Source organism: Wyeomyia smithii, chromosome 1 (genome assembly GCF_029784165.1).
Source record: "Wyeomyia smithii strain HCP4-BCI-WySm-NY-G18 chromosome 1, ASM2978416v1, whole genome shotgun sequence".
Taxonomy (NCBI): Eukaryota; Metazoa; Arthropoda; class Insecta; order Diptera; family Culicidae; genus Wyeomyia; species Wyeomyia smithii.
Genome location: NC_073694.1, coordinates 71,791,230 through 71,924,787, shown reverse-complemented (window position 1 = coordinate 71,924,787; position 133,558 = coordinate 71,791,230). Strand labels below are relative to the sequence as shown.

The 133,558-nt window shown below is 40.4% G+C and overlaps 9 protein-coding genes and 2 long non-coding RNA genes across 17 annotated transcripts; 6 read left to right on the top strand and 5 right to left on the bottom strand.

The window, feature by feature from the left end:
- Window positions 1–5,312: 5,312 nt before the first annotated feature.
- Window positions 5,313–7,977, top strand: LOC129717710 (uncharacterized protein F54F2.9). The gene is made up of 4 exons (XM_055667808.1): window positions 5,313–5,713; window positions 5,778–6,098; window positions 6,156–6,382; window positions 6,437–7,977. Exons 1-4 carry the CDS (start codon window positions 5,561–5,563, stop codon window positions 7,395–7,397), a joined length of 1,662 nt encoding a protein of 553 aa, XP_055523783.1. The 5' UTR covers window positions 5,313–5,560; the 3' UTR covers window positions 7,398–7,977.
- Window positions 7,521–9,860, bottom strand: LOC129717711 (zinc finger protein ZFP2-like). The gene is made up of 4 exons (XM_055667809.1): window positions 9,596–9,860; window positions 9,215–9,534; window positions 8,564–9,154; window positions 7,521–8,511 (listed from the first exon to the last, which is right to left on the bottom strand). The coding sequence occupies exons 1-4, from the start codon at window positions 9,716–9,718 to the stop codon at window positions 7,992–7,994; spliced, it is 1,554 nt and encodes a 517-aa protein (XP_055523784.1). The 5' UTR covers window positions 9,719–9,860; the 3' UTR covers window positions 7,521–7,991.
- Window positions 9,861–18,374: 8,514 nt separating this feature from the next.
- LOC129716821 (uncharacterized) lies at window positions 18,375–19,682 on the top strand. The gene is made up of 3 exons (XM_055666656.1): window positions 18,375–18,626; window positions 18,781–19,174; window positions 19,327–19,682. The coding sequence occupies exons 1-3, from the start codon at window positions 18,375–18,377 to the stop codon at window positions 19,680–19,682; spliced, it is 1,002 nt and encodes a 333-aa protein (XP_055522631.1).
- Window positions 19,683–38,482: 18,800 nt separating this feature from the next.
- On the top strand, window positions 38,483–70,714 carry LOC129725351 (longitudinals lacking protein, isoforms H/M/V). 4 transcript variants are annotated; one of them, XM_055681080.1, is made up of 7 exons: window positions 38,483–38,642; window positions 42,773–43,851; window positions 43,914–44,033; window positions 44,097–44,201; window positions 44,268–44,321; window positions 45,716–45,935; window positions 48,826–49,661. In XM_055681080.1, the coding sequence occupies exons 2-7, from the start codon at window positions 42,804–42,806 to the stop codon at window positions 48,839–48,841; spliced, it is 1,563 nt and encodes a 520-aa protein (XP_055537055.1). In that variant the 5' UTR covers window positions 38,483–38,642; window positions 42,773–42,803; the 3' UTR covers window positions 48,842–49,661. The 4 variants fall into 4 exon arrangements, with proteins under 4 accessions (XP_055537055.1, XP_055537025.1, XP_055537034.1 ...); XM_055681050.1 differs by lacking the exons at window positions 45,716–45,935; window positions 48,826–49,661 and adding an exon at window positions 69,807–70,714; XM_055681059.1 differs by lacking the exons at window positions 45,716–45,935; window positions 48,826–49,661 and adding an exon at window positions 50,433–51,136.
- On the bottom strand, window positions 56,940–57,585 carry LOC129725358 (uncharacterized). The gene is made up of 2 exons (XR_008728078.1): window positions 57,388–57,585; window positions 56,940–57,327 (listed from the first exon to the last, which is right to left on the bottom strand). It is a non-coding gene; the product is annotated as an uncharacterized LOC129725358 (long non-coding RNA).
- A 387-nt stretch (window positions 70,715–71,101) lies between the features above and the next one.
- On the bottom strand, window positions 71,102–72,958 carry LOC129725433 (synaptobrevin homolog YKT6). Its single transcript, XM_055681283.1, has 3 exons — window positions 72,782–72,958; window positions 72,461–72,711; window positions 71,102–72,405 (listed from the first exon to the last, which is right to left on the bottom strand). Exons 2-3 carry the CDS (start codon window positions 72,583–72,585, stop codon window positions 71,931–71,933), a joined length of 600 nt encoding a protein of 199 aa, XP_055537258.1. The 5' UTR covers window positions 72,586–72,711; window positions 72,782–72,958; the 3' UTR covers window positions 71,102–71,930.
- Window positions 72,959–91,534: 18,576 nt separating this feature from the next.
- Window positions 91,535–95,357, top strand: LOC129726098 (trimeric intracellular cation channel type 1B.1). 4 transcript variants are annotated; one of them, XM_055682725.1, is made up of 5 exons: window positions 91,535–91,669; window positions 91,720–91,818; window positions 93,805–94,245; window positions 94,305–94,471; window positions 94,538–95,357. In XM_055682725.1, exons 3-5 carry the CDS (start codon window positions 93,862–93,864, stop codon window positions 94,812–94,814), a joined length of 828 nt encoding a protein of 275 aa, XP_055538700.1. In that variant the 5' UTR covers window positions 91,535–91,669; window positions 91,720–91,818; window positions 93,805–93,861; the 3' UTR covers window positions 94,815–95,357. The 4 variants fall into 4 exon arrangements, with proteins under 4 accessions (XP_055538700.1, XP_055538719.1, XP_055538711.1 ...); XM_055682744.1 differs by lacking the exons at window positions 91,535–91,669; window positions 91,720–91,818 and adding an exon at window positions 91,931–92,742; XM_055682736.1 differs by lacking the exons at window positions 91,535–91,669; window positions 91,720–91,818 and adding an exon at window positions 92,762–93,082.
- An 84-nt stretch (window positions 95,358–95,441) lies between these two features.
- LOC129726090 (negative elongation factor D) lies at window positions 95,442–97,582 on the bottom strand. The gene is made up of 4 exons (XM_055682711.1): window positions 97,344–97,582; window positions 96,563–97,287; window positions 96,144–96,504; window positions 95,442–96,079 (listed from the first exon to the last, which is right to left on the bottom strand). The coding sequence occupies exons 1-4, from the start codon at window positions 97,413–97,415 to the stop codon at window positions 95,477–95,479; spliced, it is 1,761 nt and encodes a 586-aa protein (XP_055538686.1). The 5' UTR covers window positions 97,416–97,582; the 3' UTR covers window positions 95,442–95,476.
- A 4,787-nt stretch (window positions 97,583–102,369) lies between these two features.
- LOC129718954 (uncharacterized) lies at window positions 102,370–102,801 on the top strand. Its single transcript, XR_008727095.1, has 2 exons — window positions 102,370–102,484; window positions 102,554–102,801. It is a non-coding gene; the product is annotated as an uncharacterized LOC129718954 (long non-coding RNA).
- Window positions 102,802–109,468: 6,667 nt separating this feature from the next.
- LOC129716820 (uncharacterized) lies at window positions 109,469–118,620 on the bottom strand. The gene is made up of 4 exons (XM_055666654.1): window positions 118,282–118,620; window positions 112,217–113,507; window positions 111,800–111,997; window positions 109,469–109,766 (listed from the first exon to the last, which is right to left on the bottom strand). The coding sequence occupies exons 2-4, from the start codon at window positions 113,494–113,496 to the stop codon at window positions 109,469–109,471; spliced, it is 1,776 nt and encodes a 591-aa protein (XP_055522629.1). The 5' UTR covers window positions 113,497–113,507; window positions 118,282–118,620.
- An 11,304-nt stretch (window positions 118,621–129,924) lies between these two features.
- On the top strand, window positions 129,925–133,275 carry LOC129716819 (uncharacterized). Its single transcript, XM_055666653.1, has one exon. It carries the CDS (start codon window positions 129,925–129,927, stop codon window positions 133,273–133,275), a length of 3,351 nt encoding a protein of 1,116 aa, XP_055522628.1.
- Window positions 133,276–133,558: the final 283 nt, after the last annotated feature.

Here is a 133,558-nt window from a genome sequence, read left to right as displayed (position 1 = left end):
GTATTACCTCGATTTATGTACATAGACCACTCTGTGGCCATTCTGTTTCGGAAGAAATTTCAACATGGTTTAAATCAGCTTTAAAGTTCGATTTTTCGAAATTTTTCTAGTCTCCTAACTTCAGTTTCTTTAGTAGATGCGGATTATGTAAAAAACTCATTCTTGAAAAAAAAAAGGTCTTTAGACCACTCTGTTCCGTAACGGCTCATATGAGGTTCGGGTTTTGTGAAAAAAATATTTTCGGGCTCGGGTCGGGTTCGGGTTTGAAAATGTCGGGTTTAAGTCGGGTTTGGGTATGAAAACCCGAAACCCGACTATAAAATCTATGAAATCTCGGGTTCGGGTTTCACAATTTCGGATTCGGGTCGGGTTCGGGTTTCAAAGAAGTAAAATTTTCGGGTTCGGGTCGGGTTCGGGTTTGAACGAAAAAAAAAAGTTTCGGGTTCGGGTCGGGCTCGGGTTTCGACCGAAAAAAAAAATTCGGGTTTGGGTCGGGTACGGGTTTGAAAAACATCAAACCCGACCGTCTCTAATATGAGCCTCAAACCAAAAACATCATATCAAGAAAACTGGGAACTCTGCCTGAGATTGAGCGACAGTTTTGACAGCGCAGTCTTTCGAGTAAGAGTGGAACTGAACGCTGAAGCGGTGGTCCTTTTCTGGAAAGCCACGCTGCACGCAGCTCGTTCCGTATTCGCTCTGTTTTGAACCGTTCATGAAAATTGAACATGCTGCAGGTAGAAGTTTAAAATGAGCGAAGAATCGCACAAAAAGGAGAGCATGTAACTGAACGTGAAAACGTTCAGGCTTCTTTTTAGAAAAGGATTTTTCAAAGCACTGGCTGAAGCAGGCTCTTATATAGGCCATATATTCCCGATTTACTAAGTCTTTATTGTCTATAGCTATATCAGTTTTATGTCATCTGAAAGAGCTGCATTTTCTAAGCAAAACGTAATTTTCAAAAATTTTCTATCGTCATTCAATTTTTAAATCATGAATTATAATGGCGATGGCTGCAAGAACGAAATAAATCCACTAAATATTAACCGACTCTCCCGAACCAAGACTTGAACCTACGACGACTGGCTTCTTAGGCTTCGTACCTTAAGACTAGCTGGGAGAGTTTCTGTCTAAAAAACTTAAGCCGATTTTCATTTGATTTCTTTTAACTTTTTTATTGTAGGATCTCAAATTCATTTTTTTCTAATTTTTCAAGTTCAGACAATAGACCATTTTGCAAACTGACAGGTACAGTCGTCGACACTTGACACATGTCAAAATTTAGAGGGGGGTCCGTCACTACCATTTTTGTTTTCAATGATGTCGATATGAATTTTTAATGGAATAGTGGCAAAAAATAGCAGGAAACCAAAATAGTCAAGCTTTTCGAATAATCAATTTGATATTCATATTTCCGCGTTTAGTAACTACTTTACATAACCAATATGTAGGCGAATATAAAGTTCATCACTACAATAGACCATTTTACGAGACGTTTCTGAATGCAATTCATGAATGAAATTTTAACAGAAAGCTCGGAAACGCTGACACAACGCAAGTAAAAGCAACATCAATGTCAGCAGGATATGTGACACCTGTCAGTTCGTAAAATGGTCTATTTAACGCTACATCATAAAATATTGTTTGTGATCTACTATGCACTGCCTCGCTGAGTAGTGAAAGCCAACCAAACAATGCACAAGGGATATTTTTTTCTCTTATAATAATTACGGAAAGTGAACCACATAACATGGTGATTTTGCTTCATTGATTATTAGAGGAGATCTATAATCCCCCGTTTAGAATGAAGAGACAGAAAGTAAACGAAATCGAAAATAAAATCGATAGAAAAGGAAATGTTTGAAATATTTTCATTCTCGAATGCATTTAGAATCCCCCCGCGAGATCTGTCACTTCAATGTCAAACATGACTTTGACATCAGATTTGACGGATTGCGGTCCGATAACTGCAAAGTTTCACCTTTCAGCAGTTATGTCTTGGCCTTGCTGTCAGTTGATTTTGACGTCAAGTCTACATCAAATTAACAGTGTATAAATTAGTTTGACTTTTGCTCACGCGCAGCGGCAATCATGTCCGATAAATTCTGCAAGAGTCAAGTATCTTGTTCTAGTCATCTTTGGTTTTTACCAGAAAAGTTGTTTCTTACGCGTCATGTTTTTGTTGGTTTTTCGTACAATCGGAAGATAAATCCTGAAGCTATTTTTGAAATCAAATGTCAAACCGATTTTCTGTCCAAAATGACCAGTTCCTTTTAACACAATACCATTGGTAAATGCAGAACTTACACGGTTGCAATTATTAGGCATCATTGAACCAGTTGATTTTTTGGAATGGAATGCACCAATCGTTGCTGTATGAAAGCCTAGTGGGAAAGTTTCTTATCTGTGCAGATTATTCCACGGGACTCAATGATGCATTAGAACCAAACCATTATCCCGCTACCGACCCCGGAAGAAATTTTTGCTCAGCTTAATGGCAGCACCATCTTGTCGATTTCATCGTGTTTGGAAGAGATACGAAGTCGCATGAAGCATCACTCAATCAACTTTTTCTTCAACTAAAGGAGTATGGATCCCAAGTAAAAGCTGAAAAATGCCATTTTTTAATCACAACTATGTTACCTGGGACACATCGTGGGCAATCAAGGTATTCGCCCATGTCCAGAGAAAGTAGAGAACATCACAGCAATTCCACCTCCAACCAACATTGCCGAGTTGCGATTGTATTTGGGCGCCATCAATTTTTACGGAAGATTTGTGCGCAACTTACACGAACTGCGTCATCCTATGGATCAATTACTGAGAGAAGAAACGAAATGGCAGTGGTCTCCAGAATGCCAGAAAGTCTTCGATCAGTTTAAGTTAACACTTCACTCAAACTTATTGTTAACACACTATGACCCGAAGCTACCAATTATTGTAGCTGCAGATGCATCGAACACTAGGATAGGTGCAGTCATATTTAATCAGTTTTCCAATGGCACACTGAAAGCTGAAACCATGGACAACCTGAAAAGGAGGCACTCGCGCTAGTCTATGCCGTGACGAAATTTCATAAATATTCATTGGGACGTCATTTTATGCTGTTGACTGATTACAAACCATTACTCTCTTTTTTCGGATCCAAGAAAGGCATTCCAATACACACTGTAAACCGACTACACTGCCGCTATTCGCATAACAGTCCTATGTAGAAGTCCTATGTTTTCTTATTTTCTGCGGAAATGGGTCCATTCTGGCATGCTCTACAAGAGTGGACATTAAAATCGAGGTTGTGGGAATCAAACCTTACTTTTCTAATGGTTATTCTCAAAAAACATGCCAAAATGGACCCATTTTCGCTAAATTTACATAGGATTCGCAACTTTTACATAGGACTATTATGCGAATAGCGGCAGTACAACGCTGGGCATTGACAATGTTAAATAACGATTTTGACATCCAGTACATACCAACAAACGAATTCGGTTGTGCAGATCTGTTGTCTGTTGAATTTGTGAGAGCAGCACTAAATCTAAAAGAAAATATTCTTTCTGACGTGGCAGGGAAGGTTCCGGCGTCATTCGCAGCATTGCGCAATGCTACATTAACAAACACAACTCTACAACCTTACTGCGATTCAACCTTACTGCAACAGACGTGAAACGCTTAATGTAATCGATGGGTGTGTAATGTTCGGCGACAGAGTTCTCGTTACAGAAGTTTTTCGACAAAGAATCTTGCAACAATTTCTTCGAGATTATCCAGAAATGGTCCGAATTAAGGCTATAGCACGTAACATTGTATATTGGCCGGGCATCGATGGTCAAGGGTGCCACTGGAATCATGGCCAATTCTCGATGAACCCTGGTCTAGGATTCACATCGACTATACTGGACCGGTGGATGGAGTCTACTTTTTAGTAAAAGTCGACCCCTACTTTAAATGGCCTGAGGTGCACGTGACCAAATCAACAACAACAAAAGCCACACTCAAGCTGCTCATTCATTTGCAACGTTCGGCGTGCCGGAAACAATCGTGTCAGACAACGGCACACAGTTTTCTCAAGTCAAGAATTTCAAACCTTCTGCTCCAGCCAGGGTATTCGCCATATTTGTACCGCTCCTTATTATCCACAACCCAACGGCTTAGCGGAGAGATTTGTGGAAATGTTGAAGAGAAGTCTACGGAAATTTTTTTTCGGGAGGAAAAGGACTAGAGGAAGCACTGGACACCTTCTTACAAATGTACCGTACGCCAACCGATGATTTGGGTAATCAATCTCCAGCCGAAATAATGTTAGGTAGGCCAGTTAGTACCATTTCATCTTTACTCAAACCATACGACAGTGAAATCTCAGAAAGAAACAGAACGAAGCAGAATGACGCTTTTAATAAAAGGCATGGTGCAGTCCATAGAGGATTTCAGCAAGGTGACTTTGTATACATCAAAATTTATGCTACGAATTCCTCGCAATGGAAACCCGCAACTGTTATTGAAAAAATTTAAACTGTTAACTACAATGTGTTACTTGAAGCAGGAAATCGCCTAGTACGATCTCATGCCAATCGCATTAAGACTCGTTTTCAAAAAAGCTGCAATCTAGAAAAACAACCGTCACCGCTTTCTATTTTCTTCTACGGTTTTGGAATAATCCTGCAGATGTTCAGGTGCGAGAGGAGCAACCGTTGGATAGTAAGATAGACCCCAACCTAACGAATTATTTCTCAGATGAGGAAGCTGCAATTGAGGAACCAAATGGGCGATTACAAATAGCTACTCCTGCAGTAAAAGAGTCAGTTCAATCCGCTACACCAATAATTAAAAAAGGAAGGCGTATGATTCATCTTTCGGAGAGGTTTAAGCCCTTTTGAGTGATGAGATGTTGGATCACAGAAGTCAATATATCATAACTTAATCACAGCAACAATTGCTATGGAATATACATAGACTAACTGTTGCATTCGATTCATTCTAAGCTTGATACTAGTAACTCTGAAAGTCAAAGACACAACAGATAGATTTTGTGGACTACTGCTTCAGGTCAAAACCCGAAACTAAAATACTGGAACAAGGACATGATTCGGAATATATGTTTGGTAAGCTAGTAGCGGCAAGCAATTAAGTTGTTTATTAAGTAGTTGGAGGAACATAAAGAGCAACACACGCTTCACCGTTGAATCAGCTCTCCGCTGCTTTTCAAATACCGCAAGAATGTCCCACAGCACGAAATTAGGCACCCGATTTAGTTCAGAAATGCATATATCAGCAGCTGTCAAAATTTTGATGGGAGTCTATTTAATATCCGCGGTATGACATGTGCACATAAACAAACAGTTTGGCACTTCATACTCTGTGGTGAGTTGATGTGGTAAAATCGGTAAAATTCCACGTCTGTTAAATTTCATGTTGCTGGTTTGCATCCGACAGAGGATTTTCCAACATTTTAAAATTGCTGTCGCGTACGCATCAATCATGCTGAGAATTTTGAACTGAGTTATTTCGATCGCGCAAAACTTCCGGAAGTGGTTTGATTGGTTTACTTGACAAAGCTGAGAACATGGCTGCTTACCGTCTAGTTTCGGTGTTGCTGGTCTTGATAGGATTGTTGCACTATAGTTCGGCCCATGGTTGGGGTTCGGACGATATGGAAATTTTTGATCTTGTCGAGGAAGTGAACGAAAACTTTTATGCTTTAATGCAAATTAATCAGGTAAGATTATTATGGGTAACATCCCTATATTGTCTTTGAATTGCTTGCATGCCTCTGTTTGTAGAATGCTACCAGCCAGGAAATTAAGCGAGCGTTCCGAACTCTATCGGTGGTAATGCATCCAGACAAAAGCGATGCTGAGGATGCGAACATAAAGTTTCGTAATCTAGTGGCTGTTTATGAAGTGCTGAAGGATGCCGGTAAAAGGGAAAAGTATGATCGAGTACTTAAAGAAGGATTGCCAAACTGGAAGTCGGCTTTATATTACTATCGACGTGTACGACAGGTTGGATTGGCCGAGGGTGCCGCTATTTGTCTGATCGTGGCAACTGTAATGCAGTATTTCATAGCTTGGGCAGCTTATGCTGAAAAAAAGTACACCGCCGTAAGTTTGAATGTAAATCTGTTAGTTTGGCATGTTTTAACGTTACCGATTTCATAGGAGCAACTGTTCGGGACTAAACTGAAAAAGCTGCAGAAGAAAAATAAAACGAATGTCGATATCGATATGATATTGAAGGAAATTCCGACTCCCAGCGTATGGAACACGTTACCATTCCAAATTCCAATATGGATCTGGCGTACCGTTACGGGTACTCCAGGAGCTGTTAGGTCCGCTGTGAAGTTTTATGCAGAGCAGAAAAAAATAGAGGATGAGCGCAAGCTAAAGTAAGTTTCATGAAATTGTATTTAAACATTGCATTAATATTGTGTCCGCTACAGGGAAAAAGAAGAAGAAGAGCTTCAGCGCAAGTTAGAAGAAGAGCGTGCTCGCGAGAAAGAAAACCGCATTTTACGGCGACGGAATAAGAAATTTGTTGCTCCAGAGAAGACGGATGAAGAGTTGGCCGCATATACGCAGAGTATTATAAGTAAAACCCCAGAGGAGTGCACTATGACTGAAAAGGGTCGTCCTGGAGCTAAACCGGTGGTTAGTGGTGGTCTATGGACTGAGGAGGATTTGATTGAATTAGTGCGATTGGTGAAAAAATATCCCGGTGGCACGACCGACCGATGGGAGATCATAGCGGAAATGATGGGTCGTTCGGTGTCGGAAGTAACCTATATGGCAGCTAAGATGAAGGAAAGTGGATATAAGGTAACCGGCCAAACCGATAGCGTGGCGGAAATTATCGTGCAGGAAGCTAGTAAGCAGAAAGTGAAGACGAAAAAGACTGAAACGATCTTGGCGGATGAAGCGGATGTTATTACTAGCTGGACGCAAGCAGAACAGGCGGCACTGGAAACAGCTATTCAGAAATATCCAAAAAGTGGATCTGCCGATCGCTGGCAAAAGATTGCCAACAACGTACCCGGGAAGTCCAGGGAGGAATGCATAGCTCGCTACAAATATTTGGTGGAACTTGTAAAAAAGCAGAAAGAAAGGGAAACGACAGAGGCTGCTGAAGTTGTGGAAAACAAAGCAGAAGAATGTCCTGCAGTCGAACATAGTGAGGAACCTGTAGAGAACGGTAAAGCCAAGACGAAGTCAACGAAGGCCCAAAAATTGAATGAACCAACGTCAGATCGCGTCTGTGAGGAAGACACGGAAGAAGCTTCAGCTACGAGGAAAGCAATTATGACAGGAGGAAAAGCAAAAAACAAACGACGGGAGCGGAAAAAAGCCATCGGATATTACAACTATGAAGATTCCCAGGAAGGAAGTGATGCCGGGGAAATTTAGTCTGCCGGTAGTTTACATACTGTATTGAACATTTCACGGTTGGATAATTCAAAATAAAGCTAGCCTAAAACCATCGCACAAACAAGATAAATATCGCAGTTTCATCTAGTCTGATGACTCCGCTCGTGACTGCTGTTGTGGATTCTACGAATGTGAACATTCAGCTGTTAAAATAAATTGTTCAGATACTGAGCTGCTTTCATTGTCTCACGACAGAGTTTTGAACTGATACCATTACAGGAGTCGAGTAGACTCAACGCGACCATGTATTTCCAATGAGACAAGCTGCTCGTCAAAGTTTCTTTAATATCACCCATAATCAGGATTGCTAGTTGAATCAGAATCAAAATGTATGGTTATAATACAGTTCGATCGCAATTTAAACTAGCAATTCTGATCATATTGCTTCTGTCGGAGTTAAAAAAAAAAAAGAACAGCAGAAAGTGGCATCTTTTGCCAATAAAACACCTATGCAAAGTTTCAGTCAAATCGAAAATGACAATTGAAAATAGCATTTAATGCTATGGTATATTTTTTTTTTTGTGAAATTACACGTATACCGAACTCAGAAAAAATGAAATTGATTTTTTTATTTCACGTAGATCTCTTGGCGGCCCACTGTTCCGCGTGTGATGTCTTTTTGTGATTATGCATGGTAGAGCTAGAGTTACTCGTTTTTGGACAGTACGGACAGGTATACAGGACGACGCCCCGGTGGTTGGCTTCGTGCTCTTTGAGACGTCGTATTTCTTTGAAGGTTTTGTCGCAATAGTGACATGCCATTAACGGGCGCTCCCTCATGTGCATAATGCGCTTGTGCTGCATCAAACCAGGTTCGTGGGAAAACAATTTACCACAGATGTCACACTCGACTGGACCACTCGCCATACAACGCTTAATGTGACTCTGGTAGGTGTCCTTGTTTTTGAGCCACTTATTGCAATGACTGCATTGGCGCATCAGACTGGCTACACCTTCAGCCGTGTGGGACAGACGATGTTTCTCCAGCAGAGCCTTATGCACGAAACCTTTCGCACAAACATCACACACCCAGTTACTCGACGCTCCGTGGTGTTTTTGTTGATGCGCTCGAAGCAGTAGCGAATTACTAAAACTGAAGAAAAACGTTATTGACAAAGTTATGGTAAAAAAAACACAAATCTTACGACTTATTGCAGTCATCGCAATGAAAAATCTTTTGCTCCTTTGCCACATGTCGTTTCATGTGGTAACTAAGCTGATAGTTTTTGCAAAAGGCTGCCTCGCATATATTACATTTAAAGGGTTTCTCGGAGTCTGGCGTGTGTACCCACTGGTTGTGCTGCTCTAAGCCTTCACTTTGGGCAAATGATTTATTGCATGCTTCACAACGGAACATATCCGGATTGATGTGCAGCTGGCAGTGGTTGAACAAGCGTGGTTTTTTCGTGAACTTTTGTCCGCAGCATTCGGCGTATCCTCGAGTTTCGTGCTCGCTTTGATAATGCTTCAAAAGTTGATAGAGATTTTCGCCTGTGTATTCGCACTGCAGGCAAGATAGATTACAAAACCGTCGTATCAATTCATCTTCGCTGGCTTTCGTTTCCGAAGATTTTGCTTTTTTAGTATTTGTTTCCTTCGCTGATGGTTCCAAAATACTTTCAAACTGACCATCGGCGGCGCTCGTTGGTTCCACCGAAAAAGCGCCAGGGGTTACTGTAGGAATTTCAGTATGATGCTTTCTTATATGAGCATTTCTCGTGTGCATGGAAGCAAATCTAATAAAGTAAACGACTATACAGATCAGAAAATTAAATGTAACGTCTAAAACTGCTTACTGTTTGTTACAAATATTGCAATAAATATTCAGGGAAAGCACTTCCTGGTGCCAGGTTTTGTGACTGGACAGCTGCCATTCGGTAGCGAACGTTTTCACGCATTGATCACAGTTCAAAATTTTATTTTCCTTCTGCGAATGGTGCATTAGATTATGTATCTGCAAATCCCCGTCGCTGTTGAATGCCTTCGAGTTTACGCAAAGCTCGCACCGAAACCGGCCGAGAGTCCATCTTTTCTCTACCTCACAGAACAGCTCATGGAAGTCGACGATCTTTTTCCAGCACACGGAGCAAACAATTTCGTTCCAAAAGTCCGTCGCCTATTAGAACACAACGTAGATATCAGTTTAAAATACACCATATCAAGCTAGATTTTCTTACCTGAAAGGGAAAGTGTTTCAAAAGCACAACCTCCACGTTCTCTCCGTTACTATTGTCCGATACGCGAAGAAAGTTTTCCGAAACTCTGTTACACAGTAAACACTTTGGGTGTTTCTTAGACATTCTATTGAACTAAATTGAATGTTATCTACGAAACCATAATATTGCATAGGTATATTGTGTTATCAACAAGCTTTTTATTATAGTTTATTATGAGCCAGAGTCAACCGAAAAACAAAACAACCTAACCGGTAGGATTGGTCGATCTTGGATCGATCTAAGGAAAATCGATCTTTTCCGCTCCGATCTTCGATTTTTTTGATCGATTTTTCAGCCCTGCAAAAATCGAAAAGATCGTTTACTTTTCGATTTGATCTTTTCGATCTTTTCAAAATTTAATTTACTCATTCCGCGTCGAACACTCGACAGAAACGGACGTGCAAAGTGGTCGTTCTATTACAATCCGGTCCGTGTGTACGAATAGCCAAACAAAAGAGTGTATTATTCGCGCTAAAGGCCAAGTAGATTGTGAGTTGTGTCGCTCATTCTGTACCCGGCTCGCAACTTTGGCTGTATTGGTGCAAAATACCAGCTGCAGTTTTGATCTGTGCACAGTGAATAGATCTTTCTAATTCAAGGCCATCATTTGACAGTCGAGCCGTGTCGCTGTGCTGAGTGATCTCACACCCGGCTCACTGCTGGTGGCTGTATTGGTGCTGCTGTACTGGTGCTGCTGTACTGGTGCTGCTGGCTGCTTTGGGTGCAGCTTCGAACGATCGGATCCCTCGCCTCCCGTGCCACCATCCCCGAACCCCCTTGACCCTGACCCTTCTGTTACCCCCTTCCCTGTTCATTCTTCAGTCCCCCGTCGCCTCAGGCTTTACCCGGACGGATCTCAACAGGGCAGCTATACTGTTTATTTTCGTCCAAAGGCAGGAGTGAATTCAAAGCGATTAAACATACTGCAAATTTCTAAAGACCTGACGAAGGGGTACAAGGCCGTGACCGAAATTTCCAAGGTCCGACCTAACAAGCTCCGTGTCGTGGTCAGTGATCTGGCACAGGCCAATGCTATCGCTTGCTCTGAGCTCTTCACACGCGAGTATCGCGTTTACATACCCGCACGAGACGTGGAGATCGACGGTGCCATAACCGATTCGAGTCTGTCTGTCGAGTGTATCCTAAAAAGCGCAACCGGTTGCTTCAAGAAAACCGAAACACAGGCGAAGATTTTGGATTGTAAGCAATTGCGGTCCATGTTGCTCGTCGGCGGTAAAAAAGTTTACACTCCGTCAGACTCGTTTCGCGTTACGTTTGCCGGATCTGCACTCCCTAGCCACGTCTCGATCGACCGGGTTCGTCTGCCTGTGCGATTGTATGTACCCCGTGTTATGAATTGCACCAATTGCAAGCAGTTAGGCCACACAGCCGCCTACTGCTGCAATAAGGCACGATGTAGCAAGTGTGGGGAGACTCATGCGGAAAATTCTTGCAGTGTTAATGCTGAAAAATGTATTCACTGTGGGGAAAACCAGCATGAGCTCTCCACATGCCCGGTGTACATGCAGCGCAGAGATAAAATCAAGCGGTCACTTAAGGAGCGTTCGAAGCGTTCTTATGCTGAGATGCTAAAGAAGACCGTGGCCACTTCTACCATAACATCGAACCCCTTTGATCTGTTGTCCTCTGATGAAACCGATTCTGACGATTCATCAGCGGGAACATCTTATGCCAATCCTGGGGAGTCTAGGAAGAGGAAAAATGTTTCTTCTCCTAAACTTCCCCGTAAAGGTCCTAAGATTTCCCAAAGTACGAACAAACCAAACAGTGCTGCGGAAAAACCGAAGCAAACTCCTCCTGGGCTTGCAAATTTAAAGTCCCAGAAGGAGTTCCCAGCACTGCCAGGAACATCTAAAACCCCAGTTGTTCCTTTTGCACATCCAGTTGATGAAACAAACTCTGGATTAGTGAAATTTTCTGACATTGTGGGCTGGATTTTTGAAAATTTCAATGTACCCGATCCAATTAAAATTTTTCTTACAGCATTCCTCCCAACAGTTAGATCATTTTTGAAGCAGTTGACTGCCCAATGGCCCCTCCTTGCAGCGATTGTATCCTTCGATGCCTAATTCAACTGCGTATATGAAGGATTCTATCTCTGTCTTACAGTGGAATTGTAGAAGTATTTTACCAAAAATTGATTCGTTTAAAGTTTTGATAAATAAAAACAAATGCGATGCATTTTCCCTTTGTGAAACTTGGCTTACTTCAAATATTGATCTCAACTTCCATGATTTTAATATTATTCGCCTTGATCGAGACACCCCATATGGAGCAGTACTTTTAGGGATCAAAAAGTGCTATTCTTTCTATCGTATTAACCTCCCCTCGATTCCAGGCATCGAAGGTGTCGCATGTCAAATGACAATACAAGGTAAAGAGCTTTGTATTGCCTCAATATATATTCCTCCCATAGCACAGGTTGGGCAACGGCTGCTCTTTGATTTAATAGAACTTCTTCCCTCGCCACGTTTGATTTTGGGAGACTTCAACTCTCATGGTGTGGCTTGGGGTTCCCCTTACAATGATAACCGCTCCTCTTTGATCTATAACCTTTGCGATGACTTCGACATGACTATTTTAAACAACGGTGAAATGACACGTATCCCGAAACCTCCAGCGCGCCCAAGCGCTTTGGATCTATCCTTATGTTCGACGTCGCTACGGTTGGATTGCACATGGAAGGTAATCCTCGATCTTCACGGTAGCGACCATCTGCCTATTCTTATTTCAATTACAAACGGGTCAACTCGCATACGACCAATTGACATTCCGTATGACCTCACACGGAATGTCGATTGGAAGTTATACGAGGAAATGATTTCAAAAGCGGTCGAGTCGATTCAACATCACCCACCACTTGAAGAATACAACCTTCTCGCGGGCTTAATCCTCGACGCCGCGTTGCAAGCCCAAACGAAGAAATATCCCGGCGTAACGATCAAAGAGCGGCCTCCAACTCCGTGGTGGGACCAAGAGTGCTCCGATGTCTACACGCAAAGATCCGACGCGTTTTTGGCCTTCCAGAAGGGAGGTATACCCGACGACTGTATACGGTATTCGGAGCTTAATACCAAGCTTAAAAGCCTGGCTAAAGCAAAGAAACGCGGATATTGGCGTCGGTTCGTGAACGAGACGTCGAGGGAGACATCGATGAGCACTCTTTGGAACACAGCCCGAAGAATGCGGAATCGCGTAACGGTCAACGAAAGCGAGGAGTCTTCAAGTCGGTGGATATTTGATTTTGCCAGGAAAGTATGTCCGGACTCTGTTCCTGCGCAAAACTTTGTTCGCGATACGTCTCCGGGTCACGACGCGATAGAATCACCTTTTACGATGGCAGAATTTTCAGTTGCCCTCCTGTCCTGTAACAATAACGCGCCTGGGTTAGATAGAATCAAATTCAACTTGTTGAAGAATCTACCCGGCAATGCCAAGAGGCGCTTGTTGAACTTGTTCAATAAGTTCCTGGAGCAAAACATTGTACCGCAGGATTGGAGGCAAGTGAAGGTGATCGCCATCCAAAAACCAGGGAAACCAGCTTCTGATCACAACTCTTATAGGCCGATTGCAATGCTATCCTGTATCCGGAAATTGATGGAAAAAATGATACTCCGTCGTTTAGACCATTGGGTCGAATCAAATGGTCTACTATCAGATACTCAATTTGGCTTCCGCCGTGCCAAAGGGACGAATGATTGTCTTGCGTTGCTTTCAACAGATATTCAGCTGGCGTATGTTCGCAAAGAACAAATGGCGTCTGCGTTCTTAGACATTAAGGGGGCTTTTGATTCCGTTTCTATTGACATTCTTTCGGGTAAACTTCACCGACAAGATCAATCAAAGAAATAGTTATCGGTTTCCGTTATACTCTACTAAATTTTTTGGAAATAAATATTGAAATTCAGTCCGCAAATATATATTTCGACTGTGACGTACAGTCTTCCTCAGTGCTTATGTGGACTGGTCCACATAAGCACTAAGGAAGACTGTACGTCACAGTCGAAATATATATTTGCGGACTGAATTTCAATATTTATTTCCAAAAAATTTAGTAGAGTATAACGGAAACCGATAACTATTTCTTTGATTGATCGCAATCACTCTGCTAAGACGCTCGTTATAGATTTTCTAGATTTCACCGACAAGGATTTTCTCCAATTTTGAACAATTTTTTGCACAATTTGTTGTCCGAAAAGCACATGCATTTTACGCACGGCGATTTGGCAACTTTTCGCATTAGCTACATGGGTCTTCCCCAGGGCTCATGTTTAAGCCCCCTTCTTTACAACTTTTATGTAAATGACATCGACGAATGTCTGGCAAATTCATGCACGATAAGACAACTTGCAGACGACAGTGTAATCTCTGTTACAGGAGCCAAAGCTGCCGATTTGCAAGGACCATTGCAAGATACATTGGACAATTTGTCTGCTTGGGCTTTACAGCTAGGTATCGAATTCTCTCCGGAGAAAACTGAGATAGTAGTTTTTTCTAGGAAGCATGAACCTGCTCAGCTTCAAACACAATTAATGGGTAAAACGATTTCTCAGGTTTTGGTACACAAATATCTTGGTGTCTGGTTCGACTCTAAAGGCACCTGGGGTTGTCACGTGAGGTATCTGATGAAAAAATGTCAACAAAGAGTGAATTTTCTTCGTACAATAACCGGACAATGGTGAGGAGCCCATCCAGGAGACCTTATAAGGTTTTACCAAACAACGATATTGTCTGTTATTGAATACGGGTGTTTCTGCTTCCGCTCCGCAGCAAACACACATCTGATCAAACTGGAGCGAATACAATATCGTTGTTTGCGTATCGCCTTAGGTTGCATGCAATCGACCCATACGATGAGTTTGGAGGTCTTAGCTGGAGTACTACCATTGAAAAACCGCTTCTGGAGCCTGTCTTCTCGTATTCTTATCAAATGTGAGGTCTTGAACCGTCCCGTGATTGAAAATTTTGAAAGGTTAATCGAACTTAATTCTCAAACCCGTTTTATGACATTGTATTTCAATCACATGTCCCAAAATATTAACCCTTCTTCGAATATTCCAAATCGTGTCGACTTATCAAATACTTCTGATTCTACTGTGTTTTTCGATACATCCATGATAGAAGAAACTCGTGGAATCCCGGATCATTTACGCGTGCAGCAACATCAAACATCAACTGCGACAATATGTACTACACTGACGGATCACTTCTTGATGGGTCCACTGGCTTCGGTATCTTCAATAACAATTTAACCGTCTCCCATAAGCTCGATAATCCTGCTTCTGTTTACGTCGCAGAATTAGCTGCAATTCAGTACACCCTAGGGATTATCGAAAAAATGCCCACGGACCATTATTTCATCTTTACGGACAGTCTCAGTTCCATTGAGGCTCTCCGATCGATGAAAGATGTTAAGCACTCTCCGTATTTCCTGGGGAAAATACGGGAACATCTGAGTGCTTTATCCGAAAAATCTACTCAGATTACCTTAGCGTGGGTCCCTTCTCACTGCTCGATACCGGGTAATGAGAAAGCGGACTCTTTGGCTAAGGTGGGCGCAACAAACGGTGATATTTATGAAAGACCATTTGCCTTTAATGAATTTTTTGCACTTGTACGTCAGAATACGATCATCAGTTGGCAAAATTCTTGGACCAAGGGGGAACTGGGAAGGTGGTTACATTCCATAATCCCCAAGGTATCGACGAACCCGTGGTTCAAGGGGTTGGATGTAAGTCGGGATTTCATTTGCGTGATGTCCCGGCTTATGTCCAATTACTATAGATTTGACGCGCATCTCCGTCGTGTTGGGCTCGGGGAGAGTGGTATCTGTGCCTGTGGTGAAGGTTATCACGACATAGAGCACGTTGTTTGGTCATGCCCTGTACACCGTGACGCCAGGTCTAGATTAATAGCTTCCCTGCAGGCCGAAGGTAGGCAGCCGGCTGTTCCTGTTCGTGATGCCTTGGCGAGCCGTGACCTATCCTACATGTCCCTTATATACGTTTTCCTGAAATCCATCCACGCCCCAGTTTAGTCCTATCCCCTTCCGCCTACATCCAACCAAACGACAAGAACACGTTAAGACCCCGGATCCGGAAACAGCAATCAGACCCGCACGATACTCTCAAGGCCCGATGGAAACAACCCAATATGCCAGTCCGTAATATCTTGGCCCAGCAGCGGAACAAATTTAATATGCTGCTTACCTATGGCAATGAAAACCATCAAACAGCAAACCTGTGCTTTTAATGCAAAATATTCTAGCTTTAAGTTAGATTTAGTTTCAGCTCGTAGTCGGCAGCGAGGATAAAAAATTTGCTTTTAGTTATTAAGATACTTTAGAAAGTAAGCTACCAGATATAATTGGCGCCGTTAAACATTGAATTGTATTTGTGCCGTGTCAAATAAACTATAGATGAAGAAAAAAAAAATTAATTTATGTTTCAGCATGCAGCAATTTTTTTAGATCCAATTTTGAGTCATTGTCAGTGATCGTGTTTCGTTGTTTTATCGGGTTTTGAATGGTTGCGTGCGATTATGACATTATTATGCCTCCTTATAGTCCATTCCATTCCTGCAAAAAAATGCAACTGGTAACGAACTAGCAAATATGATATGATCGGCGTGCATTCAAATCGAACCAAGCTCCAAAAACATTATTTCGAGTAATCGGCGCTCAAAGTTCTAGGAAATTTTTGTTATACAGTCGAATTTCGCTAGTTGCACTGAACCCGCAGCTCATCTAGTGAAAAACTTTCAGTCGTCGGGCCGAGCTGTCAAAGTTGCAAATCGATCAAAGAGCACACCGATTGTTTCTTGTTGTTAGGACTACAACTGGGAACGCAGAAGAGTTCTATAAAACCGTTGAGTTGGTTGACAAACCGCAAAAGTTCAAAACCCTTCGTTGAGAATGTTGTTGCTTGTACTAATTTCTCTCCTACTTTTTTGGATTTTCTTCAATGTTTTCCATATTAATAGAGCTTCGTTTGATGCCATGCACAAGGTCAAATTTGCAAAGAAATACGAAAAGTGCAGCATAGGGCCAAATTCGAAATTGGCTCATTTAAGCCACACATCACACATTTGAAGCCAAAAATGAGTGCTCAATAATAACGTGTTCTCAAATACTTTCAAAAATACGCATAGCTCTACGTTGCATTATTACGCCAGAAAACTTATATTGTTTTTCTAACAATCGATTAAAATATTGTTTGTTTACATTTATACTCAGCTTCATTTGTTTTTATTTGAATAAATTCTACTTTCTGCGTTAAAATGCATCCACAAACCCCTCAAACGAAAATCAACGTTATCAGAAATGATGTTTGGCTTCGATTCAGTTGGGCTATAGCCCAACGAGCGGGAGCCCAACTAAAACGTAACTCAACTAAACATAACCCAACGAGCGAAATTCGACTTTTTTCTGGCGTATCACAGAAAACGAGGCGAGCGGCGAGTTACTCGCCTGACCAATTTTGGTATTACAGATGGCGAGTCGGCTGGGTTTTGGACAAATAGCTCGCCTGCGAAACTGTTCGACTCAGTTGTCAGCAGCCAAGTTTCACTTGCGATCCCTAATACAACCTTTTACCCGCCTCGTCAGTGACTTAATTTTCGAAAAAAAATGGGGCTTGGTTCGGACTGGTCGCACACCGACCATCTCATAATCATTGCTATCCTGTATCACATTCCACACACAATAGAGAAAAAGTGTGATATTTTGACGTATGATTCTGCAATGTATTTTGAATGATGTTCCGACACGCTAACAAACACATAACCAAAGTTTTCAAATGATGTAAACTTTTAGGTATATTTCTTCTGATAAAACAATCTATTCTATCTCCTGTGCATTATAACCACGGACGGTGCTGTAACATTATAAACTTTAGTTACAATCAGTTAGTATGAATTTCACAGCGCCGCAAAAAAGTGCTATAAAAGATCGATCCAGTTGAGATCGATTCCGCAGCTCCGATCTTTTGGGTGTATCGATCCAAGGACCGTTTGAATGAATCGATTCTCAAGATCGATCTTCCCCTGAAGATCGCCCAATCCTACTAACCGGTGTCAGTGTCATGCCAAACACAAAAAGTCGATACACGAACCATACTTGTTGTGCAAGGCTGTGCATGGCATGGCATGAGATCAAGGGGGTTGCAGCCCTATCTAAACTCAACATTAGGGATGAGCGATACTGTCTGAAGTATCGATACCTGAGTACTCGAATACTTTTGCACAAAACGATACCAAGTATCGTGGTATCGGTATAGAAAGTATCGATGCCAAAATACTCGATGCTTTTGACGGAAGTATCGATACCGTAGGTATCGATGCTGGTATCGCCTATCCCCAATAGAAGGCATCGGTGGTATCGGTATCGTTTCAAAGTATCGTTGGCAAAGTATGGATACCGCTACTCATCGCTAGCAACGAGTATCGATGCCAAAATACTCGATACTTTTGCTCCTGGTATCGATACCGTTGGTATCGACACAAGTATCGCCCATCCCTACTCAACATGTTTGACAGTCGGCAACATATCGGCCACGCGATTCGGCTTCGTTTATCCAAGCGATTAAGACGTGTCTGGAAGTGAGCTGAAAAAAACCCAATTTTCAAGTCGAAGTAGGCGGTGAAAAAATAAATTATTTCTAACGAAGAGTTAATCAAGTACCGGAACCGGAAATAGAAAAACTGTGATTAGTGCGGGATTATGAGTGTGGCGGACGGTGCCCCACCGGGGGCACCCATGATAGTAGAAACTGTAGAAACCCAACTTCAAAATGGCGGAGAAAATAGTTCGACGCAAAAAAGCGGTATTGGTGCATACCCAAGCCAGCAGACAAAGAACACGCAACATCAGACCATCTACCAATACCAACGTACGGATGAAGGCCCATTCCGTGTGATAGTGGAAAGAGAAATCAAAGAAAACGACAGATTTAAAGGAATCAACAAGATCAACGTAGGACAATTGCTAAAGGATCAAATCTGTCATCGATGTGAAAAAAACGGGAAAGAGCAAAGTTATGGTGTACTTGATGGAATGGAGCGAAGCCAACCGGCTTACCAATTGCAGGAATTTAGCATTGAAGAGTTACAGAGCTTTCATCCCAAAGAATTTCGTCATGATCAAAGGAGTAATCAACGGAATTCCAGAGCATCTGAGCGAAGAAAACATTCTGGCAAACCTGGAATGCAGTATCAAAGTGGTGGAAGTTTTCCGCATGACAAGAAGAAAAGATGGCGAAAAGCTACCAACAAGCAGTGTTGGAACCTCGTTCAGAGGTACCAAACTACCTGCAGAAGTCAAACTGTACTTGGCAAGTGTTAAAGTAAACGCATACGTATACAAAGTGGTCATATGCCAACAGTGTCTACGATACGGACACATAGCCGTTAATTGTAAAGGAAAACGCAGATGCGACAACTGTGGTGGAGACCACGAGGAGAAGTATTGCGGTCAGGAAACCAAATGTGTGAACTGTAGCGGAAATCACCGAGCAACAGATGGTAAATGTCCCACTCGAGCTCATCAGGCAAATATTAAGACGTTAATGGCACAGAAAAACTTCACATACTTTGAGGCACGACAGGAACTCAGTGTAAACACGAGCAACAGATACAGCATTCTAGAACATTCCGATGAATTTTAACGATCAAAGAGAGCTACGCCGAGGCGTTGAAAAAGAAAAAAGCAGCTGAAGTCGGGGTGAGCACCGCCAAGCGAGCCAAGAAGAAGAATAAAAAGGCAACTAAACAGAGAAAGGAAGATGAACAGTCAGAAGAGGAAGAAGATGAAATTGAGCAAGAGATGCAGACTAGAAAGCGGAAAGCAACAGAATATAACAACCAAAACCAGGAAACGGATGAATCCATGTCAGTGAAACGGTACCTAGAACTGCGAAACAGGTGGGAAGAAAAGTTGAAAGAGATAGTGCAGCAGCGAGAAAATTACAAGCACATGGCCAGTGAAACATTTAAAAATCTTTCGACGGCTCTAAGCCGCAATGATGACTAGCTATTCAATGATCGTACAAGCATTAAAAAATTTGGCAGAATCATTGTGATATACAATGGAAGAAACGAAATCTTCCACCCATAACAGCAACATTCAAGGTTTTACAGAATAACATTCAGAGCTTAGCGAAGAATAAAATCGAACTAGCTCATGAACTTAATTCAAATGAATATGATGCTGCCATTCTGGCAGAAATTTGGGTGGACGACAACAGACTTAATTCGTTAAACATCGCCGGTTATCACAAAATTCTTGCCCCTAGACCAACAGTCACAATTACCAACAATTACCAAACATTATCACTCACTAGCACGAATTTGTTTGAAACTGTTGATTTAAAGATAGGCCTAAGCAATTTAGTGACAGAAACCAATCATTTGGGTAATGTACTAATCGGTGGCTATTTTAATAATACTATTTGGGGATGAATTAAAAACAACAGTAAGGGGAATACTGTATACGACGTAATGATAAAATCAAATCTTTTCATTCTCAACAACGGTCAAAAAACATACATACCCACAAATCTGGCTCATACGCCAAGTGCAATAGATCTAACATTTTGTAGCGCAACTATGTTCAGTGAACACAATGGACAGTTCTAGAGCATACCATAGGTGGATCCGGGCATCTAGTTATACAAATAGAGATGGGACATGTACAATCAAAAAAACCTAGAGACAAATATAATTACAATAAAATCCACCAAGAAGTAAGAACAATTAGAAGTGCTGAATTTGAATCGATCGAAGAATTAGGAAAAATAATAAAAACAAAAATGAAAAATAACAAACTAACGAATGACTACGTACCAAAATACTACTGGAATGATGAACTAGATAAATTATATAAAGAGAAGAAAAAAGCAAGAAAAATGTATAACCAGTGTTCCAATATAGTCAATTTATGCAAGCTCCAGAAAGCAAATGCGATATTTTTGAAAATCGAAAGAACCTTGATGAAGGAGAAATTGGCTGAAATAACCAAAGATATCGACCCGAGGGACACCAGAGGAAACTGGAAGTTGGTTAAAAATCTCAAACGGCGACACGAAGACAAACCCAAAAATAATCTTGTCCTAACATCCAAGGAAACAGCACTATCCTTCCTTGAATCAAATTTCGACACTTCATTACAAGAGTCCATGACTAACGTTAGTACAGTCAATGAAAGCGAGCCTCCCAAAGAACCACCTGCAATAATGACTCTTGACAGCTGGAACCAGTTTCTACAGAAAAAGAAATTGCGTTCAGTACCAGGCACAGATAAAATCAGCTATTACATGTTATCACAATTGAATAGGAACTGTAAGATCAAAATAGTAGAGGAACTGAACAAATACTATGAAAAAGGCTATCTGCCAGACCATTTAAAGGAAATAAAGCTAATCCCGATTCTGAAGGCTGGGCGTGATCCAAACGACTGCTCAGTTTACAGACCAATTGCAATGCTATCAACACTAACAAAATCCATCAATGGATGCGTCCTATCGAAATTGAACAAACATGCTAAAGAACACAACCTAATCCCTGAGCACTCATTCGGGTTTCAGGCGGAAAAATCCACAATAGACTGCTTGGAATACGCTACCAATTATATAATGCAAGGAAAAAGATATGGTCTGGTGAGTATAGGCATTTTTTTCGATTTCTCAAATGCGTTTAACACTGTAGAACTGCACATACGAGTTCCTATTCTTAAAGACATGAAGTCTCCCTCAGATATTATCAGATGGATCGCAAATTTTCTCAGCAACAGAAGACTGATCTTACAGACAGAAGAAGGACCAGTGGAGATGAAAGTGTCGAAAGGATTGCCCCAAGGAGACGTACTGTCTCCGATGCTATTCAATCTCTACACAGCGAAACTTCATAACGAACCACTAGAGGAAGTCATTACGATCCAATTTGCTGATGATTTCTTTAAAATTGTTCGCGCCAAGACACGAGAAGAAGCGATACATAAAGCGCAATTAGTAATCGACAACTTTACCAGGATATGCGACGATCTAAAATTAAAGATCAACGAATCGAGAACAAAAGCGATCCTATTTTCAACCGCTGATGTCGACTTACAACTAAAAATAGCAGACACAATAATAGAAACCGTTAGATATTATAAATATTTAGGAATTTACGTGGATAAAAATCTCAATTTTGGAACTCATATTAGAACTGCCAAACTCAAAATAGCGGATCGTCAAAACATGCTAAAAATAATTGGAAGCATAAAAAAAGGCGCCACACCCAAAGTAATGACTCTATTCCACAAGGCGCTTTACGGAAATTACCTGTTATATGGATCGTCTCTATATGGAAGAACTCCGAAGTCTTATCAAAACATGTTAAATGTGTCCCATGGACAATGTCAGAGGATTGCAACAGGATGTACAAAGACCACACCCACTAATACTCTCGCTGCATTGAGTAATGAGAGGCCGCTAAATCTCACAAAAGAACATCACACAATGAAAAGGATAGCTCTGCATTTAAAGAGAAACGACCTGATAGGGGAACAACTACTAGAACTAGAGCATCCCGAGAAGATAGAAGACCATAAGTTCACTTTCTTAGAAAAGGTGTATTTAGAAAACAAAAACTGTCTTTTGATGAGTTACCCAGACAAAACAAACCGAACAGAGGAACAGGAAATTTCTCTCCTACCTCAGGTGGACGGAATTTCCCTTGCAAAAGGCAAGATGTCCCCTGTAGTACTTCGACAAATGACATTAGATATGATCAACACCAAATACCAAAACTGGCAGCACATATATACCGATGCATCGCGTACCGAAGGGACATGCAGTATTGGAGTTTACTTTGAAGAAACTGATAGCAGAGTAAAAGTCGACTGATCAGGTTGAAGGACAAACGTAGAGTGAAGTTTTTATTTAATGTAACTTGGTTCATGGCATACTTTCATAGCGCAACGCTTACTTCTATCATCCCCCCTTAAGTAGGAAGCTATAATATGCCAAGTTTCTTCCTTTCTTTGTTTTGCTTTGTACCAGGTATAGATTTGGTAAGAATGTCCGCCGCTTGAAGATCGGATGGAACGTGTTCAAGTTTAATTAATTTCCGTTCAACTTGCTCACGGATGTAGTGATGCCTGATGTCAATATGCTTGCTTCGTGCCGAATAGCCAACTTCACGCTCCGCCAGGTTGATAGCGCTTTTGTTGTCACATTTGAGCATCAGTGCTTGATTCGTTCCGTGTAGCTCAAACAAGAATCCTTTCCACCACATAGCCTCTGTGGTTGCTGTTGATAAGGCCATGTACTCCGCTTCGGTGGTTGAAAGTGCAACAGTAGATTGCCTTTTTGAGTTCCAGCTCACTGCTCCACCGTTCTGCAAGAAAACGTAACCACTGACGGACCGGCGAGTGTCTGGATCATTCCCCCAATCTGCATCACTGTAGCCGTAAAAATCCGTGTCTTCATTTCGTCTGTATGTGAGTTTCTCGTGCTTCGTACCTTTCAGGTATCGAAGAATTCTCTTGGCCGCAGTCCAATGAGCAAATCCAGGGTTGCTACAGAAGCTGCTAACAATACTGACCGCATGACTGATGTCCGGTCTGGTACACTGCGCGACGAATTGAAGTCCTCCAACTAGCTCTCTGTACGGAATATTTTTCATTTTCTCCGCCTCTTCATTCGTAGGACACATTTCCTTGGTAAGACGCTGGTTCATATCCAGAGGAGTCGGAGCAGCATAACAATTAATCAAATTAAATTTTGCTAGTAATTCGTTAATATACTGTTCTTGGTCAATCATCACTGCATCGTTAGATCTGGTCACTCTCAGTCCAAGCACCTGCTTGATTGGTCCCAGGTCCTTCATCTTGAAGTCTGCACATAACTGCTGCTTGATTCGGGTCACCAGCTGCTTATCGTCCGAAAGAATCAGGAAATCGTCGACGTAAATTGCAACGATGATTAGTTTCCCTTCGACAACTTGATGGTAGACGCAAGTGTCATATTTCGATCGCTTGAAACCTATTCGTTTAAGCCGTGCATTCAGCTTTTGGTTCCATACTCTGCTAGCCTGTTTTAGGCCGTACAGAGCTTTCTGCAGCCTGCACACCTTCGTTGATGCTACATCGTCCGGAATCCTTCTGGCTGTTCCATAAATATTTCTTCTTCCCCCAGATCGCCCTGCAGAAACGCAGTAACAGCGTCCATCTGGTGCACAACAAGGTTCAGCTTCGCCGCCAACGCCAGAAGATAACGCACAGTTGCGTATCGCACAACAGGAGAATAGGTTTCTTGAAAATCCACACCTTTTATTTGCGAAAAGCCCTTGATTACGAGCCGTGCCATATACCGATCAGTAGAACCGTCCGTGTTTGTCTTTACCTTGAAGACCCATTTATTTTTCAATGCCTTTCGTCCAGGAGGTAGGTCGACCAAATGCCACGTCTTATTGTCGGTTAGCGCACGAAACTCGTCCTTCATTGCTTCGATCCACTTATTGCGATCAGGTCTCTCCAATGCTTCTTGGACAGTCTCCGGTGGCTCGTTTTGACCCTGTGAAAAATACGCCTGCGGCAGGTTGCTATCTATTACAGATGCTGTTTCAAACTTGCCTGTGACTGAGCGCCCCCAGTCACTGTGCTCAGAATTCTGTTGTAGTTCAACGTCTTCTTGTTTAATTTGTGACGGGAGCGCAATATTTACTGTGACACGCTGGCCTTGTCCCGTCTGGTTGCCTGGATTATACGAAGAGACAAGTTTCTGAGGAAGGATACTGTATGTGACCAAATAATCAGAATACTTGCCTGGGGGATGGCGCTCTCTCTCGCTGCGCCTCGTTGTAGGATGTACATTCGTCCGAGCTGGGTGCGGAGAGAGCGCAGACGGTTGTGGTGTCTCCAAATCGTGTTTAGGATGTCCAACAAAATGCGGTTCCGCCTCTTTCTCTCGAGTCTCATTTCCTTGAACCGGTTGAGCTTCATCGTCAAGATCCTGACCGTCGTTGTAGTATGTTTCATTTTCTTCGCATACTAGTACACTGTCATTGGTCAAATTCTGTATATCATTGGTTTTCGAACGTTCTTGGTTGTCTTCGGTTAGTACGATGACGTCTCTAGTGATGAAAACTTCTTGTTTCGCTGCATTAAATACTCTATATCCTTTGGAGCATTCCGCGTACCCAACCAAAACACATGGAACGGATTTTGCGTCCCACTTCTTCCTTTTAGCCTTGGGAACATACGCCATCACCTTGGATCCAAACACTCGAAGATGGGATAGGTTCGGCTTCTTTCCGTAAAACATCTCCAAGGATGTTGCAGGTTTTCCCTTGGTTGGTGTTCGATTAATTAGATACACCGCTGTGGATGCCGCTTCCACCCAAAAACGTTTATCAAGTCCTGCATCATATAACAAACATCGCGCCTTCTCTTCAATTGTACGATTCATTCTTCCCGAGGTCCCATTTTGCTGTGGATTGTACGGTACTGTCCTTTCGTGCCGTATTCCACTCTTCTTCAGGAAAGATTGAAACTTCCCGGAAACGTACTCCGTTCCGTTGTCAGTTCTCAGGCACTTGATTCTTTTTCCTGTTTGATTTTCCACGTAGGCCTTGAATTCTTCGAACACGCTGAATGCATTCGCCTTAGACTTTAAGAAATACGCAAACGTCATATTTGTCGCGTCATCGATAAAAGTGATCCAATATCTGCTGCCACCCAACGACGTCTTTTCCATTGGCCCGCACAGGTCCGAATGAATCAATTCTAGAACTTCTGCAGCTCGTACTCCGCTCGGTCTGAACGGAAGTTTTCGATGTTTGCCTTCTGCACATGGAACACAATTAGGCGTAGAGGATCCACGAACTTCAATACCGGTCGCCATCGTAGTCAATCGCTTGATGCTGTCGATGTTGAGATGCCCCAATCGCCGATGCCATAATTGGATGTCACTACATGACTTCGCAACACATGCCACGTTCCGTGAGCTGAGGTCTAATTTGTACAGTCCATCCTTCACTCGTCCTGTGACAATTATGTCCCCCGTGAAACTGTTCACCACCTGACACGATTTGTCAGTGAATGTGACTTGGTATCCTCTTCTGCATATTTCGCTCACAGACAAGAGGTTGATCGCGAGGTCTGGAACACATAGTACGTTGGCAATATTAAGATCAGTGAACGTACCTTTCACATCAGCGACAAGTTTCATGCTGCCAACAGCTTCCACTGGAATTTCCATAGCATTGGCCACATATATCGATTCGAATGTCGTCTTAGACTCTTCTAGAGCTTTTCTTGATCGACACATATGCCGTCCTGCTCCCGAATCCAGAATCCATTCTTCTGATTGATGTACTGGTTTGTGCCATGCCAGCAATGCCGCCTGTTTATGCCGACCAGAAACTCCAACCGCCTTTGTCTTTTGTTGACAATCCGATGCGTAATGTCCAGGTTTATCACACTTGAAACACCGGATGTTTGATTTGTCCTTTTTGGTTGATTGCTTCTTCTTGCTACGTGTTAGCAGCGCTCCAGCGGAACTGCCGGATCCCGCCCCTCGTTCAAACGTCACGTCCTGTAGTATTTTTGATTTGACTATATCGGCCGTTAAATTGACTCCGGACGCATCTAGACCCATAATCATGGGTTCATAACGACGTGGCAAGCCCATCATCAAAATTAGCGAAAGCCACTCATCATCTAACTTAAAACCGATTTCATCAAGCTTGTGGCTGGTGGACATTATCTCGTCCACATACTCCTCCACTGATGAGCAATCTTCAAGCTCCAAACGAGTCAACTTTCGTAAAAGTCCAATTTTATGATACCTGCCGCATTCCTGGAACGCCGTCTTCAAGCTCTTCCAGGCTTCAATCGCCGTTTTTGCCTTCTGTACCAAACTGTAATTGTATGGCTCGATACTGAGGCAAATCGTTGCCAGGGCTCGCTCTGAAAGATCCGCATTTACTTCGGTGTCTTCCGGAGGATTTACAGCACGCCATGTGCCTTCACGAATCATCACCATTCGCATATCAAATGCCCATGATTCATAGTTTTCGCGGCCTTTTAACTTATCCATCGGTAACATGGACAAACTACCGCCTGGAAGCCTCGAAACGGTACTTGTATGCCCGCTTCCGGGTTGATGTCCACCACCTGATTGAGTTCCGCCGCCGTTTCCGCTGTCGCTTACAGCTCGATTTCCACTTCCGTTTATTGTTCCAATCTCAGCGTTTCCGTTTCCTGCTGAACTCCTTTCTCCGTTAAATCCTTGGGAATATTTGGTCTGGTTATCGTTTCCACCTTCGGAACGCCTACCGTTTCCGTTTTCGGAACGCCTGAATTGATTCCGGAACATTACTTCTTCCAAGTTCGAAAATATCTTGAAGTGAAAATTTTCTTCTATCTTGTTGATCAGCCGTTACTATGGATGTCTTTACTTCTGGGCCTATAACCTGATAGCAGAGTAAAAGTCGACTGATCAGGTTGAAGGACAAACGTAGAGTGAAGTTTTTATTTAATGTAACTTGGTTCATGGCATACTCTCATAGCGCAACGCTTACTTCTATCAGAAACCAAAAAGGAAATAAGCATGAAACTGGAGCATAAAGTATGCATCATGACAGCGGAAACCTTGGCCATATGGATAGCTGCCAAAGAGGCAACAAGTTCTTCAAGCAGGAGAACGGTCATCTTGACGGATTCGAAGTCGGCATGCTGGTACTTACTTAACCAGGTACTAAAGGAAAGCGTGGACCAAATATCGAACGAGATTTTTGCAAGCATGTTGAACAAGCGAATAACTATCCAATGGATACCGTCACATGTTGGAATAGAAGGTAATGAACGAGCGGACCAGCTGGATAAACGAGGAATAACAAGCCCAGCAATCTTAGTCAACAGATTGTTATGGCACGATATACTCCAGAGATTTAAAAAACAGCTAGAAGAAAGGACAAACGAGTGGTACCAACAATTAGCTTTATCGGGAAACACTGGTAGGAAATTTTTCAATATCGTAGGAAACTTTCCGCACAAGCCATGGTATTGGAAGACAACCTTGAACGGAGAGGAAGTACGAATTTTAAATAGGATCAGTTCCGGACTCGACTACTCAAATTTCTAAAATCAAAGATAGCGAAGTCTGTGATCTATGCAACCTACCAGACACGACAGAACATGCCCTACTTCACTGCGTGAAGTATAACCACATCAGAAATTATTTCGATTGGGAATCATACCAAAACCTAACGGAGCTGATAGGAAACTTCGTAGAATCGAGGATGAAAGAAATAATCAAATTCATAAAAAAGCAAGACTAACACCGTGAACCACGTTACGAAATTTCCAGAGGGTAATCATTGGCGTTTGTAAGGCACAAGCTCCTCTAGCCATAATAAACTTCAAAACCCAAGGTTCAAAAATTTTTGTGCAATCGAAGCGTTGGGCTTGATGCATCGTTTTGCATGACGAGCTATTGTAATGCTATCCCAGTTTAGCAGCACCTGACCTATTTCCCATTCTGATAGCTCAATCTTCAGTGCACTAAAGGAAACCTCACAGAATGGTTTAGGACCGATAAGTGCAGTGGCTAATCCAGCTCTTGCTAGTTCATCCGCCTTTTTATTCCTTCGATGCCACAGTGTTCAGGAACCCAGTGATGGTTTACCTTGTTACGTGTAGCTAGTTGCTGAAGCATTTTAATACATTCCCAAACTAATTTGGAAGTGCAAGTAACAGATTTTAAAGCATTCAGGGTTGTTTGACTATCAGAAAAAATGCATATACACTAAAGTCGCTTTTTACGCGGGAGATACGTGCCGCGTAAAAAAAACCGCGTAAAGAAAACCGTGTAAATTCCGGAAATCTCGTAAAAAAACGCGTAAATTCCGGAATCCTGGTAAAAAAAACCTGCGTTAATTCTGCAATCCGAGTGAAGATGAACTGAAATCCGTGCAAAAAAAAAATACCGCGTAAATTCCGGAATCCGCGTAAAAAAAACCGCGTAAATTCCGGAATCCGCGAAAAACAGCCGCGTAAAAAGAAACCAGCGTAAAAAAACTGTGTAAAAAGCGACCTTAGTGTATTAGCATTTCGATATTTCCTTTTTAAGCAGATCGAAGCACATTCCAAAATGGCATAGATTTCAGCTTGGAAAACCGTGGACCATTTGCCCATCGCCACTGAACAACTTACTCCAGCGGCCGAATTCCGAGAACACGTTACTCTGAAGAGAAGAAAGTTTCTTCATTGAAAGTATATGAAGAAATTTTCTTCTCTTCGAAGAAATGTGTGCTCGGAATTCGGCCGCAGGGCCTGATATGCCAGCCCTACTTGATTTCCCATTTTCGAGCCGTCAGTGTAAAAAAATCACAGGAGGATTGTGTGCAAAGCCACGACCGCAAGGTTGAAGTAGAATACTTTTACAAGAAAGATAACTCGGCTGCTTGCGTATCAGTCTTTTTTTTTTGTAGTAAATAAACGAACGTAAAGTTTTCGAACGTTGTGAAATGATGAAACTGGAAAAATAGGTGTGACCTAATTATTTCCAGTTATACCATTCTACAACGTTCGAAAAATTTTATTTCGTATGTCGTAATACAAATGTACAAAAAATACATCTCATTCATTCTGGTCCCGCCTTTATTTTCAGTTCCTACAGATTTCCTCAGTTTCGTAACACGATTTCCAGTTTCGTAAAAACGATTTCTTGTGGACATTCTGTCGAGCCCGACCGATAGAGATCTCATTGAGGCAACAAAATAACATGTATTGTGTCGTGTTGCGCGGCTTGGAAGAAGAAAATGTTTCCGTTCCCGTGTCGTACGGATGCAGATTGTTGCGTGTTTGATATTGCCAATGGCAGACATGAGTATGAAGGTCGAAAACCTGCTGTGATGTCAAACTATAACCGTCTCCTTCAAGACGTTATATCCTTGTTAATGAAGTGTTGTGAGTTTTCTAAAACAGACTCAGCATCGTGAGCAGAACGTGCCGAACTTTTTTGTTGGAAATCGGATTTGTTTCGTATATACCGCTTGTTAAGCACAGTATTAACAAATCGTAATAAACATCACACTGCCGTGCATTTGCAGCAGCATCAAACCTCAGTTGCAGTTTTTTAATAACCATTCATCATGCTCTTCCAAATACATTTAGTAGCCTTGAAAAAGGCCGATTGCTGCAATTGCAATTTTCATTCAATTTTTGCATAAATGCTTCATGGTCAGATATAACCGCTGCAACTGCTACGCTATCCGTAGCCATGCCACAGTTGTGGCCGCTATACGCTGCCATTGGTATCCGCTGCCCCTGCATCACCTGGCCCAGCTGCTATCGATGCTGAGATCCGCTGCAACTAGTGCGCTATCCAGGTATCCACTGCACTGCTACTGCTGATGCTAAAGGATGACTGCTGTTGTCACTGTCTAGAACTATTATGAGCGGTAGGGATGGCGATACTGGCATCGATACCAGCGGTATCGATACTAGGGGTCGTGGCATCGAGTATTTTGGCATCGATACTCACCGCGAGAAATGAGTACCGGTATCGATACTTTCTAAGCGACGCTTTTTAAAAAAAAATTGCAGGTCTGATACCGATACTATCGAAGCATCGATAATCGATAGTCCTTCAACCGATACTCCGATACCTGGTATCGAAGTTCTTTGAAGTATCGCGATACCAAAGTATCGATACTTTTGTCAGTATCGCCCATCTCTAATGAGCGGCTTCGGCTGAAACAGGCTCTTATATAGGCCACAATGGCATATTTTAAATTGCAAAGTATATGATTCTGTCAACCGTGCTTGGGAAGCAATCATATAACGACCAATCAGTGGTCGAATTTTTCGTTTTGACAAGGCTTGACTATTTTCATTATATTAGTTCATTATATTAATTTGAATAATAAAATCACAATTATCTTCATTTGGGAAGAATCTTAGAAGATTTTCCAATCTATTGCTGCAAGAACGAAGGAAATCCATCGAATACTAATCGATAATCGCTAAACGCTAAACCCACATTAGCGGAACTTTCGCTAATCGCTAATCGCTAACTTTTTAATATGTAAATAGTCATATCGCTATATTTATTGCTCGTGTTTTGTAAGATTTGGACCACTTTGATCTGTTTTGGTAAGACAAACGAAAACAATTACTTACAAGAATAACAAAAGTTATTTACCTTGCATTGAAAATAGATACTCTTAGGCAGCGAAGGAAAAAAATCACCTCTAGCGATTAATGAATACATATAAAACAAGCCTAGGATGCGTTGACATCGTCGTCAGTATGCGAAAAACAAAGTATCGGTGCTGGTGCACTCTTGTTGCTTTCCTCTTTACGATATATTTCTATTCATTAGTGTACACCACAATACGTGGTTCTCAATGTGCACAACTCGGTATATGAAGTTATTCGTCTCTGTTACAGAGAGCGATCAGAACTTGTTATATCCTTATTCTTTTGACTCATGAATATGATTTTTTGCTAGGAAAAGAAAGAAAATGACAGTGTATGCTCTCCTGCTCTCGCCTCAACTCAACCGCTGTAGAAAGTAGTTCCTTCCCCCACACATTCCCTCTCACCGCACCACACCTCTGCTGCTGTTCAGGTGACATGATTCTCTCCTGTTGCTATCCTTTCTTCCCGTAACTACCGGCCTATGGAGAGACAAACGCAACGATCGAATCGCTTCTCAGAGCTGATGTAGTCTAGTCATGTGTTTGTTTTCTCCCAGAAACCTATGCACCCTTTCATCATTTCATTATGGGTTGAGGGGATTCGAATTTAGTCGCGGCCTGTACACTTCGTGGAGTGCACCTATGATGAATAAACGATGATTGCATCATATTCGTTTCGTTTCCATCACTGCTCTTAGGAATGGTTTCATAAGAATTCAGTTATCATCTGAATCGAAAAAGTAGAACCAAAGTTGTCATAATTTCAAGCGCATTGCAACCCAAGCAGCACGCATTATTACAATGAAGCAAATGCAACTCTAAATGCAGCATTCAAAGATTGTAATAAATCGCATCCGTTACTTTTATTCAACTTGTAAATAACCGAAAAAGCGCAGGATATATATATGGAACTAACAGTGCTATGTGAATCATCATCTGCATCGATAGCCGCTGCAGTATAGGAAGAAAAGAGAGGAGAAATAAAGTTAAGTTTGTTTACCTTTACTGTCATTACTCTTCGATGATGGTGTCACGAAGTTTAATATATCTACATACATTATAAAAAACCTCAAATATATCGAACTTCTTCTCTACTTACGCTTCTGATAAGTAAGTTATTCTACCTACGATTCAAAATTTACCGTGCAAAAAATGTTTTTACCCCGCAATTATTCACGCGCCTTTTATAAAGTGTTGTGAAAGAAATTTTATGATTCAAACTCGCCAAATTATACACAATGTTTTGGAAAAGGATAGTTGAGAAAACCTTGCTCAGTGGATTTGCAGTGTTAATCATGCGGAATATGGAATAGCAAAACCATATTTCCAACAATAATCATTTATCATTCGTTTATATTAGAGATGGCTGTTTACTGTGTGGTAATTTTAGCAAATATATGGTTCAACAATATGTTGCTATACATTTTCATCACTAGTTTGCTTTCCTTAGAAGAAAATGTTTGTGAAACAACAATATGCAACATCATGTGACATTATCGTTATTTAAAAGCGTCATGAAATATGCAGTTGGAAATAAATTGCAAAAAACTATTGAGTTTTTCAGTTACGAGAATGTTACACGTAAATAACAAAATGTTGCTAAATCCTTTATTTTTCTTCAGAGTAACCGAAAAAGTTTCTTGCACCGTTGAAAAAGTTTTAAAACAACAAATATTGAGTAGTCTCATTTGAAAACATGTGGCAAGTGCTGCTTGGGAATTTACCAAAGTTCTTGGTGTGGCGAAAATTCAATCTAGACCTTGTGCTTGTTCTTCAAAATGCTCCTGTGGCTTGTACGATAACTGGAACTCCATTCTAGGGTAAAAAAAAAACTAACAAAAGTAACTTTCGCAGTAAAGTATGTTCATCTTTCGAAGCAATTTACGTACGCCATCAGCAATTCACAGTTTTTCTAAATATTTCTATTGTCGCTTCTCTACAAAATTTAGCGAATTAGCGATTAGCGTTTCGAAGGTAAAAATTTTAGCGACGCTAACAGTTTCGCTAACCAGCTCAAAAATGAGCGAAATCGCTAAATCGCTAACTGAATTTTAGCGTCGCTAATTAGCGAATTAGCGGAATGGTGCCCACCACTGTTTATTAGCATTTGAAATTGGACATATTTCTCACTTTTTCGGTTCTAGGTTTTCATTTCATATCCCTATGTAGCCGAACTTCCCGAGAGAAGTATTCTACTTCAAAAATATAGAGCTATCTCGAGTGTTGGGCCCTCCACATTCCCATTTATTACGACTTTGTTCGAAAACATTAAATAAATGGTTGAAATCATACTTTTTTTCTATCAAATCTTCATTTTTTAGTATTAGAGGATATCATACTCTAAAACTCCTTTAGAATGTGTAGGTGACCATGTAGGTCTCCTTCAAAAAAATCTTTAGTGTGATAGAGTCTAATTGCACTTTTAATCGTATCTTGTTAAATAGTTTGGAATAAGTGCAAAAGGTTGAGAAGAGCATCCAGGGCTTTGGAAGGAGTAGTACTCATTGCCTCATTTGGTTTTTGGTCACCATATCAATGCTGCATATCTCCCAGCTGGTCTCGAGGTACGATACTGGCCTAAAAAGCCAGTCGTCGTATGTTCGAGTCCCGACTCGGGAGAGACTGTTAGTGTCAGTAGAATCGTAGCGCTAGCCCCGTAAATGTCCTGTACACTTAACAGTCGGCTGCGAAGTCTGTGTATAGTAAAACAGAAGGTCGAATTCCGAAGCGGAAAGTAGCACCAAGGCTTTGCTTTGCTTTTATCAATGCTGCATATGCTATTCTGGGTTTTACTATATAGCCGAGTGAATCCAATTTATCATTCTAGGCTTAAGTCCTCATTTTTTCCCCAGTGTCCTTTTGCAAACCCAGAAAGCACAGGTAGCCTTGTTAAGGACTAGCATTCCAGAGAAGCATAGTAACCAGGATTGCTCCAAGACATTCAACTTCCATGGAGACTATCAACGGAACTCTGTTTAAATAAACATTGTTGAGATTAGTTTTTCTTCTTTTTGTAAATGGAACAAGAGTAGTCTTGAAAGGATTTTTGTTTAGTCCTTCTTCTCTACACCACAAGAGCGTATAGTTTAAAGCTAATTGCATTCGTTCTGAGATAATGCCAATCAAACATAATGTTACCGGCGGAAATAGCAGGTAGCGAAACTAGTGATACACGGTCGAACGCCTTCTCCATGTCCAACGACATTAACAAGGTCGACTTTCCACCATTCCATCGTTTCTGTAGGATACGCCGCAGTACAAAAAGATGATCAATCGTAGATCGCTCGGGCAAGAATGCAGCCTGATGATTGTCAATGAGGGTATAAAACCTTGCAGTTTGCGCAGTACCCAGGAGGCATATATTTTGTACGCTGTGCAGGTCAAACTAATGCGTCGAAAGACGTCGGTTGACTTAGAGTTTTTCACTTTAGGAATTCCAGTCTGAAGGGATTTCATTTGTATTCCAAACTTCAACTAGTAGTTGATGCAAATCGGCAACAGTATTACAAAAGCACAGCATAAAGAGAGTCAACCCCAGGTGACTTTCCGTTTTCCATGCTGTTGATAATATACTGGAGATCTGTCAGCCTGGGAGCAGCCGGCAAATTCGATTCCGATGTATCTAGAATTGTAACTGGAGTGTGACTAGTACTGTCATCATCAACAATCCAGTCGCTTAGTTGAATTCTAGAGTTGGTGCGCCTATAACCTGTCTTTTGATTGAATTTTTTCAGATATTCAAAGGTTCGATTAATTCGGTCACTCGTTGGATACTGCTGAAGTGAGCGTTTTCTCTAAAACAACCATAGCGGCATCACATACCTTTCTCTTCAAGAGCTGCCAAGAGTCTTCAACAGTCGACAAAGGATTGAATAGATCGGATGCGTTCAATTTTGCTTGATATTTAGCCTGCATATCTGCTTCATGGAGAAAAGATGGATCCACATTGGCCTTCGGGAAATGCTTGGTCTTGCTGCAGCTGAGTTAGCAACAGGCGAGGAAATCGCCTGGCTCTCAACAATATTGCACAAAAGCAATTTATGATCAGTATAAACGTTGTTCGGCATAACGCATTGTAACCGTCTTAAAAACAATTTAGACTGCAGTGAAGTGAGGAGGTGGTCTATTTGATTTCGATTTGTTCCATTGGACCATGTCTATCTGTAACTCTCGTTAGAGTTTAATTGCGTAGATCGCACTGCTAGCTTATGTACGGTGAGAAATAATTTCAACTGGAGCCCATTCTCGATGAATTGATCATGGCCAGCGAAATTGCCAATTGAAATCTTCGGATACTCGGCCAGCTGAGTACTCATACATTCTTTTCTAGAAACTTTCAGAGCGACCATCATCCCCATCATCGCATCTGGCTGACTTTGGCTAGGTGTAAATAAAGGGAAAGTAGCATGAGTTGACACAACACTGCCATACATGAGACCTAACGGATCATCAATCTGTAGAATGTGACTTGACAAGCTTGGAGCACCTGCAGATGGGTCGTATCGTAGGGTGCCTTGATGCAAACTGTGCACGAAGATAGTGATATTGAGAACAACTGGTAAAGTAACAAGAGTAATAAGACGACCGTCTTAACATCCTCTTCTAAGGTTCATGACAAAATGAGACACATCTTCCGAGGTAGCACATGGAATTACGAGACATTACGAGTTAGCTGGTGTAGTATGGAACACAGAAGCACGTTGAGCCCATTGCCAAATATTTTAACTCGTGATTCGGTAGCCAAATTTGGTAAATGAAATATTTCTGCTCCTTAACACTCCATCGAAGATTCGGATAAGTGAATGAAACTGAGGTAACAAATTGTTTTCACAATCTGTCGGAGCGAACTGTCACTTTGATTTTCCTGGTGCACAGTGGAAATCGCCTTATAATTAGATAAATAAATAATTTCATTCTGATTCTTCAAGATAAATTCATTCTGATCTCTTGCGCAGCGGTGCACTTGGCTCGCTGTTTGGATAACGGGTGCTTGGGTGTCATCCCGTAGATTTGATGAACGATAGCACCAAATAAACAATCTCCATCGCCAGGGAACAAGCCAAAAACAATTGCCATGCACATCTGTAAACGTGTTTTTGATGTGACCAAGAGAACGAAGGTTACCTCTCTTTATACGTTCCTTAGAACAGGAACGGGTCAACCAAAATTTTCCTTAGCACAGGAAAACCGCTTTTATTTAAAAGGAGTTCGGGATGTAATCCTTGGAACAGGAAATCAAGTGAGTCTCAATTTTCAACTGATACTGATTTTTATTTTCAAAAAAACTTATATAGTAAAAAAGTTTATACAGAATCTCATCTTAGGGGGTAAAATTACAACTACTACTTTAAGGCTAGCTGAAGAATTTCACATTCGTATCCAGCTTTTTACGCGCCATAATAGCGGTCGCTATAACGGAAAATTCGTAATATTTTGCTAACCCTTTTGACAACTTTGCTTACGTCAACTCGGTAGCCATTTTGGTTGTTTTCAAATTCAGAACACATTTAATCAAGAGATTATTTACAATGTCCTTGCACGGGTTTTCATCGAAAATTGAAAGCTTACATGTGGATGATATCCAAAGATACAAAGAAAAAGTGTCAATACTTGGAGGTGTTGATCTATACAAATTGCTTTTCAAATCGGTGTGCTTCCATTAACGGTCGATTATGATAAAGTATTTTGCTATCTGATAAACCGATTGTCGTTCCGCACTAGTACCCCCCACAGGAATATAACGTCTTTGGACGCATATAAGTCCTTTCAAAGCGGATTTGTGAAAGATGTGAAAGGCTGCAAACATCAAAACATGTTTAATTATAAATAACTATTTTACTCAACAAATAGTTTATCCACATCGCTACGGTCGACTTTCAGTTTGTAAAACACTTCTTTGAGGTCCGGACCCATTTTTAAAATAACTTTCTTCCCGAAAAATCTTCACGCGCACTAAACAAATTGTTAACAAACTGTTTTTTTTTTCGTGTCAGTCGATGACAGATACCGAATATTCAGTAATTCGCGACTACGAAGTTAAAAGAGATTTTAAAGGCTGTTCACACCTAGGCGAACTCTTATAAGCAATTGTCGAAATGTGTGTGATGACAAAAGCAAAAATATTTTCTTCCCTCTTTTTCTTTTGCAAAAACCGCGCAAAAACCATACAAATCTCAGCACCTTCATAGTCGCGAATTGAAATAAAGATTGCTGAATGTTAGTAAAGCAAAAGAAGCTGCTGAATTTTCAGAATACTGTTAAATTGCTGAAATTTCAGTCACTTAAAATAAAACACCGAATTCGGTAAAATTTTACCGGAATCTCAACAGCTGAACGTTCGGTGACATCTTCGGTGTTTCCGAAAATTACCGAACAGTTTGTGAAACCACCAACCGAGTGGTCGGTAATTTTCGCAGCTTTCTGGTAATGTTCCAAACCGAGCAGCCAGTAAAACTTACCGAAAAAAACTTTTAAAATGAACAAAAATACCGAACGCATCTGTAAAAATACCGGTGGCAGAAAAAGTCGGTTATAAATGAGCCTGCCAGTACCGTCTAAAATCAAACTAAATTAACCAGATTACTTACGAAAAATGTTAGCGACTCGTACATCCTGTTTCAGTTATTCACTATTAACACTTTCCAAATTATAAATATCCTATGTTTACACACAACAATTAAAACAAATCAGCAGCATCAGTAGAAAATATTCGCGTCTTGGACGGTTGCACGTATGAGAAAAATGGCCACCACATTCACAATTTGGCATTTTCACAGGTTCGGTAAAAAGTTATACAAATTTCGGTGAATGTAAAATAAAGCAAATATTTCGGTAACAGTTAACAAAATTATGGTAAAACTTACAGATCTTACAGAACAGTCGTTAATTTGATGCTTTTTTGCAGGTATACCGGTATTATTACACTTTACCGATGGATTATTGTAAAAAAAATTATCGAACGACTTTATTTTGGATTAAGTGTGTGATGTATTGGTGAAATTCAGATTAGGGACCGTTCCTAAACCACGTGGTCATATTTCGATCACTTTTTATACCCCCCGAACCCCCCGTGGTCTTTCGTGGTCTTTTGGCCAACGCCCCCTCCCCCCCTTTCGATCACGTGGTCTTTTCATTTGTCAAGTGCCAAAAATTTGCTTAAATTTGTTACAATTTATTTATTTTTTGTTCACACAACATTTATTTGACGCGGCACAATACAAATTAATATTTTACGGAGCCAATTAATTTTTACATGTTTAATAAATTCTTAAACTTTCAGTACATTCTATATTTCTAAAATGCAAAAGCTTCATTCTTGACTTGCTGACAACAATAAATTATAAGTCAGGAAAATAAGACCACGTGGTCATTTCGTTAACCCCCCACTCCCGTGCGTGGCCTTTCGTGGTCTTTTGATAAACCCCCCGCCACCCCTTTTTATGATCACGTGGTTTAGGACGGCCCCTTACTGAATTTGGTGTGAAAAAATCAACAGTAAATCACTCAGTATCAACGTATATATTTTTTGTTGTGTAGCATTTAGTGTGCCATGTTAATTTCGTTGCCCTATCTGCACCGCTAGCGTTCATTTTGCTGACGCTGGGTGACGCTGCCTGCCTGACGACGACGAGTTCACGGAACGAGGAAAATTTTCTCTCAGTCGACGGTGCACCAAACAAGTGACTCGTGAGTGCAGATCCCATTTCATTAGAAAAATTGGTTGTAAAAGTAGTAAATATCTGGTTTAAAATAGTGCGAAAGTGAAGACGAGTGGTCGGAGAACGTTTTGCAGTAATATTCGGTAAGTTTTAGTGGCTAGTCAGCGCTGAAAATTGCGTTCAAACTCTGGTGCCTGGCAATTTTCAGCTTGCGTTCAGTCTGTGGAGGGGTGCTCTGAAATTCACTGCTGGCACTCCGCCCTATCGTTTCCTATTCTCTTGTCAAGCGACAGATCATGCGACACGGTTGCCAAATTTACCGTCGTTTTAAGTCTGGGTGGAATTTGCCTATGGTAATGAGTGGACAAGGTAGACATCGATAACATCTGTTTTGTTAAGATTATTGCTTTCACGTATTGTGTGTACTGATTTAGTACCGAGTGAAAATTAACATGGGGAAGAATGACCGCTGTAAAAATTAAAGCCCATACTTCGTAAAAAATACGAATATCTAATTTGTGATTATGGTTTGCATAACAATTCAATAATATAAATAGCTAGCTGGGTCGTGTATTTCATTATTTAACATTTTGTTTTCTGTTTGTTATTTTGAATTATGACTAAATTAATGTATGATATAACACCTTTTTAATCCAAACTCGTTATGGCAAATCTGATAAGATTACACTTGTTTGATATGTAGAACGGAGATTTGGTCTGATTCATCGTTCTTACTAGTGCCGGAATTGTGAATAACAAATCTGATAATCTGAAAAATATAACTTTCAAAGCCATCAGGTCTGGGGGGATCGATCTGTCAAACATCGTGTAACCAACATATTCGGCAACATGGTGTTTGTTTTGGTTTTTGCTCTTTTTGGTTATGAAATTGATCGATGTGAAATATTATAGAATTGGAACGTTTTTTTTATCAAAACTCGAGAAACCGCGGAAAACTTTTATGAATGTGTTGTGTAGTGATTTTTTCCTCATTATTGTTCATAGTTACAAACGTTACGGACCAACAAACGTCATGGACCAGAGCTGATCTGCGATAACGCACACATATATGAAATTTGACAGCAGTGAATCCCCTCTGCATCAGGTTAGCACTTGTGATTGCAGTAAGACTGCCAATCCAGATGGTTTGCGGTATTTTTAGTGTCTGCCTTCAGCACTAGCCCGGAACGCAACTTTTATAAAATTATATTTGCTTTATGATCAATGTTAATGTGGCTGGGTAAACACAAACGATAAAAAATCAAATTTGTTAAACTATTACTGAATTCTAGCAGTTATAGTAAGAAAAGTTAAGGGAAATTATTTGAAACTGGCTACTCTGGCCGGTAGGATTCTGCCTTCCAGCCAGAGATGCCAGATATACAGACAAATCTGTATTATACAGACTTTCTGTGTTGCGATACAGACACGCATAAGCCTACAGATTTTATACAGACATTTAGTATAATACAGATATTACACAGATATCTGATATTCTACATAATGGTTTTACCAGTATACACAAAAAAACGAACACAAAAACCAAAAGTCACTGTAGCCATTGCTGGAAAAAGTGAACTAGAACTGAACACTTTGCTGAACATATTAATCTTGCGTTTTTGAGAGTGAAATCATGACAACGGGAATCGAGTCAGGCTATCGGGGTTTTTATCGGCCCCGTGGGCACTAATCTGCCTGTTTCGCCCCCAGTAACAAACAGCTGATTGTCTCGATCGATTGCCATGCAGGTTATATTGGTGAAAAGTCCGTTTGTTCTATTCGGAGCAATATCCAACGTTGAAGAATTGCTTAAAATGTCCCAAACCTTGAAGGTACTATTTTTATAACCGCGAGACTTCTGCCATCATGTATCAGTTTAGCTACATTACGACGAACGACGATTTTTATCACGGGAAAGACTCTTACTTCTACGTGTTACTTAGATTTAAAAGATAAATTAGTTATCGATTAATCGACCAACTATGATAGACTCGAAAAAGAACAATCAAAGCAAGCAATAAAACAAAACAATCTGACAGGTCGACGAATAATTAGGTATCAATGTATCGGTAACTTTTTTTCGCAGCGGTATACAGACTTATACAGACATTTTTATGGATTATACAGACTTGCCAAAAAAAAGTCTGGCATCTCTGCTTCCAGCTACAGCGCTTGCATCGTGAGTGGAATCCATTTCGCTCAAGTAAACGTATTTTTTTCCTGTTAGTGTTTGTGAGCATTGCTAAGTTCGCTTTCATTCCCTTGAGCGACTCTTGTTATGATTGAAAATTATCGATCCAGCGCTGAACATTATATCATGAACCAATGAATGTATCAAGCTTGTCAACAATTGCAGGTTTTAAATGTTAAGGCTGCCTAAAATTGAAAGGATCTGATTGAACTTAAGTGTTAAATGGGCTTTATTTAGTTCAGATTTACGAATTATTTGTATTAGGAAAATAAGGATATCTATCAAGTTTATTTTTGAACATAACACAGACAAGGCACACTCTTGATTTAAGATATTTTATATTAACTAAAACGTTTGTTTCAATTTATCAAACAACAAATCAATGACTATTATACTAATAACTAAATATTCATGCCTTTAGCAAACTAAAATTCTCAGGATGAAGAGCTATACATCTTTAAAGAGAATAGGAAATCTCGGTACTGTCGACGTGCGACCAAACAAAACCAAGCGCCCTTAAAAAAATGAGAAACACCAGTGGATATGAAAATTTATAATACTAAATTGCTAAGTGTGAACGGTTTATCCGTATCAACCAAATGATGCCATATGGCATCATTTGGCACATTGAACATTTCTTGATTTAAAAAGAATTTCAATGTCACTTCCATCATTTGGCAAAATTTATAGACCAATAGATGTCGCTTGACCGAGAAAATCACATCGAATTAGTTTTGTTTTTTACGTGGACGCAGTAGATATCCAGAGTTGTAAAGTAAAATATTCACGGGGAAAAACTGCCAAAATCACATAGATTAGAAGGTGTTTTGAATTAATCAAGTCGTGTATTTAACTAGATTTTTATAATCGATGGCGGTGCTATAGCTTGCGTTTGGAATGAATCCATCGCTGGTCAATTCATAAATGACCTTCTCTCGTGCTTCAATCAACAATTTTTTTTTGAGAAGCATAACACAATGTACTGGGCCGCTCAAAATAAAATTAGATTTTGTTTTTACATTTGATATTACTGATAAATTCTAAATCAGTTTAGGTGTAGGAACTTGTTCTAAATTTTCCTGAGAGCGGTCACACGTTCGTGACGGCGGACAGCTTCCACGTAGCAGTGGATGCAAATATGAAAGAATATCTATAGCTTAGGAAAATGTTTGCTCCGTTAAAAAACAGTTAAGTAGCGTAGCGAAGTATTTTATATAACTGACAAATTCTTCAAAACGAAATTCAGGAGAATAATTGAACAATTCTTACTCACGTCTTTACATAAAATACGGATAAAATACGAAAAGTAGTATTTACTAAAGAATGCTTTAACTAACAATACAGAGCCACACGATGTAGAACGCGTAAAATTCAATCAAACCTCCTATCGAATATCACTTGGTACATCCTATTCTAAACCTGAAGACCATAAGTTGTGGTAAGTAGCACATTTTTTATAATCATTGGCTGTGGGGTTAAATTGCGAAGATTTTTTAAATGGGACCGACTTGCGATCACTCTTGCTATGGGCCAAACCGACTTGCTATTTTTTTCATAGTTCCCCAGAACGAAATATTCAAAAATATTTGTTTTATCTAAAGTGGATATAAAAAGGAATTGATTCCATTAATAAAATCAAAAATTGATAAAAATGCAATTGGGACGCACTTGCCATGAGCGGCAGACTAGTCGTGTAACAGTTTTTTGTAACATTTTTTCGGTTTTTGAGTAATAATTTCAAATTTTACTTGAACTCGATGTTGATGTTGTGTTAGAACATATAATTGATTTACTACTTGCGTCCAAAATATTCCTATGTTTTGTAATGTTACAAATTCTGCCTCTTTTATTCTAAGCATGCTTTTAAAAACGTCGATGTTATTTATATTTAAAGTTAAAATTTTAAAATAAAACAATTGATATTTTTTTAATCAGCTGAAATAAATTATCAAGAAGCGTGAATATGAACACGAAAATATTCCTTGGTTGCACTTAATCCAGTTCACTTGAAGCACAAGTAGTTGAAACTGGAAAAAACAGGTACGTCACAAAATTAACAATTGATTCTATTTGTCATTACAGGATTTAGTCGAAGCCCGACATCGAAGGCAAAATGTCGGCTCAGCAGTTTTCTCTTCGTTGGAATAATTACACCAACTACATAACCGGGGCGTTTGATTCGCTTCGCTACGAGGAAGATCTTGTAGATGTAACGCTATGCTGCGAGGGTCGAAAAATACGAGCCCATAAGATCCTGCTGTCTGCATGCAGCGCCTATTTTAAGGAGATTTTCAAAGAAAATCCCTGCCAGCATCCGGTTATCATATTTAAGAATGTAAAATACACCGACCTTATGTCGATCGTAGAATTCATGTACCAGGGCGAGGTTAGTGTGGTACAAGAATCTTTGCCCTCTTTTTTGCATACCGCGGAATTGCTTTCTATTCGCGGTTTGACCGACAACAGCGGAGACTCAAGACAACAGCAAAACCCGCAACCGACATCATCTCTGGCTCAGCAGATTATTCAAACTCAAAATCAAAGTTTGCTGGACAAAGCAACAATCACGACGGCAGAGTCGGTGTACCTGACATTGCCGTCCAATTCGACCATCGTTCATCAGCCTGCCAAATTGCTGCAGGCTCAAATCCAGACGGCCCCGCAAATATTAAATAAAACAATCATTAAAACAACCCCGGCGGAGATTCCAGCTTTGACTGCTGCAGGTGCCACCATTACCGTCCCGATTTCCCAACCACAACAGCAGCACACCATTGCAGCGAAGATACAAGTCCAGCCCCAGCAAACCACAACCGTACAACAGCAGCAGATTCAAGTACACCAGCAACAGCAACAAGTTCAAGTTCATCAGCAACAACCGCAGCAGCAACAGGTGCAAGCCACCACATTGCAGGAAGTAGTAGAAAGTGTCGTCAGTCAGCCGAAGAAGAAGAAAATTAAAGTACAACAAATTATCACTTCAACCCCAAATCAAACGGTAAGCGGAGCAGCGGCAACTACAACCGTTGTAACGGCTCAGGTTCCTCAGGGAGCCACAGCGACATCTGCCGACACAGAAATCTACGAAACGGCAACGGAAACCTACCACATTACGGCAAAGGCAGAATCGGACGAGCAGAGAGCACAGGAACATGAGCAAGGTGAATTAAGCCCCAGAATGCATTTCTGAGAATAGTGCATTATTATTTTTTTTTTTCAATAGAAACATACACAGAAACGGCACAGGCTAGTGGTACCACATTGAAAATGGAAATCCCGGAATATATTGACTGCAGTGAGGGTATTAATGCTTCTGGTGCGAACAACACGACCTATATTCAAGGTTTGTAGAATGTTTTTCCGGTGGTCGTTATCATGGATTATTTGTTTTAAACTTTTTCTGCAGAAGAAAGCTATGAACTGGTTGGCGAAAACATAGAAGACAAAGACGTGGATGACGAGGACATGAATCAGGACGGCATTGAGATGGAAGCTTCGGATATGGATATGAGTGAGTATTGATTTTTTTTTCGATGAATCGTGGTTACTTACGATGTACGTAATTATTTCCGATCAGGTCGAATTTTCCAAGGAGCAACCGATGAACAAACCAAGGCTAATATATTGCAAGGTTAGTGCGTTTTAATTTCGCTTCTTTGGTTTTGGGTTAGCAAATGGATGGAAAGGGTACGCTTGTTTATATTTAAGAACGCTAACGGCGTTCTAAGAATAAGACGCAAACTGTTATGTTTATTTGATGTTTAATTCAAGAAATGACCATTCACATATTCGTAATTTAAAAATGATATAATTGTGAAAGAAAACGATGAGTTTTCATATTATGGGTATCTCAATGCGTGATTTCAGTGAATTAATATAATACTAAGATGAACAATAACAAGACGCACAGCTCCCTGCATGTGACTGTAAACAAGGTCGAAACGCCCTCAACGCGACCAAGAAACATCAACTGTGTCTGTATGCGTGTTATCGGCGCGGCACGTTTGACAAGACATTTCGGTAGTTGTTATTGTCAAGCTCGTTTTAGATAGTTCATGCACATTACACACATACATAGACCATTAATGTTTCTGGGAGTCGTTCGGGGGCACCACATTACTTGAAGTCCGCAAGGTATATGAGAAGATCTGACACTTGTGTATCTTGTTATCTTGTCTTTGATTAATATGATTGTTGCGCAGCATGGATATTAGCAAATCTAATGCGAAATTTGATTCTTCATTCGCATCGGGTAGCATTGAGCAATGCTATTTTAGTCGTACCGTGTACAGTCTCGAGCTAGAAGTCGAGTTTTTTTTTCATAAAAAAAACCGATTGTACACTTATTTCATAGCTGCCGAAAGTATGTTGGTTTTAAATGACCTGCCAAAAAAAAATCTGTAGAACAGCTTTAATCATGAAAGTTGCAAGCCAGATCAGGAAACACAGCTGGAGTTTTACTGTGTATACATTTGACATAACATCCGAATTGCGTGTACAAAACATTAAAAGGGAACGAAAAATCATGAAAAGGCATTTGTGTGTATGCTTATTGTGTATAATCGATTGATAAGCTAAACGGAAAATAGAACGAATCGTGAATTTCACAGATTTTAGGTATGTACATTGTAATTTTATCGAAACCATCAATTGTTCGCAAACTCGCATACTCGATGTTGTGTTCTCTTAGTTTCGTTTTAATTGTTTTGTTTACCTCGCTGGAATAAGCATCAAATTCTAATTTTCGTTTGAAAATTAAGAGTGAACCCGAAAAGAAAGAGAGAGAGAGAGAGGGGTATTAAAGGAAGAAACGTCAAAAATTGCTCATTGTTTAAAACCGATTGGAATGATCATGTTTGTTACATTATTTTAAGTTCTCTCACTATTTCACTTCATTTTTGTTGTGTTTGTCCCTCAGTCACTTTGACTCTAACGGCTCAGTAAGCCGAGAGTGCAAAATAAGTACCATTCGTTCAGACGCGTCTAACCAGAGATCTTCTCTCTCCCTCTCTTGTTATCTTCCAGACGCTGAGCTCCGTTTCCGCTGCAGTATCTGCTGGAAGGGCTTCAAGCATCCGATGTCATTGACCCTGCACAAGGATTTGCACTCGGGAAAAACCAAATGTCCCGTTTGCTTGCGTTCTTTCTCGCGGAGCTATGACATGCGGATTCATCTGAGCAAAATCCATAAAATCACGCTCAAACTCGATGCCAAATTGAACATAAAGAATATCAGCAATTTGAAGTAAGCCTTAGCAAGGGAGGTGGATAGAGGGAAAGAAAGAGGCAGTCGTTCGTACATGTCCTATTGTTAGTATGTCTGTTGGTTCTTCTGGGCTGGGTCTCTTTATTAGTTGACTAAGTCTAAGTTTGTTTCTATGTGTTTTGTAGACTAATTTTTAATCAATGATTCGACGATGTTGTTACTAACAAACTGTTCATCCAGGTGCCCTAAATTTTTAGTCTAGTGCTAGAACTTTTTTAGTTGAAAATCGTGACTAATATCCGATACAGAAGTACTCGAGTCAAAATAATTTCGATTCGGTTTTCAAGGAAGCTAGATCAGCACGTTTGAAGCCAGTCATATGAGTCTTATGAGTTTTTTTTAACTCACATATAGCTAAGGGGCCATCCACATACCACCCGGACAGCTTTGAGGGGGTTGGCTAATGTCCACGGTCCATACATTTTTTTTAGAATTTATATGGACAGTTGTCCACGGAGGGGGAGGGTGGGAGGTCAAAATCGTTAAAAATCTGTCCACGTGGTATGTGAATGGCCCCTAAGCTACTAGTGCTTTACTTGTACGGTAAAAGTTTTAAAAAAGGATAAAGAAATTTGCCATGAGTTATAGACTATGCCTAACTGTCATAGGTTTGTGATGTTATTCTGTTATATCAAGGATGATTTTTGCATCGAAATCCATTTGGAATCCGTTGCAATAAATTACCGTCGTTTCATTCGTATAATAACAAAGTCCTGCGAGCTTCTAATGAACTTAATGAATATAATAAAAACTCACTCTTAAATACGGTATCAGATGAATCGGATTCGATGTAAACTACCATACAAACAAAGTTGCCAAGTTTATGAAGATGGTAATTATTTCTTTTTTCATATTTATTTCAAAATGCATTTGGTGATACAAGCATTGTACTAGTTCTATTATGTATACTTTTACCGAATTTGGAAGTGTAGGTTTATTTATGATTTGCAGACTTCAGCATGAGTGAAAGCATGGGCGGTTATTGGGTCTAATCTTACCAGAGCCTTGTGCATTGCAAAGAAAGATTGAACGCTTCAGTATGAAGGTAACATAGATATGCTTCATAACTAAAGCTTTGCGGTTGGTCGACTGCAATTTTAGTGCTTTGGCTGGCGTTTCTCCACAACCTATACCATTTTAAATATATTATATACTTTCCAATTGATCCAGATAATTGTTTAATGGTCCAATTCAGGCGAGTTCTGATGGTTCGATTAGAACTTGACGGATCGTAACTGACTCGAAATGTTCCGGCAGAGATCAGATTCTCACAGAAGTCTCCACGCTGTCACATCTGTTCAACTGAAGAACCAAAAACGAGACAAAATCTCTTTATTTTAAGTATCGGCATCTAGCGGTGGAGAGAATGCATTTTACACTCGAAATTTCATTACGTTTATATTCCATTCATTCAACAAAAGGACTGTATGAGCTCTCGCCGCTTTTTCATCGAGAGAATCCTTTGTTCTCCCCGGTACTGGTATAGCAAGGGTGCCTTTTCATGATAAACGTACAGTACCACCCGCATACGTGCAACGGTTTTTATGTAGATATATTTTTAATGAATTTCATTGTTACCCAAGTTGAAAACTGAATATCTTGTCTAACGACAATCATTTTTTTACATTGTACCTAATGTCGTACGCAGTGCTACAGCGCGTCTGATATGCATTTCTAGCAATGTTAGGTATAAAAAACGGTACGAGAAAAAAATATTGTCGTTGATCGAGAAATTCGGTTTCCAAGTCCAACGAAAATATTCAAGTAAATCAAATAACAGATTAAAATAGTTTTGACAGTCGTAAGGTGTATGATCCAAGAAAATTTGTTAGACAATGTTTGAATGGTTGAAAGATTTTTAGTTTAATTTGTTTTATTGACGTTGATTGTGAATTGTTACTGAATTTCCACATTGAAGATCTCTTGAATGCGATCCTGTCTCAACTTGATTTTAATAGATTCAACTATTCAAGATCACCTTTTTGTCGGTCATTAAAGCAAAAAAAAAAATAGTTTTTTGGTGCATGTTCAAACTATTGGAGCGAACTGTTCGAACGATGCACTGTAAAATCAATGTAGGATGGAACAGCAAAAAATGAATGCGAATGCATGGGCACCGATTTGCTGCAGAGTTTTGTTCGAAGTTGCATATCTGTTCTGTGACGCTGTTCTTATGAGTTTGGTGTGTTTCGGGAATGATGGAAAGGATTTGAATGTTCCGGGGCGATAATTCTTTGTTAAGATAACCTCATCTTAGCGGTAGCTAAACAAAAGCCGCGAGCATTTAATTTATTAAAATTTATGCTTCGATCAGTATTTGAAATTTCAGTTCGTGCTTTATACCGTTTGAAACTCGGCCTTTTGCGTCTTCGGCCGTTTAGGGACTCCTGTCTCAGATGTTATGGAACATGAGTTCCTAAATCAGAATATTTCAGGTCGCCATTTGTGATTGGGTATAGAAAATAATTACCTGATGATTTAGAGTTTGGAAATTTCCTAAACAGAAGCCAACATTTGATTCAACATTTCAAAAATACGTACTAAATTATAGCAGTGAAAATCAACATCTCGAGAATGTCAGACAATCTGGAATTTAGGTTGCCATTGTTCAGACGCGTGGATTGGTTTTAGTGTATTCTCCTAGCAATTCGAGACTTCAAGTGCACAAAATAAGTAAATTGTTTACAAAACTAATAACCTCTTCCTATTAATAATCTAATCTCAAAGTCTATTCTCACTTATTTCTGATTGTTTGGCTGGGGGATGTATTGATTCGAATGTCCCATGTCTTACGCATGTCGTTTGTAAAGTTCTATATTGGTAAATTTTCAAAAACTGATCGCCCATCATTCAAAATCTTTCTATACAGTTGCGAGTTTTTTTGAAATTATTCACCCGCTTCGGCTGAATGACATTGATGATGAAAGAGACCCAGGTGGAAGAACCGAAAATAATGAAATTTTGTTTGGCCAGGACGGATCCCGCAATGCTTCCTAGAAGCAGCAAATAATGTAAAACATTTAGCGAAAGTTTCATTTATAATTAGGGGAAGTGTTTTCCCCTTCTTGTTGTATAATAGGCTTTATCAGACTGATCAGAAGGGATGATTGTAGGTTATTTATTATTGTGCAAAACTATAGCAAAACAAAAGAAGAATAAATCAAACGATTTGTTGTATATTACTAAGAAATATTTATTTGATTGATGGAATGAAAATTCGGAACGATCCTGTCACCTTTATTACCCATATAAAATATCAGACAAAACAGGTATTGATTTTATTGGTCATAATCCATACACGTAAAACCGCTATGTTTTACAGTCTGTAATAAAGGATTGAGACAGATTGCACTGATATAGGGGAACATACCGTCGGATTTACGCCCCGAGGCCCGTTTACTGTGTGTGTGTAACAAAGTTTCAGGCATTGAATGAACGCTGACTTCCTAAGGCACATCATTGTTGTGTACTACCATGTTTCATGTTTGCTCAAACACTTCTTCGAATAGTATAAAATTGTGCTCTTTCGTAGTAAACGATTTGGAAAGCGCAACACTTTAAAAAAGAAAACTCGCTACACTACACGGTTTCACTCGGAGATAAATCCAAACTTGTTACCCCCTATGTGCAGCTCAGCTTGGTTGTACTTAGAACTGCATGGAATGAAAGAGAATGGCAAAATTAACACACACCTTTTCCTCTTCTCTTTCTCTCTATTTCTATTTCGCAGAAGTGTTTGAGCAAAAAATGAAACCGAAGAAGTACAAGTGCAAAGACTGCGACAAAAGTTTTGCGGCTTGGAAATCGCTCACGATGCACAACCACATCCACCGGGGGCTAACCAAGTGCACCATCTGTGGCGCGGTTCTGTCGCGGACTGCTAATCTCAAGCGGCATATGAAGCTGAAGCACGATAAGACCGTGACCCCGAAAGTGGAACTGCTGCCGGCGGACGGATTCACCAAGGAAGAGCAGTGCTGTATTACACCAACCGGCTAACCAGTACACATAGTCTTGCTCGAAGATTACAATATTAAGTACTACAAAAGAGTGTGAGACAGATAGCCAGAATTTAGATGATGACTGTAAGAAATAATTGTATGTAAGATAAATTGTAATTTTGGAACCGATTGTGGATTATAGTTGTTTTTACTCCGTAAATGTGTTTACAAATCTACAGAAGAAAGATGAATGCCTATCCTGGATCACAAATGACTTTTGCGTTCGGCAAAAGCTCCCTGATATGACAAAATGTTTTCCTTGTTCGCGAGAAAGAGTTAACAGAGAGTGCCACGTAATCTATTTTCCTGTATTTTGCGATTTAATATAAAGCGGCAATGATCTCTATGTAAGAATAGAACCGATCAGTGCCGCAGCGTAGTAATACAAACTAATAGTTTTTGAACATAAAATCCATTTTTGTTTAGACGCGCTTTCCAAATCTCTTTGTTCTCTCTTTCTCTCTTTCTCTTCTAGATATTGTTAGCACAAACAAATGGTCCCAATGTCAGGTCTGTAAATTGGTTATAACCTCGGTCAATCTGTGGCGTCATATGCGAACGCAGCACACGAACCAAGAACCCAAGAAATGCGATCACTGCAGCAAACATTTTAAGAATAAGTACAGCTTGCGCGAGCACGTGCGAATGGCACACGAGAATAAGCAGCAGCAGCTGCCAGCGGCCACGACGGTGAGCGCCGGTGGAGGCGCGCTATCGCCGAGAAGCAGTTCCCTCACAGTACTAGGATCGGTATTAGAAGGTGGCAGCCCCGTGGAAGAATCCCCGGCAGGTGGATTAAGTGTATTGTCTGCGGCCCAACTGTCAGCCGCAACGACGATGAAACTGTTTTGATTTCAACTGTAAAAGGTTTCGTTTGGAAGCCGTTGAACACAACCCAAGGATCGTTTCACAGTACAAATCTGTATAATTCATAGGCGCTTATCAACCAGAATCTCATCGTTCTACGATAGCTGGGTATCGAACAAGTTTGTGGAAAAATAGTCCCACAAATCGTACAGAAAACGAGCGACAAGTTGCAACTGAAATAGTCACAATTAAGATTATATTTTAAGTAGTGTATATCTCTGATATAAGTAAATTATTCTTGTTCACTTAGGATATGTAAATACGCGTGTAATAAACATGACAATTGGAGGAATTATCCAGATAAACATCTAATTGTTGTTTAATTGGGTAATCATCAAGGGTTTTGGATGGTTCAACAGAAGCACCATTGGAGGAATTATAGTGGCGATTCAAGATTGCTACCTTGCGGTACTGATGATCAAGACAAGATTGAAACATCATTGAAGAAAAATGTTTGCTATGCTGTATATCAACCAATTATCGTTTTTGGCTTAAACGGTTAGTGGCAACCTGGGAGGGAGAAACGGATACGAAGCTGTGTGAGTGTCAAAATGAACCAGAATGAGCTGTCATAGACTATCTCACCGAATCTTTTTAACCTCACTTTTCTGACAGTCAGTGGTAACTTTGTTTACGCTTTGGACTTTGTGCTTTTTTCTGATGGAGCAATCGTGCGCGTAGAGGAAATGCCTGCTCAATTTATAATTATTCTTAGTGTGCTGGTACCTCACACACAACATTCAAAGGGCATTTTGATTACAATTGAAATGATTTGCTATAATTGAGAACCAAACTGCATCAGCCGGAGGTAAACAAAGTTACCAGTAGCTGTCAAACTCAGGTACGTGACGTCACCGTGCGATGGTCTATTGACTGTGAATTTGAACCAAGCAAAAAAGCATTTTTTTTTGCGATAAGTATTGTATCAGATAAGTATTGGACCGTCGTGTTAGAGAAATGTCGCAATAAAACGAACAATTTTTATGAATATAGAGCTCAAGGGATCATTGAGAGTGTCGCTATAGAGAGATTTGTCGCTATATAAATTGCCGTAATAGAGGGATTCGACTGTAACTAAAAAAGCGCAAGTGGTGGAGCCTATATGCAACCAACAGTGCTATGTGGAATTATCATCACCATTGAGGAGCGAGAGAGAGGAGAAGTAAAATTTTTTTTCACATATCATTTATTTGACACGGCACAAATACAATTTATATCTGATAACTTAAGGGGTTATATACCTTTTTAGTTTTCAAAAAACCGGAAAAATTTTTATTACATTATCTTCAAATACAACATCTTGAGAACATTTCCACAAATTTTCATAAAGATCTGAGCAATAGGAAGAAGGTTAGAGCGATTTGCAACGCGCCTCGCCACGGCCGCAGAAGCTAAACTTGGAACTTTACACGCGATTATCTCGGAATAGTTTTTTCCGGAAAATGACTTTGCCGTGATCCTGATTGCGGGAAAACTACTGAACCGATTTCCTGCATCTTTTTTTTCAATTTTCGTTATAAAATTCGCCGGTCCTTGAACGATCGCTTTTTGAAACATACAGTTACATTTAGCCGCAAAATTTTTTTTAATGCAATTTTTTGCGCTCAAAACGTGCATTTTTTGGGAAAAACGTTCCCATTTGCACTGAAAACAAAATACTCATAAAAGCGATCGTTCAAGGACCCGGCGCACTTCTAAACTAATAAAATAATATGAGTTTTTTGATTTCGGTTGATCCGCTGAGTCTATCAGGATCACCGCAAGCCTCTGCAAAAAAAAAATAGCGTTTCGGGGAAACGGCCATTACTCCAGTAATAATCGGTATATCTCAAAATCAAATGTATTTTCTTGTTGTTGATAAACTGTACTTTCAGAAAAATACCACTTTGATGCAATGAAAATGGTGCTATGCACTTAAAAATAAATTCAAACTTCCCTCATTTTTCTCGACCAAGAAGGTATATAACCCCTTAAAACCTAAAAGCAAATTTTTTATCCTCGCTGCCGACTACGAGCTGAAATTAAATCTGACTTAAAACTAACATGAATTTTTCAATCAGTGTTTTGTTGTTAAATGGGCGTCTGATGATCTTCGAATCGCCATGAATATACAGTTTGTATGGTATGTTCTGCTGAGCCACGATGTCATGAGCTGGGACAGGGGCTTGTAATTCTCGGGTTCTGGGGGTATTGTGCGGGGTCTAGTTGGAAAAATTTAATTTTGTTTACCTATACTTTCATTCCTTCTTGGTTATTGTGTCGCGAAGATATTGCGTTTTTTCTCTATTTACACCTCTGATAGGTATGTAATTCTATCTAAATGCGATCAAAAATTTTTCGTGCAAAACGTTTTTACCTTGTGATTATTCACGCGCCTCTTGTAAAGTGTTTTAAAACAAATTATTCAAACTCGCCAAATTATGAACAATGTTTTGGGGAAAAATAACATAATGTTGCTCAATTCTTTTAAATTTTATTAGAGCAACCGGAAAAATTTCTTGTACCGTTGAAAAAGTTAAAAAAAAAAACAAATGTAGATTAGCATCATTTCAAAATATGTTGAAGGTGCTGCTTGGGTGGTGAACCTCCGGTTTTAACACTTTATTGTTTTTTTTTGTCAAAAACATTTGTTTTAGACCTCGTAATACAACTTCAATGGGACACCCGAAACAATGCTCAATTCTAAGAGATGGCGCTGCAGTGGTACTGGTAGTAAAATCGAAACTTCAACGAGCATTTTGTTTAATGACCAGAAAAACTGTTATTAGTTACTCTGTTTTTATATTATTCTAACTTTCTAGTACTTACTTTTACTATATTTTATCTTTTTTTATCAAAAAACTTGATTTTGCTGTACTACTATATTGAGTCAACGGAGTTGTATAAGAAAATCAAGTTTTAGATTGCATATAGTAAAATTAACTATTAGAAAGTATGAATAATATAAAAACAAGGTAACTAATAGCAGTTTTTTCGGTCAATAAGCAAAATGCTCGTAGAAATTCCGATTTTACTACCACTACCACTACAGCGCCATCTCTTAGAATTTAACATTGTTTCGGGTGTTCCATTAATAGAAAGTATTGATTATGAACCTGTGGAAAATGACCGAAGGCAAAATTTTAATGAATATCCGATACAACCGAGCGATTAAGGAAACTGTGGATTTGATGATCTCTGACCATTCGATGACGCATTGCAGAACGGGATTTGAAAACATATGTTTTCGTCACTGTCCATACTTGCACTGCTCTACCTCCTTCGTTTTCGCGCGGAAAACGGAATTTTGGGTTAGAATTGCGATGCCTAACGTGAAATAAAAGCCGAATATCGAACAAAATTCCGTCAATCCGACAGACTCGTCGCCACTTTTGTAGTTTTGGTGTTCGGACGCGTTTACGTTAGCTATTCCGATCGAAGGAACGTAAAGGCGTTTAGATACGACTAAGTAAAACTTTAATGACTATACGAATTAAAAAGCGTGGTTCTCTTTGAAGTTGGTAACAATAGACAATGCGCTGTCAATAGCATCTAACGATAGCTGTCAGGCAGCCAGGTTGAGCGCAGCGGCGTCGGGTAGTGGAAACACCCAACAGGTCATCTGTCTGTGACACTAAGAAGCGAACGATGATCAGCAATATCAACAAAAATAAACGCCTTCTCTTCTTCGTCAGAAACCACATCTACAAGTCCGTGGAGTTCTGGAAGCATGCCCTCTGGTCAGATCAGTAAAAATTTGAGCTCTTCAACAGTAAACGGGGACTAACAGTTTGGTAGAAGGGCGATGAGGGGCTACAGGATAGACATTTACAGCCAACAATGAAGCACGGCGGTGGGAATATACGGCCGTATGGATAAAAGAAGTTACTCTGCTTCTCCCGTAAGATTTGCACGGGATGAGTAAAGCAAACGCTACGGCTTATAATGGCTTGGGGCTGTTTCTCGTAGTTTGGTGTAGGAAAATTTTCTAAATCAATGGTATTACGACGGGTGTAACGTTTGCATTGTAAAAGTGGACTTTTCCGGATGGTGATAAAAAAAACTAGTACAGATTATAGGTAATTATATTAAAATACATGGGAAAAATGCGTCCTTGTGAGCGGATTTCCGGCAGTTAGCCGGAAATTTGGCCATGGCGGATGAAACATGCGTGTAGCAATGTTTTTGAGTTCTTTCTTCTTTTTATTTATCAATTTCTCCTCAGTTTTCGCGACAAGATTGTTGGAGTAGATCTTACGCTTCAGAATGGCCCAAAAACTCTAGCTCTCTATTTTGAAAAAAACAAAAGCTGGAGCTTGTCGGCCGTTCGGAACGGGCCTTTCTTTCGATACTCTGATTGTTGTCCAACAGTGCCAAGATGTTGTAGATGCCGGAACAGGCATACCCGGCGTCCACAAAGTGCCGCACAATGGCCGTTTCCGACGCATCGGGGTATCGTTCTTTTCGTCACTACGTGTGAAGCTGAACCCATGAAAAATCGGCAATTTTTGTCCATTTTTCTAATGCAAACGTTATATCGACATTTTCTGTCAGAATTTGAAGGATGCTTAAATTGGACTGGAGAATAGTTTCAGTAGTTCCACGCCTTTCAATAGATCAACGACCTCAAACACACTGCGAACCCGCATCAAATCAATAACCACCCACATAGCCCCGATTTGAACCAAATTGAAAATTTCCGGGTTATACTTGACAACAAGGTGGATGAACAGGTGTGACAAACAAACAAACGTACCGTAAAACGGGGCGAATAAAAACAGTTTTCGAGATATCTGGCAGTGTACAAAAATACTATAATGTTTAGAAAGAACATAAAACCTTTGAAACATGGGTCTTGTTCTCCTCTATTAAAAGTGTAATTATCATTTTGATACAATAAGTATTTCAGTCTTTTTTTTGAAGAAAATGCTGCATGCTAACGGATTATAATCCATATGGTTTAACGGTATCCCATACAGTCGGGACTATATCCCGAACTAGGTGTTAGGCACGTTTTATGGTTATTGATTATACGGGAACATTTATCAGTCGACTTATTTTTTTCTCGTTCTGATGAAAGATTCTGGTTTTATATTGGAGAAAACAGAACAATTGCATTATATGAGATGCAAAAGAACGTCAAAAGTGTTAAGATAGCGGAAAAGTTTGGTTTATTTCTTTTTGTATGTTATCTTAACGAATGGATATCTCCTAACAGAGGAAGGATTCGGGGTTGTGTCTAGCACTTTAATCGATTCAGGATCTTCCTGTACTTCGCCTGGCACAGGCGGCACAGGCCTTCCAGTTACGCTCTGTCCTGGTACAACAGGAATCTCGTCCGTTTCTCGCGGGTTGTTGATGTCTTTGCTGTTCCTTGCCGAGCATCACGCAGCAGATGAATCAAACTTTCATCAAGTTTTTGGCTGCTATCTTGGTTGTCTGCTGAATTGGTTTCTGAAGGTAGCATCCGTAGCACGGGCGATCTGTACAACGAAACAATTCCGCAGTCCTTAAACCCAGCTCGGACATTTATTTGCTCTGGCTCCTTGATATCGTCCATCAGTTGGTTCAAGAGCCTTCGAAATTTATCTTTTGGCAGCGACACTTCGTATTTGCCATTGGAGGATTTCCAGTTTGTAAGGATTTTCCGCCAGGCAGTCTTGAGTGGGCGGAAGAATGCCACATCTAGTGGTTGCGTTAAACGTGTTGAGTTGGCTGGGAGAAAAATCATTGTTACGTCGTTATCGGCACAGAGCTCAATAATTCTCAGTGTCAAATGTGACGCAAGGTTATCAACAATTAACACTCGCTTTCACTCTAGCTTTTGCAGATATGGAATCGCAATACAAGACAACCAGTCTTCGAAAGAAGAACTTTCGAATCAGCCGGATTTAGACCGGTTGTATCTCGCTTTTTCTGGTCCGCTTTCTGTCCAAGAGTCATACAAGTGGAGAACCTTGTACACGACATAGGGAGGTAATATGGTACCATCTCCTGCAGCGCTAAACATCACCGACACCGACACTTTAGTGCTATTCATCACCCGTTCTGGATACTTGCAGCCTCGTCGCGTTATAGACTTCTTCTTTCCCGGATCATCGCATAAATTTGTTTCATCGTCATTTACTATATCGTGTTGTAGGTTATCTTTATGCTTTATTGAAGAAAATTGGCCACAAATCTACTCAAACAACTTCTGTGTATTTTCCTTCCTTCTTCATCCCGTCCCGCTCTAATCTCCTATGCTTTTCATTCCCTGTCAACTTTTGTCGCCGGGCATTTCGCGCTCCGTGCGACCCCACGTTACTTAATCTAGCTCACTTGACTGCCATCCGATCTTCGCGGCGTCCGTCCAGCAACACCAGTCCGCCACCGCTCCCAGCTACCAATCCTCAAGGCGCTCCAGATCTTCCCGTGCCGACTTGCACGTTTCCGAACAGTCCGTTCGAATCCGATGCCGCCGAAATTCGGAACACCGCACCACAGAACAAAAACAGGACAAAAGAAAGGAAAAAGAAAAAGCCCTGTGCACAAATCACCACGTGAGTACAGGTGTCTTCTAATTTGTTTATGATTTTTGTTACCTCTCTGGAGGGCCTTTCTTGGTTTTCTCTCTTTAATGCCTCAGCGGGACTTTGTCCGTTGGCTTGATCGTTCGACGGCTCTTCTGCAACAAGGACGGTGGCTTCAATATGGCGTGGCTATGTGAGGTTGCAATTTGTTCTTACGCAGAAGTAACTCCGTCCGCGGTTGACTCGCGATGTGCACCCGACGACTTCTCACACAAAAAGAACAAAAAATTCTCGATCGAGTTGACTGTCTCCTGTTTGACAGTTCGTTTCATTCTTCATAAGCCGTGCTGCCTGTTTCTTGGCATTTTTTAGCAGCGTCGCTTTGGTTAGAGACTGGCGGACTGTCAGCGGGTTGTTGTCAAATTTTACCTGCTTCAAAGTAGTGTGGTTTCTGGTGGCATATTGCGTGTGCCTTCGTCTATTGCGTAATTCATTACTCTGCTTCATGTGTACGGTACTTATATTTATTCTAACTGTAACAATTGACGGCGGGAACACCTTGAAGTTCTCTCTGCAACCTGTCGAAGTTCTCGTGAATAATTTCACCTGACACTGCCGATCGGTTCCTTTTGATGTTTTGGCACATCCTGAGAGACAGCTCCTGCTTATTTCTGGCCAAGAATGAGTAAACAAAATCCGGTCCTGGTAGGTTTTTCTTAGAAACTGGAATTTTCTTTCTCTCTCTGTTTAAATATTCTTGGATGACAAGCCGAAGCATCCGAGTGTCTACAGGGTATCCCCAATCCGAGCATAGTTTCAGCCTTTGAACCAGCAAGGATTCCTCCGATTTTGAAAGACAAGTTTGTCCACCCTGAGGCTTGACGGAATGTTCCCCCTTGATACGCCGATAAATCACAGAATGGCTTATTTCGTATTTTTTGGTCGCTTGACGAAGCGATAGTTTCTTCTCCGTCACTTCCTTAACAGCTTGTCTTAAGCGGAACGGGTCCGGTTTTTTGTAGCTTTTTGGACCTTTCGGTTTGTAAGTCCGGACCATGATGAGCTGAGAATTTATAGAACAGGTTCATCATTTTACATAAAAAAATCATTTTACATGAAAAAATGATTGCATTGAAAAATGCATTTGTTGTTGTGCAGAAAATACTCGCTTGGCGTTGTTTCTATTCGCCCCGTAATTCTGCGAGCAGGGAGCTTTCCATAAAACATTATCGAAAGAGTGATAAATACCTTATGGTAAGCTTAAAATTCACTGTAAAAACTCAAAATACTCAGCTGCCGATGCAATACAGCACACGCACAGGCTCTAAACAGAACATGATGGCTTCCACAGGCAAAGTTTTTGTGCATTCGGAAACGCTCGAAACTTGAACCTCCATTTTGTAATTTTTCCAGCAAACTTATAGCAGTCGTTTAAATCCATAAATGGGTTTAGAGGACTTGTTTACTAATGAACTATTCGAGAAAAATTTATTTACATCGTTTTGGAATGTTATCAAAGCTTTATAATCAAATTTATCAAGCTCGGAAGTTTTGTTTCTATTCGCCCCACTGTTTTTATTCGCCCCGTTTTACGGTATTTCACAACCTTGCTTGGGACGATTTGGACCCACAGAACCCCGATGATACCACTACGAAAGCATATCAAAGCGTCTTTAGTTGGTGATTAAGGCCAAATGAGGTCATAAGTCACCTGTCTCATCGTCTACTATATGATGCTTTCTTATCATTGCTTGGTCCACTGCTTGGGCACTCTTTGGTTTAGCGTTCTGTAATAATTCCTTTAATAAAAAAACATCAACATCAAGTTCGGTACCGATAATTTAGCTGTTACGAGGTGATGATGGGACATAAATTCAAATACATTTTCTCTTCCATATAAATATAGATTTCAGAAGTTCTCCTCTTGTTCCATCGATGTTCTTGATCAAAATTTCATGAAGCTAACTTTTCCTGACGTATTTTCATCCAGACCGCTAGATCGGACTCTACACTATCAAATTATGCAAAAAACATATTCAGAAACGTGTTTATAGATGGAGGTAGAAGAAAACGATCGGTAAAAACCAGTGTCACACATTTTGATGTGTTTCTCTAAAAATATTGGCACTGAAATCTGAAAAGCGCTGCAATTAGCAAAGAAAATTGCAAATAAAGTTTAAGTTCGAAAAAAAAACAATTTTGGAATTATTACATAAGCTGAATTGTCTGTAGGATGTTTATTTATGTCGAAGATGAAACAATAAATAATAATAGAATTTTGAAAAGTCATTGGGCACCGATTTCAGAATTCAAACGTCATATGGGTTCTGGAAATACTAACAGCGAATTTCTTTGTTCCACCAGCTCACCTCGTTTTGACTCACCACCGCACGTGCTAAGTTCGTAAACAGTTATCTGGCATCTCTTTTTTACTTGCATCTTAAATGGCGATGACGTTTTATTATTTCTCGGCAGTTTTACCTGCACACAGTGGAATAAAGAAATTTGCTATAATATTGAAGGGTTTTCGAACAGTTTTTGTCGGCTCTTATAGAGTGAATAAAAAAAGTGTTCTTTGTTGGGCAAATCGGACATTGTACAACAAATAAAAAACGCGATTTATCGTGAGCAACGTGTTAGTTCGATCTTAGATGATTGAAACATATATATCCAACTTAAACAACAATACGAGCAACAAAAAAGTGGCGCCCCTCCGAAATTAATGGCGGTTAAATGAACTCCATTTCATGAGCACACTTAGAAAAATATCATGGTATTTTCCATCATTTCAAGCATAGTTTTTAGTTCCAACCGAAGTAAAAATCAGACAAGTGAACCAGCTAAAAACCTTCTCTAGCAAATCAATCGTGAAAACCTGGTTGTATACTGCAGTTCCATGTAAAGCGAAATTTTCGAGTTTACGCATGGAGCGAAGCGAAAATCAGACGAAACTGTCAGAATAATATATGAATGAAATAGCTAATTTTGCAAGAAATTAAATCTTATGCTCAATAACTAAAAATATCTAAATAGACTAACAAACCCATCGCGGCACTGGTCATGCTAATAATTTGGCTTAGCCATGTTTTACATTTCAGTTGCAAATTGTTTCTGGTCTTTATACATATATACGCTTTCTAGTCGTGATTTACAGACCAAATCAGACGCTGGAATTAGACGAGTCGATCTATGATTGTTCCGGATAAATTCCCTTCTGATAGTACCTCCAGTCAGGTTAGTTAACTTTCCATGAAGTTTTCTTCAGCTAGCCTTTTGCCTTACTTATAACCGTTTGTCATAGGATAGAAATATATTTCTATGTTCTATTTTTGGATTGTTATTAAAGTTTCATGTACCAAGCGGTCCATTTCATCTCGGCGTAGCTAGTCATTTAGTAAGGCCTCCTAATTCTTCGAAACTAGATACATGTAAAAAAATAAGGAAAACACTATTTCGGTGCGATTCCAAGGTTTCTGAATGCGAAGGTGCCTCTGGAATTTATTGATTAGTCCATCACTTTTGTCTCCGACTTCACGGACGCGCCCGATTCGTTTTTATTTCCTAATAATTCGACTGGGATACTAGCGATTCGGTAACTGAGGATCTGTAAAAAAAATTGGATTATATATTGGAAATACTATTTCAGTGCGAATATGACTATATAGAACACTCGGTTGAAAACCACCGTAGAAAGTTCCGTGCTATTTTTCTGTGTGAACAAATCTGGCCAAAATAAACCCCAAAATGGTAGAAAGTATCATTTTTTTTCCGTGTGGACATGTTTTAGTTCACCCAACGGCCTACAGAGAACGAACTTTATAGTGTTGCCTTACGATTATATGCAATGAAGCCCAACTTGGATATCTATGTTTCTTTAGTCTATGGTTCGATGTAGTTTAATTGCACATGTAATGAAGAATGACAAAATGTGTTAAAGGATTGCATCAGCCAATTTTTGAAACAAACAGTGTTGGTTTTCTGTCGAGGTAGACCGGAGTGAGGCACGCAATACGAGGGGCGCATGAATGATGACGGCATATGGTGTATTTTCTAACACTCCTCCTCACCAAGTGCCGTCGTTACCCTTCGTTGATGACAGTCCTAGGAGTTCAGACAGCTTTTTAAGTTTCGTGGTTCCAAGCGGCTTGGTTAGAAGGTCAGCCGCCATCTGATCGGTGGGACAATACTCAAGTCGCATTACTCCCTTGTCGACCAGCTCTCGAACATACCTTCGTCTCTATGTGCTTAGAGCGACGACTAATTCGATCCGATAGTACAAACTGAATGCATCCTTGATTGTCTTCCAAGATGCATGTTGGACCGTCAAATGTTTCGCCCATTTCACAGAACAATCTTCTTAACCATACCGCCTCTTGGCTGGCCTCTCCGAGCGCGACGTACTCGGACTCCATAGAGCTGAGCGTGACACTGTGCTGGATCCTGCTGCCCTAGGAGATTGCTCCTCCTGAATAAAGGAAAACGTAGCCTGTTGTGGACCGACGAGTGCTACTATCGCCAGCCCAATCAGCTTCTGAGAATCCGTAAAGTCCCTGGTTGTTCGTGTATTGCAGCTTAGCCCCTTTTGTTGATTTTAGATAACGAAGCACTCTCTTCGCAGCAACCCAATCGTTTTTGGTTGGAGCGCACACCTTCCGACCAAGGATGGATGCACTCACGGCGATATCGGGACGAGCGCTAACACTGACGCAAAGCAGGGCACCAACTAGACTACGGTAAGCCGTGTTATCCGGGAACGGTGAGCTGGTATCAATCGATGAAGTGTACCCAGTATCCATCGGACAGTTGGTAGTCTTGGCGTTCTGTTGTCCGAATCTTGCAGTGATTTTGTCGATGTAGCTCTACAAACATATGCTGTATTTTTCGTTCTGTCGCTGAATTTCCAAACCTAAGAAGAAGCTTGGCTCTCCTAAATCGGTAATGTCGAACTTCGCACTCAATGCTTTGGTCACTCGGTCGATCTCCGAAGAATCTTGGCAGGCGACCAATATGTCGTCGACATAGACTAGCAGATAGACTCTCCACTCCACTAACGATCTTGGTGTACAAACACTGATCCGCTTTACTCTGCGTAAATCCTAAGCTCAGCAAAACGCTATGTAGATGCTGGTTCCAGCACCTGGCTGATTGTTTGAGGCCATAGATGCTGCGGCGAAGCACCTGGCTGATTGTTTGAGGCCATAGATGCTGCGGCGAAGCCGTTCTTTACCCTTCTCGATGAAACCAGGCGGTTGTTTCATGTACAGTTCTTCTGCCAAATTTCCGTAAAGATATGCGGTATTGACGTCCAGCTGTCGAAGCACTAAATTACGTTGGGATGCTACTGCTAGCAAAGCTCCTAGGGTGGTTTGCTGGATTACAGGTACGAATGTTTCCTCAAAATTCTGCCCATACTTCTGTGTGTAGCCCTGAGCTACTAGACGAGCTTTATATTTAACGATCTCATTGGCCGCACTCCTTTTGATTTTATAGATCCACCTACAGCCGACTGCCTTGCGACCGAGTGGAAGTTCGGTGAGCTCCCACGTGCCATTCTGATCGTGGGAATCCAACTCCTCCTTCATCGCAGCTCTCCATTGCTCTTTGTCCGGGCCAGATAATGCCGCTTCCAGCTTTGCGGCTCATCGTCTGCAGCCTGAACATCGAATGTCTCATCAATAAGACGACGAGAGGTTATCCCCTTGTTTATGCGATTTCATCCGGTTTGGATCCTTCGAAATCGGACTCGGTCTCGGCAGAACTGTGGAACTTATTGCTATCATCGGAGTCATCTTCTGGATCCCCAGCTTCTTCCGGTTCCTCGATTTCCGGTTCGTTCCCGTCATTCTCGTCGAAAGCAGGCAGCTTCAAAATAGCGTTACTTTTTGCAGGAGGAATAAAGCTTGTGCCAGATTGAAGTTCCTCGTGAGTACCACTAGCCAGCTCAAGGAACTTGGCGTCCCTGCTAATGGTGACACGGTTCTTCGTGGGTTCTAAAAAACGATAGGCCTTTCTTCCGTCGGCATACCCGGCGAACACCATCTTTTTCGCTTTCGGATCCAATTTCCGCCTTTTATCGTCCGGTACGTGAACATACGCTTCGGTGCCGAACACACGCAGGAAAGAATCATTGGGTTTCTTCCTCCACCAACGTTCGTACGGCGTAGCTTCTATCGCAGCAGTCGGCAGCCAGTTTTGCAGGAAATTAGCAGTTGACACTGCCTCGCCCCAGTATTGTTTGCCCAGACCAGCTTCCGTCAGGAGACATCGCATCATCTCTTGCAAACTGCGATTCGTCATAAATCTTTTCAAGTCATTGCCGGAATACTCTCCGCCTCCATCTGAGCGGATCACTTTTGGCAGTTTTCCAAACTGGTTCTGCATCATCTTCGAATACTCAACGATTTTGTCGGCAGCCTCAGACTTGTTAGTTAGCAGATACAAAACGCAATACCGGCTGTAATCGTCAACCATCGTCATCAAATAACGGTTTCCGCTGGGAGTTGCTACCTCCAAAGGCCCACATAAATCGGTATGAACGAGATCTCCAGTGGCGCCGGATGTTGACACAGATTTGTTTGGAAATGGTGCGCGACTCATTTTGCCTTCATAGCACACTCCACAATCGGATTTTACATCACATTCCTGCAAGTTCAGACCGGTTCCCAAATTATCTCGGACGATTTTCTCCACAGCTTGCTTATCTCGATGGCCAAGACGACGATGCCACACATGAATGCAATTCGGATTGTGGCCTGAAGTCGCCGTGAACGCTTTCTGCACAAGAAGTTTCAGCCGGTACAAGTTTCCGCTTCTTTCAGCTTGGAGCAAAACCTTTCCATTTTCCTGGATTTCGCAGTTAGTTCTATTGAACAAGACAGAACATCCCTCGTCGGTTAGTTGGCTTACCGACAGAAGATTTCCGGCCAACGCTGGAACATGATACACCTGCTTGACGGTCACAGGCACCTCCTTACCATTTCCATTCAGCGATCGAAATCTGCTCGAGCCAACACCTACCGCTGCGATATGCTTGCCATCAGCAAGGCCAATTGTCGAATCTATTTCCGTCACATTTCCAAGAAGCGATGCGTCACTGGTCATATGCGATGTGGCTCCCGAGTCTAGACACCACACAACGTCGCCGGAACGACCAGCCAGCAGACACACCTCGTCAGATTCTTTTTCTCTAACCACTATGTTAGCTTTGCGATGGTTATCACGCTCCTTCTTCTTGTCGTATTCCAGCTTTCTACAGTCCCGGCGGAAATGTCCTTCTTTACCACAATAGTGGCACACTTTTTCCTTCTTCTTTTGCTTCTTTTGACTCACTTCCGTTTTCAGTACTTTTTCTTCACTTCCTCTAACGCTGCCACCGGACTTCTCGCACCGCTTTCGCCATTCGTCAAGCAACTTGCCCTTCACAAACTCCAGTGTTAACTCAACCTCGGGGCGACTTTCCAACGCCGTGATCAACCCGTCGTAGGAATCGGTGAGGCTCGACAAAATAATGGCAACCAGCCAGTAGTCCTTCAGCGCATCACCCATATTCGACAGCCGATTAGACAGTTGCGTGATATTTGCCAAATGATCGGCCATATTCCCATTCTCTGGCAAGTGCATTCGGAAAAGCTTCCGCAAAACTTGAATTTTAGTGACAAGCGATGACCGTGCGTGATAGTTTTTCAGTGAAGTCCACATCTGGCGAGCCGTGGTGCAGTGTAGTACGTGGCACCTCTGGCCATCTTCGATTGAGAGGTCGATCAGAGCCCGAGCTTCCCCGTCTTTGTAGGTCCAGGACGAATTAAGCGCTTCCGGCTTCTCTTCATCGACGACATTTTTGACTCCTTTTCTAAACAGCACTAGCTCCATACGAAACTTCCAGACCTCGTAGTTAAAATCATTTAATTTTTCTACGCTCAAGCTTGCGTTCGATGCCATGGTGCTAGGTTTAGTTTTGGCAAAGCAAAAGAAAAAATGTCCACTTCACAGTTCGAAATGTTGACGTGGGACTACGTCTTTCTTCACTATACTAAGGTACATTCTGTGAAAACTGGATTGAACATGTTACGTTTTTGGTTGGCGGAATGGAAGATTTTAGATGCTAACAGCGTTTAAACAAGTGTTCCGATTTCAATAGTTAATATACCGTTGAAAAGCTAAAATATACGAGATTTGTATAACATGATAATTTCAGTTACCATTTTTTTATTACTCCGTGAAAATTGCGGAAAAGTTTGAAGGTCAAATATCCACATACATTTTTCATACGATTGGTATATTTCCCTAACGCAGACTTTAAAAACATAGACGAAATGATTTCACGCATTCAGTCATTGGCTAACAATGCCAGCCAATTGGCATCGCATTCATTACCCAGCATAAGCGACGATGAAAGAAAGCAGAGATGCTTCCACGTGATTGGTTCTTCCCTCAATCACCCAAGTTCCCCACACTGAGTGACGCTATAAAAGGACATTCCGTGTTCAGAGAAGCTCATTCCCTGGTCGACCGTCAAAGCGAACAGTTCGGCTTCCCTTCGATCTGAGTTGGGCCCCACCAGTGGTAATCTAATTCAGATATCGTTGCTGCAATACAGCCCGAAACTAAACGTGATCGGCACTGGGGACCATTGGAAGCCGATGAAAGGGACCATTGGAAGACTTGGAAGCCGTTTGGATGCTGCCGATAGTATTTTGTGTAGGTATAATGTGTCGTGTGTGCGTGTGTATGTGTGTGTGTGAGTAGCGTGTGCGTGTGTGTATTTTGTGTGTGTGAGTAGTTTGTGTGTGTGTCTGAGTAGCTTGTGTGTATGTGTGTGTGTGTGAGAGAGAGAAGCGTGTACGTGTGTGTGTATGAGAAGCGTGTGCGTGCGTGTGTGTGAGAAGCGTGCGTGTGTGTGTGTGAGAAGCGTGTGCGTGCGTGCGTGTGAGAAGCGTGTGCGTGTGTGTCTGTATGTGTGTATGTGTGTATATGTGTGTGTCTGTGTTTGTCTCTATGTCTGTGTCTGTGTGTGTGAGAGTAGCGTTAGCGTGTGTGTCTGTATGTGTGTGTATATGTATGTATGTGTGTCTGTGTGTGTGTATGTATTTGTGTGTATGTATGTGTGTGTGACTGTGTTTGTGTCTGTGCCTGTGTGTGTCTGTGTGTGTGTGTGTGTGTGTGTAAGTACGGTGGGTGTGTCTGAGGAGCGTGTGCTTGTGAGTAGTGTGTGTGTATATAGCGTGTGTGTGTATAACGTGTATATGTGTATAACATGTGTGTGCAAAAAAGCATTAATCCGAGGTAAATTTATTTATGACAGAACTGCCGGTACCCGCATAACTGTCCCATAATGATTTTTGTCACTTTTGAGTTATCATCGGGAATCGACTTAACTGTTATCATATTTTCCGAAAAAAAATCTGAAATTGATACTTTTGTATGGAAAAAATACCAAGTTGTGTTTGTCCCATATCGAAAGTACCCGCATTACAGTCCCACTGCATAGTGGTACAAACTGCGAACATATAATTTTGCCAGATTAGTGTATATCGGATAACATTAAGCATATAAAAGTATGTCATTCAATTAACTATAATAATGTTGTTTTTCTGTAGTACAATCTACGTTGCCAGTGATACTGCTGGTTGCTGGTTGAATTTATATGTGATGCGACAAAATATGCGAGTACTTTTGAAATGTACCCGCATATTTTGTCCCATATTGTTTTTTCTCTCGAATTATGTAACGTAAAACCAATTCCATCCATGGTTTTTTGTTCTCAATGTTAAACTTATGGTGCCATGAAACTGTTCTGGTAATTGGTTTTGGATGAAATTGCTTAAAATAGCTGAAAATCAGAAAATTCACCGATAATATCAAATCGCCGTTTTCTCAACATGTTGTTTTTCATTATGGGACAGTTCTCCGGGTACCGGCAGAGAATACTTTTATAGGCAACAAGTTTATTATTCTTCCTATTAGTTTGTATGCTTTTGTGAAGTGTTCATAGATTGTTTTGTATGGTATTTGTACGTTTGGTGTGTTTTATATACTATGGCTATGGCAGAATTAAATCTTTACACCCACCATAGTCCCACGTCAAGCCTACGTTTGTGCACTCAAGCACATACCCTTTAACTTTTTTTTGTCCAAAAAATAACACTCAATCCGATTTCCGACCGGATTTCTTCATAATCCGCGGTCTATGCGCACTCGCGACGCGATTTATCGTGAGCAACGTGTTAGTTCGATGTAGTTTAATTGCACATGTAATGAAGAATGACAAAATGTGTTAAAGGATTGCATCAGCCAATTTTTGAAACAAACAGTGTTGGTTTTCTGTCGAGGTAGACCGGAGTGAGCCACGCAATACGAGGGGCGCATGAATGATGACGGCATATGGTGTACATATTTTCTAACACACTTCTCGTCTGTAATGAGGATGAATACCTCGGATCACCTTAACCGTAGAGGTGGGCAATCCGCTCACGAACTGATCTAAAGAGCTGGTTCTTCAAAGTGAGTGAGTGATCTATCGCTCTTTTTTAAAGAGCGGTGACTCACCCCTTCCTTCAAGCAAAAAGCTGAAGCTGATTATGTTGATCAGACACCGCAAGCGACAGTCATATGAATGTTTTACACCCCAAGCGCAAAGCGGCGTGCAACACTGCAATAGAACTCCCAGAAAATAGCTGCCGCCGGCTGCCTGCATAACCATCCACCAGCCGCGGGAATAAAAAATGAAATCTTCTTACCACAGTTCACACACAGCGTACGGGCTGGCGCACGCCGGGACACACACGAAAAGTGGAACAAAAAGAGCGAAAGAACTGGTTCACTGATCTTTTGAATCAATGCAGACAATCCGCTCGTGAACTGATCAGAAAATCAGTTCTTTAAAAGATCGAAATCTTCTGATCGCGAGCGGATTGCCTGCGAGCTGAACAAAAGAGCCATCGGAAGAACCAGTTCTTTTGAGAGCGAAAGATTTCGCTCTTTCAAAGAACTGAGTCTTTTGGATTGCCAGAAGGTCAGTGAATCAGTTCTTTCGTTCTTTTCGTTCCACATTCGTGTGCGTACTCGGCGTTAGCCAACCCGTGTACCTGTGTATGGACTGTTGCAAGTTGTTTTTTTTTTGCATGCTCTTGCGACAAGCTGGTGGCTGGGTGATGAGAAATGCAGGTTATGCATATCAGGGCAGACGTTTGGTGGCAGCTTGTTTCTGGGAGTTCTATTGTAGTTTTGCGCGCGACCTTGCGCTTGGCTAATCGGGTGTAAGGCTTTCACCTGGCTTTCGCTTGCGGTGTCGGATAATAGCTACACTGATAAAAACCAAAAATTATGTAGGAACGAAAAGAGCGAGTGAGCTGTTAAAAAGAACTAGTTCATCTTAGTGAGCGAAACCGCTCTGATCCGCTCACTATAGTGAACCATTTTTCCCACCTCTACTTAACCGGCATGAAAAGGGCCTTTTCTCATTCGAGAGGCTTAAACTCGTTAGGGGTGAACTCCGGTATCAACGTACGGATAAGATGAGTACTGTGCGGGAGTTGAAATTTGCTAGTGGTATGATTTATTTGGTATCAGATCAAAAGTTTATACACAAAATTTACTGAGTGGAATCTTACGTACTTTGCCTACGTACAGTACAAAGAATGAAATAGAAGATTTGCGAATCTTCACGACAAAACGAAAAAGGAACGTGACAGAATTTCCACTCGCCTAATCAGGTCAAATTTGCCTACCCTTTAACCCTTCCCAACTATATGAGTTGCTGAATGACTATACTGTCTAGTTTTAAATAATGCGTTTGTTACAGTTTTCCTAATTTCGATCTTGCATACTTGCGATCCTCCCAACCCATCCAGCTGATCTCGAGGCACGATGCTGGCCTAACAGGCCGGTTACAGTTTCGAGTCCCGGCTCGGGAGAGACCGTTAGTGTCAGTAGTATCGTAGCGCTAAACCCGATTCTCCTGTACACTGAAACAGTTTGTGTATAAGTGAACAGAAGGTCGAGTTCCGAATCGGGATGTAGCACCAAACGTTTTGCTTTGCTTGGCTTCTTGTGACCAGGCAAAAGCTTTATTCGAAGCCACTGCTATGGACAAAGATGGACTAATTTTAATTATCTTGCGAAGAGTTGCGAGAGTTGAATGTGATATATTTATAAGCATATCTGTTACACAATTCAAATTTGATGATTGCACAGCTGATATGAAATCCTCTCATATTTTTATAAGCATAGTCGTAGCCAAGAGGTGTAGAGGGAAACACCCTTTCTTCGGTTTTTGATATAAGTGCAGAATTTAAGTGATTTGATTCGATGATCTGTTGTGCCTTTTCCATTTTTAAAATATTATCATAGTTGGTAATCATTTAATAAAAAAATAAAAATTTTCATTTCTTCTGTTCACAAATATCAGTTTCAATTCAGCTTTTAAAGTTTTAAGTAGCTTACCTTTGATTTCGTCACCGAAACTTATTTGATTTCGTTTTTTTCTTTTGCAGATTCCGATTCGCTTCGATCTAAGCAGTTACACACGTGCAGTGAGTGCCACCGGCAATTTTGCTCAATGAACGCAATGAAACGACACAAGTTGGCCAAACACGGTGACAACAAAGTATCCTACAGCTGTGTCATGTGCAACGCCGTCTTCAAAACCAAGTGGTCTTTGTCTACGCATAAGAGCAAATATCACCGGGACAAGGTGATGGTACTGCCGATCAAATCAGACGTTTCTACGGAAAGCTCACCGTCTACACCGACAACGACAGTCGCGGCGTCTGCGACGCCTGTCACACCGACCAGTACGACAACGGCGTTGACCGTGCGCAAACTCGGTCACCTCACTCCAACTGGCACCCGGAAGACCATCGCAATTAGCTCCGGCGGGACACCATGAGATCCGCGAACTCCGGTTGCCGCTGCTGCAGTGCGTAAGCAGCAACCGGAAGTAAGAAAAGAAAAACCAGAATAAATGCTGTAAAGCACGGATTGTACAAACATCTGAATCCAGCCGGAAGTTCGTGCGCTTTATTTTGTAATTTTTATATAGTTTTTTGTTTTAAAAAAATTTTGCAATGCGGTATATAGCCGCATTACTTTTATTAAGTATATGCAATGTCGAGTAAAGAGTAAAAATCAATCTCATCTAGGCATAAAATTCGACTGTTGATGATTGCGCCAATTTAGGTTTCAATAGATTTTAATTTTGATGTAAACAACTATTTGTTAGAGCGAAGTTAGGCGCTTTCTTCTGCAAGCCGTATAATATTGGTAAGGTTTTGTTTTAAATTGTGAGTTATAATAGTTGTCATAAAAGAAAAGAGAAAAAAACTGTGTGTAGCAAAAATAATCGCCTATTTTAAGTCGATACTAAGGTAGCAAACTGTTTATAAGTAAAAAGCTTTTTCCTATCATGCGTAAAATAGAAGAGACGTTGTATTGATCTGAAAGAAACCAAACAACTAGCAACAAAGCTAAACAATTAGTAGTTAGAATAACAAAAAAAAGTTGGTTTACCAAACGTTCCTAAGAATCGCAATTGAAACTTCTGTGTTATCTTTTTTGTTTAATGAAGATAGAAAATTAAATTTGTGTAATGAAGATAGAAAATGAAATTAACTGAAAATATGATTGAAGAAACTACGAAAAATATAGTTCAGCAGGTGGGAACTATATTTTTCGTAGTTTCTACAATCATATTTTCAGTTAGTTTAATTTTCTATCTTCATTACTACATTTACTCCTTAAACAAAAATTAAAAATAGCATGACTTTGCTTAGAGTCGAAAAAAGAAAGGTAACTTTTGTATTATCTTGTATGATGCTTTTATTTGTCGCACAGATTTAACGGTTAACACCAAAAAATAAGTTTTTTCATTATATTTGGGTAATGTTTAATTTTTCACTCATCTTATTTGTCGACGAATAAGATAACGGGTAGTACCAAGGCGATAAGGCTGACGCAAACACAAAATAAATAGATTAATAAAACTGATTACTCTGGTCGACACATTCGAATTTCGTTAAATTTATGAAAAAAAAAGGATCCTGTGGTAATCAGGTGCAAACAAGCAAACACTATGAATAGTATTTTGAAATTAGTCCGTTATTGTCACAGCGTAGATTATCTATATAAATGAAGGTGCTTGGAATAGTGGCCCGTCATGACAACATGCCCAACAAAGTAGAATACATGTTTGAGCCTAATATACTGTTTTTTTTTCATAAATTCGACTAGAAGTGATCAGTCAAAACATAAAATTGCGCGTTCAGCCTTATTGGAAAAAAGTATAATAGGTAGTTAAAATATCATCAATTACATTACATATAGAATGTTTGAGGTCGATTTTTTCTAATAGTGGTTAGGTCAGTATGTGGTTATTTAGTTGCTAAGCTTTCTTTTTTTTCTATTTTTCTTCTACCAGTTTTCATAAAATGTAGACAACACGGAACTCAACGTACAGCATAATACGATGGTGTTTAGTAAAATAAAACTTGCTAGACGTATTTAATACAAGCTATAGCCGGAACAGCGGGCATCAGAATATCGCCGAGCAACGAAAACAGTTCAGCCGTTAGCACGCTGGTGGGTTGAAATTTGCTCTCCGTGGTTGGGTTTGACTGAATCTAACCGAAGTTGCAGCATGAGTTTGTCTTTTTAGCCGTTTTGTAGAATGCTTTGCTTTGTATTGAAAGCGATTCGGATTTGTAGACCAAATCATCCAGTTTTTCACCGCGCTCCAGAACGGCCTCTATCGTGTTGCGAAGAATTATTTTCGTCTCGTCCAAATCCTCTTGCATTTTAGTTAGAGAATCGGCTTCGCGCGGATCTTGGTATTTTGTCAGTAAAGCTGGCAGCGTAGAAAAATCGATTGAGGATTCACTAGCGGAAGGCCACTGTTCCTTGCTAATTTTTGCACTAAAATCGTCAAGCACTTTAGTAAGTAAAGTGTGCGCCACACGATGCGGGTACTCGTGATCAGATATCAGCACCGCGCCCAAATTATCCGCTCGGACGTATACGTGACACATGTACACATCCTGTTTCACTGACTGACGTGTAGCCGCCTGTGTGCGTTCGACGAGTGTTTTGCTGGCAAAGCTAAAAAAATTCACTTTTGAAATTGAAATTTTATTTAGAATTTGAGAGCACTTACCTTATGAATTCCTGAACCGATCCTCGTTGGAAAAAGGAAAAACTCTGCAAATCGTAAGCTGATTTTAGCAGACGAGCCTCACTTGGTGCTTTGTAGAAAACACTCATAGCGTACAGCTTGACCATTTTGCTAAAAAATCTACGTCGATTATTTGTCCTGAATGTTCTAAGGTTAACGGATTAATCAATATTAGAAGGCGACCAGACGTCTGGTCTTTGTTTATAATGCTCTCCTACGCACTTTTTGCTTTTCTGAAATCAATAATCAAATCACCCTTGTTACCATAACTAACTCTAAAAACTAAATAGTTATAATACGTACTTTAGTGCAGCACAAAAAAGCGTGGAACGGTAATGTACGGAGTGATTTTTAGTTTAGAAAACTGGTTTGAATGTACATTGATATCAAAGCAAAGGAAAAAAACTTTCAATCTCTTTGGTTAGTAACATGCATCTGTTCTGTTTTGCCTAGGATGCTGATAGCTGATTTCTAATCAGAGATGCCAGATGTTTTTGAAAAATGTCTGCAACTGCTCGAAAAACCGGAAAATTTTGCTCGAAATCTGAAAAAATTCTATCCGTGATCCGAAAAAATTTTACTCGCGCAGGCAAAAGTATGTAAAAATCTGCACACAATTTAAAAAAAATCTTCGCAAATATAAGAAGACTCTGACAATAATCTGCAGAAACCGTGGAAAAACAGCAAATATCTGCAAATCAATGAATATCTGCACACGGACTTCAAAAATCTGCGTTTTGCAGACAAATCTGCACATTTGGTATCCCTGTTTCTAATTCGAGTCTTCGATTTGACAGATAGCGTTCAAATAAAAAAATACTACAGTCAAAGGCGTCCGTAAAGTGGGGGCCTCGCAGAACTTTAATCCAAGGGGATGACATCATGCTATCCCTTTCTAAGGGCATTCTTAACAGTGCGCTTCTATCCAGCTTTTTACGCACCATAATGGCGGGTGCTATAATGCGCGTTCGTAATTTGTGAACCTCTCTGCTTACGTCAGATTTGTGATTTCTGCAGTTTTGGCAACGTTCATGTTGCCAGATTTATTGTTTTTCGTGCGAAATACATGAAGAGTCAAACTGACGCAAGCAGAGTTGTCAAAAGGGTAGGTAACATATTACGAATTTTCCATTATAGCGTCAGCCATTATGGCGCGTGAAAAGCTGGATAACCTGTTTGATATTGTGCATGCAGAGAAAAATCGGAAGCGACGAGTCGCTCGTCTGACAAGGATTTCCAGCGAATTCAACAACAACAACAATTGATTCAACATAAAATGTCCCGAAATGTGCCACTGTAATATTTTCTAATAGTTTTGAATGTGTTCTAGTCGCAAAACTATTTAATCAAAGAACATTAAAACTGCATTGTACTGTGCGAGAAATAATCATACAAAATGACATCGCTGGAAATCTTCGCGTCGCTGGACTCACCAGCGAATTGCAGAGTAGTGCTGCAGCGACAATAGCGCTCTATCATCACTTCATACCGTACCGGTCGCTGCTAAACGCGCTAGAGAAATAGTAGCCGGGCCTCCGGGAAGCATCATGCTCTCAAATTTGACAGCCCGGTAACAGCGCTGCTAAAGGTTTATGCTGGATGAAACGTCAAACAGAGACGATAGCAACGACCGGTGTGAAAACGGGTGAGTGCGTAAAATAGCCGCGCTGTACACAGTCACCATAACAACTTAAATAGTAGCGCACTGTTAAGGATGCATTAATGTGAGAATGAAGAGTTCTTCCCGCATCCATTTCAAGTTAAATGGAATTTTTGCTGGACTTTCTTCATATCTGTCAGGGGGACCGCGGAACGTTGAGATGTTGGCTACGCAGTAAATATATGAGATTTGACAGCCATAGCCTAACAAGGAAAGGATAAAAAGTGTGTAAGAAAATTGTGCGCAAAAATATACCCTCCGAAATAAACCCCTTGTCATACTGAATGGTAAAGTAAACTGTGATGTCGCTACCGTCGCCGTAGAGCGAACGGCATTCATACTGTTTGTTCGTCGCTTGTTTGTCTGTTCTCTGTGGTTTAATCACTAAGCTTAATAGTCTGGCGAATAAGAAATTTGGCTCGAAATGAATACCCGAAAATCAAAAGGCCGAGTTTCGGATGGCCAGATACAATGAAAAACACTAAATTTTGCCAGGCTGTTAATCAATTCAGTTTACCTTTTCATTTTGTTCTTCAGTTCTAAGTGAAGAAGTTCGATTGTCATCATTGTTTGGTTTCTGAGAGCAGAATATATATTAGCCCAAAAGTCGATACCAGGGATACCAAATGTGCAGATTTGTCTGCAAAACGCAGATTTTTGGAGTCCGCGGCAGATATTTATTGATTTGCAGATATTTGCAGTTTTTCCAGGGTTTCTGTAGATTTTTGTCAGAGTCTCCTTATATTTGCGCAGATTTTGTTAAATTGTGCGCAGATATTTACAGACTTTTGCCTGCGCGAGCGAAATTTTTTCGGATCACGGATAGAATTTTTTCAGATTTCGAGCAAATTTTTCCGGTTTTTCGAGCAGTTGCAGACATTTTTCAAAAACATCTAGCATCTCTGATTACTACACTTGCCAGATGCTTTTGGACAATTATTACAACAGCTCGAAGTAAAGCTACTCGAAAAACGGGAAACGATCATGCAAAATCACCTCTATGATATCCCGCCATATTTCACCCCCATGATGTCCCGCCATCAACTAAGGTGAGTCGTATGACGCTGGAGGGATCGAAATCGTGCGTGCGGATAGCTCGGAGTTTTTGAGCGTAAAGTTCAGCAATCTATACTTGGCGGTAAACTAGAAGATGGAGTGTGGCGCAGACGCATGAACCATGAGTTGTGCCAGGTGTACAAACATGCTGATAAAGTGAATGTAATACAGCGGGGCAGGCTTCAGTGGGCTAGATATGTAGCCAGAATGCCTGACAGGAGAGCTGCCAAAACTATCTTCAGTAGAGAACCAGGAAGAGGCCGTCGATTCCGTGGTAGGCCTCGCACGCGGTGGATGTGCGCGGTGGAAGAAGATGCACCCAGGACAGAAGAAGCTGGACATCTCTAATTCGTTCGGCTCTAGACCCGTGAACGGTCCGTTAGCCAACAAAGTAAAGTAAGTAAGATGTCCCACCATCTCAACGTATGCTCAAACGCAGTGGTGCTCACCATTCCGCTAATTCGCTAATTAGCAACGCTAAAATTCAGTTAGCGATTTAGCGATTTCGTTAATTGTTGAGCTGGTCAGCGAAACTGTTAGCGTCGCTAAAATTTTGGCCTTCGAAACGCTAATCGCTAATTCGCTAAAGTTTGTAGAGAAGCGACAATAGAAATATTTTAGAAAAACTGTGAATTGCTGATAGCGTACGTAATTTGCTTCGAAAGATGAACATACTTTACTGCGAAAGTTACTTATGTCATTTTTTTTATCCTAGAATGGAGTTCCAGTTATCGTACAAGCCACAGGAGCATTTTGAAGAACAAGCACAAGGTCTAGATTAAATTTTCGACACACCAAGAACTTTGGTAAATTGCAATGCGCTTGAAATTATGACAACTTTGGTTTTACTTTTTCGATTCAGATAATAATTGAATTTTGATGAAAACATTCCTAACAGTATCTATTTTCAATGCAAGCTAAATAACTTTTGTTATTCTTGTTTTTACGAAATCAAATATGAATACCGTTTCGTGAACCTCTTACTGTAAATAGCTTTAAAAAGTAATTGTTTTCGTTTGTTTAACCAAAACAGATCAAAGTGGTCCAAATCTTACAAAACACGAGCAATAAATATAGCGATATGACTATTTACATATTAAAAAGTTAGCGATTAGCGAAAGTTCCGCTAATGTGGGTTTAGCGTTTAGCGAGCTAAATTTTTCGGTTTTTGGTTAGCGGTGCCCACCACTGCTTAAACGAGATAGCTGTCAACGCCACTTTTCATACACCTAAGCTGACAGCTGACAGCGAGCACAAATGAATTTGAGAGTACATGAGTTCACTGTTATTGACTGTTACTCGGTATTAGCAATACTCAGAGGGAGAGATATGCGGAGACAATGTTGTGAGCCGAACGAACAAGTCAAAATCCGTGCCAAACGTACAAGAAAGGTAACACCGCAGACAGACGTCCAAGCTGAGTTCCAAACTTGTGCAAAGATTTCTGTAGTAGCAATTCGTAACCAGATAGCGCTACCAGTGACGCCAGCCTCATACACCAGCGAAAGAAAATGTATTGTACCGATAAGGTCACCAGGCGGCGCTAGTATACAAGTGATTTATAACGCAATTCTCTCTGAAATTTTACACGGATTTTTCGATCAATTTTGTTCTTACTGGAACGTCTGTCTCTGGTGGTTTGGTTTAAAATTAGTTTATTTGACACGGCACGATACATTTTCTGTTTTACTGAGCCAAGTACAATTCGTATTAATTCTACGTTAGCAGGGAAAAGAGGGAGGCCTTTTTTATTCTCGCGGCCGACTACGAGCTAGTGGGGATTTAAGGTGAGAGGAGGGGAGATACAATTTTGACTTAAAACTATTTTGGAACTTTGTTTTTCAACTGGTAGGGCAATTGTATTCTTGTTTGTTGTGGGTTCAAAATATTTGTGTAAGAACAGATGCGGGCTCTTCGTTTCCGTGTCTTCAGCATAGTATATTTGTATCCTTAATCTGACAAATAGACAAAGAAAATTTTAAATTTTAATGTCAGCGTTTTTCAGAAAGCAGTATAGCTGTGTCATGTACTGAGGATCACCGCTTCCCAGAATGTCTCTAACGGGTACGTTCGGTTGTTTTCCTCGGGCCCGAAGGGAATCTATAAGCTCGGACCTAACACCACAGTATTCGGTACACGACCAAACAACATGCTCGATGTCATGGTAGCCATCGCCACAAACGCAGTGATTACTGTCTACAAGCCCTATACGAAAGAGATGCGTGTTTAACGTGTAGTGATTGGATATAAGTCTGGACATCACGCGAATAAAGTCCCGACCGACATCCAACCCCTTGAACCATGCTTTCGTCGATACCTTAGGAAAAATGGAATGTAGCCACCATCCCAGTTCATCTTAGTTCCATGATGATTGCCAACTGTTGAGTGTTCTCTGACGCAAAATGCTATAAAATTCATCATAAGCAAATGGTCTTTCATAAATATCGCCATCAATAGCACCCACCTTAGCTAAAGAGTCAGCTTTTTCATTACCCGGAATCGAGCAATGAGAAGGGACCCACGCTAAGATAACCCGGTAATTTTTATCTGTTAAAGTACTTAAAAACCGCCGTATTTTCCCCAGGAAATACGGGGTGTGCTTCACAGGCTTCATTGATCGCAGAGCCTCAATGGCACTGAGACTATCTGTGAAGATGAAGAAGTGGTCTATGGGCAGAGTTTCGATGATCCCAAGAGAGTACTGAATAGCAGCAAGTTCTGCGACGTACACGGAAGCAGGAGCATCGAGTTTGTAAGAGGCGGTAAAATTTTCATGATAAACACCGAAGCCAGTGGACTCATCTAGATTAGATCCGTCAGTGTAAAACCTTTTATCATAACTAACATGTTTAAACTTATTGGAAAAAATCTTAGGGATCTCTTGGGGTCGCAATTGATCCGGGATACAAGAAATGTCTTGTTTCATGGTGGTGTCGAAGAATATAGCATTATTGGAAGTATCTAAAAGTGCGACATTGGAGGAATCGTATGAAGAAGGATTAATATCTTGAGCCATATAGTCAAAATATAAAGTCATAAATCTGGATTGAGATTGAAGGTCGACCAACCTCTCGAAATTTTCAATTACTAATGGGTTCATAACTGTGCATCGAATTAGCAACCGGAAAGAGAGATTCCAAAAACGATGTTTCAACGGAAGAATACCCGCTAACACTTCAAGACTCATCGTATGGGTCGACTGCATGCAACCCAAGGCAATACGCAAACAACGATATTGTATTCTCTCTAATTTTATAATGTGCGTGTTCGCGGCGGAGCGAAAGCAGAAACAGCCGTACTCAAGAACTGACAATATCATTGTTTGGCATAACCTTAGAAGGTCTCCTGGGTGGGCACCCCACCAGGTTCCGGTAATCGTACGAAGAAAATTATTCCTTTGTTGGCATTTTCGTGTCAGATACCTAATATGACAAGCCCAGGTGCATTTAGAGTCGAACCAGACCCCGAGATATTTAGCGACTAAAACCTGAGAGATCGTTTTACCCGTTAGTAGGAGCTGCAGCTAAGCTGGGTTATGCTTCCTAAAAAAAAACGACCAACTCAGTTTTCTCCGGAGAGAATTCGATACCCAGCTTAAGAGCCCATTCAGACAAATTGTCTAAGGTATCTTGCAATGGTCCTTGCAGATCGCTAGCCTCGCTACCAGTAATGGATACAACGCTATCGTCTGCAAGTTGCCTTAGCGTGCATGAATTTGCAAGACAATCATCGATGTCATTGACGTAAAAATTATATAAGAGAGGACTTAAACATAAGCCCTGGGGAAGGCCCATGTAACTAATTCGGGAAGTTGTCGAATCGCCATGTGAGAAATACATATGCTTTTCTGACAGCAAATTGAGCAAAAAGCTATTCAAATTTGGTGAAAGTCCCTGCGAATGAAGTTTCGCGCTTAAAACTTCTACAGAGACAGAGTCAAAAGCCCCCTTAATATCCAAGAACGCAGAAGCCATTTGCTCTTTTCGAGCAAATGCGAGTTGAATTTCAGTAGAAAGCAACGCTAGGCAATCGTTCGTCCCTTTGCCCCGGCGAAAGCCAAATTGAGTATCTGAAAGTAAACCGTTTGTTTCGACCCATTTGTCTAACCGTAAGAGGATCATTTTCTCCATTAATTTCCGGAGGCAAGAGAGCATCGCAATCGGCCTATATGAATTGTGATCAGGGGCAGGTTTCCCGGGTTTCCGAATAGCAATGACTTTTACATCCCTCCAGTCATGCGGAACACTATTCAGCTCAAGAAACTTGTTGAACAAATTCAACAAGCGTCTTTTTGCAGAGTCGGGTAGATTCTTCAACAGGTTGAATTTTATTCTATCTAACCCTGGAGCCTTATTGTTGCACGACAGGAGAGCCATTGAAAATTCCAACATCGAAAATGGAGGCTCTTCCGTAGTTACTAAAAACGCGTCGCGAAAGGTTTTCTGTTCCGGTACAGAGTCCGGACAGACCTTTTTGGCAAAATCGAGTATCCAGCGATCTGAATACTCCTCACTCTCATTCGAAACGTCACGGTTCCGCATGCGCCTGGCGGTATCCCAAAGAGTGCTCATCGCTGTTTCCCTCGACAACGCGTTTACGAACCGCCGCCAGTACCCGAGTTTTTTCGCCTTTACTAAGCTCTTCGTCTGCCTACCCAGTGCCTCGTACTTTCGAAGTGGGTTGACAGTGCCGTACTCCCGGTAGTCCTTATACGCCGCGGACCTTTGCGCGTACAACTAAGAGCACTCTTTGTCCCACCATTTGTTGGGAGGGCGCTGTCTAATCGTTACCCCGGGTATCGGTTTCGTCTGAGCTTGAGTCGCGGCGTCGATTATCAAGCCAGCTAAGAACGCGTATTTTTCCTCCGGAGGAAGTTCCTCGTGAGTCTCGATAGATTCCGCTATAATAGACTCATAACGCTTCCAATCAATATTACGTGTAAGGTCGTAGGAAATATTGATTGGGTTCGGGGGAGTTGAACCATTAGCAATTGATATAACGATTGGAAGATGATCACTACCGTGGGGATCGTTGATTACTTTCCACTGGCAATCTAACGCTAGTGATGTCGAGCAGAGGGATAGGTCAAGCACGCTTTCACGTGCTGGAGGATTAGGTACACGTGTCGCTTCCCCAGTATTCAAAAGTGTCATATTGAAGTCGTCGATCAAGTTACAAATTAAAGAAGATCGGTTGTCGTCGTACAGCGACCTCCATAGCGAACAGTGAGAGTTAAAATCTCCCAAAATCATAAAAGGTGCGGGAAGCAATTCTGCTATATCAAGGAGTTGCTTCTGTTCAATCCTCGCGGATGGAGGAATCTATAACGAAACAAGGCATAGGTCTTTTCCATTCATATTTGTTTGAATAGCAACAACTTCAATATTCGAGATCAAGGGGAGGTCGATTCTGAAAAAAGAATAGCACTTTTTGATCCCTAAAAGTACCCCTCCACCGTGTGAGTCTCGATCTCGACGAATGATGTTAAATTCGTGGAAATTAAGTTGATCATTTGAATTGAGAAAAGTTTCACAGAGCGCGAACGCATCACAATTGTATGTGTTTATCAAATGTGAAAATAAATCAAATTTGGGGATGATACTTCTGCAGTTCCACTGTAACACAGTGACAAAATTCCTAACCTCTTTCGACGTATTAGTCATCGAAAGATACGATAGCTGAAATGAGGGGCCAAGTTGCTGTGAGTTGCTTCAAAAAGGTTTTCACTGTAGGGAGAAGGGCAAGAAGAATGTTTTGAAGGGGATCTGGTATGTTGAATGTTTTAAATATCCAGTCCACAATATCAGAGAATTTTATTAACCCTGTTTCTTTTATGTCTTCTGATCGAGAAATGGGTGCACAAGGGGTTTTTGATGCCCCAGGAAGCGGTGAGTACTCCTGGTTTGATTTGAAATTAAAACCGGGGGGTACTTGCTTCGGTTCTTCTTCACCGCTTCCTTTTTGTGTTGTCTTATTGGTCATTCCGCTAGGGGTTATCTTACGACCTTTGCGAGAAAGATTAGGAGAGTTGAGCATTCTCCTCTTCCTAGATCCCTCTGGCAAGGCATAAGAACACCCTTCGACGGGATCGTCAGATGTACCCTCATCGGTTGGCAAAAAGGAAAAGATGTTTCCTGTCGAGGGTGGCTCAGCCCTCTTAAGCATTTATGCAAAAGAGCGCTTTGATCGTTTCTTAAGGGAACGCTTAATTTTTTCCTCGCGCTGTTTGTACGTGGGACACGCCGAAAGGTCATGCCGATTTCCCTCGCAGTAAAGGCATTTTTAAGTATCCTCACTGCAAGCGGTCTCAGCATGATTGCCTCCGCACTTGCTGCAGCGTGCCTTGTTGCAGCAGTAGGTGGCTGTATGGCCTAACTGCTTGCAATTTTGGCAATGCATGACCCGCGGTACAAACAGGCGTACAGGCAGACGAACCCTGTCCAAAGCTATGTAGCTCGGCAGTGCGGATCCGGCGAATGTCACCCGGAAGGAATCCGAAGGGAGGAATTTCTTCTTCCCTTCTTCGATGGATACTGAATGCAATTGCTTGACATCCAGTATCTTTACATTTTGAATCAGGGGGTTCTTGAAACAGCTGTAGCGCTAGCTAGAGCTCTACCAGGACCTGTGATCACTTAGAAATGAAACACACGAAGTCCTGTACGCGAACATTCCATTCGCGGAATCACCTCTTTTGGATGATAGATAAAGATGATTGATTTTATTAAGTTACAATTTTGCCTAAATATTAACCTGTGTAACTCAGAGCGGTGAGACTCTTCTCCTCCGACCTGAGTTATCGCCTATCTAGCGGTTCTATTCTAACCTATAGTATTTATTACTCTGTTTCGTTTTCGAGTTGAATTTTAGTACATATATTCGACTATTTGCTGAGAACATTAGGGCGCATGCGAGAGCGCGTATTTACTCTGAACCGCGCGCATTTACTCAGAACCGCGCGCAACCGTGAGCGACCGTGAGTGGCGCTGTGAGTGAGGTTGTGCCTCCGGCTTCTGTTTCGCTTATAGTTAAATTGAAAAGGTAAATATTGTGTGGCATGCTCGTTAGGTTATTTACATTTCGTAAGCCACCGATCGTTCGACGCTTTATAACTAGGACGCGTGGTTATTGATTTTCAACGACTCATAATGAGGATGTTTTGTTCTGTCCGGTTGAGTTTATAATACAAAAATGCCTTGATGTCGTTCTGTTCAGCCAACAATTCATAATAAGGATGCTCTAGAATGCTATGTTATTGTAACTTGGTTTTTTGCGAGTTAAGTAAGCTCTTCTGCAAGCTAATGCTCTAGTTTATGTTAAAATGGTTTTGATTCCCTACAGTATTGAGTAAGCTCGGCAGCAAACTATGGTTTTTAGCCTGAATTCTGATGCATCGTGACGGAACATTGGGTAATCTTCGCGGGGTGTGACGTCACACAGCCAACCCCGTGACGCATCGCCAACCCCCGTCATCGACCGTGAGGCTTCCTTCGGTAACCACACCGTCGATCTCCACGTCCTTGGCAGGGATCTACACGCGGTACTCCCTTGTGAAGAGCTCGTAGCTAGCAATTTCGTTTGCTTGCTTCAAGCTACTCACGACAACTCGCAGTTTGTTCGGCCTCACCTTCGTAATCTCGGTTACGGCTGGAAACTGTTTTGCCAGGTCTTTGCCTATTTGAATTATATTCAAAGGTTTTCTTATGGGCCGGAAGTAAACAACGTAGGGACCGCTAGCGGCATCTGGGTAAGCTTTTACCCGTATTTCCGGTACCTTTGGTGCAGGGCTAGGTAGCGGGGATGGTACAGGGGAAGGTAAGGGAGAACTGCTGAGGGAAATTTCAATTTCTTCCCCATTTGTTTCCACATCCAGGAAAAGTTGCACCTGCATGTCGTCCGTTTTGCGGGAGCGTTACGCTCTACCGCACACAAACGATAAATATTCGAATGTGTGGGGGGGATCAAATAGTTGGAATTAAATTTTAAAAACAATATTTCAAACTACAATGGATCAAATAAAAAAAAGACAGTAATACTAATAATAATAACAATAGTAATAATACTAATACTAATAATAATAATAATAATAATAATAATAATAATAATAATAGTAATAATAATAATAATAATAATAATAATAATAATAATAATAATAATAATAATAATAATAATAATAATAATAATAATAATAATAATAATAATAATAATAATAATAATAATAATAATAATAATAACAATAATAATAATAATAATATTGATAGTAATAATATTAATAATGATAATAATTCTAAAGTGAATACTTCACCGAACGTCTAAGTCACGACCTCTCGGCTGCTAGTAGGATCAATCTGGAAGTGTGTCTCCGCAGAACAAACAATGACGATCCAGCTTCGTGTTGTAACACAGTGGCCGTGGTCTTGTAGATGCTACTTGTTGTTGATTTCCACTCGCTCGATCGTATGGTGGTCCGTGCTGCTAGCGGGGTAACAGCGGTGCGGGGGAATTATTCTTGCTGATATATCAGCTGCGTATCGGATCACTGGCGGGGTAGCCTGCCCCTACCAGTGTGCAGAAGATGTTTCTGCCGATATACTGCAGCCTATTGTTATCGCACTGCACAAGAACTAACCGACAAAAAAAAAACACCCGTGCGACTCGTGTATTGTTATTTTGCGAATTAAGCAGAGCTGAACAATTTGCGTCTAATCGAGACGAAAGCAAAACAACGAATGTCTGTCTCTGGTGTAATACTATCGAAATATTTCTCATGAAAATAAAGGTGTCTAGCCCCTAGGCGACGTCCTTCACATACCCTCCCAAACAAAAAAAAAAAGATCTTGGAGAACAGATCGGTATTTTTTGTTGCCATTGCTTAGCCTTGATTTCAACTAATACTTTATGAATAAGATTCAACTTTTCAAGGAAGAAATATACAATATTTAAGAACTGAACAAATTTTGAGCTCCCTAATTTACGCGTGCACATCTGCAGCTTTACCGGCTTTACCTTTCATTCCGAATGTCATATTTAGAGCAAGCCCACCAGTGGCTAAATTGAAGTTTCTAAAGCTAGTTTGGCAACTCCCACCATAACGCGGCAACCGCACCGGGCGTTGCTATGTTGGTTTGGGAAATAGCAATCCCACCTCGGGTAGTAGCGAGTTATTAAATTTGGCAACGCGATAGCAACGTACCGCATCGTTGCTATTTGATGAATAATGTCAAACTGTTGTTTGTTTTGTTGTGCTCGATAGTAAATGTTCGTAACAATATTATGAAAATAATGAGTGTTTCGAACATAATTGGTCGGCCCCGGAAGACGAAACGCTTCGCCTTGGTTATCACGTCGTAGGACGCAAGTATCGGCGTGAATAAAAAACTATTTTTCGCATCTACAGCTGTTTTAATCTTCGGAAACAACGTAAGACGGATTCGAAAGCGGCGTTTCCGAAAAAAAAACAAATATTGTTAAAACGCTGGCAAATGGCAAACTTTCTTAGCATAGCGGTCAATGAGAGCCACCCCGAATCTTTCCAAAAATCCTTTTCATTCTAGCGTATAAAAAGATTTGTTTCGCGAAATCATTTTCTTCGTCACTAAAATCAACCAAATACTCGAGAATAATTTCCGCGTTCTACATTTAAATTTTGTTTGGCTGCAAATTTGCAAATATTAATAGCAAATTGTAGAAATCGGGACATCACAAAGTACAAAATACAATTAATGACAGTTAGCCAATTTTGAGTATAATAGTTATCGAAGATAACGTTGCGAAACGTTCCACGGTCTAACGCAACTACTTTAATTAAACATACAAGAATAAAAAAAATCTATGCACGCACAAAAGAAGAAACCCGCAACAGAATTGTGTTATCGATAATTTGGGAGAACGGAAACAAAGTTAAAACAGAATTGCTTGAAATAAAGGGGATATTTTATGAAGCAGAAAGAACGCAGATTATTCCGGAAACAATTGACGGACAGATAAATTGGTTATTACTAGATGCTCAGAATTTTTGGGAAATACCACACACACAAACATTTTGCTAATGCTAGCTAGTAACGGTCTTTGGAAATTAGCAACTGCCGGCGTTAAAAAGAAATAGATGAATTGGTAATCCCCAATAGCAACGACCGGTGCGAACATCGGTTGCTATCCAAAATAGCAACGGCCAGCGTTGTGAAAATAGCAACTCAAATGGCAACTCACCGGTGCGCTTGCTCTTAGTGATGGGGAATCCAAGTATGATGACAGTTCTACAAGGTATGCTACATTTTTGTCTATCCACGCACACAAACAAATCTCGTTATGAAAAATTTCGCGTTTTGTATGGAATTCAGAACATTCTTGGAAATTTCTCGTTTTATGTTGTTTTATATCTGATTTTTTGGTTGGAGAGTGAATCTCCAGTTAAAACACACTAGAAATTGATATTAATTTAAATTTAGTGTGAAAAATTGCGACAATATGTCGAAATAAAATATATAAAAATGCTATATTTCTAATAGTTGGAGCATAATCTTAGTCATTGTCATAGCTCATGACTTTTGTTACTGTATGAAACATAAGCGACTCTATTTAGAAGCGCTATTAATCTACAATTAAAAAACGAAAAGTGCAAAAAGGTTACCGGCAAATTGATGAAAAACAGTATATTTCACCTAAACCGCAGCATGTTTATGTATTCCCCACAAATAAAACATGTTTCAACATCATTTCTATAACTTTTCAGGAAAGTATGTTTTAGAAGTTTAGTTTAAAATGCAAAATCATTTCAAATTTCATACAAAATTGGAAAAAGTTCATAACGATCACTAATACTAATGCATCGACGTGAATAGCATACCTTTTAGAACTGTCATCTATACTTGGATGGGGAATATCCGGAATATCGCTCAAAGCGGACATCGATAACAATCGTTAATTCCGGGACTTTTATCGATATTATCGATAAGTATCGATAATTTGACAGCTAGCGTTTGCGGTGAAAAAAGTTTTTTCAGATGAAAAAAACTATTTCAGATGGCGATGAAAAAAAATGACAGATAATTGGGTTGGATAAATTTCCCATGGAAGGTTGTCATGTTAGCTTCCTCACAAAAAAATATTACGTCCTTGCGTGCAGCCTTCCGACAGTTAACCGGAACATTCGCCATGGCGGACGAAAACATGCGTGTACCCATGTTTTTAAGCTCTTTCTTCGTTTTTTTTTAATTCCTCCTCCGTTTTCGCGACAAAATTGTTGGAATAGATCTTGCGCTTCAAATTTGCCCAGAAATTCTCGATGGGAAGCAGCTGGGGGACATTGAGTGGATTCGCCGACTTCGGTACCACATCAATATTCAGCCGCTCCATCTTCTCCAACGATCGCTTCGAATAGTTGGCCGACGTCAAATCTGGCCAGAACACCGTGTCTTCGCGCTTATGGTATTTCTTGATGAACGACGCAACTTCTGTCAGGCACTTCGTACTCAGGGATGCCAAATGTACAGATTAATCTGTATTTTACAGATTTTTGGCCGAAGTAACGGTACAGAATCTGTATATACAGATAAACAGATTTTCGTCGAAAAGTACAGATTTACAGATTTTTCGAAATTGACATTAATTTTTAAAAACAATCCAAATTTTATTTCATTAAATATTGAGCAAATTGAACATATTTTCAACTCCTCACACGTTTTAAGCTAAAAAATTCTCGCTGATTGACAGCAACAACCGCACCTTCTTGGCGAACTTGTTCTGTGAAATAAACCTTACCTCGATGCTCACTTCCTTCGTGGGGGAGGTAAAATACGAAGAGCCCTGCTAGTCGTTGCCATCCAGGGTGAGATAGGTCTAGTCGTCCAATACCACTGCCGCGACGCGATTCGCCGGGAAAATCGACTTGACCATCTTCAACCGCTGTCGCTGCGTCACACAGTGCGTTGAATGTATGGGAATGCGGGACAAAAATCAAAACAGCCATTTTAGTATTTTTTTTTTCAATTAGTGTGACACGAAAAATGTTTAGTACTGATGAGAACTACTTTTTGCACAATTGACGAATGTGAAATACGTCATCGCAAAATGTCTCAAACGCCATTTTTTGTACAGAAGCATAAAATGATAATTTTCCAAGAATATTATCCATTTCGAGATAAAAGGCTTGAAAAGCATATTAAAATATTTTCTAGGCGTTGATAAAGTGACCTAAACGCCATCACATTTAGTTTTTATGATTATTTCTATTTAAATGTCTTTTAACTGTGTTTATTTACGGTTTACTGTTGCAAAACATCTAGACATTGTTAATCCAGGATTCTTTTATGTGTTTTGCACATAAATTACGTGTTAAACATAAAAATAAGGGACATATGTACTACAAATTGCTCACTCTTGGTTCCAGAGGTATCATTCGAAAACGCGAATTTCAGTTGAACGAGCAAACTTGAGCAATGGCAATCACTTCCAAAGTTTGAAGGACATTCCAAATAAGAGAAAAAAGTGAAATTCGGAGAGGTATTTTGGGGTACTTTTTTTGACGATCGATTTTGAATCGAAAGTGTCTTTTTTTTGCCTTTAACTTCCAAATGCGCTACGTTATGTCTCAATAGTAACATGTGAAATGTAGTAGTTACATGCCTCTACCGTTGCCATTTTGGTTTTAACATGAAAAAATATAGAGTATATTAAAAAATTAATTTGAAAACTGAGAAATTTTTTTAAAAATAACGTGTCACTTGAATAGTTGAAACCACTTTGCAGTAGATGCGTGCCATAATCGTATGAGTGAGTTTGGGAGGTTAATAATATCATCACAACAATATCATCACAGTATGTCTCAAACATGTATAAAACATACCAGCACATAGAATTGGTTCAATAAGAAATCCACTTTCTCGATTTTTGTCTATGGGACGTTGCACTGTGCGTCATTGCCTGCAGCTCCGAGACCAGTGGACGGGACTACCGCTTCCTGCATGTATGTCCATGTTCTACAGATGCTTTTTCACTGTTTTAAAGCACGCACTAATCTCTCTGCTAGGTGCACGCAGCGATTTAACCACTTTTCCCTCGGTCTTCCTCTTCAGCATCCTTGGAAGCTTTTTGTCGCTCAGGGTCGTTGGCCGTCCGGAACCGGGCTTTCTTTCGATGCTCTGATCGTTGTCCAATAGTGTCAAGAGGTTGTAGATGCCAAAACCGACATACCCGGGGTCCACAAAGTGCCGCACGATGTCCGTTTTTGACGCGGCGGGGTACCGTTCTTTGAACGCGCACACTTCTGAACGGAGTAGCTTCACTTTTTTCGCCATCACAGTTAGAGTTTGACTGATAGAGCTGTCATTTTTTTTTTGCTAACTCATGGGTTACTATAATTGATGATGCATGAGTAGTTTCGTCAGTGCGATTGAAGGTAAACCCATGAAAAATCGGCAGTTTTTGTCCATTTTATTACCGCAAACGTTATTCGACAAATGCAATTTTGCTATATAAATTTGTTAAAAACAGAGACAGTGATGGCCCAAACAGAATGGATACGTTGTGTTGCGTTGACGTCAATGTGACAGTAAATGTATGGGCTAACTGTCAAATTGCCGCAAACGCAGCCGCAACGTATCCATTGTGTTAAGGCCTTGAATGACAAATCTTACGATACTGCAAATGAAAATTCAAACCACCGGACGAGTTAAACAGTTTGTTTTGGAAAGTCTTCGGGTTTTACGCCGAGAGTGCTTTCTACGGAGTGGTTTCAAGCCGAAGTTCATTTTGAAGGTTGTATAATATGGGAAATAATTGAAGCAGGCAAAATTCTGTCAATTTTAAAATGGCCAAAACTTCACGAAAAATGAATCAATTCTGACAAAACAGGTTTCATTTTACTGGAAAACTGTCCTAGTTTCCTAGTGTTACTTGAGAACTGGACGTGTACATTTTTGCAACATTTTTGCAACGCGTAGAACTTTTTATGTTATTCTGTTTCACTTAGGTTTATATGTTGTCAATAAATCAGAATTTATTTCGGGTTCATTGGTAGCCAAAGATTGAAAATTCGCCAAGGAATCATCGAGGTATGAATTTATTAAGTATGGGTGTTGATTTTGGCGGATTTTTCCCTGTTGGGTACTAATTTTCTTTGAGCTTGCAGCACTCTAGCAGAATTCAATCGAACATTGTGGATGTGTAGGTCTTAGAGCAATTTATCTGGATTAACATTTGAAAAGATCAGATTATTTTCACGCGGATTTTCTCTAAAACATTATTCATGCAGATTTTCAAATTACGTGGTTTTTATGCGAATTAAAGCGGTTTATCAAGCGGATTTCTGAATTAACATGGTTTTTTCACGAGGCATGTATCCCCCGAGTAAGACAACCTAACTGTATTTGAACCTTTTTCTTATGAATCAATATATCTTAGTAAAAATTATCTGAACTTTCCTTCAAAAATATAAAAAAATTAGTTTAAGATCCTACTCTGAAAAAAATATAATTTTAAAAACAAAAAATGATTTTAGAAAATATCGGTGATCTCAGATTTTTTGAATGAAGTATTTTAGATAGACAATTTAGTTGCCTAAAACGTTCTATGCGTTGCAAAAATGTAGGGGAAAGTAGGTAAAGACGGACACCCTAAGGTTTAATCTAAATAATTACTTAGGTATTGCTATTTAGATCGCAGTAGTCATACAAATTGAAACTTAAGGTCATTTGTTTTCATAATCATTTTTGGTATTAGTGAACTTCCTCCAAGTTTTATGTGTTTCGGGTCTTCAAAAATAAAACTACAAATTTCTGTTTTTTGACATGGTTGGGAAAGACGGACACTTGGCGTGGGTAAGATGGACACTACGAAGGTAAAGGTGGACACTCACAAAAAAGATGTAGTACGTTAAGTATTCTCTTGATTTATGTGTTAAGTGATGGCCATACATTACTCTACGTTATTAGAGTCCATCTATACATCACGTGAACAGTTTGAGAGGATGGGCTTCGATGAAGGCGAATATTCTCCGCCTATATGGCCTGTTCTAACTGCTAAGTGATTAATATCTGCTGGTTTCTCTCGCGAGTGTACTTTGTGAACATTTGTAGTACACAACAGATGCTACATGTGAAAATTCTTGGAAAAGCTGTATGTCCATCTTTCCCTACCTTAGTGTGTCCGTCTTGCCCGACCTGGTTGTAAATATTTCAAACGATCGTAGCTCTTTATCGGAACATCGAAAATCTGCTGGATTTTCACTAGAAAACCGAGGAAAGACTAATTAATCACTTTACTATTGTGAACAAATGAAAACACGTAAGTTTCACGAATTTTTCACTGTTTTCCGTGGAATAAAAATTACATCAAATTGCGCGTTCAAGAAAATATTCTTTGTTTTACTCACAAATTTGACAGTTTGCTTGCTGAAAACCGATAATGCAACTCAAAAGCATTAACACACTATAAAGAAGGTATTCGCATCACTCAACTATCATAATACATTCTAGTTTTTGAAATATTAAAAGTGTCCATCTTACCCGCAGTGTCCGTCTTAGCCTACTTTCCCCTACACTTTGACACACACTCTTGAAATCCGAAACATTTTCGGTGTAGGCTGGTCACACCAAGTTCCCAAGTAATACTAATATAATACTGTTTTCCAGTGAAATGAAACCAGTTATCAAAATTGATTCATTTTTCGTAAAGTTCTAGCCATTTAAAATCCGAGAGAATTCTATTTATCTCAATTATTTTGTCTACCCCCTGTATAAATCAGGATACTTTTTTGGCGCAACAATTTCGTTGATTTGGATTTTTAGTGGAACTAAAAATTGTTTGTTGGGTAACAGATACATTAAACATAAACAGTTCCAAGTTAAACTGAACAATTACCAGAGAATTACCAATAGACTGCCGCTATGCATGTCCATCATATTATAAGAGTTGGCGAGCCAAAGAAAATGCATTTTATTACAATTTCGTACCATTGCTTTTTATGAGATAGTGCAAAAAGTTTGGATATTTTTTTAGTTCTCCAGTACTAAGTTGTCGAATTCATCTGTTCTTAGGAAACTAAAAACTATCAATACCTTGTTAGTTACCTATTTTTCTCAGAAACTCAGTGACACCCGGGGCGAACCATTACACCACCCCCAACAATGCTAAATCTTGTCGAATAGCAGCACCCAACAAATACCTAACGGCAAAAGCAACTTCTGGGGTAGGGTGGGTGAGGTCTCCTTCTTTTGGGTCTCCTCCAGTAACCAGCCGCACTGACTTGTGCTCACCCTTATAATATCGATAATTATCGTTAACGTCAGAAAATTAACGATAATATCGATGACCAGCATTTATCGATATTATCGATAAGTATCGATAAGTTTCCCATCACTAGTGATATTCGTTTTTTTACCTTGTCTGATATCATGTTTATTGTTACTATAAATAAATATCTTTACCTCTTTGCGGTTTAAGATCCGTGGAAACGTCGACGCACAATATTAAAAAAAGTAACATAAATAATTATACAATTTAGATAGTGATGTTTATTTCTTTGCAGCTGTAAAAAAGGTTACCATAATGCCATAAGATAAAAAACAAAATTCGCTTAGTATTGAGGGAAAAGGATATACCTGGTTACTATATTTTAATTGCAGTGGTAAGAGACTCGATTATGACTAGACTATTTTTGTTACATCATTCTTAAACAATGGTATCATATTCACAATATTCATTACTTGTAACGTTACCTCTATTGACTTTCTCGAAAATGTTTGCTCTCTTTCATTTATTTTGCTTGGTTTACTAAAACGGTATAGCAGTAAGATATTGAAGTAAGAAATTTAAAAAAAAAAGTTAGAACCAGTTATTTAAAATAGGGTACAATAAGAACATTGAATCGTAACAATTTATAGAATAAGTAATGAGCGTTTTTGCATTAAATACCGCAATAGAACGCTCAGTTACAAAATTATGTTTGTTAATTCATTGTGCATGGCATGGCGTTTAAATCATTTTATTTAAAATTCAATTAGTATTCAAAGGTTGATATATTTCCGATATTGTTGGTCTTTTGCGGAGCAGCTAACCGAGCGCATGCATCACTCAAAGCATTATACAAGGACCAAGGAGTTGAGATGTTCTCGATGGTAGTATTTTTTGGTACATAAATTCAAAATATTTCTCCCAGCGTATCCAATCTTGCGTGCCATCTGTTCCCTCATATAATGCGTAAATGTGAATATAATTCACCAACTCAGCGAGCAGGTTTTATCTCCGAGAGACTTACCTATTGCTCAACTCACAACGATCGCGAACATGCCCTCTCACGGGCTTTGTAAATATCAACGGAAATTCTCGATGCAGCACGCTTCAATGACATACGAGTAGAGCGGTCTCTGCATGCGGTAACTTCACCGTCTACGTGCTAAATATAGCATCCCCCGAAAGGCACCGCCGCCCGGTGAAGTGCGTCGGTATGCGTACAACAGCAGACGGCCAGTGTGAGAAAATCCGCCTAACAGGCAGCAGCAGGAAAATTTTTCTCCTTCCCGCGAGGCTGTTCCTCCTGTTATCCAGAGAAGTAGGTTTTTACTCTTTCGGTAGTGTTTAAAGTTATGATGGTGTTCTACTAGAAATTGGGATCCTCGAAAACGTTTTACATCTCTTTTCATCGCTGAAGCTCGACCAGCGTGGACGTTCTTAATAGATTCGGCTGAAGTAGATCTTCGGTTAGCTGAATAAGTTTAGACCGTCCGGGTTGCGTGTGGGTCTTGTACGTGTGCTTTGCTGCACTGGTGAAGTTGTGCTCTAGTCCTAATATAGAATTTTCTGACGACTGGATATCACGCTGTGACGTGCGTTTTTCATGGGTGATCGTTACCTTTTTTCACTATTCTGTGGGAATAGAACGTTTGTGTGAGGTACGACCAGAAAGAAAAGTGACTTAGTGTCGGGACTGTCACAAAAGTCAAGTGTGAGGTGAAACTATTTCCACGGCCAATTTTTTGTCTTTATTTTTGAATGTATGTGGGCAGATTTTGTAATGTTATGCGACAATATGAGGTGTCTGTTCACCGATGATATTTTTTTCATGCCTACAGTGTGTATGGTAATGTAAAAAAAAAAAAACGAAGAGCGTGTGTCCTGGCGTAAACAGCAGTTTCAGTTCCAGTGTAGAGTAGACAAGTTTATTTCAAGTCTCCAGTTGACTGGCGCTCTCTGGTAGTCCTAGCATGATATTTTTCAGATTTGTTTCCCTTCAACAATACACCTAACGGTAGAAAAAAAATATAAAAATAGATAAAAATGTTCAGTTAAGCCCCAAGCTAAGAGAACCTTTGAATGCTCGTCTTCACGCCAATGCTTCATAGGGTCTTCATCTACTGGCTTATATTCATCTGAGATTGTATGCTCCACGTGTTTCCACGTCTTGGCAAGTGATGAAACCGCAACGTGAATTGATGTAATCAATTTAGGTCTCTTAAGGTTTATGTTATATATGTATTTCGAGGGTTCGTAACGAAATGTTTGTATTCAAACAGTCAAATTATGGATGGAACACTTCATTTTGTACTGAAATTTCTTAAGCAGATAACTGAAGTCAATATGATTAACGAAAGTTTTTATTTTTTGGAACCAACAGGCAATTATTTGCACTAGTGGATCGGATCGAACCAGTTGAAAACTATAAGCACCAAAAATGGATCCGGAGGCATTCCTGGATATCGCCAACCAGGTGATAAAACTGAAAATGTTTCCGTATTTCGATATAGCGCACAGTCTGTTGTGCGCACTATCGGTCAAGGAGGACCTCGGAGCAGGAGCGCAAGCTTTTTCCCGTAAGCATCCGCTCGCCTGTTGGCTGTCGACGATGCTGGTGGTGTTTGCCGGTGGCATGGTCGCCAATGGCTTGCTCGGGGAACCAATTCTGTCTCCGCTGAAGAACACCCCGCAGCTGCTGGTAGCCACGGCGTGCTGGTACATCGTTTTCTACACTCCATTCGACGTTGGGTACAAAGTTGCCAAGTTTCTTCCCGTGAAGCTAGTCGCTAGTGCCATGAAGGAAATCTATCGTGCTAAGAAGGTTTGTACTGTCGTTTTAATGTGGCAAGAATAATTCTTAATAACGGTGTTTCGTATCAGATTCACGATGGCGTATCGCATGCTGCCAAGCTGTATCCGAATGCTTTCATCATTATGATTATTATTGGAACGCTAAAGGGTAATGGAGCGGGTTTCACTAAGTTGCTAGAACGACTAATCCGCGGTGTTTGGACTCCTACCGCTATGGAGTTTTTGCAGCCAAGCTTGTTAGTGTTTTTTAAATGAGAACAATTTCAATATGCAAGCTAATGTTATGCTTATATTTTTTGCAGCTACACCAAAGCCTCACTGATTGCCTCCATCATCTTCGTGCTGGACAAAAAGACCGATTTGATTTCGGCTCCGCATGCTTTGGTGTACTTCGGCATCGTAATCTTCCTGGTGTACTTCAAGCTGTCCTCGATTCTGCTGGGCATTCACGATCCTTTCGTGCCGTTCGAAAATCTAAGCTGTGCGCTTTTCTTCGGAGGCATTTGGGATAGCTTGGCGAAGATTCTAGGCCGTGGACAAGCCAAGGAAGAATCTAAAGATGCGAAAAAAACTAACTAGACAGTCGAAGTCGCCCTGCCCCGGTGGTAGCGGTTATACGAGTTTTTTTTTCTTCTAAAGCTACGTTTAAGTTGCGCGATTTTTTTTATCTCTTTTGAACAGCTATTTTATACACAGATCGATGCACTTTCGTTTGAACAACACAACGAATAGATGTAAGAGCAGTGAAACTACGTAACGTTAGCCAAAACTATTGTTGAGATTGAGGCATTCTAGTCAGACTGGACGTACGATAAGACGAACATGAACGAAAAGCGACACAATTTTACTACGCAGACTTTTGGCTATCATTCTTGCCAAAAGAGACCTGATTTCCAACGCAGAACGCACAAACAATGAAAAGCAACTAAAAGACGAAAGCACAATCCAATCACAGTGGGTGAGATTTGATTGTCCTTTATCTACCACAGTCTCTGCAATAATCGCAGAAATAATATCTGCCGAAACCATTTTAGATCATCAAAACAAGTGAGTAGTATTAAGATATGACCTCTTCAGAGGTTGCAATTGGGATTCGAGTAAATACACAAATGATTCAAACAATTTGGTCTATCTGCTTTGAATCCAACTGTTTCCCCTAAATTATGGCAAAATAATCTTTCGGAAAGGAGTAATCATGTCACACAATTCTTTTCGTACATTTAATTACCATTTTTTTGGGTCTAAATCGTCGTATAGTGAGCCTTGCAGTGAACAATGAACTCCGACACCGGATCGTTATCGCCTTCGCCTCGCATCGAGCCGGTAATTTCCTCGTTTTCTACCATCGGCAAAAACAGCTGTACAAACTCTGGCGAGTAGGGATGGGTAATAGTTTCCAACACTTCGGTGACAAAGTATCTGATCAACGAAATATCGGTGTCACCGCGTGTGCAACATTGTCGGATGTATTTGACAACCGGCACGACACAACCACGGGCCAACAGGTTCACCATTCGGTCGAGCAACATTTTCTTCATTTCAAGCTGTACCAAGATTTCTAGTTCGTCCTGTTTAGACTCGAATAGTTGTATCAGTAACCTCAGTATCTGATCGTGAAGCGATGAATGTACATATGCAACTTCGTCCAACAGAGCCAAGTGGAGAGGACAACTTTCAGTGCAAAGTTTAAAATATGATGGTTCAGTAACGGTGTTCTCCACCCATCGGATTACGCCAACCCCGACTACCGGGAAACGAATGCAGTTATACAATGTAGAGATGTCCGCAATGAGCTCAGTAGAACCACGGTTTACATTGCAAATGGCGTGAACTTTTTCGATAGCCTGTATAAACAGAAAAAAAAAACATTTCAGGCAATTTAATAAAACACAACTCTATTGCTATTACCTGAATAGTCGGTTTTAGTTCGTCCTTGTTCGTAGTGCGCTGGCTCTTCGGTTGACTTTTTTTACCCACCGTTTCACAAACGCTAGCCGCATACGCTAGTAGATAAATGTACTTTGATTTGTGCTCCTGGTTGATCTTCACACCTACTTTAAAAAGTGAGTCTACCAAAAGATCCAGAAATTGCGGATTTCTAATCAAATCTATTGGCGGCGGCTCTGGCGAAGAGTAATTACGGTACAACACCGTAATGTCCGCCGGATTGAGCGCATTCCTGGTGAGCATCGACGTTAGGGCTTCACAAGCCTGGGGATGCCGGGCAGACCCATTCAAAGCCATCGTGATAGGAGTTACATTATGATTACTGCAAACAAAAAATCATCATCAATTTTCTCATAGCTGTCAAATTAAAAAAATCTTACTTTTTCAGTGCATATTTTGTTATCTCCTGGGCAAGCCGCTTCATGATAAAACCACCCTTGGGTTCTTGGGAAAGAACTTGAATCAACACCTGACTGTAAACGTACGTGTGCTGGCCATGACAAACCATTTTTGCACACTCATGGATGGCGGACTGCCAATCGTCCGGGTGGTTCAAAAATTTAGCAATCGATGTTTTCAGTACCCTAGAAAACACCTCAATCTGCTGAGCAGCGGTTGAGATTGAGGTGATTTCGCTCTGGAAGCCGGCATCCGAGATCAGTTTGATAGTGAAGTTCAACATTAGACAATCCGGGTATTCCTCCGCTAAACGATAGATCAGCGACCGCCAAGTGTGGTGCTCAATCATCTCCGTCAACCAAGCTGGCGTCTCGCCTTCCTCAGTGAAAATCTTATCAGCCTTTTTGGGATCGAACGTTTTGAGGATCATATCCTTGAGGTGGTTTTCGACCATGGCTTGCACGTCAGTCACTCGCACTCCGGCCAATATAAGCCATTCAGCTAGCAGATTTGCCATCTGAGCCACTGCTGTGTAGTTTGCCGATAGTTGATTGATGACCTGTTCTGGCGTTCCACCTGCTTGAAAATATCGCTTTAGTTGGGCGAAAATACCCGGTTCCATAATATAATCGGAGGTGGCAAATTTTCCTAGACATTCGTTTAGGACTTCTTGGGGATTTTCCAGCGGCTCCTCGGGACCATCGGTCTACAAAATGTAACTGTTTTATTAGGATTCAAGATGCAAGCGGTAGCAAAACTTACATCGTCCTCGCCGTGTTGATTACCACGGTTCATCCATCCTTCCTCTTCAAATTCCTCACCCATTGCGCTCATGTCTGTTTATTGGTTTTGGATAAAATTTGATGAAAAAATATTGAACGGCGCTAATTTACAAGCAAAAGCAATATTTTTTTTCGGATTGGGAAGCGTCCTTCTGTTTTGAATGAGTTTAGGGACGTTGCGATACCACCGATTAGCAATGGGCGATATTGTATCGGTATCGGAAATATCGATACTTTTGAGACGATATTTCGATTTTTTGGATCGATACACAAGCGTCCGATACTCGACCGTATCGATACTGAAAACCGCGATACTTGTATCGATATTCTTTTATGCATACGGTCCAGCTAGCTGACATGTTACAAGGGCTAACATCTCAATGTGTACACGAGATCACCGCCACTTTTGATACGCTATGTTATGCTGTCTGTCAGCGTCAGTGGAGCCCACGCATCGTAGAACCGCTGCGATGTTGGCTGCGATAAAGCAAAGCAAATCGGATGGAGATGCCAGCTAGTTGATACGAGCTGGAACCACTGAAAAGCTGCCACTGTCAGTATAAGTATCGCACAAGTCTATTTGCACTAGCAAAACTTAAGCCTGTATTACACTTTTTGACCAAGCGTCAAATATTTGGCACTTTTTGACAGATAAAAATTTGGTCAAAGATAATTATTTGTCACTCTCCAATTTTAACATGAGGCAAACACGGGCAAACAACAACCATGATGTCAAATAAATTTGACCATTATGTCAGAACGTCAAAAATTTGACCATTAGACAAATAGTGTACTACAGGCTTTAGATGGAGAAATAGATAGAGAGAATGTTGTGAGCCAAACGAACTGTCAAAATCTGAGCCAAACGCAGCATAGGGCCAAATTCGAAATTTGTTTTACTTAAGCCACACATTTGAAGCCAAAAAGGAGTGCTCATTAATAACGTGTTCTCAAATACTTTCAAAAATAGGCATAGCTCTACGTTGCATTATTAAGGCACAAAACTTAAATTGTTCCTCTGACAATTGATTAAAATATTGTTTGTTTACATTTATACTCAGCTTCATTTGTTTTTATTTCAATTAATTCTACTTTCTGCGTTAAAATGCATCCACAAACCCCTCAAACGAAATTCAACGTTATCAGAAACGTTTGGCTTCGATTTAGTTGGGCTATAACCCAACGAGCGGGAGCCCAACTAAAACGTAGCCCAACTAAACATAGTCCAACGAGCGAAATTTGACTGTATTTTAAAAACAAATATAAGTTTTCTGGTTACACTGTTCAGATCGAATATTTGCAAGCGGAAACTAACTCATGCTTTCCGTCGACACAAGTTAGAGTACAAGAGAAAAAAAAATTGCAATATTTATTAGTTAGAAAAATTCAGCGGTAGACTTCACTATCTTATTTTCGCTGACATATCTAACTTTTTTATGTCATCAACTTCCTCATCAATTAATATGGAAGTGTGTCAATAATTTATACAAATAAGACGGGAGCTTCACAGCCCATTGGGCCAGTGAATACAAATCTTGAAGATATAAGTTGTTTAATTCATTTGTTTGCCGAGGCTCAGAATTTCTGCATTACCTGTATGTATTTGTTTGTGAAGTCATTTGATTCATGCTGCTCTAGAGAATGCGGATAGATACCAGAAAAACAACAAAAAGTCGCTTTACGAACTAATTTCATTTTTTTGTGATATTGACTTACATTTTAAGTTTAGTAAAGCGGGCAATGTATGTAGTTTCGCGGGAATGCGAAGATGAACGGGAATAGAAGGTGTGACTAGAATTAGAAAAAAATTTCCCTCGTCCAGACGGGACACGAACCCGCAATCTCCGTTGTCTCCGGCAAGGTGTTTTGGCCAATTAAACTACTGGGTAAGGGTAACTCTTCCTAAGACCAATGCAATGTCGAATCACCCTCTACTATTGTGTTCCCGCATCTCAGCACGCCGCGATGAAACTGCACACACTGCCCTGTGGAAGTTTATTTCTGTCAACTGAGAGAGTGGTCTCTTTACGCACACTATGTATAATGACTTATGTCCCGTCTGGACGAGGGAAAATTTTTTCTAATTCTAGTCACACCTTCTATTCCCGTTCATCTTCGCATTCCCGCGAAACTACATACATTGCCCGCTTTACTAAACTTAAAAACAAAAAGTCGGCACATCAAATTTTCATTGCTGGAAACCACCAAAATTTTGCTGATTTTTGGTGTGCTGTGCTTCCAGCAATCTGTTCAGCAAAATGAAATTTGCTAATTATTCAGTAATGCTCAATTGCATAAAAGTGACAGGTCGTTTGCTGCATGTTCGGTAAAACAAAATACAACTTGCTGGTTGTCAGCTATGACAATTTGCTGTTCATTCAGCAAAGCATAAATCAATTTGCTGGTTAACCAGTTAATTCAAGGGAACCATGTTTCCGTCAAGCACCAGATTCCAACCGCCCATCGGATCATAGGCAAATTACTGTTGAACTAGAGATGTATGATTATCATTTCAACTTTTAAGTTCATCTAGCCCAACAAGGACTTAGCTATGGTCCCATATTCACTATCAGGAGCTTAGCGATGATTCCGTACCAGCAGCACAGCGATTTGGCACGTTTTACTAATGACAGCTTGACGTAAATTTTTTGACATATCAATTCTTTTGCTGGATTCCAGCAACCATTCATTTACTGTTTTCTGTTCAGCAAATAGTTTTGCTGTATTTTCGCGAATCACTGAATCCGCGAACCACTCAATATCAATTTTCAATTTCCCGGTTTTCCCGATGATATTTAGTGAAATTTCCCGGTGTTTTATTTTCAAAACATATGAGAAAAAAATCAATTTTCACATGTTTATTTGTGCCTTGCCAAAAAAGTGTTACAAAACTATGAAAAACATTCCTCCTTCATCGTGTTTGTCAGCTGTTTGTCGACTTTAGCAAGTACCTTCATGGTGATCTGCTGCACAATTTTCGCCCTCTTTATCTCCAAATCGTTGACAATCTTTGCCTTCTCGCGCTTTTTTGCTTCCTTCTGCATCTTTCTCTGTCAACCTTCTCTCGAGCTTGCAGTGCTTCTGTATCAGGATGCCAATGAAATGCGTGGGATAAATTCAAGAGTTGGGGCATAGAGTTTTTGTCTTCTAGAAAAATGTCCTCAGGCAAAACTTCAAGCGGACTTTGGGAAGAAGAGCCTCAGAGTGACCAATGAAAAAAATGCACATGAAACTGTCTAGATGCATTTTGCAAAATGCATGAAACGTTGAGATCTGTTATTTCAAAACAATTTTTTATTTGAAAAACTTCGATCCTGGGACTTTAAAATTTTCGAGCTGGGGTCAATGTAATGTATAAGAAATTTTGTCATGGTCTGTAAAATAAATTCAACTGACACTCTGAATAAACAATTTGAAAAAAAAAAAAATAATTTAGCTACTGTTTGTTTTTGATATAGAAAAAATCTGAGAAATCTTTAACAAATAGCTCTTCAAGGTGGCGTCTTTCCCCAACAAAATCAAGTAGTCAAAAGGTCCAACACAGAATGAAAAAAATTTTTTTGCTGCTTTTTGCTGCTTGTGGTTAAAATCATACCAAAAATTGGGAAGTACAAACCGGGTAGCTCCGTTCCGGTCCGGTTCTAAATAAAATCGAGACTCGAAGTTTCCGGTCCTATTTGACTTTTGACCGGATTCTCCCCGATGCGATGTCGAACACTATTCACAAGAAGTTTCAATACGCCTCCCGCGACGCTGATTACTTTTTGACTTCTTTAAAATCTGACAATATATGTTACGGAACAGTAAATTTATCCACCTGATCAAGCCTGATTCTATGTGACGCAGATCTTGCTGCGAAGTCGCTGTCGACTTTAACTGAAACCAACAACCAGCTTTCCGCTATCCGGCAGAATCATGCCAGTTAGGTAAACATAAAAAACAGGGTCTCATGTTGACATTTCCTCAGAAACTGTTGTACAAATAAAGCGGCAGACATGAAGGAGGATGATTTTCCCGGCGTGAAGCCTAATTTCCCGGTTTTCCCGTATTTTTTTCCCGGTGATTTAAAATTCCCGGCTTTTTCCCGCTTTACCCGTTTTTCCGGTAAAGTGGCCACCCTGAGTAAATGTATTTATCAAAAATTCAAAAAATGATCTCAGCTATAGTATCGATACTTCTGGTATCGATACTTTTTGACCGATATTTTGAGTATCTCGATACTTTCGGTTCTTCGGGTATCGATACTGAAGTATCGATACTCTCCGTCGTATCGCCCAATGCTACCACGATACTAATACAGAATCGATCCTTCTACGTCCGATACTCGGATATTTGGTACCGATGTTTTACCAGCGATACTTCATCAATATCGATACACACCTCTCAGTATCGAAAAGACTCAAATCAACCCTGTTAAGAAGAACGAACGAAGCAGTAAACTTGCTGTTTCCTGTGCCGTTTTGATGCATCGTATGCATGCATGCCATCTCATCGGCAATGCCAATTTAACAGAAATTTCTGTAGATTTAACCTACGGGAACGATCCTTTTCTACGGTCATGCAGATCTGAAGGTAAAATCAACAGACCCATGCAAGCGGCTCTTTTCGAAAACAGGATCAATTATTAAGGAAAAGCGTAATCGACTTTCGACTAAGTTTCTGCAGAAGCTGGTGTTTCTAGATTCAGTAAATTTATAGGCCATTTTACGAACTGACAGGTATCACGTATTCTGCTGTTGATGATGTTGCTTTTACGTGCATTATGTCAGCGGTTCCGAGCTTCCTGTCAAAATTTCATTCATAGATTGAGTTCAGAAACGTCTCGTAAAATGGTCTATGTAAATGGTTTAATTGAATCAAACCTTTTATCTTGAGAAATAATTAATAAAAAAGATTTACGACTTATATTTTCAATGAACTGGTATCGCACAACGATACATTTAGGTATCGATACGTTGGCCTCGATACTATCGAAATATCAGAACTTGCTCTCGATGCAGGTATCGATGCTAAGTATCGATGTTTAGCAGTATCGCAACGTCCCTAAATGAGTTGTCAAAAAAATCGGTTTATTCGCGTTGAAAGAGATTTCGAAGGCTGTTCGCAGCTACGTGAACTCTCGTATGTAATTGTCAAAATGTGCGTGATGACAAAAGCAAAAATATTTCCTTCTTTCTTTTTCGCACGCAGAAACCAAACAAATATCAGCAACACCGTCAACGCCAATAGTTAAAGGAAAGCTGAACCAAAGCAAAGGTGTAGACGATAAAGGGGGGCATGAACAGTTTACGCATTAATGCTTGAGCAACATATCAAAAGGTCGTAACACCGAGACAGAAAAAAGGAATAACTTTGATAAAAGTTTGTATGCAAGTTATGACGTTTGTAACTTACACTCAAAAAAATGTTAAAAATAACACTATTATTCTTATCATTAATCATTTCTCTTGCCTTTTGATGACACTCTCGCTATCATTGGGATAATTTATGGCTAAACTAAGCACTGATACGATTGAAAAATCAAATTTTTGAAGAGGCCCTATATATTTGAGGAAATTGTTTCATCCCATTTTATGCAACTGCTTTTGTACATTCGTTCGCAAACTAACTTGAGAGAGACTATTAGTGCCAGTAAGATATAGTGTGTGTGAAAAAGTGTGTAAAATTGTGCATGTGTGCCACGAAATATCTGTTCTCTGTGGTTTCAGCGAGAATGAAAAATTACCGAGCACTCATCAAGCAAATAAATTGCTGAACAGATTGCTGATGGCTCAGCTATTGAAAACTCGTTAAAAAGGTTGCTGAGTTCGGTAAAAGAAACTAAGTGTGTATCAACAAATATCGTCTAATGCACTAAGGTCCTTTTTTACGCGAATTTCGGAATTTGCGCGGTTTTGTTGACGCAGATTTCGGAATTTATGCGGATTTCCAAGAAAAGGTTGTTTCTACGCGGTATGTTTTTATTGGTTTTTCATTATTAAATCGTTTAACTATAGTGTTAGATGAGTTTACTTTACAACCTCCCAGATGGTCTCGAGCTAAGACAAGACGCGACAGCTGGCTTCTTATTTTTCTTTTCGTAACGGCCGGCATCCCCGTTGAAATTTTTTTTGAACGTTCCACACCGTTGATGCCAGAATGATTATTTTTAACAACTTTTGCAGGTCAATGAAAATAAAACAAATTTTAAATGTCATATATATATATATATATATATATATATATATATATATATATATATATATATATATATATATATATATATATATGTATATATATATATATATATATATATATATATATATATATATATATATATATATATATATATATATATATATATATATATATATATATATATATACATATATATATATATATATATATATATATATATATATATATATATATATATATATATATATATATATATATATATATATATATATATATATATATATATATATATATATATATATATGTATATATATATATATATATATATATATATATATATATATATATATATATATATATATATATATATATATATATATATATATATATATATATATATATATATATATATATATATATATATATATATATATATATATATATATATATATATATATATATATATATATATATATATATATATATATATATATATATACATATATATATATATATATATATATATATATATATATATATATAAATATATATATATATATAAATTATGCCGTGATTTATCGCGGGAACTAAAAAAAACTTTATTACTACGATTAACACTTTAATGTCTGATCACTACTGAATTACACACAAGACTGAATTGAAAATTAAATCTAGAAAGCTTAAATAAACTAAATCCGCTGACTCGTCGTTCCTCCGGTGGTTCAATTCTGATGCCACCTTTGTCCGCGTGGTTCGATCGAATCCTGCAGTCGTCATCGATTGTCAATTTATGGTTTCGTTGCTGGTTTGGTTCCTCCGCTTGTTGCTACGGGCCTCAGCTGGGTTTTTGCTGACGTCTCGGCTCCGGGTGCGCCTAGGCCGGTCGGTCGTGGTGTAACGTCTCCCCCCTTAGATTGTCGTCCGTCCTCGGACGATTTTTCGAAAAGGACGAGCCTCGGTAAGGTTGCGGGTTCTCCTTTTCCAATGGTTCCTTTAGGTTCCGTGGTGGTTTCAGCATGCTTATGGATTTTCAGGATGGTATCTTCCTTAGATTTGGTTCTTCTGTTGATGATATAAATTGCAAAAGAGCAGAAAAAGGTTAGTGTGAGGAGAATTCCTCCTCCGATGGTTGTTGTCCTCTTCGAGCGATGCAGGTCCAACTTTATCTCTTGAAGACTGTTTAAGTGTTCCAGTTTGATGTGGGTGATCTCATTCCGCTCTTCCGAGTAGTTGAGTTGAATGAATTTCCTTCCATAGATTGGTATGAGGTATTCTTCGTGGTCTGTTAGATGCTTTTGACCATTAAATGTGAGATTCATTACCTTAATCGTACAATTGTCTGTTTCGACAATAGTCGGAATGTTGACTAATCTCGAGTTATTACATGAGTCGGAAATCAATACTTGTTGATTCGTATCCAATAGTATGATTCCTTTTTTGATTTCTTGTATTCTGATATGTTGCCTGACGGGTTTTAGGACACATTTTGGTGTCAAATGATTCAAAAGGTTGTTGATACAGTCGTCTTCGATAAGAGTTGTTGCTTCGCAGATGTCACAAATGTGCTCTTGTTTATAGATAATGTCTCTGTGCTTTGCCACCAGCTTGATGTCTGTACTGATTCGTGTGTTGTTTAAGTTGAGCGTCTGGATGTTGATCAGGTCGAACTCGTTGTCTTCTAGGATGGGTATTTTCGCCAAAATTAGGATTTCGTCGCCTTTTACAATTACGCTTCCTGAGCTGTATTGGAATATTTGATCTAAGTAATCCAGATTCAATTTTTGTGCTTTAAGTCTGTTATAAATGTACAATTTATCATCTAATGAAAATAAGTTCCTATTCAAAATGTTTAGCTTTGCAAATTCGATTTGTTCTTCTACGTTAGTGAGAATTTGAATTAACATGTCAAGGTTCATAATAAGATTAATGTATTCCAAGTCCGTATTGGTCGTAAGTGAGTTATTATTTTGGTCTACAATTTGTTTGTTTATTTTCTTGAGAATATCTGTAATATTATTCAGTTTATTCTGAATTTTTTCGTTTATAATTATTTGCCTTGATAAAGATTGAGAGAGTAAGTTTCCCTGCTTTTCTAACGTTCCTAAATTATGATTTATAATTTCCATATCATCGTTATCTGGATTGCCTGCAATAAGTTTAATTACTGATCCTAAAGCGTTAACTAATGCTCTTCTATTTCTGCGGGGATATAAACTCAACAATTTTCCTCTTGCGTATTGGATTTTGTAATCAAGGGTCCTTCTGAGATGATCTATTATTTTCAGGTTTTCTGTCGTTTTTTCTATGTAGTCAATGTTGTTTGCAATGGATTTAATATTGATTTTGTGTATAACTCTCTCAAACCCTATTCTTATCCTAACTTGTTTTAGTTTTATGGCAATTATGCCATTATTATATGATATTTCTTTAAATTTTGTGCCGTGTATTAGGATGATGTAAGTTAATCTGTAACGAGAGTTAAGTTATTGATTTAAACGATTATTTTTTTATTCTGTTTTTGTGTATTTTTACGTCATTGATGTCTTTAAATGTAAGATCGTTATTCTCTTTTATGGTAGTTATTTTGTAAGGGTTTACGTCTTTAGTTATTCGTTGGGAAATTTTAATGTATTTAGCATCGCCTGGGTTGTATTGTTCAGGTTGTTCGTTATCTTTATTTTGTTGTTCATATTTAGCTTTCCTTTTATCCAGTTCGATTTTAGCCGCTGATTGCAAGCTTTTAAATTTTTCCGAAATTTCTTCCATGTTTGTCGAGCCCGAATGATTGAATACCAAATTACGCGGTAAATTTTTTATAGCGGTATGAAAACTGTTGTTATAAATATCGACGGCGATATTAATTTGATCTCTTGTAGACAAATCGTTGAATTTAATTTTGTTTGTTCGATAAATTTCGATTAGGGTAGAATGAAACCGTTCTACAATACCGTTTGAATTTGAACTACTCGCGAAATGTAACTCGACTCCTAGGTCGTTAAGGAATCCGATGAAATCAATAGACCTGAAAGAAGGTTCCTGGTCACTCACAATAGTCTTCGGTCTGCCAAATTGTCTAATGTGTTCTGTAATAGCATTTTTTACGTCCACTATTGTTCTAGTTTCCAAAGGTATGGCATTTGCAAATTTGGAAAACGAATCGACTATGGTGAGCCACTTTTGACCTTTTAAAAAGAATATGTCAATGTGGACTCGATCGAAAGGGTTATTGCCGAAAATGCTTTTTCTTATCAAATTCGGTGGCTTCCTGTCATATTTGGCTTTTTTGCAGATATCACAGGAATCTATCAAAATTTTAATCTTTCGATCAAGTTGTGGGAAGAAATATTTTTGCATTATCTGGTTCTTATTTTCTTTGATTCCTCTGTGGCCACGATTATGAGTTTCCCTCACAATTTCATCCTGTTGTTCATCTAGGCGTATGTCCTCTAGAAGGGTTTCTGAAATAAGAACTTTGTAGGGGCTATTAGTTGAAAAATGTTTCCGGTAAGTTTCTTGAACTAATTGAACTAAAGAGTTTGGAATTTTGAGGCAACTTGAACCTCTGGGGTTAAGAGTCCGCTTTAATATTTCTACTATTTCTTCTTCCGTATAACTTTGTTTGACTATTATGTGCCTGTGAAATTTGGGAAAGATCTGTTCATATGTCGTAATCTCTATTTTTCCGATTTTAAAAATAATTTGGGTCCTGAATGTGTTGATTGGTCTCTCAGTGCACGGAATAAAGTAATCATCGCTTGTATCCGCTGAGTGTACTGTCATGTCGTCCCTTTCATCATCTGAAAGTTCCTCTTCTCGTTCGGAGGGTTCCACGTTTAAAGACATCGATGATTGTGAATGTGCGTTTAATTGATTATGTTTTTTTTAGGTTTATCCGAGACAACGCGTCTGCGACGACGTTTTGTTTCCCTGGTTTATAGATTAATTCGTAGTCAAATTCTTCTAAAGCCAGTTTACCTCCTATGATTCGGTGATTTGCATTAGTCATAGAGAAGGTAAGTGGTTGGTGATCTGTAAACATTTTGAATTTCCGTCCGTATAGATACGGTCTGAAATGTTTGACCGCCCAAACGATTGCCAAAAATTCCTTTTCCGTTGTTGAGTATCGTTCCTCTGTTTTACTTAAAGTTCGCGATGCGTATGCTATGGGTCTGTCATTGCCTGCGGGCCCTTGCGACAGTACTGCCCCTATTGCATAATCGCTTGCATCGGTAGTAAGAATAAATTCCTTGCTGAAATCGGGGTAAATTAACACAGGATCTAGCGTTAGAATTTGTTTACACTTTTCGAAGCATGCGTTTATTTCGGGTGTTATCTCAAACTCCGCGTCTTTTCTAAGAAGTGCTGTCAACGGTTTCACTATTTTAGCGAAGTCTTTTATAAATCTCCTATAATAGCCTAGCGTTCCTAAGAATTGACGAACTTCTTTTTCTGTTTTAGGGATTGGCCATTTTTTTATGATTTCTATTTTGTCACTGTTTGGTCTTACTCCATCTTCAGAGACAGTATGACCTAGAAACTGCGTTTCTTTTTTAAAAAATTCGCACTTGTCTAGCTGAATTTTTAGTCTAGCTTCTTTAAGTCTTTTTAGAACTTGTGCTAAATTTTTCTTGTGTTCCTGAAGTGAACTGGAAAATATGATTATATCGTCCATATAGACGAAACAACATACTCCAATTAAATCCCTTAGTATACAGTCCATTACCCTTTGAAAAGTTGCCGGGGCGTTTTTCAATCCAAATGGCATGCGAGTAAACTCGTACTTTCCTCCGTTCACAGAAAATGCTGTTTTCTCTGTGTCTCCTTCTGCCAGCTGGATCTGGTGGAAGCCAGAAACTAAATCAATAGTTGAGAAATATGTAGCCCTTCCCAGTTTATCCAAGATGTCGGTAATCTCGGGTATGGGGTACTTGTCGTTGATAGTTTTTTCATTTAGCTTTCTGTAGTCGATCACTAAACGAAATTTCTTGTGACCAGATGCATCTGCCTTTTTCGGGACTATCCATACGGGTGAGGTGTATGGTGAGATTGATTCTCTTATAATTCCATCGTTTAGCATCTTTTTAACTTGCTTTTGTACTTCGCTTTCATAAACGTAGGGATATTTATATGATTTCGTATGGACTGGGATACTATCTACCGTTCGAATTTTATGTCTTATTTTGTGTGTGAATGACAGTTTGTCGGACTCCACGTATAAAACATCTCTGTATTGATCGATCACCGTTTCGAGGGCTTGTTTTTCTTCCCTATTCATGTGGTCGTCACGAAAGGTATAGTTTGTCATGTTTATTTGCTTTGGCAATTCGGTTAAATCGAACGGATCCTCATCCATTTCGATTTCACTCGAATTTATTTCTTGTGAAGATTTTGAGAAATTTTGAATCGCTACAAAAGCTTTATTATTGCTGCTTCTGTAGATACCAGGTAAAATAGTGAATGAATTGTATTTCTTTTCATTCGCTATTATGAAATCACCGTTCTTTTTGGTTTTCAGTGCGATGTACTGAAATTCTTGTTCATTTATGTTAATTGCTTGCTCTTCAGGGAATTTTTTTTGCATTTTTATTGTTTTTCGTCCGATTTTCAAGGAATTTTTACGAATGTCGATTTGAGCATTTAAGTCTCTTAATGACTCGTAACCTATTAATCCATCGAAAAACTTGTGGAATTTAAAAATATAAAATTTCAATTTCTTCTTGATCTGAAATGGATCAAAAGAAGCTGATTTGTTTATTTTATGTGTTCCACTTATATTCGTTACCCTGATTCCATTCTCAGTTCTGCAATTTTCAATGTTTACGTGCTCGGGTGAAATATAATTTTTGTTCGCTCCCGTGTCGATCAAAAATTTCATCTCACCTTTCGAGGTTTGAATTATTATATAAGGTACAAAATTGTTATCTCTTTTTATATTTTTCGATGTGGCTCTTCTACCACGTGAAAATTTAACTCCTCGTCGACGAAGTAATCATCGTCTTCCGAGTTCAGAGCTGATTCCTCCAGCTGATTAGAGGTGTCGTACTCATCCTCGTGGTTTTTGCTGAATTCGCTTTCTTGTTCTGGTTTGGTTTCGTGGTTGTTCACCTCCGTACGGGACTTTGCGGTTTTCATTGAAACGTCGTCGTCCACCGGTGGACCTCTAGGGGTTTTAAATTTCCCTGATCCGTTCGGTTTCGCGTTGAACGTGTTACCGTGCTTGTTGTTGCTGTTGTTGTTGTTGTTCGTGTAGTTGGGTTTTGTATTCGTCTGATTACCGTTGTTGGAATTTGAAAACGGTTTTGAATTGCATGAATTGTTAGAGGTTGAACTGGAATGTTTGTTAAATTTTTGCCTGTACGCGGCATTCGCGTATTGTGTTGTTATAGCGTAGGCTTCTTCCAATGTTTTTGGTCGATAGCTCCTCACATGCATAGACAATTCGTCTGTGAGGCCATCTATGAATCTAGTAAGCGTCATCAAGCTTACTAAATTGTTTATTGCCTTAGTTGCATTCTGATAATCTTCCATCGTCGCCGCTGTCGATTTGATAGCGGTGTCGATGGTTTTGATTTTATTATAATACTCAGGAATTGTCTTTTTCCCTTGTGTTATGTAGAATAATGATTGGATGTGTGACGTAAGGTCACGTCTATCCCCGTAGGAATTCAAAATCACCTCTTTAATTTCTAGCCAGCTGTTCGGGTTGCCAGCAGCGATCAAAATCTCTTTGGCTTCGCCCGTAATTTTATTTTTCACTGCCCTGACTAATTGGCTATACACTGGTTCATCTCGGTATCTTCTAAAAAGTTCGAGAGTATTTTCCGCGTCTTCCAGCCATGCATGGGTCTCTTTTTTATTTCCACTAAATGTTGTTAGATTTTTGATTGGGTCTGGAGTCCTGAATTGCATAAAAGGATCATCCGCCTTCTCTTTTAAATTTCTGAGTTGTCCAATCAACTCATTTTGGTTCTGGGTTAAACTTCTTATGTGCTGAAGTAAACCCTCAATTGTGATTGCCGGTTGTGGGGCTGGTTGAGGAGCTGGTTGTGGCTCTTCTTCATAAAGTTCTGGGGCTGCGAGATCTGGTGAGATCATTAAGTCGCGCTCGGCCATTATAATAAATTAACTTCGTTTGCTTTGTATTGCGTATAGATTTGTTGTCAGTATTCACTTACACTGCACTTTCACGGTTAGTTGTTAGTTTTGTTTTTTCACTTTGTGATATTTCAGGTGTCCGCTTACCGCTGGTGGGGGCTCGCACCTCTGAATTAGTATGGTTTTGTTTGTGTTAATCTTAGAAAAATGATTGTGGTTACTTACAGGAAGATTACTGCTTTCATTTCCTGGAGTCTTGGTGTGAAGTGACGGATGGATGGGGTAGGTTTCCAAATGGCGGGATCGGTCCTCTGATATCCGCAAGTCCTTGATGTTCACTCAGGGGTTGTTCTTGCTGGGTGTATCAGTTGTCTGCCATAGACGTGGGCTGTTCCTCTTTGTAGAACTCGGTGACTGTGATACTAGATATTCACTCTGTTAACACTGTTCACTTTGTCTAACCACTTGGCCTTGAGACTGCGCCAATTATGCCGTGATTTATCGCGGGAACTAAAAAAAACTTTATTACTACGATTAACACTTTAATGTCTGATCACTACTGAATTACACACAAGACTGAATTGAAAATTAAATCTAGAAAGCTTAAATAAACTAAATCCGCTGACTCGTCGTTCCTCCGGTGGTTCAATTCTGATGCCACCTTTGTCCGCGTGGTTCGATCGAATCCTGCAGTCGTCATCGATTGTCAATTTATGGTTTCGTTGCTGGTTTGGTTCCTCCGCTTGTTGCTACGGGCCTCAGCTGGGTTTTTGCTGACGTCTCGGCTCCGGGTGCGCCTAGGCCGGTCGGTCGTGGTGTAACGTATATATATATATATATATATATATATATATATATATATATATATATATATATATATATATATATATATATATATATGAATATAAGTTACAATTCTTTCTAGCCTGAAGGGCTTTTTAAAAAATGATTAATGAAAACCTAAAGTTAACTATCCTCTATCGTGTCTCAATTAGAACTAACTTTATTATTTTTATGCCCTGGTTACAAAGCTAGAAAAGCAACTGCACCGCTGACCAAGCAAACTGCAGCCCGCGTCGTTGTCGTCGTCGATGCCGTTGCATGTGCTGCCAACGCCCGTGGGAATCGTTCCAGTCAGCGTCTGTAGAAATCCGACTCGCTCACTTCGAATGAAATAATGTGGCGAGTGGTTCCTCGAGTCGGTGGACTTCGCGTTCCAGTTCTTGCAATCTGCTGATCTGGGAGGTTTCGTCTGTAACTTGCCCCTCCTTGAAGATCGAAACGTCCTCGTTTGCAGTGAATTCAACTCTGTGACCGGATGAGGGCTTCTTGTTGTGATGGTTCCAGTGGTTGCTAAATTTCCTGCTTATTAAGAAAAATATAGCGATTGTTGCGATTATCAGGCTTATGCTCGAAAAAGATATGGAAGTAAAGGCGGTTACGTTGGTTTTAGAATTTAATGTCTCCAAATGATGCCTGTTAATGAAATGAAGTTTTTCAAAACTTATTTGAGGCTCTATATCAATAGTTTGGATTTCTAAACCATCCATGGGAACGACCAATAATGGCTCTACCTTGTACCATTCTTTGTTGGTAAATTCCAACCCATTTATAATTATGGTACAATTGTGGTATTCGATTAGGAATGTTCCCGAGAGGGTTCGATTCCGCATCCCGCAAGTGGTTGCTATCTCTTGACTGTTTATTTGTTTTGCAATCAGGTGATTATCGGTTATAGACTTGATTTCTGAGGGTAGACTTACTTCCTTGAATGAGCAGTTCGCAGGGATTCCTTTTAGCAAGTATGGAAAGCAACCATCTAAGGTGAAATTGTTCAAATTTTCTGGGTGGCAGATTTGATTATGGCCGACTCGTTGGCACTCCTCGATGATGAAGTAGAATTGTTGGTCATTGGTGATTGCTGTGTGAGCGGGTAGCTTAAGTGTTTTATTTTTGACTATTAATGGCTCTAATAGCAGCGTTCTATAAGCAAGTTCATCTAGTAAGGGAATTTCTACTATGAAAACAATTTTTGTGTGATTATAAAATGCGCTGAGATTAAGGAATTGATAAACCTGATCAATGCTATCTATGATAATTTTATGGTTGGTAAAATGATCTAATATTATGCTCAACTCGTCGGGGGAAAGGATGTCTCTTGGTATGGTATTTAGTTTAGCTAGTTGGATTGATTCGAAAATAAGCTTCAAGTGAGATTCTAAATTATCTAGCTGGATATTAATTTTCAATATTTCTCTCAGTAGTTTGATTGTTTTGTCGATTCCTGAATTTGACTTAGGTGCTATAAGATTTTTCCTGATAAGGTTGTGATCTAATTCAAACTGTTCTATAAACTTGTTTAACCTGTCCTGAAGTTGGGTGTTAATCCTAGCTTGCTCGTTATTTTCGTTAATTAAAATTTTGTCATCGATTTCTAGAGCTTTGAGAGTTTTTGATATTTCTATTAGATCGTCATTATCGAGATTTCCGGTTATCTGCTTTATGGCTGATCCTACAAAGTTGAGCAACCCTCTCTTGTTTCTTTGCCTTGGCATTAAATTTTGAAACATCTTGCGAGTATTGCTAAACTTTGATTCCAACATTGCTGTCAAGTCTGAGAGGTTTCCAAAGCTTTTCAGTCCGTGTATGGCGACGTCTAGTCTGGCGAAAATTGGTTCGCACTGCTTAAGGTCAACAACGTGATATAAGCGATGTTTCCCAATCCTCACGAAAGACTTACCCATATCTAGTGCCAATAATCCGGGATTATGTTGGAGGTCGGTTATTTGAATGGAGGAGCTGGAATGGGATGGATTAAGGAAAGCGAGAACCCACACTGCCATGGCCAGTCGAAAATCCATTGGTACTAATCCTAAAATGAGACTGTGTTAATATGATTGAAATCGTAAATAAGATGAATAAAAAATTTAATGCTAGTATTACATAAAACTAATTACTGGGTTTTTTTTTTATGTACGGACCCTTTTTATTTTACTCTTATGCAATTTCCGGTTGTAAGCGTCCGTGAATGTCTGGTGGCCGTCATTGGCTACTGTTACGGGGTTGAAGAAACTCTGTTGTTTGCTTTTTATCCCCTGCCGTTTATTATAAACAATTTGGCCGGGCTCCAACGCGGGTGGATCCTCTCTTGAAGGGTTTCGCTGGTCGTTCTGTTTCTCTTGGGATTGCCTGATTTGATGAATTACTTCATCGTATACTTTGTTGCGGGCTTCCAGCATTCTTTGAGGGTCGAGGGGTCTCTCTTCACCATCTTTAATCTCATAGAAAGCTTCTCGAGGTTTGATTTTCAGAGAGGAGTGTACGCTGTTGTTGTATAAGGTACAGCAAATCAAAAACATCTCCTTGATTGAAACATTGGGAAACTTATGCCTATTGCATTTGTAGATTTCATTAATGGTCGAATGAAATCGCTCTACAATCCCGTTAGTTTCACTTCTATCAACCGGTGTAAAATATTGTTGGACATTGAGGTCGGCGAGCATGCCTCTCATTTCGATAGACCGTATTCCCGGTTCGTTATCAGAAACCATTAGCTTCGGTGTGCCATAGAGCGAGATATATTTTAATATGGCCCTTCGTATATCCGGTGTGGTTCTTGACTTCATGGAAATCAAAGTTCCAAAGCGTGTCAATTTATCGACCACTGATAGGAAGGTGTATGGTCGCGAAATCAATATGTCAACATGGATAATGTCCAAGGGTTTCTCTGGTATAGGAGTTTCCCCATGTTTGATTTTGTATGGTCTACGCTCGTACTTCATTTTGTTACACGTAGGGCACAAAACAATGTACGTGCGGATTTTTCTCTTCATTTTTGGGAAATACCACCTTCGTAGTATTTCTTCTCTATTTTCTCGAATACCCCGGTGTGCGGTTTCATGCGTTTCCTCTATAACTTGATCTTGTTCGGTATCTGTGGTTAAATCGGTTAGTAGTCTTTGTGAAATTTTTACTTTGAACGTCTTGCATCTACTGAAATAATTTCGATACACTAGTTGAAGGGTTCCGAACAACTGTTCAGGGCAATGAATACAATTTACCTTTCGTGGATCCATGTATTCACGAAATATTCTAATTAAAATTGGCACCCCGAACGCGAAATTTGTAATAGTTCGCCGGTGCATCTGCGGAAACACTTCACTGTAATCTTCAGTGTAATGATCGCCAATTTTTAATATAACTTGATTATGAAAGAAGTTAACGGGCAGCTCAGTGAACTCAATTAGATTTGACGAGTCAGAGTCTGCGGAATGCACGGAATTGCTATCTGTTGATTCATCTTCAGTGGCATTTACCTCTTCGGGAATTCTGGATAGAGCGTCTGCTACCACATTTTGTTTCCCTGGTCGATGAGTTATTTGGAAGTCATATTCCAGGAGTCTCAGCCTCCACTTCACTAATCTGGTATTAGGTGTCTTCAGATTAAGTGCGTAAGTAAGAGGTTGGTGGTCAGTATAGAGGGTGAATTTCCTCCCGAAAAGATATGGTCGGAAGTACTGAGTTGCCCATACTATAGCCAAAAGCTCCTTTTCTATAGCGGAATAATTTTCTTCCGTCTTCGTAAGCGTCCGAGACGCGAACGCGACCGGTCTGTCTCTTCCTATACAACCCTGCGACAGCACGGCTCCCAACGCAAAGTTACTAGCATCGGTTGTCAAAATAAATGGACGTTCGAAATCGGGATACTGCAATACGTCACTTTGCGTAAGCAATTCTTTACACTTTTCAAAGGTTTTTACGAATAAAGGTGTATGTTCAATCGTTTCCCCTTTTCGCAGCTGCGCAGTTAGTGGTTTGGAAATTTTTGCAAAGTCGCGAATGAATCGTCTATAATAGCCCAAAATTCCAAGGAATCCTTTCAGCTCCTTTTGGTTTTTCGGTAGTGGCCAACTTTTGATTGCATCAATCTTAGCAGGGTTCGGTTTAACGCCCTGATCCGTAACGATATGCCCTAAGAAAGCTACTTCTTTTTTAAGAAACTCACACTTGTCGAGCTGAAGCTTTAAATTTACTTTTTCAAGTGCTCTCAGTATTTTTTCTAAGTTCTCGAGATGCTCTTGCAAGGAAGCTGAAAAAACAATTATGTCGTCCATGTAAATGAGACAACATTTTCCAATGAATTCTCTGAGTACATGGTCCATAACCCGTTGAAACGTACCCGGAGCATTTTTCAGACCAAACGGCATTCGTAAATATTCGTATAAGCCGTGGTCAACTTGAAACGCTGTTTTCTGTACATCTCTAGCGTCGACCTCGATCTGGTGGAAACCAGAGGCCAGATCAAGTGTGCTAAAGTATTGGCACCTGCCTAGCTTGTCCAGTATCTCGGTGATATTGGGCAGCGGATATTTGTCATCTATAGTCTTCGCATTTAGTTTTCTATAGTCGACTACTAGGCGCCATTTTTGCTTACCAGATGCATCGGCCTTTTTTGGTACTATCCATATGGGTGACCCCCATGGCGATGTACTTGGCTGTATGATGCCTTGGCTGAGCATTTTAGAAATTTGTTTCTGTACCTCTTCCTTATGGACGAAGGGGTACCTGTAATTTTTTGTATAAACGGGCAGCTCGTCGCTGGTGTTTATACGATGTTTGATCACGTTAGTAAACGATAGGTCGTCACCCTCTCTGTAGAACACTGTTGGGTTTCTTGTAAGCAAGCTGAGAAGCTTCGATCTCTCCTCGTCGTTCAAATGATCTGTACGCACTTCGTTTTCAATATTTCGCCTACATGCTTTAATTTGTGATGGAAAATCCTTCACTTCAAAATTATTAATTTCAGAAACGATTTGCCCATAATCAATTTTCTTGTTTGTTGAACATTCCTGTGTGCAAACAAAAACTAATCTTGCTTTACTTTCTTGAACACTGTACACTCCGGAGGGCACGTATACGTCAGCGGCAACTTGTAGGTCGTCTTCCAGGAAGAAATCTCCGGAGGCGACCGAAACCGGGACCTCGTGAATTGTGGACATTAATTCATGAAAGTTCAACTCAATCAAATCGGGATACTTTTTCTTCAAAGGTATGACGGTGTCTTTAATAATCAATTCGACTGTTGAGGTGTCGAACAGGGCTCCCAACTCGTGAAGTGTCTGAAATCCAATCAGACCATCGAAAAAGTTATGAAACTCAAAAAGATGAAATTTCTGATTGGAAATACTAGTTATGTATTTTGCGAATGGGTTAAAAAAGGTGTGTTGGTTAATTATATAGGATCCATTGATGTTTTTCACTCTATGAAGTGATCCTGAAGCTACGGATTTTGTTGGAACTATTTTTGGAGAAATGTAATTTCGATTAGCTCCTGTATCTATTAAAATTTTTAGAGGGGGCCCGGTTCTTCTATTGATCTCTAAATATGGAAGAAAGGTCATTCCCTTGCTTGTTGTTCGGAATCGGGCATAAAATTTACATCGTCATCTTCATCTGCATATGGACAGCCATTATCAATGTCCTCGGTCTGTTTATTTTCGGTTAGGGGTTCAACACACTCCTCGTGCGAATTCACTTGCGTTGGACGATAGTTGTTCGTTCTAAGTTGACCGGATGGGTCCGGTTTGATAGCGAGACGCGGGGGGTACTGTCGAAATTGATTCGAGTTCCAATCTGGTCGATTTTGAACAACGTTTCTGTTCTGGGAATTTATATTAGGATTTGGATTGGGGTTAGGAATGGGATTGGATTTTGTGTTAAATCCTTGTTGAGCAGGCCATTTTTGAACGTCCTGCGGTCTCGCAGAAAATTTGGGCAAAAATTTTGTTTGCTCGAAGCCAACATTCATGGATCTTCGCTCTCGTTTTCTCCGTTGTGCACTTTCTAAAGACAAGGCGCTCTGGTATGCTGAATGCAATGTTTTCGGTAGACCCACTCGCACTAAAGATGAAAGGCTGTCATGCAGTCCGTCAATGAATGCGTCGATAATCATACTTTCGTACGATTCCAGGATAACGTTAGAACACTGCTTGAGTCGATCGTCAAGTTGAATTTTGGCATTGATGCTTGCCAAAATTCCTTTGCATTCATAATGAAAATCGGTAACATTTTTGTTACCTTGGCGTAAGTATGAAATACTGGTTACTATGGCAGACAAGTCGCGCTTGTCGCCAAAATGGTCTTTCAATGTACACTTTATTGCCTCCCACTCGAGGCTACATTGACTCATAGTGAGTGCTTCGTTTGCGTTTCCGTGGATTTTATCCCGAATAATGCCAACCCAAAGGGGCATCACTAGCGGCAGATCTGTTTCACTCACTAGATTTTTTGAAATTTGTAGCTTTTGCTCTACGGATTCGAGCCAACAGGCCAGAGAATTAGGACTTCCATTATATTCTGGAACCATCCTAATCGCGTCAGGGATGCGTGAAATGTCAAATTTCGGCATCTCCATGATCGAAGACGTGCTTGCGATCGCTTGGTTTGCGGTATTTGTCCGCGCATTTTCTAACAAAGAGGCTATTTGTAGCCGTTGTGCCTCTAGCTGGGCGGTTAGAGTATCTAAACGCGCTTGCATTTCATCACTCATTCTTCTGGTTATCATAAAACTCTTTCACTGCACTTAGTTAAACAAGCAAAAAAAAAGTATTGCAACTAAAATAGAAAGAAAAATTAAAATTACTCACGGTTTTGTTTTTATTTTATTGAACAGAATTCTCAAGTATACCCCGTCCTTCGGGAAGAGCCTCGAATCCTCGATATCACCTCGAGGTGTGATTCCACTTTGTCGATATTCCTTCGATTAAGTTTTATCACGGACACTTGCACTCGCGGACTAAGGATTTACTTGAATCCTACTTACGACTGCGCCAGTTACAATTCTTTCTAGCCTGAAGGGCTTTTTAAAAAATGATTAATGAAAACCTAAAGTTAACTATCCTCTATCGTGTCTCAATTAGAACTAACTTTATTATTTTTATGCCCTGGTTACAAAGCTAGAAAAGCAACTGCACCGCTGACCAAGCAAACTGCAGCCCGCGTCGTTGTCGTCGTCGATGCCGTTGCATGTGCTGCCAACGCCCGTGGGAATCGTTCCAGTCAGCGTCTGTAGAAATCCGACTCGCTCACTTCGAATGAAATAATGTGGCGAGTGGTTCCTCGAGTCGGTGGACTTCGCGTTCCAGTTCTTGCAATCTGCTGATCTGGGAGGTTTCGTCTGTAACTTATATATATATATATATATATATATATATATATATATATATATATATATATATATATATATATATATATATATATATATATATATATATATATATATATATATATATATATATATATATATAGGCGAATAATACTCAATTTTTCATTAATTATTATATGTTGTTCAATAAAACATACTTCTACTATAAATTTTTTTCTTCCTAAGTTTCTTGGTACCCAAATTTTTTCTTCCTAAGTTTCTTGGACTTCAACCGAAATAGTAAAGAACGATTATTCAATGCATTTTTAAAGTTATAACAGTGAAATACATTACTCGGTAATATCATGTGCCTTGCATACTTTTGAACAATTATAATAGCTAAATTATGACTCTCCAGCAACACTGCTTTACAGTGAAAAGTAACCTCGTTGTATTTTCTACGTGACGATTGCGTTATCGGATTCAGCCAATCAGCAGCCGGTTCAAATTGGATGAATGTAACGGTGACCAGCTGTCGCGTCTTGTCTTAGGTCTCGAGGTACGATGCTGGCCTATCAAGCCAGTCGTCGTAGGTTCAAGTCTCGGCTCGGGGGAGACTGTTAGCACAGACTAACAGACGTAACACTGGAACCTTGCTCCATTGCCACAAAAAACGTTCATTTCAAATTTTCAATCGAATAACAGTCATCGCACGAAAACGTCGTCTGGAGCGCTGTCATGCAATCTCATACATATTTTGTAGTTCCTCATTTGACACATGCAGTAACGCTGGCGCTGATGTCGAAAGACATGACGCAGCGCCAACACGACAGCAGATGGTGCTAGTGTTACTAACAGTGCTTATAAAGGTCATTTTCCCCAGCAAAATTCTTCGAAAATTATAGCCAATCATTTGCAATTTTCACTTCCAATGATCGCAGCACTCTTTCAGATACACTAGATTTTCGTCCTAGTAACGTGCTGTTATACTCAGATAAAATAGATCGCGCGCATCGTTCACGGTTACGGAACAAAATTTGACGACAAATCCAACCAAATGATCTTCACTTCAAAGCGAAAAAGAAAAACAAACAGACCACTCAACCAAAATGAACCTCACCGAAACATTTTTTCACTGGCACTGACCGATGCCTTGACAATCTTCGTTAACTGATAAACTGATTTTGTTGTCTTGCTTTCATCGCATGAAATATAATGAGGTGTTTTGACAGTTCACTTCCATGCAAAAAGCGGGAAGGGAGAACTCTGAAAGGATTGTAAAATAATAACGTTTATGGATGCTTTTATTCACTTTCACTCAAGAGTGTCAACAAATATCAACCCTGGTTACTAACGTAAAGTACTGGGATCATCCAAACGATGATTTCATTAAAAATTTGTTTGACGTGTTATGTCTGTTAGTCTGGGCTGTTAGTGTCAGAACACTAAACAGTCGGCTGCGAAGTCTGTGTATAGGGGAAAGTAGGTTAAGACAGACGGTTTAACCACAGACTAACAGACATAACACGTCGAACAAATTTTCAATAAAATCATCGTTTGGATGATTCCAGTACTTTACGTTAATAACACTAGCACCATCTGCTGTCGTGTTCGCGCTGCGTCATGTATTTCGACATCAGCGCCATCGTTACTGCATGTGTCAAATGGGAAACTACAAAATATGTATAAGATTGCATGACAGCGCCCTAGACGACATTTTCGCGCGATGACTGTTATTCGATTAAAAATTTTAAATGAACGTTTTTTGTGGCGATGGAGCTAGGTTCCAGTGTTACATCTGTTAGTCTGTGGTTTAATCTTAATAATTACTCAGGAATTGCTATTTAGATCGCAGTAGTCATACAAATTGAAACTTAAGATCATTTGTTGTCATAATTTTTTTTGGTACTAACAAAACTATGACTACAAATTGCTGTTTTCTTGACATGGTTGGGAAAGACGGACACCTGGGGTGGGTAAGATGTACACTACGATGGAAAAGGTGGACACTCACAAAAGAGATGTAGTATGTTACGTATTCTTTTGATTTATGTGGTAAGTGATGGCCATACACTACTCCACGTTATTAGAGTCCATCTATACATCACGTGAACAGTTTGGGAGGGTGGGTTAGTATGAAAGCAAAAATTCACGTCCTATATGTCCTTTTCTTACTGCTAAGTGATTAATATCTGCTGGTTTCTCTTGCGGGTGTACTTTGTAAACATCTGTAGTACACAACCGATATTACATGTGAAAATTCTTGGAAAATCCGTGTGTGGATTTTCACTAGAAAACCGAGGAAAGACTAATTAAACATTTTATCATTGGGAACAAATGAGAACACATAAGTTTCACGAGTTTACTACTATTTTCCGTGGAATGAAAATTACATTAAATAGCACGTTCACAAAAATATACTTTGTGTTAGTTACAAATTTGACAATTTGCTTGCTGTAAACCAACAATGCATCTCTAAAGTATTAACACACTACAAAGAAGGTATTTGCATCACTTAACTATCATAAAACGTTCTAGTTTGTGAAATATTGAAAGTGTCCATCTTACCCGCAGTGTCCGTCTTAGCCTACTTTCCCCTAAATAAACAAAAGGTCAAGTTCCGAATCGGAATGTAGAACCAAAGCTTTGCTTTTATATAAGTTTACTTCATACAATTACTGAATATTTACTGATTTGACCTAACCTTTTTATAATTTTTCTTGATTTTAAGCTCGATTCACAAGCAGAAAAAACACTGCACTATTAATTCTTTTTCGAGAGAATATAGCAGAAATAATTGAAAACGATAAGCAAACGAACTCTTTTCTACGCGGATTCCGGAATTTACGCGGTTTTCTACGCGTTTTTGTCAAATAAATCTCAACGCAACGCAAACAACGTATCCATTGTGTTTGGGCCTTGAGAGTTATATCCCTTGTTCTGCAAGCACAAATTATCTCTTCGTTGCACAAATCCATTAAATTTAATAATGTATCTGAGATCTCTCAGTAATTCCCAACAGCCGATCAAAAGCAGGTAATTTTAGGACAATGTTAGCAAAATATTTCGAAGAAATTTGGTAAATTGTAAGGATTTGCCATAAACCCAAAAGCCTTAAAGTTTTCTTAAGCGTTATTCATAAAAATACTGTCAACAACTTTTAAAGTTCTTCAGAACACAGAAATAGACAGTGTTAACGCTAGATTAGGACTATCACCCTAAAAAGGAACATCGAATGTAACGCTACACAACTCCACACCACAGAAAGAGAAACTCATTATTTATTCGCTCTCTTTACTGTAAGCTAGATCGAAAGAATATTTCATCCTCACTCGAATAAAGTACGTTATAGACACCACACCATACATCTAATTCTCTATCGCGATCAATAAAGATTAGAGCAGAGAGTGACCACGTTGTTCAGTGGAACAAGATAGTGTCGAATTTTTGACTCTGTGATATCACGATCGGTCCTGCTTCCAACTTTAATCACCATCCGGAGAACCAGCATTTCGCCCGTACATTAATGGTCCTTCGAGAGACCGGATTGTGGTAAATTAGCGCCAACAAGGGTACCGTCGTATGAGCACATGCGACCCGGTGATATTTCGACAATCAGTCAGTTTCGACGCTCGACATTCTACCAACGTGCTCAATCTACAACCACGATATCAGGTCCGCAGAGTGGAGTTATTTGTGAAGTTTTCGATTACTCATCCTACAATTCGCTGGGACACACATCGGCGTGGCTTGGGTTGAGAACAATAGGCTGGTAGCGTGAGTACAATAGCTCAATACTGCCCCTCATGGCAAGTCCGTCCCAATTGCATTTTTATCAATTTTGACTTTATTGGTGGAATCATCACCTTTTTACATCTACTTTCGATAGAACACATAATTTTGAATACTTTGTTCTGAGGAACTATGAAAAAAAATAGCAAGTCGGTTTGTCCCATAGCAAAAATGATCGCAAGTCGGTCCCATAGAACAAATCATCACAATCATCAGTCCCACAGTCAAAAATTTATTATGATACATGTTATATCTAACATAGTTCATGGTCTTCAGGTTTAGAGAAACCTGATTTCTAGAATCTGCTGGGAATCGTGAGTTTTTTTTTTCCTCATCTATAGTTTATTTGACACGGCACAAATACAATTCAATGTTTAACGGCGCCAATTATATCTGGTAGCTTACTTTCTAAAGTATCTTAATAACTAAAAGCAAATTTTTTTATCCTCGCTGCCGACTACGAGCTGAAACTAAATCTAACTTAAGCTAGAATGTTTTGCATGAAAAGCACTGATTTGTTGTTTGATGGTTTTCCATCGCCATAGGTAAGCAGCATATTGAATATGTTCCGCTGCTGGGCCAAGATATTACGGACTGGCATATTGGGTTGTCTCCCTCGGGGCCTGAGAGTATCGTGCGGGTCTAGTTGCTGTTTCCGGATCCGGGGTCTTAACGTGTTCTTGTCGTTTGGTTGGATGTAGGCGGAAGGGGGTAGGACTAAACTGGGGCGTGGATGGATTTCAGGAAAACGTATATAAGGGACATGTAGGATAGGTCACGGCTCGCCAAGACATCAAGAACAGGAACAGCCGGCTGCCTACCTTCGGCCTGCAGGGAAGCTACTAATCTAGACCTGGCGTCACGGTGTACAGGGCATGACCAAACAACGTGCTCTATGTCGTGATAACCTTCACCACAGGCACAGATACCACTCTCCCCGAGCCCAACACGACGGAGATGCGCGTCAAATCTATAGTGATTGGACATAAGCCGGGACATCACGCAAATGAAATCCCGACCTACATCCAACCCCTTGAACCACGGGTTCGTCGATACCTTGGGGATTATGGAATGTAACCACCTTCCCAGTTCCCCCTTGGTCCAAGAATTTTGCCAACTGATAATCGTATTCTGACGTACAAATGCGAAAAATTCATTAAAGGCAATTGGTCTTTCATAAATATCACCGTTTGTTGCGCCCACCTTAGCCAAAAAGTCCGCTTTCTCATTACCCGGTATCGAGCAGTGAGAAGGGACCCACGCTAAGGTAATCTGAGTAGATTTTTCGGATAAAGCACTCAGATGTTCCCGTATTTTCCCCAGGAAATACGGAGAGTGCTTAACATCTTTCATCGATCGGAGAGCCTCAATGGAACTGAGACTGTCCGTAAAGATGAAATAATGGTCCGTGGGCATTTTTTCGATAATCCCTAGGGTGTACTGAATTGCAGCTAATTCTGCGACGTAAACAGAAGCAGGATTATCGAGCTTATGAGAGACGGTTAAATTGTTATTGAAGATACCGAAGCCAGTGGACCCATCAAGAAATGATCCGTCAGTGTAGTACATATTGTCGCAGTTGATGTTTCGATATTTATTGGAAAAAATTTTGGGGATCTGCTGCACGCGTAAATGATCCGGGATTCCACGAGTTTCTTCTATCATGGATGTATCGAAAAACACAGTAGAATCAGAAGTATTTGATAAGTCGACACGATTTGGAATATTCGAAGAAGGGTTAATATTTTGGGACATGTGACTGAAATACAATGTCATAAAACGGGTTTGAGAATTAAGTTCGATTAACCTTCCAAAATTTTCAATCACGGGACGGTTCAAGACCTCACATTTGATAAGAATACGAGAAGACAGGCTCCAGAAGCGGTTTTTCAATGGTAGTACTCCAGCTAAGACCTCCAAACTCATCGTATGGGTCGACTGCATGCAACCTAAGGCGATACGCAAACAACGATATTGTATTCGCTCCAGTTTGTTCAGATGTGTGTTTGCTGCGGAGCGGAAGCAGAAACACCCGTATTCAATAACAGACAATATCGTTGTTTGGTAAAGCCTTATAAGGTCTCCTGGATGGGCTCCCCACCATTGTCCGGTTATTGTACGAAGAAAATTCACTCTTTGTTGACATTTTTTCATCAGATACCTCACGTGACAACCCCAGGTGCCTTTAGAGTCGAACCAGACACCAAGATATTTGTGTACCAAAACCTGAGAAATCGTTTTACCCATTAATTGTGTTTGAAGCTGAGCAGGTTCATGCTTCCTAGAAAAAACTACTATCTCAGTCTTCTCCGGAGAAAATTCGATACCTAGCTGTAAAGCCCAAGCAGACAAATTGTCCAAGGTATCTTGCAATGGTCCTTGCAAATCGGCAGCTTTGGCTCCTGTAACAGAGATTACACTGTCGTCTGCAAGTTGTCTTATCGTGCATGAGTTTGCCAGACATTCGTCGATGTCATTTACATAAAAGTTGTAAAGAAGGGGGCTTAAACATGATCCCTGGGGAAGACCCATGTAGCTAATGCGAAAAGTTGCCAAATCGCCGTGCGTAAAATGCATGTGCTTTTCGGACAACAAATTGTGCAAAAAATTGTTCAAAATTGGAGAAAAATCCTTGTCGGTGAAGTTTACCCGAAAGAATGTCAATAGAAACGGAATCAAAAGCCCCCTTAATGTCCAAGAACGCAGACGCCATTTGTTCTTTGCGAGCATACGCCAGCTGAATATCTGTTGAAAGCAACGCAAGACAATCATTCGTCCCTTTGGCACGGCGGAAGCCAAATTGAGTATCTGATAGTAGACCATTTGATTCGACCCAATGATCTAAACGACGGAGTATCATTTTTTCCATCAATTTCCGGATACAGGATAGCATTGCAATCGGCCTATAAGAGTTGTGATCAGAAGCTGGTTTCCCTGGTTTTTGGATGGCGATCACCTTCACTTGCCTCCAATCCTGCGGTACAATATTTTGCTCCAGGAACTTATTGAACAAGTTCAACAAGCGCCTCTTGGCATTGCCGGGTAGATTCTTCAACAAATTGAATTTGATTCTATCTAACCCAGGCGCGTTATTGTTACAGGACAGGAGGGCAACTGAAAATTCTGCCATCGTAAAAGGTGATTCTATCGCATCGTGGCCCGGAGACGCATCTCGAACAATATTTTGCTCAGGAACAGAGTCCGGACATACTTTCCTGGCAAAATCAAATATCCACCTACTTGAAGACTCCTCGCTTTCGTTGACCGTTACGCGATTCCGCATTCTTCGGGCTGTGTTCCAAAGAGTGCTCATTGATGTCTCCCTCGACGTCTCGTTTACGAACCGACGCCAATATCCGCGTTTCTTTGCCTTAGTCAAGCTTTTAAACTTGGTAGCAAGCTCCGAATAACGTTTAAAGTCGTCGGCATCGTCTGTATCCCGGAAGGTCAGATACGCGTCGGATCTTTGCGTGTAGACATCGGAGCACTCTTGGTCCCACCACGAAGTGGGAGGCCGTTCTTTGATCGTTACGCCGGGATATTTCTTCGTTTGGGCTTGCAACGCGGCGTCGAGAATCAAGCCCGAGAGGAGGTTGTATTCTTCAAGTGGTGGATGATGTTGAATCGACTCGACCGCTTTTGAAATCATTTCCTCGTATAACTTCCAATCGACATTCCGTGTGAGGTCATACGGAATGTCAATTGGTCGCATGCGAGTTGACCCGTTATTAATTGAAATAAGAATAGGCAAATAAATGGTCGCTACCGTGAGGATCAAGGATTACCTTCCATGTGCAATCCAACCGTAGCGACGTCGAACATAAGGATAGGTCCAAAGCGCCTGGGCGCGCTGGAGGTTTCGGGATACGTGTCATTTCACCGTTGTTTAAAATAGTCATGTCGAAGTCATCGCAAAGGTTATAGATTAAAGAGGAGCGGTTATCATTGTATGGGGAACCCCAAGCCACGCCATGAGAGTTGAAGTCTCCCAAAATCAAACGTGGCGAGGGAAGAAGTTCTATTAAATCAAAGAGCAGCCGTTGCCCAACCTGTGCTCTGGGAGGAATATATATTGAGGCAATACAAAGCTCTTTACCTTGTATTGTCATTTGACATGCGACAACTTCGATGCCTGGAATCGAGGGGAGGTTACTACGATAGAAAGAATAGCACTTTTTAATCCCTAAAAGTATTCCTCCATATGGGGTGTCTCGATCAAGGCGAATAATATTAAAATCATGGAAGTTGAGATCAATATTTGAAGTAAGCCAAGTTTCACAAAGGGAAAATGCATCGCATTTGTTTTTATTTATCAAAACTTTAAACGAATCAATTTTTGGTAAAATACTTCTACAATTCCACTGTAAGACAGAGATAGAATCCTTCATATACGCAGTTGAATTAGGCATCGAAGGATACAATCGCTGCAAGGAGGGGCCATTGGGCAGTCAACTGCTTCAAAAATGATCTAACTGTTGGGAGAAATGCTGTAAGAAAAATTTTAATTGGATCGGGTACATTGAAATTTTCAAAAATCCAGTCCACAATGTCAGAAAATTTTACTAATCCAGAGTTTGTTTCATCAACTGGATGTGCAAAAGGAACAACTGGGGTTTTAGATGTTCCTGGCAGTGCTGGGAACTCCTTCTGGGACTTTAAATTTGCAAGCCCAGGAGGAGTTTGCTTCGGTTTTTCCGCAGCACTGTTTGGTTTGTTCGTACTTTTCATTACACTTTGGGAAATCTTAGGACCTTTACGGGGAAGTTTAGGAGAAGAAACATTTTTCCTCTTCCTAGACTCCCCAGGATTGGCATAAGATGTTCCCGCTGATGAATCGTCAGAGTCGGTTTCATCAGAGGGCAACAGATCAAAGGGGTTCGATGTTATGGTAGAAGTGGTCACGGTCTTCTTCAGCATCTCAGCGTAAGAACGCTTTGAACGCTCCTTAAGTGACCGCTTGATTTTATCTCTGCGCTGCATGTACACCGGGCATGTGGAGAGCTCATGCTGGTTTTCCCCACAGTGAATACATTTTTCAGCATTAACACTGCAAGAATCTTCCGCATGAGTCTCCCCACACTTGCTACATCGTGCCTGATTGCAGCAGTAGGCGGCTGTGTGGCCTAACTGCTTGCAATTGGTGCAATTCATAACACGGGGTACATACAATCGCACAGGCAGACGAACCCGGTCGATCGAGACGTGGCTAGGGAGTGCAGATCCGGCAAACGTAACGCGAAACGAGTCTGACGGAGTGTAAACTTTTTTACCGCCGACGAGAGACATGGACCGCAATTGCTTACAATCCAAAATCTTCGCCTGTGTTTCGGTATTTTTGAAGCAACCGGTTGCGCTTTTTAGGATACACTCGACAGACAGACTTCAATCGGTTATGACACCGTCGATCTCCACGTCTCGTGCGGGTATGTAGACGCGATACTCGCGTGTGAAGAGCTCAGAGCAAGCGATAGCATTGGCCTGTGCCTGATCACTGACCACGACACGGAGCTTGTTAGGTCGGACCTTGGAAATTTCGGTCACGGCCTTGTACCCCTTCGTCAGGTCTTTAGCAATTTGCAGTATGTTTAAACGCTTTGAATTCACTCCTGCCTTTGGACGAAAATAAACAGTATAGCTGCCCTGTTGAGATCCGTCCGGGTAAAGCCTGGGGCGAGGGGGGACTGGAGAATGAACAGGGGAGGGGGTAACAGAAGGGTCAGGGTCCAGGGGGGTTCGGGGATGGTGGCACGGGAGGCGAGGGATCTATATCCATTGCGCTAAATGTAGCGCACTAGCGCACTAGCGCCGACAAGAACACGTACCTCTTTACTTCTTCCTTCCAGCAGTGGTTGTCCGATCGTTCGAAGCTGCACCCAAAGCAGCCAGCAATACCAGTACAGCAGCACCAATACAGCCACCAGCAGTGAGCCGGGTGTGAGATCACTCAGCACAGCGACACGGACTCGACTGTCAACTAATGGGCTTGGATTAAAAAGATCTATTCACGGTGCACAGATCAAAACTGCAGCTGGTATTTTGCACCAATACAGCCAAAGTTGTGAGCCGGGTACAGAACGTATCGACACAACTCACAATCTAGTTGGCCTTTAGCGCGAATAATACACTCTTTTGTTTGGCTATTCGTACACACGGACCGGATTGTAATAGAACGACCACTTTGCACGTCCGTTTCTGTCGAGTGTTCGACGCGGAATGGGGAATCGTGAGTTGTTGTGCCGATATCTTGTTAAAGGTAATCACGAGAGAACAAAGCTAATTACAAATGAGTGTATTTGAGGATGGGATAAAAATTTAAACCTTATTGTTTGACAGTTGATTGGCAATGTCTTTGTATAATTTTAAAAGTAAAACTACAAAAATTTATCAATGCTAAGTTTCTTTCATCTATTTTTTGAATGAACATTATTTCTGCCATCGCCGTTAGGTATGTCACTGTACTGTTAGTTAGAGCATCCAATCAATATAAAATAATACTACCCTCGTATTTTATCCACGTTGGGCCGTGGATAACAATTAGGAAACGGTGGTTTATTTTTTGAACAAAGTGTCAACAGTCATACCGAATACTTCAGCACGCTTCTTAGCTTTTTAACTTTTTTTAGCTTTTTAATAGAAGGGTCTTTGTTATATTGGTGTTCCTGCCTCATGCGTGGAAGCTGTCCGCCGCCGTCACATATTGGCCGCTTTCGAAAAATTTTAGAACAAGTTCCTCCACCTGCACTGATTGAGAATTCAATCATAGTGTTAGATGAAGAAACAAGCGGGCAATTTATACAACCATATTGTAATACATTTCTCACTACAAAATCGTTTAATGATTCTATGGAAGCACGCAACCACCTTGTCCAGCAGCTGATTTGTTTCAAATGCAAGCTATCACCGGAATCGCTTTGCAGTAGTTTGCTTTTCATCACCAGTCGTAGGTGGCTATGGGACTGGTTTGCTATCATTCTGGCTAGGTATCGAAAAAGTAATCCCATATGGGTCCCAGCTTATGGTTTGCAACATAATTTAATCGAATTTTGGTATTTATGAACGGGTTATAATGCTAAAGTATTTAATTGACATTGCAGTAATAATTTCTGTCGATGGTCTTGTTTAAAACAGCATAAGAGTGCAATATTTCTCTCAAAGCGTTACGATTTTTAATTGCTGTTTTCTCATCAACACGAAAACGCAAATGGGACGGACTTGCTATGAGCGGCAGAATAGAAGGTGCACGAAATAAATTGCTGCATGCTAGTTTCACTTAGATGTAAGGTGTTTTTCGCTATCAAATTATCAATGTGCGAATTGTAATGTGCGAAATATTGTAATGACATCTTTACGAGAAATGATCAAAATCGAGCGAGGGCTTGATGATTCGCTATCTAACCTCGATCAATTTGTTAGCGGCTTCGACAAAAACCGAGATCAACCAAAAATCAGTTCGCGTCTGGATCGGTTGGAAACTTTATTTAGCGAATTTCGGACGAATCGAGCTAAAATAGAATCGCGTCAAGAGCAGGACTTGAATTTAAAGAGCGATACATCCGACCCAAAAGGGAAACAGGTGAAACTGGACGTCGATGCTGCGAATAAATCCAACCGTTTGAGTTTTGAGAATAGATATTTCGACTTAAAAGACTTTCTGCTTTCTCACCCAGCCAAACCGACTGCTGTAGCTGCTCCCTCTCCCGTATCCGTGCCCTGCCAACCGTTAGCATCTCGAATCCACCTCCCAGTTTTCAAAATCCCTTCTTTTGATGGCAGTGTGAAGGATTGGCTTAGTTTTCGTGATGCTTTCCAGAGCATGATCGATAAGGAACCGTCGCTAACCGCTTTCGACAAGTTTAATTATCTGTTAACCGTGCTAACTAAAGATGCCAGGACGTTAGTAGAATCGATAGAGGTAACCGCCGCGAATTACGAAGTGGCTTGGTCGATGCTGCAGGAGCGGTTTGACAACAAAAAGATAATCGCCCGCACATTGATTGACGGTTTTCTGGAAGCGGAACCGAAGAGAAAAGAGTCTTTCGACGCCTTAGTTCACCTCATCGACTCTTTTGAACGCAATTTACTTCAGTTAAAAAAGTTTGGTTTGCAACCTGAAGAATGGTCTCATCTTCTCGCTCATTTGTTATACAGACGACTTGACTCAGACACTCAGCGACATTGGGAACGCACACACAAGAGCCGTGAGGTGCCGAGGTATGAAGAGTTGTTAAAATTTTTACGTGAACATCTCGCTACCCTTCAACCACTTTCCGAATCGAAACAGCGCAATCGCGATCATCGTCATGAAACGGTGAAACCTCCGTCGAGACCGAGAATTGAATCAACTCTTACAACAACTGCAGTAACAAATAAGCCGTGCCCTTTCTGCCAAAAACCGTCCCATTCTCCCTTTAAATGCGATTCCTTTCAAAAATTGAATCCCAACCAAAGGCTTGAAACAGTTAAGCGAATGAGTCTTTGCATAAATTGCCTCTCCTCTTCCCACATGGTACGGGCGTGTTCTAGCTCAGCATGTCGCGTGTGTGGTAACAAGCATCACACCATGCTACACATTCGACCGTCGAATAATTCTCAAGCTCAAAGGCATGAGTCAAACCAGACGCAGACAACCGTTACACCCCCGAATCGTGCCAATGACGCTACAAACTATATCGAGTCTCCACCACAATCGCAAACTTTCGCTACGTCGCAAATGTTGTTGAAGCCTATGCAACCCGAATTATCCCCAAGTCGCAGCGCTGTATTTCTTTCGACGGCAGTTGTTAAATTGGCAGACTACAAGGGAAACACTCTTTTGGCTCGAATTCTCTTAGATTGCTGTTCAGAACGCAATTTGATAAGTGAACAACTCGCTCAAAAATTGATGCTTCGTAGACAGGACGATCCACTTTCGTTTCAAGGTGTTAGTTCAACTCCTGCCAAATCCAAACAGTCTGCAATGGTTAAGGTGTTATCTCGCTGCTCTGATTATTGTACTGATTTACGATTCCACATCCTTCCTGAATTTAAACCAATCATCCCATCGAACCATGTTCCAGTCTCGACCTGGAAAATACCATCATCTCTGTGCTTAGCCGATCCGCACTTTTATGAGCCACATCAAATTGATGCAATCATTGGAGCTGAGGTGTATTACCATTTATTGTTAGGCGGTTTTGTGACACTAGGAGTGAGTATGCCGATTCTGAAAGAGACCGTTTTTGGCTGGATTGTGTCGGGAAAATGTGATACCACTCCGGATCAGCAAACCGCGTTGACAATGGTTTGCAGCAACGCCGAACTCGAACACCAACTTACTCGCTTTTGGGAGCTCGATACTTGCCATTCTGAAAATGCTCTTTCGATAGAGGAACGTTTATGTGAAGCGCATTTCTCTAACACAACCTTTCGTGATTCCTCTGGACGTTTTGTTGTTTCACTCCCGAAAAAGGAAACAATTCTCGCTCAGCTCGGTGACTCGTTTGCAATAGCACTCCGCCGATACTTGTCTTTGGAACGTCGTTTGCAAGCAAAACCATTGCTGAAAGAGGCATATGCATCATTTATCAGGGAGTATGAACTGCTTGGACATATGTCGCCTGTAGATCCAACCAAGGATAGTCTTCTCCAAACCAATCCATACTACATGCCCCACCACTGTATTGAAAGGCCAGACAGTGCAACCACGAAACTTCGAGTGGTTTTCGACGCATCTTGCGCTACTGACACAGGATTATCACTAAATGATGCTCTAATGGTTGGTCACAACGAACAAGACGATCTATACAGCATCATTCTTCGCTTTCGTCGTCATCGGTATGCCGTCGTAGCCGATTTAGAAAAAATGTACCGGCAGGTGTTAGTACATCCTTCAGACCGCCACCTGCAACGTATCCTCTGGCGTGATTCTCCGACCGACCCCATTCAGTGTTACGAACTTTTAACCGTTACATACGGCACCGCGTCAGCGCCATTTCTGGCAACGCGTTGTCTGCAACAGTTAGCAACAGAAGGGAAATCGACCCACTCAAGGGCTGCTAAAGCTTTGTTGAAGAATTTCTATATAAACGTTTTATTTGGTGGTACCGATACAGAGGAAGAAGGAACGGAGCTTTGCAGTCAACTTATTTCACTTCTGCAATCGGCAGGATTCAACTTGCACAAATGGGCTTCCAATAACCCAAACATAATTAAAAATATTCCTGCTGAGCTCCGAGAAAACCGCGACGCATTAGAAATTGATTCTTCGTCATCTCCAGTAAAAACCCTTGGTCTTTTGTGGCAACCGTTTGAAGATGTCTTTCGTTTTAAGGTACCGGAGTGGCCGGAAAGGAGCGCAATCACAAAGCGCTCAGTACTGTCGGATGCTGCCAGATTGTTCGACCCGTTAGGGTTGTTGGGCCCAACTGTATTGATATCGAAACTTTTTATGCAACGATTATGGGCTTTGAAACTTGCGTGGGATGTTCCACTGGATGAACCCTTACAAAGGTCCTGGAAAGAGTTCTGCGAGGACCTAGAGATTCTACGTACTTTTTCCGTACCACGATGGGCAGCTCCTTGTATGAGTGAAACAAACTTAGAACTACATGGGTTCTGTGACGCATCGGAACGCGCATACGGTGCGTGTCTCTTCTCACGTACAGTAACTGCCACCGGAACGATTACCGTACACCTCCTGACCGCTAAATCAAAAGTAGCTCCTTGAAACTCTGGGAAGAAACGACAAGTCTCCTTACCAAGACTAGAATTATCAGCAGCTCTTTTATTAAGCCACTTATACGAAAGGGTACAAGAAGCATTACAAGTGTCCGGTCGATCGTATTTTTGGACAGATTCAATGATTGTCGTCCATTGGCTGGCGGCAACACCAAGTCGATGGAAGAAATTTGTAGCAAACCAGGTTGCAGAAATCAAGCATATCACGGCAGCTGGCACATGGGGACACGTAGCGGGAACCGAAAACCCAGCAGATGCGATTTCACGCGGAA

Bases quoted from the DNA above. Each gene is read 5' to 3' on its own strand.
- LOC129716819 (XM_055666653.1), top strand. From the start codon at position 129,925: ATGATCAAAATCGAGCGAGGGCTTGATGATTCGCTATCTAACCTCGAT.
- LOC129725433 (XM_055681283.1), bottom strand. From the start codon at position 72,585: ATGGTCAAGCTGTACGCTATGAGTGTTTTCTACAAAGCACCAAGTGAG. The intron at 72,406-72,460 runs GTAAGTGCTCTC...GAATTTTTTTAG, and splicing joins TCGGTTCAGGAATTCATAAG to CTTTGCCAGCAAAACACTCG.
- LOC129725351 (XM_055681050.1), top strand. From the start codon at position 42,804: ATGTCGGCTCAGCAGTTTTCTCTTCGTTGGAATAATTACACCAACTAC. The intron at 43,852-43,913 runs GTGAATTAAGCC...TTTTTTCAATAG, and splicing joins AGCACAGGAACATGAGCAAG to AAACATACACAGAAACGGCA. The intron at 44,034-44,096 runs GTTTGTAGAATG...CTTTTTCTGCAG, and splicing joins CAACACGACCTATATTCAAG to AAGAAAGCTATGAACTGGTT.
- LOC129717710 (XM_055667808.1), top strand. From the start codon at position 5,561: ATGGCTGCTTACCGTCTAGTTTCGGTGTTGCTGGTCTTGATAGGATTG. The intron at 5,714-5,777 runs GTAAGATTATTA...CTCTGTTTGTAG, and splicing joins CTTTAATGCAAATTAATCAG to AATGCTACCAGCCAGGAAAT. The intron at 6,383-6,436 runs GTAAGTTTCATG...TGTCCGCTACAG, and splicing joins GAGGATGAGCGCAAGCTAAA to GGAAAAAGAAGAAGAAGAGC.
- LOC129717711 (XM_055667809.1), bottom strand. From the start codon at position 9,718: ATGTCTAAGAAACACCCAAAGTGTTTACTGTGTAACAGAGTTTCGGAA. The intron at 9,535-9,595 runs GTAAGAAAATCT...GTGTTCTAATAG, and splicing joins TGAAACACTTTCCCTTTCAG to GCGACGGACTTTTGGAACGA. The intron at 8,512-8,563 runs GTAAGATTTGTG...GTTTTTCTTCAG, and splicing joins TGCGATGACTGCAATAAGTC to TTTTAGTAATTCGCTACTGC.
- LOC129726090 (XM_055682711.1), bottom strand. From the start codon at position 97,415: ATGAGCGCAATGGGTGAGGAATTTGAAGAGGAAGGATGGATGAACCGT. The intron at 97,288-97,343 runs GTAAGTTTTGCT...TACATTTTGTAG, and splicing joins ATCAACACGGCGAGGACGAT to ACCGATGGTCCCGAGGAGCC. The intron at 96,505-96,562 runs GTAAGATTTTTT...TTTTGTTTGCAG, and splicing joins ACAAAATATGCACTGAAAAA to TAATCATAATGTAACTCCTA.
- LOC129726098 (XM_055682725.1), top strand. From the start codon at position 93,862: ATGGATCCGGAGGCATTCCTGGATATCGCCAACCAGGTGATAAAACTG. The intron at 94,246-94,304 runs GTTTGTACTGTC...GTTTCGTATCAG, and splicing joins AAATCTATCGTGCTAAGAAG to ATTCACGATGGCGTATCGCA. The intron at 94,472-94,537 runs GTTAGTGTTTTT...TATTTTTTGCAG, and splicing joins GAGTTTTTGCAGCCAAGCTT to CTACACCAAAGCCTCACTGA.
- LOC129716821 (XM_055666656.1), top strand. From the start codon at position 18,375: ATGAGTGTGGCGGACGGTGCCCCACCGGGGGCACCCATGATAGTAGAA. The intron at 18,627-18,780 runs GTAGGACAATTG...TTCATCCCAAAG, and splicing joins AAGGAATCAACAAGATCAAC to AATTTCGTCATGATCAAAGG. The intron at 19,175-19,326 runs GTAAATGTCCCA...TAACGATCAAAG, and splicing joins AAATCACCGAGCAACAGATG to AGAGCTACGCCGAGGCGTTG.
- LOC129716820 (XM_055666654.1), bottom strand. From the start codon at position 113,496: ATGGATTTTCGACTGGCCATGGCAGTGTGGGTTCTCGCTTTCCTTAAT. The intron at 111,998-112,216 runs GTACAAGGTAGA...CTTAATAAGCAG, and splicing joins GAATTTACCAACAAAGAATG to GAAATTTAGCAACCACTGGA. The intron at 109,767-111,799 runs GTGAGCGAGTCG...CAACAACAACAG, and splicing joins GCCACATTATTTCATTCGAA to CAACAACAAGCACGGTAACA.